Source organism: Engystomops pustulosus, chromosome 1 (genome assembly GCF_040894005.1).
Source record: "Engystomops pustulosus chromosome 1, aEngPut4.maternal, whole genome shotgun sequence".
Taxonomy (NCBI): domain Eukaryota; kingdom Metazoa; phylum Chordata; class Amphibia; order Anura; family Leptodactylidae; genus Engystomops; species Engystomops pustulosus.
In genome coordinates, this window is record NC_092411.1 from 121856181 (window position 1) to 121971491 (window position 115311).

The following is a 115311-nucleotide window of genomic DNA, read 5'->3' on the forward strand; positions in this document are numbered from 1 at the left end:
CTCAATTACGCTAGAGTCTGGCTTGTGAAACAAATAGTGAAGGGTCCAGGACAGTCTCTGGCTCCATGGCAATAATAGGAAATATGGGTTCAGGCGAACTGGGAGAAATCACTTAATGCATATTTACAATGGACACGGTGGGGCACACTTACTAAGGGTCCGAACGCCGCACTTTGGTAGGGTTTCCTGAATATTACCGTTTTGCGCCTAATTGCCCCGTGTTTTTGGAGCACACGATCGGATTGTGGCGCATCGGCGCTGGCTTGCATGCCATGGGACACCCAGAAGCTGTATCTGGAACAGTGGGAAGGTCATCTGCAGCAGTAGGCATCTCAACAAGGAAGGCAGGCATTTCTCTGACTGACCTTCAGTAGCTGGGGGCACTGTAGAGCGCATGAAGATGACCGCAGGAGCTTTAGATTCTTCTCCATTGTTGACAGATGGAAGAGTGTTATTCCCGGGCTGGCCTGAAGCTGTTGGGGGCGTTGTTGAGCTTGTAGTGACCTCTGTAGCTGGCAGGGTGTTCTCACCAAACCATGCAGGCTTCTTAGCAGGAGAGTCCCTTTAGTAGTCAGCCAAGGGAGAATTAGGTCCTCTGTGGGGAGGCCGAACCGTACCCCAGGGCTAAGGGAGACATGGTAACAGACACTGTGATTAGGGCCATTGTACTTACATCATACATAGTTGGTCCTCTGGAGGTTCAGAATCGGAGAAGGCATCCGCTATGGAGAATCCGCCATTTTTAAACTTACTGTAATCGATAGCAGCAGATGGAGGTGCCCAATGCTTCTGGACAAGCCATGAGACACTCTGTTTCTCACACCATCTGTTCCCCTTCTTTGGCTCACCAGAAGACAGGATGTGGAGGAATCCAAGTAGGTCAATTAACCTTTTCCTTGCTGGATGGTTGCAGCGCTGGTGTTCTTCCCTGAAGTACTTTGCGCCAGGAGTGCAGGGCTTGAGTCCTTCCCGCCAGGAGTTGTGGCAAACTTGTATTTTTTCCTACACAAAAGTCCTGGTGCAGGATTTACGCCACTCTCGCAGGGGTAGTGCTTAGCGCATGCAGACTGGGTTTCCCACCAGTGAATTCTGGCGGGCTGGAATTTCTTGCTGCATAGCATAGTCTCTGTGAGAATCCATGCCTCCAGTGTTAGAACAGCGCTCCAACAGCACGGCACAGTAAAGCGGAAACAACTCTTCACTGGGGTCAACCCTGTAGGTTCTGAAGCAGTGCTAGAGGCAGCAGAACAACACAGTCTGGGCAGCAAATGCTCAATCACAGTAGGGCCTTAACCTGGTAAGCAGCAGGGTTAGGCAACACAGTTCAACTAATTACAGTTCAAAGTGCCAGTGTATGGCACAGAAGTAGATTTCCTGTTTGTGATGCCACGAACATGCCCCAGTGAAACCCAGCCTTTTTCGGCAGCTGGAGTAAGCCTGGGTCCTTAGTGGCATCAGGAACAGAAGCCTCGCCCACAGCCTGGCAGGTCTCCAGCAGGTGGTGTGTGCAAGAAAATGGGGGGAGAGCCTGGAAGCGTAGGTTTCTCCCTGGGGTAACCACGATGTGTGGATAAAGGATACCTGGTGATGGAAGATGGGGAGCCCTTGGTGGAATACAGCCTGATCCAGGAATCACTCAGCGGCACGTTGGTAAAGCATAACTTACAGTCCTTTATTAGCAACGGCCATAACAGCAGCAAACTTCAGCTGGGTTGAGTTGGCCAGTTGGATCTTAGGTCCTCAGGAAAGATGTGCACAGCCTGGATTAATAACCAGGCTCCAGTAGTGACGGGGATGCCGCCAGTAGTCTCAGTGATTCCCCCAGTGGCTATAAGTCACAGGGATGCTGCCAGTAGTCACAATGATTCTCCCAGTAGCCAGTGTTTACCAGGATGCCGCCAGTAGTCACAGGGATTCCCCCAGTAGCTATTAGTCACACGGTTGCTGCCAGTAGTCACAGGGATTCCCCCATCCACCAGTAGTCACAAGGTTGCGGCCAGTAGTCTCAGGGATGTACCCCGTAACCAGTAGGCACAGCGATTCCCCCATCCACCAGTAGCCACAAGGTTGTAGCCAGTAGTCTCAGGGATGTACCCAGTAAACAGGAAGCACAGTGATTTTCCCCTTAGCTATTAGTCACAGGGATACCGCCAGTTGTCAAAGTGATTCCCTCAGTAGCTATTAATCACGAGGATACCAGTAGAAGTCACAAGGATGCCCCCAGTAGCCAGTATTCACTGGGATACCCACAGACGCCAGTCGTCACACGGATGTCCCCAGTAGTGATTCCCCGAGTAGGTATTAGTCACAGGCATGCTGTCAGTAGTCACAGGGATTCCACCAGTGGTCACAGTGATTCCCCCAGTAGCTGCTAGTCAAAGAGATAGACACAGGGATGCCACCGGTAGCCAGGTGTTATAGGGATGCCCCCAGTAGGTAGTAGTCACAGGGATGTCCCCAGTAGCCGGTCGTCACAGCGAAGCCCCCATTTTACCAGGATTCACTGCGATTCCCCCAGTAGCCATTAGTCACAGTAATAGCTCCAGTAGTCAGGAGTCACAGGGATCCCCCCAGCCATTAGTAGTCACAGTGATGCTGCAAGTAGTCACAGGGATCCACAGGGGTGTAACTACAGTGGTAGCAGCCATAGCAATTGCTCAAGAATGGAGGATACAAGTTGCTGCCTTGTATCAACGGTTCAGGCTGGTGGTGGTGGTGTCATGGTATGGGGAATATTTTCTTGGCACTCTTTGGGCCCCTTGGTACTAATTGAGCATCATTGCAACGCCACAGCATACCTGAGTATTGTTGCTGACCATGTCCATCCCTTTATGACCACAATGTACCCAACATCTGATGGCTACTTTCAGCAGGATAATGCGCCATGTCATAAAGCTGGAATCATCTCAGACTGGTTTCTTGAACATGACAATGAGTTCACTGTACTCAAATGGCCTCCACAGTCACCAGATCTCAATCCAATAGAGCATCTTTGGGATGTGGTGGAACGGGAGATTCACATCATGGATGTGCAGCCAACAAATCTGCGGCAACTGTGTTATGCCATCATGTCAATAGGGACCATAATCTCTGAGGAATGCTTCCAGCACCTTGTTGAATCTATGCCACGAAGAATTGAGGCAGTTCTGAAGGAAAAGGGGGTCCAACCCGTTACTAGCATGGTGTACCTAATAAAGTGGCCGGTGAGTGTATTTTGGCATGTTTTGATCAGTGGTTATTGTTGGGCAGTGCTGGTCCACCACTTTTGTATAGATTAGGACACAAAGAGACACTGGTTAGAAGCTGGACTTCTCTTCCACCTATCATTCACAGACTAACAGACAAGTGGAGAGGGTCAACCAGACTCTGGGCTGCCATCTACGGCACTTTGTCTCTGCTCGTCAGGACAATTGGTCTAACCTCTTACCTTGGGCAGAATTTTCATATAATTCTCTGGACTCTGAATCCGCTGGTGCCCCTCTCTTCTTTGTTGTCTTTGGACGACATCCATGCCCACCTCTTCCTCTGTCAGTGCCTTCTGATGTTCCTGCTGTGGAGGAATTGGTTCAAGACCTCAGATCCATCTGAGAACAAATATGGCAGGGTCTACTTCGGGCGTCCGCCTGCAGCAAAACCCAGGCTGACAAGAAACGCAGCTTTCCTCCAGTCTTCTCCCTGGGTAAAAAAGTGTGGCTGTCTTCAAGATACGTCCGGTTGAAGATTCCCAGCTACAAGCTTGGCCCTCGGTTTCTGGGTAATTTGAGGCGCTGAAACCCATAAACCCCTTGGCCTATAAGCTGCGCCTTCCTCCCACCATGCGCATCCTGAACTTCTTTCAGGTCTTCCTTTTGAAACCTGTCATCCTCAACCACTTCTCCCGGCAAGTACCATCTCCAGCTCCTAAGGTGCACTCCACCAATGTCTATGAGGTGAAAGAGGTCCTGGGTATGAATTTAGAGGGAAGCAGTTCCTTCTTGTTGACTGGAAGGGGTTCAGTCTGGAGGAGAGGTCTTGGGAGCCAGAAGACAACATTCTGGATCATAGTGTTCTTCAGAGGTTTCTTCACGCCAAGAAGAGGGGGAGGCCGAAGGCGAGGGGGAATTGTCATGGGTGCCACTGCGACCCATGTCTCAGGTCGCAAGGGCACCTCTGTGTGCCCCGCTGCGCCACTCACCTCGCTGGGTGTCACAGGGCACACGCACGCCGGCTCTGTTAAATTTAAAGGGCCAACACACCAATAATTGGCGCTGGCCAGACGCCTTTCCTGATAAATTCCTAGGCCCTTCCTGTGTTCCCTGCCAGATCTTTGGGCCTCACAGCCTTAGAAAAAGCTTGTTCCCATGTCCTTTGTGTTTATAGTGGTTTCCAATTGTGACCTTGATTCAATTCCTGACTATGCTCCTCTGCTGCCTGTCTTGGCCTGTTGCTACCTCCCCGACTCTGATCCTGGGCTGCCCGTCCTGACCTCCTGCCTGTCCTCGACTATGATTCTGCCTGCCCAAGGTCCTGTGTACCTTGCCTTGGCTGCCATTGCACCAGTGGAACTATCTGGTGGTACCAAGCCACAGCAAGTCCAACCCGCTTTCTGGCAGGCTCTTGTGAAAACCGGGTGCCACTTAGACTCCAGTACGAGGTGTCGGCTTACTTCATCGTCCGTCGTGGTCTAGTGGGTCCACTTCCCCTGCAGCCTGACACAAGCTGAGGGTCGTGGCAGGCAGCATAGATTCAGAATACAAGCCAGGGTCAGATACCAGGGAACACACAGAGTCAGAGTACGAACTGGGGCCACACACGAGAAGACAAGCAGATACAGACACCATACAGCAATTTAGAACTAGCTAACAACTTTGCCCAGGCGTGGGGTGTAGGGCATGCTGGACTATATGACGGGAGGTGTATGCTGATAGGCTGTTACTTTAAGAAGGATAGACAGGCGCTGTCCACGCTCTTAGGGAGTTAAAACATAGCCGGACATAGCGGCTGAAGGTAAGCCTGCGACGGGGGAATCTGACGAGGAGGAATCTGTCGGCAGCGTTACAATAGCATTACGGAGGGATTTGTGGAAGCTTAAGGGATGCTCGGAGAAATGGTTGATGAGGTTTAAAGGACAGCTACCACCAGGATGAAAACTGTATGCAAATGAGCCTGAGGGGCTCCAGGCTCCATTAATACAGTCCCTCATCCTGGTGGTAGATGCCCTTTAATGTAGATAAATGTAAAATAATGCACTTAGGCCATGGAAACAAAATGTGCAAATTTGGTCTAAACCGTCTATTACTTGGTAAAACTTAAGATTAAAAAGACTTGGGGGTATTAGTGGATGGTAACCTTAATTTTAGTGACCAGAGCCACACATCTGCTGCTACAGCAAATAAAATTATAGTATGTATTAAGAGAGGAATAGATTTTCATGATAAGGATATAGTTTTGCCCTTATACAAATCACTGGTCAGACCACACATGAAATATTGTGTACAGTTTTGGCCTTCGGTGTATAAAAAGGACATAGTAGAACTGGAATGGGTGCAGAGGAGAACAATCAGTGAGACTATGGAACTCTCTGCCGCAGGATGTTGTTATGGCGGACTCTGTACATGTTCAAGAAAGGCCTGGATGACTTCTGGAGAGCAAAAATATCACGTGTTATGGGGAAAAAACATTTGCTTAATTCTTAAAGATTGGACTTGCGTCTTTTTCAAGCCTTATACACGCGTTCCCCTACTTAAGAACACCCGACTTACAGATGACCCCTATTTACAAACAGACCTCTGGATGTTGGTAATTTACTGTACTTTTCCCTTAGGCTATGATAAACAGCTTTAATAGTTATCAAAGGTGTCTACATTTAAGTCTTATTGTTAATCCTGGTTCTTATAACAAGCCAACATTTTTAAAATGCAGTTGCCACTGAGACCAAAAGAAATTTGTATGTAGTTACAATTATAAAATATACAGTTCCGACCTACATACAAATTCAACTTTAGAACAGCCTATATACTACTAGCTGCAGATCCCGGCGTTGACCAGGATAGTACATAACTGCTCTTAGCTATAACAAAATAAGGTCTGTAGGTTTGTTCTTAAGTTGAATTTGTATGTAAGTCGGAACTGTGTACTTTATCATTGTAACCCCCAGCCAAATTTTCTTTGGTCTATGTGACAATTGGATTTTAAAAATGTTGGATTGTCATTAGAACCAGGATTAACAATAAAGCTTCATTGTAGACACCAGTGTTAACTATTATAGCTGTTTATTGTAGCCTAAGGCTAAAATGCAGTAAATTGCCAACATCCAGAGGTCCGTTTGTAACTAGGGGTCATATGTAAGTCAGGTGTTCTTAAGTAGGGGACCGCCTGTATTTATCTATGCATCTGTTTCTCCCTGGCTGTCACTCACTCGCTATCCCTGCCTGTCTTTTACTCACTTACTTTTCCTGTCTGTCTCTCCGTCAGGGTCAGCCTGGGGTACCTGGGGCCCACCAGTGAAATTGATTTTGGGGCCGCATCTACTGCTACATGGAAATATTCTGGGATCAGGAAATTTGTAGGCACTAGCGGGGTAGGGGGCTAGGGAAATAAAGGATAAATTAATTTCTACTTCCCTTTCTGCTAGTGCTCGGCTCTTGATTTGTGTATAAAGGCTGCAGGGGTCACATTGGGGCAGATTTACTTACCCGGTCCATTCGCGATCCAGCTGCACGTTCTCTGTGCTAGATTCGGGTCCGGCCAGGATTTATTAAGGTAGTTCCTCCGCCACCAAGTGGCGCTGCTGCGCTGAAAAGCAACGGAATGCGCTGGAGTTCACCGGCTCGGGCTGAGTGAAGGTAAGTGCAAGCTCCGCAAATTTTTTGTTTTAAATGCGGCAATTTTTCTGAATCCGTCGGGTTTTCGTTCGGCCACGCCCCCCGATTTCCGTCGCGTGCATGCCAGCGCTGATGCGCCACAATCCCATCGCGTGCGCCAAAATCCCGGGGCAATACAGGGAGAATCGGCGCAAATCGGAAATATTCAAGTAACACGTCGGGAAAACGCGAATCGGGCCCTTAGTAAATGACCCCCATTATGTCAGGTCATTAATGTTAGGGATAGTATAAGAATCTCCCAGGCTTTCTGCTGGTGGCTGGGCTGTGATTAGGTATGTTAGTGTGCAGTCAAACTTACCACTCTACCACTTGTTTAGAAGCATGATCAAAGCACACGGAGGCGTGCCATGGTCGATCGCATATGTGTTTCTATGCAAACAAATCCGATCGGTAACCAGCACTAGGTGTCTTGTATTGTTTAAATGCAAGACACCGGGTGGCAGTTACAAACCAAATGCTTTTGCATAGAAACACAAATGCGATCGGCTGTGGCACGTCCCTGTGCGCTATGGTTCTGATTCTAAACAGAGGCAAAGCAGTACGTGTGACCGTACCTTAAGTGTTAACACACCAAACCAATCTACCAATAAGAAAATTTTGAAAACCTTTACATTCACTGATGACAATAACCTCACACTCCGGTGTCCCTATACCACATAGACAAGTCATGCCTAGATCTCAGCTTATGTAGTATTATGTCCATAGGGGCAATGAGCCTTCTCATACTAGACGGTTAGTCACTGAGCACAATTAATGATTTGACACAGGCATAAGTGGGATCTTGTACTTCACACATGACACGTTTTCTCCTTTAAATCTAGAATCACCATAAAATCTGGCTGCAGAATTTTCAGTCAGATTTCTTCATTTCTCGACAGCACATCCCCAACACTGCACTCCTAAAAATATTTAAGTTACTTAAGGTATACTCAGTTATGTTATAATGGTACTGGAGCGGCCTATTTTGGCTGCATTGAGTACTATTTTAAACACAGGCCAATGGGTACAGACGGAGGCCCCTGACACAGAACCAGGTGTCGCGGCCCACCAGGGGATTCAACGCCCACCAGTGGGCCAGTCCGACTCTGCTCTAAGTTATTCTGTCTGTCTCTCACTCACAGGCCATCTCTATCTCTTACTCACTCTTCCTGTCACTGACTTTCTCTCACTGCCTGTCTCTCACTCTCCCTTTCTGTCTGTCACTCTTCCTGCCTATCTCTGTCTCTTACTCACTCGCCCTGTCACTGACTTTCTCTCCCTGCCTGGCTCTCACTCTCCCTGTATGTCTGTCACTCTTCCTGCCTATCTTTGTCACTCACTCACTCACTCTCTCTCCCTGCCTGTCTCTCACTCACTAACTCTCCCTGCGTCTTTGTCTTTCACTCACTAACTCTTCCTGTCTGTCTGTCACTCACTCTCCCTGTCTATCTCTCTGTCACTCACTCTCCCTGTCTGTCTCTCTGTTACTCACTCCCCCTGTCTGTCTCTGTCACTCACTCTCCCTGTCTGTCTCCCTGTCACTCACTCTCCCCATCTGTCTCTCAGTTACTTACACTCCCTGTTTGTTTCTATGACACTCACACTCCCTACCTGTCTCTGACTCACTTTCCCTGCCTGTCTCTCACTCACTCTCCCTGCCAGTCTCTCACTCACTCTCCCTGTCAGTCTCTCACTCACTCTCCCTGCCAGTCTCTCACTCACTCTCCTTGCCAATCTCTCACTCACTCTTCCTGCCCGTATCTCACTCTCCCTGCCCGTCTCTCACTCACTCTCCCTGACAGTTTCTCACTCTTCCAGCCCGTCTCTCACTCACTCTTCCTGCCCGTCTCTCACTCACTCTCCCTGCCATTCTCTCACTCACTCTCCCTGCCTGTCTCTCACTCACTCTCCTTGTCTGTCTCTCTCCCTCACTAACTCTTCCTGTCTGTCACTCACACTCCCTGCCTGTCTCTCTCACTGCCCCTGCCTGTCTCTCTCTCACTTTCCCTGCCTGTCCCTCTCTCACTCTCCCTGTCTCTCACTCACTCTCCCTGTCTCTCACTCACTCCTCCCTGCCTGTGTCTCTCTCTCCCTCACTAACTCTTCCTGTCTGTCACTCACACTCCCTGCCTGTCTCTCTCTCACTCTCCCTGCCTATCTCTCGGTCACTCACTCTCCCTGCCTGTCTCTCTCACTCTCCCTGCCTGTCTCTTTCACTCTCCCTGCCTGTCTCTCTCACTCCCTCTGCCTGTCTCTCTCACTCTCCCTGCCTGTCTCTCTCTCTCCTTGCCTGTCTCTCTTACTCTCCCTGCCTGTCTCTCTCTGCCTTTCTCTCTTTCTCCCTGCCTGTCTCTCTCTCACTCTCTCTCACTAACTCTTCCTGTCTCTCTCTCACTCTCCCTGCCTGTCTCTCTCTCACTCTCCCTGCCTGTCTCTCTCACTCTCCCTGCCTGTCTCTTTCACTCTCCCTGCCTGTGTCTCTCTCACTCACCCTGCCTTTCTCTCTCACTAACTCTTCCTGTCTGTCACTCACACTCCCTGACTGTCTCTCACTCTCTGTGCCTGTCTCTCTCTCCGTGCCTGTCTCTCTCTCTGTCTCTCTCTCTCACTCCCTGCCTGTCTCTCTCTCTGCCTGTCTCTCTCCCTGCCTGTCTCTCTCTCCCTGCCTGTCTCTCTCTCATGCTCCCTCACTAGCTCTTCCTGTCTGTCACTCACACTCCCTGACTGTCTCTCTCTCTCTCACTCTCCCTGCCTGTGTCTCTCTCTCACCCTCCCTGCCTGTGTCTCTCTCTCACTCTCCCTGCCTGTGTCTCTCACTCACTCTCCCTGCCTGTCTCTCTCACTCTCCCTGCCTGTGTCTCTCACTCACTCTCCCTGCCTGTCTCTCTCACTCTCCCTGCCTGTATCTCTCTCACTCTCCCTCACTAACTCTTCCTGTCTGTCACTCACACTCCCTGACTGTCTCTCTCTCACTCTCCCTCACTAACTCTCACTCACTCTCCCTGTCTGTCTCTCTGTCACTCAATTACTCTTCCTGACTGTCTTGGTCACTCAATCTCCCTGTCTGTCTTTTTGCCTCCATCCGTCTTACCTCACACATAAGCTGTCTTATTCTCATTGAATAAATTAACTATTAACCAATCAAAGTTCATATTAAGGACCTGTGGCAGAATAGCAACCAATCATAGCTTAGCTTATGACTGCCACAGCAGCAGCAGCAGACAATGGCTCCTGTATATGCCGGTTTATAAGTGTATTTTGGAAAGCACAAGGTGTAAATTTTGGCTCAAAACCTAGTCAGAATGTGACTGTGCAAAATTTGGTGATTATAAAGGCGACGGTGCAGATTCCTTTAGCAGATTACTCAGCTTTATATATTAGATAATACTATTTTGCTGTTAGACAGGAAAAAGAACTATTTCCAGCTGGACATCAGACGTCAGTTTTTAGGATAAAAAGTAGCAAAATTTTATTTGAAATCCATTAAAAAGGAGTACAATAGTACATGACACAGCATAAGGAATAAAAAATAGCATCAAAGCTTACGCGTTTCGGTGATTAAACCTTATTCATATTATCATTATTCAGCTATGAATAAGGTTTAATCACCGAAACGCGTAAGCTTTGATGCTATTTTTTATTCCTTATGCTGTGTCATGTACCATTGTACTCCTTTTTAATGGATTTCAAATAAAATTTTGCTACTTTTTATCCTAAAAACTGACGTCTGATGTCCAGCTGGAAATAGTTCTTTTTCCTGTCTAATGCTGCCTGCACCTGTGACCGAGGTTTGTCCGTGCTGGAGTGTCCAGAGTCAAGACCAAGAGGATTGTTCGAACGGAGAGGGTGAGCTGATTTCACAAAAGTATCTTTGTGATAGTTTTTTCTGTGTGTATTTTGCTGTTATGACTATGTGTCGAAAAAGATGAAAATTTTGAATTTCGGCCAAATTTTGGCCAAATATTGGATAAAAGTACCTCTCTTCCTGCCTATCTCTGTCACTCACTCACTCACTCACTCTCTCTCCCTGCCTGTCTCTCACTCACTAACTCTCCCTGCGTCTTTGTCTTTCACTCACTAACTCTTCCTGTCTGTCTGTCACTCACTCTCCCTGTCTATCTCTCTGTCACTCACTCTCCCTGTCTGTCTCTCTGTTACTCACTCCCCCTGTCTGTCTCTGTCACTCACTCTCCCTGTCTGTCTCCCTGTCACTCACTCTCCCCATCTGTCTCCGTCACTCACTCTCCCCATCTGTCTCCCTGTCACTCACTATCCCCATCTGTCTCTCAGTTACTTACACTCCCTGTTTGTTTCTATGACACTCACACTCCCTACCTGTCTCTGACTCACTTTCCCTGCCTGTCTCTCACTCACTCTCCCTGCCAGTCTCTCACTCACTCTCCCTGTCAGTCTCTCACTCACTCTCCCTGCCAGTCTCTCACTCACTCTCCTTGCCAATCTCTCACTCACTCTTCCTGCCCGTATCTCACTCTCCCTGCCCGTCTCTCACTCACTCTCCCTGACAGTTTCTCACTCTTCCAGCCCGTCTCTCACTCACTCACTCTTCCTGCCCGTCTCTCACTCACTCTCCCTGCCATTCTCTCACTCACTCTCCCTGCCTGTCTCTCACTCACTCTCCTTGTCTGTCTCTCTCCCTCACTAACTCTTCCTGTCTGTCACTCACACTCCCTGCCTGTCTCTCTCACTGCCCCTGCCTGTCTCTCTCTCACTTTCCCTGCCTGTCCCTCTCTCACTCTCCCTGTCTCTCACTCACTCTCCCTGTCTCTCACTCACTCCTCCCTGCCTGTGTCTCTCTCTCCCTCACTAACTCTTCCTGTCTGTCACTCACACTCCCTGCCTGTCTCTCTCTCACTCTCCCTGCCTATCTCTCGGTCACTCACTCTCCCTGCCTGTCTCTCTCACTCTCCCTGCCTGTCTCTTTCACTCTCCCTGCCTGTCTCTCTCACTCTCCCTGCCTGTCTCTCTCACTCTCCCTGCCTGTCTCTCTCTCTCCTTGCCTGTCTCTCTTACTCTCCCTGCCTGTCTCTCTCTGCCTTTCTCTCTTTCTCCCTGCCTGTCTCTCTCTCACTAACTCTTCCTGTCTCTCTCTCTCACTCTCCCTGCCTGTCTCTCTCTCACTCTCCCTGCCTGTCTCTCTCACTCTCCCTGCCTGTCTCTTTCACTCTCCCTGCCTGTGTCTCTCTCACTCACCCTGCCTGTCTCTCTCTCACTAACTCTTCCTGTCTGTCACTCACACTCCCTGACTGTCTCTCACTCTCTGTGCCTGTCTCTCTCTCCGTGCCTGTCTCTCTCCCTGCCTGTCTCTCTCTCCCTGCCTGTCTCTCTCTCATGCTCCCTCACTAGCTCTTCCTGTCTGTCACTCACACTCCCTGACTGTCTCTCTCTCTCTCACTCTCCCTGCCTGTGTCTCTCACTCACTCTCCCTGCCTGTCTCTCTCACTCTCCCTGCCTGTATCTCTCTCACTCTCCCTCACTAACTCTTCCTGTCTGTCACTCACACTCCCTGACTGTCTCTCTCTCACTCTCCCTCACTAACTCTCACTCACTCTCCCTGTCTGTCTCTCTGTCACTCAATTACTCTTCCTGACTGTCTTGGTCACTCAATCTCCCTGTCTGTCTTTTTGCCTCCATCCGTCTTACCTCACACATAAGCTGTCTTATTCTCATTGAATAAATTAACTATTAACCAATCAAAGTTCATATTAAGGACCTGTGGCAGAATAGCAACCAATCATAGCTTAGCTTATGACTGCCACAGCAGCAGCAGCAGACAATGGCTCCTGTATATGCCGGTTTATAAGTGTATTTTGGAAAGCACAAGGTGTAAATTTTGGCTCAAAACCTAGTCAGAATGTGACTGTGCAAAATTTGGTGATTATAAAGGCGACGGTGCAGATTCCTTTAGCAGATTACTCAGCTTTATATATTAGATAATACTATTTTGCTGTTATGACTATGTGTCGAAAAAGATGAAAATTTTGAATTTCGAAAATTGCACATTTTTCCAAATTTTGGCCAAATATTGGATAAAAGTACCTTAGGGGGTCTGAAAAATAGTTAAAAAAAATTAAAACAAACCCAAAAAAACCTACAAAATAAAAAAAAAACCCTTTCCCTAGTACTGATATAAATAAACAGTAAAAATGATAAGCATCACATGTCCAAATCAATCAAAATATCATAACAGTTTTTCCCCAGCGTTTAACCCCGTAACGGAAAATAGTGCCCAAAGTCGAAAATGCCATTTTTAAAATATAAACAATTCTATAAAATGTGATCAAAAGGCCATACAGTACTTTAAAAAGTAGCATTGAAAATGTCTTTAAAAATTACACCGAATTCAATACAGAATTTTTTTGTACAGGTTTTAATTATTGTATGAAAACATTATAAAACCTATACAAATATGGTATCCCTGTGATCGTACTGACCCAAAAAATAAAGTATTTGGGGCGCTCAGTGAAAGTCATAAATTCCAAGCCCACAAGAAAATGGTGCAAATGCATTTTTTCACCAATTTCATTGCATTTGGATTTTTTTCCCGCTTCCCATTACACGGCATGGAATATTAAATACCGCCACAATGATGTGCAATTTGTTATGCAGAAAACAAGCCCTTAAACAGATCTTTACATAAAAAAGTTATAGATTTTTGAAGAGTGAAAAATGGAAATGCAAAAACGAAATAGGGCCTGGTCATTAAGGGGATAAAGGGAACCTGTCATCATAAATTGGCCTAATAAACCACTTCTCGATCATTTTTCTTTCATGGTCCAGCTCAATGGTAAAAAAAATCAACTATGAAGTTAGATGTTATTTGGTTGTTTTAAAGGGAACCTGTCACCAGGGACCTCATTTTCACTAAATACAGGTTGCAAAAGCCCATTACACTTGCATTGCAAACATGCTTCTGCTTTCTCTAGGCATTTGCAGCACAATATAATTGTCTCTTATAACTTACCTTTCACCCTGATAGCATCCTCTGTGTAGCACCAGGGGTTGGGCTTTGGTTTGGATGCATTTCAAAAAACAATCCAAATCAGCAGAAGAAACACAAGAAATTGCGGCACTCACCCAAAAAATCTTCTTTATTCAGAACGGTGCATAGGACAGGGAGGTGTAGCACAAGAAAAACTTCGGCGACGGGCCATCGATTATCCTTCATTTTTAGTCTTGCCATCCTGCCAGGTGGCCTATACGCTGCCTGAGATTTCTCTACCATTGTATAGACATATTTCAAAAAACAACACTTGACTTGTATGTGCTACTCACTCCTCAGCTCTTAGCCCCCACCTTTATGCTCCTGTACAGCTCCTCCCCCACTGATGTCTGCTCATCAGGCTGTGAGCTCTGTGAAGGAGCAGGAGGGAGGAGCTGTACAGGAGCACAAAGGTGGGGGCAGAGAGCTGAGGAGTCTGGAGCACAAGTCACATGTTGTTTTTTAAATGCTTACAAACCAAAGCCCAACCCCTGGGACTACACAGAGGATTTTGTCAAGGTTCAAGGTAGGTTATAGCACACAATTACCCTCATCGGCCACTTTATTAGGTACACCTGTCCAACTGCTCGTTAACACTTAATTTCTAATCAGCCAATCACATGGCGGCAACTCAGTGCATTTAGGCATGTAGACATGGTCAAGACAATCTCCTGCAGTTCAAACCGAGCATCAGTATGGGGAAGAAAGGTGATTTGAGTGCCTTTGAACATGGCATGGTTGTTGGTGCCAGAAGGGCTGGTCTGAGTATTTCAGAAACTGCTGATCTACTGGGATTTTCAAGCACAACCATCTCTACGGTTTACAGAGAATGGTCCGAAAAAGAAAAAACATCCAGTGAGCGGCAGTTCTGTGGGCGGAAATGCCTTGTTGATGCCAGAGGTCAGAGGAGAATGGGCAGACTAGTTCGAGCTGATAGAAAGGCAACAGTAACTCAAATTGCCACCCGTTACAACCAAGGTAGGCAGAAGAGTATCTCTGAACGCACAGTACGTCAAACTGTGAGGCAGATGGGCTACAGCAGCAGAAGACCACACCGGGTGCCACTCCTTTCAGCTAAGAACAGGAAACTGAGGCTACAATTTGCACAAGCTCATCGAAATTGGACAGTAGAAGATTGGAAAAATGTTGCCTGGTCTGATGAGTCTCGATTTCTGCTGCGACATTCGGATGGTAGGGTCAACAACATGAAAGCATGGATCCATCCTGCCTTGTATCAACGGTTCAGGTTGTTGGTGGTGGTGTCATGGTGTGGTGAATATTTTCTTGGCACTCTTTGGGCCCCTTGGTACCAATTGAGCATCGTTGCAACGCCACAGCCTACCTGAGAATTGTTGCTGACCATGTCCATCCCTTTATGACCACAATGTACCCAACATCTGATGGCTACTTTCAGCAGGATAATGCGCCATGTCATAAAGCTGGAATCATCTCAGACTGGCTTCTTGAACATGACAATGAGTTCACTGTACTCAAATGGCCTCCACAGTCACCAGATCTCAATCCAATAGAGCATCTTTGGGATGTGGTGGAACTGGAGATTCGCATCATGGATGTGCAGCCGATAAATCTGCGGCAACTGTGAGATGCCATCATGTCAATATGGACCAAAATCTCTGAGGAATTCTTCCAGCACCTTGTTGAATCTATACCACGAAGAATTGAGGCAGTTCTGAAGGCAAAAGGGGGTCCAACCCGTTACTAGCATGGTGTACCTAATAAAGTGGCCGGTGAGTGTATATTGTAATGCAAATGCTTATATTATATTTGCAATGCAGGTGTAATCGGCACAACCTGTTTTTAGTGAAAATAAGGTCCCTGGTGACATGTTCCCTTTAAGTCAGGGAGGCGGAAAGTTTAAAACTGAATTCAAAGTTTCCTTGCCTTTGAATACCTCCTCCCATATGATTCACATCATGAGCCAGACTTAGGGTGGTGACATACATGGCGTTTTTAGGCCGTTTTTGGGTCCTTTTTAGTTTGTAAAAAACGCATGCGTTTTTGACAGGTTTGACCAATTACCCTAATTCAAACCTGTCAAAAATGCATGCGTTTCCAAAAAACGCATGTGCTTTTACAATCTGAAAGCGCATTAACTAAAAACAGCAAAAAAACAGCCTAAAAAAGCCATGTGTGTCACCACCCTTAAGGAGATCTGGTCAATGATTTCCCTGGAAGCAGAGCTTTAATTACACTGAAGAGGGCATAAAAGAAGCTGACCAGCTGCTTGACAACTTTCATGTAGTGGTTTATTAATTAGGTAAAGGTAGATCTTCTTTATTTAAAACAGGATCACAAGGCAACAAAGAATATTCCAAGAATATTGATATTACAATACAGCTCACAATTTAACAAAATAATAAAAATAAACGTTTACTGATACTATACCAGGATGATTAGCTAGCTAAATATTAACTAATGGTTGCAACATAACCATGTAAAGCCACCACAACAGGGGACATCATCTCTCCCAGTTTTTCTAGTAAAAACACTGTTCATCATAAAGGCTTCTACAGCCATTGCAAGATTGTAATTTTGATAACACACAATAATATTCCCTCAAGTCTTATCTAAATCGTAATGTGTTGTTCTAAATGTAGCTTATATTCACTTTAACACCGTCATGACTGCAAAACGTCCTATTTGCACATGCCCCGTTCAGAAAGGACGTTTACAAACATCTTGACAGTGACCAACTTCAAACAGCTATGTCTCCTGAACCCTGGCACATAGAAACAAGCCCTCAACGACCTGGCCCTTTTCTGTTTTTCATTTCCATTTTTCACTCCCCACCTTCAAAAATCTATAACTTTTTTATTTTTACATGTAAAAAGCTCTGTAAGGGCTTGTTTTCTGCTTAACAAATTGTACTTCATAGTGACGCTATATAATTATCCATGGTGTGCACCGGGAAGTGGGAAAAAAATTCCAAATGCTGTGAAAATGGTGAAAAATCACATTTACGCTGTTTTCTTGTGGGCTTGGATTTTACGGCTTTCACTGTGCGCCCAAAATGACATGCCTACATCATGCTTTGGGTTGCTACGATCATGGGGATACCAAGTTTTTTCAGATGATTGCTTGTTCATGTCCCATGGTGGAAGTAATAAAAATGTAAAAAGAAAATTAAAAAAAGATGTTCTTAAATAATAAATACATGAATAAAAATGTTCGTAAGCCACACTAACATATAAAATGACATATGATATAAAAAAGTCAAAATCGTAAACAAAATCCCCACACATATAGAACCACAGCATCCGTAACGACCCATAAAATAAAAATAAATGATTATTGAACCCACATCATCAATCCCATAAAAAAAAAAAACTCTTAAAACCCATCAAAATTATGATTTTTACCTATTTCATCCCACAAAAGATGAAATAAAAAGTGATCAAAAATGTATCTACTCCAGAATGATATTGGTGTAAAGTACAAAATGTCCCACAAAAAAACAAACCATCAACCAGCTCTATATAGATTTTCCCCCACATTAGGTTTATTTAGCAAATTTATTAAAATGTAAGAAAAAATAAATATGGTATCCCCGTAATTGTAGTGACCCATAGAATAAACATTAGGGTCACTACACATATACTTAGAAGTCAGAAACTTCTCTAAAAGTGCGATTTATTAAAGGGGTTTTCCCATGAAGCTCCTGGGGAGCCCTTCGTGGATACTCAGCTGAATCCAGGGACTCCTCCATGGCCTTGTTTCTTAAAATACTATAAAAATGGCGGGAGTGCAGGAGAGACTGGAACGTGAGCTTGTAAAAGTCATACCTGATGTGATTTTAAGCAATATGTATCCTCCTATGTGACTCCGGTTTGATTTGTTACTTGAAATGTGATAAGGACTGCGTTCCTGTTCTTCTTTTTGTACTTTGGCTACTAATAAATCAAATTTTTAAAAATTGAATATTCCCTTTACTTACATGGAAGGTGAAGTACCATCGGTGATAGAACCATTAGGTTTCAGTTTACTGTCCCAAAGTGAATCAGATGTTGCTAAGGACACCAAACTCCTTCTAGACATAACTGAGAATGTTCCAGGGAGGGAAAATGTTGTCAAAGTCATCCAGTTTAGGGGAGAAATAAAGTTATAATTTTGCCCAATCTTGCAGGCTGGCAGTCCTCTTGAGATTTTTCGAAAATCAGGTATTAATTGATATGATAGCACTGTTTTACCCTAGATCTCTTCCTAATGTATCCACATATGAGCAATTGGCTCTAAAATGGTTATTATCAGACCGACAGACAAGGGTGGGAAAATAGTTTTGATGACAAGAGTACTAAGGTATTTTAGTGGGGCCATAAGACAGCTTGGAGATAGAGAGGTATAAATGCCTCTTGTCAAGGACCCCAAAAAATAAAATTAAAAGCAAGCTACAGACTTTACTGCGTACATTTATAAAAATAGGAGTGATTTCTGATAGAACTGCCAAAAAACTCTTCCGTTTGTATCCCAAAAAATGTTTCTTCCACAAGGACACAAATCCCTAAAATGCTCTCCAAGGTGCCACATTGTGGCAGGAATTGGATTGATTACAAAATCTACGTCTCCATAGAGAAACTTGGGACAGGGCATCATATTCATGTCCTATCTTTCTCCCGGCTACAGAACGGTGCCACATACGGCGCCATCCACCCATTGCCAGCCTATTTATACGTCCCCCAACGGCCTTGTGAATGAGGGCTTAGATGGAATAAAACCCTGAGAGGAGAGTTGGTGCAGAGTAGGTGTATAACCCTACGTGACTTCTTGGTAAATTCACCTCCTAGCAGGCAGAAATTATAGCCAGATGCAGGACAAGAGTAGGGCTTGTGCCGTGGCAGAGCAGGAAGTAATCCCCTCCCTGTACTGCCACAATGCACAGCACATCTGCCAGCTCCAGCAGTGCAATGACGACACAGCGTCGCTGGTGCTGGGCGCTATACTGCAAGACAGAAAATGCCACTGGAGAGACCAGAGGAAAGGTGAGTTGTTTATAAATAAAAAAAAACTTCCCCTGCCAAATAAAGGGGAGGAAGGAATGAGGGACAAAGGAGAAGTGGCCATAATTAGAGGGCATAGTGGGGGGAAATTAAAAAGGGGGCATAAGGAGAGGGACCACTATAAGTGGGGGCATAATGGAGGGAGCATTCTAAAAAGCAGAATAAGGAGAGGGGGGACTATAAACTGGTGCATAATGAGAAGGGGAATTATAAATGTGGGCATTATGTATAAGTTAAGTATATTGGTATAGCCCTCTTAAATCATTCCAATTTCTCATGTGGCCCAATGGGAAAATGAATTTCCTACCTCTGCCTTAGACAGTTTAGAGGAAAATTTATTGTTCGCAAGTGTATGATGAAATCTCTGCCCCCCTGGATACATCAAAGCTCAGGCTTCTTGATGTATCAGGCAGGGCTGCTGCGTAGCATATATTTCCATGCCAGATTCTACCTGCAGCGAATGCGCATGGCATGAGTGCCCCTTGTCAGTCCACTCTGCCATGTACCTCTTCATACCCCCTTGACGTAAAGTGGATAATAATCATAATGCCTGGTGGTGTGCAAGGCTTTGCATATTCCATGGCCCAGTCACCAGTTTTCTGTTGTAGAAGCCCTGATAAATGTGTAAGTGGTAGTGTTATTTTAAAACCCCCATTAAAACGGTCTAAAAAAAAAAAGGTCTTTAAATCCTTAAAGTGAACCTGTCACCAGGAACCTCATTTTCACTAAAGACAGATTATTCATATCTGCTTTCTCTAAGCATTTGCATTACAATATAATTGTGTGTTATAACTTATCTTGCACCCTGACAGAATCCTCTGTGTAGTCCTAGTGGTTGGGCTTTGGTTTGGCTACATTTCAAAAAAGCAACATGTGACTTGTCTGTGCTGCAAACTGCCCAGCTCTAAGCCCCCACTTTTGTGCTCCTGTACATGAGCTGTACAGGAGCACAAAGGTGAGGGCTGAGAGCTAAACAATCTGCAGCACAGACAAGTCACATGTTGTTTTTTGAAATGTATCCAAACCACCCTGTTAGGGTGCAAGGTAAGTTATAATACACAATTATATTGTAATACAAATGCTTAGAGAAAGCAGAAAAGCAATGCAGCTGTAATGGGCTTTTACAATCTGTCTTTAGTGAAAATGAGGTCCCTGGTGACAGATTCTGCCTGGTAAACCTCCATTTTCAAAGGAATGATATTTCCTATATGACTATAAAGACCAATGATGTACACACAAGACTCCACTGATGTTACACACTTTAACTGGGTGCGAAAAGTACACTCATGTGGCAGCTTGTCAGAGGTCTTTGTACCCTATGAGCACGTGGACATTCTGTCCTTACAAACGCCATCTGCTTTTCTGTGAGTAAACTTCTCCCTAGGACAAGCTGACAGTGTTCTGCTACTGCACCATGTTCCTCATGTGCCTTCCAGGACAATAGAACTACTTCCATTCTACTGCGCAACTAGCGAGGCAAGTGCACGACGTACTGTTCTCCTCAGGTTGTTCCCATGTGACAGGCTGCATACAACTGCTCAGACCTCATAGTCACATACGCTATACACAGTTAGTGGGCGGCAGTGATGGCACATGCACCGCAGTAGTAGCAGACGCGCGACGAGAGGACACACTGCCATGGGGCGGGGAGATGCTGCTGAGCGCTCGCTCTCCGCCTGTGTGCTAAGGGCCGGCCCCGGCCTCGCTTTCATTACGCGAGATTTCAGCTTGGCGCCGTGACCCCCATGTGAGAGCAGCAGCTCCTAGTAAACACTCCCAGCGCTGCTCAGACATGGCTGCCCGGCGCTTCCACCACTAGGCAATAATAACAGCGCCCAGGCATAATAGCAGGCTGGTACTAGTAGTGTATAGCACACCTCTCCTCCTCCTCAGCAGCGCCTGCTCTGTCGGTGGAGCCTGTGCTGCTGCCTTCTTTGTTGTGCTGCTGTGGCTGTCATCGACAACTCTGATGCATTAAACAGTGATATTACTACGAAGACAAGGGATTCTGGGACGATCCAGAGAGGTGATTTCTTTCTATTTCATCCTACAGCTTAGTGAGTGTGTGAAAGATGTGGATCCAGGTGAGGACCATTGACGGAACAGAGACGCACACCATCGATGACCTCTCCAGGCTTACCAAAATTGAGACCCTGAGGTTAAAGATACAGGAGAGTTTCAACGTGACCCCAGACCGGCAGCGCCTCTTCTATCGGGGCAAACAGGTAAACAATTGTAGGCGGTAGTGCGTAACACCGGGCACTCATTTGGTGGTGTCACAACACGACGGTAAATAAAGTAAATCCAACAGAGAACAAAGCATGCTGTAACTTTGCGATATATCATATATGTCTATTCATTTTCTAATACCTTATGTTGCACGCTGCATTGGCTAAAGATGCAGGAGGCATTTATTTACATGCAGTACATCTATGGACGTGGAATATACATAGCAAAAACATCCTTCCCATAGATCAACAGATATCTCCCATCTAAACCACCCAAAATTTAGGCCAGACACCCTTGGATGGATTGATGGAAATACGTACAAGGTTACAAAGTTTAAGTATGTCATCTATTCACTTAAATGAGCCTTATTGACCTAGCCCAGGAAACCCTTTCACCCTGCATTCCTTTACTGGTTGGTGGGCGGACAGTACGTTAACCCCTGCAGCACCAAACACCTGTGCCCTTTTCACCACTTCTGATGTAGTGTCTTTCATCCATGTTTATATCTCTGGCTTGGAACTGCCAAGCAGTTGCATTCTTTTTTGGATTATTAAAAGTAGAACTTTCTATACTCTTGATGATTAATAAAATATATTACTTCTCCTCTCTTGTTTTCTGCATTGTTTTCTTAAATACCTACAATATTCTAAGCAATTACACAGGCTTTTAACGTCATTCAGGATCTGTCAGTTCCTTACGCATTTCCTGGGCTAGCAAGCCTTGTTTCTGCTGTGTAAGATCTTATTCATAACACCTTCATTTCTTGGTTGTATTTTCTTTCCATCATCACTTCTCTTAAATTAGAACTTCACACTTAACACCTCTCCTACTATAAAAAATGATTCCGTAACAAGCTTGAACCCCCATCAGTGCTAGTGTGCTAGACGTCTACTGTTCTACTTCCTTTCTGGAAAGGCCTAGAAGACGTAACTTGGCATGCAGACACACAAGTACTTTGCTAGCGGAGAGCGAGAGGCCTATAGAGCATTCACTTTGTGTCTTGATTTGTAGTATCATTGGCTAGAAAGGAACTCTGTATCGAAAACAAGAATCACTGTTTATTAAAATTTTTACAAATGTTTCTATTTACACAATATAATTAGTAGCTTAAAATCTTCTACACACACTGCATATTTGTGATCTACTCATGCCAAAGTCAATTTACAAAGAACGTTATATTTAAGCAAAGGGTGCTAAGCAAATGTCTAAGGATTGCCAGATTCTAGGAAGGATTGATTTGTTAGTTTCATCCATTATCATTATTGTAATTGTTTTACTTTGCCATGTCTGTTTTAAATTCATTTTGTGTAATGTTTTTATATCAGTACATATTTATGGATTGTTTCTGGGGATGTACTGTTTTCATTCGAAAGCTACAATGAAACCGTTGCATTAGTGAAAGCATATATAATTTATTTTACAATGAGATTGCTTTTGATATCGGGCAAATTAAATAAAAGCTGCACTGCTAAATATAATACAGCATTTTCAGATCTTTTGTAAGATCCCCCCACCCTTTTCCTCCTTCCTGTGATTTTTATTTTGGTGAATAAACCCAAATGCAAGACTCTGCCCCCAAACTGCAAAAGCCACTAAGCTGTGGTCGTCTCCGCCATGTGACTTGTTTTTGTGAACAATGCGTGTTGGAATTGTATCAGCTAGGGCCTATTTGTAATGCCTCCCTACAAATGTTATTCTTTAACTACTGACCATCCATTCTACTGTCTATACTTTTTCTACAGATAAATCTTGATTATCTTAGAAATTTGATAGTAATCTAACATGTGTAGATTTATGCATAATTAAAAGCCAGACAACTTTTTTTGCTGTTTGACATTAAAAATATATCACTTCTCTGTAGATGTTCATGTGAGTTTAACTTTTAGGGATTCATCTTTTTTTTATCTCGTTTTCATGGTTAATATTGACAGAAACTCCTCCAAATATTAGCAAAATTATTCTAATTAAGCTTGTTAATTTGCTGAATTTAAAGTCATTGCCAGGGTGTTTAATCTATTGGATATGGATGTGTTTGTAGATGGTTATTACAACCCATCAAAGGCTTTGCATTTGTCTTTATGGAGAGAAGTGTGCATTCACAATGCCTGTACTAAATTGTTATCACCAGTCAGTCTTGTTTTTCTGTAGTCTCTTCCAATGTGCACAATTAATGAGAGGCATCTGGCACAGTATGGCTTCCCGCCTCCTCGCATTACAGCATGTTATGGTTCTGTGATCACAATACTGCGCTGTGTTTGGTTACTTGAACTTTCATCTGATGCATGTAAAATAGTAGTTAGCTTTTTATTGGTTCTCAGATTGTATAGTCTTAAAGCTTTGGATGTAGTATAGTTTTGTTGTTTTAAGTCGGCGCAGAAAACATAGATGGTTAGTTTATTATAAGAAAATATTTTATATTATGGTTAATTTTATATTCCATAAATTTTCGGTAGTTTACAATAATTATACACGGACCAGGACGTTATAGTACATCCCTGTGGGTAGATACTTCCCGCACCGGGACATTCTATAACGTCCCGTTTCTGGCATCGGCTCACGAACGGAGCCGACACCAGGAGCAGCCGCTGTCAGCTGTCAATTATAGCTGACACCGTGCTGTAACGCTGACCACCAGCGTGACCATGGCATGTAAGGGTCTTCCCCCTATCTTCTGGTCAGCCCCGATGTCCTGAGCAGTTGGACCCCTTCCGGGTCTGACTGTAAACTCTTTTCCCATGCGTCTGCATGCTCAGACAGTTTACAATGCTCTACAATGAATAAGTATTGTAGAGCAGTGTATTGGACTTGAACCAGCAATCGAAAATAAGACCACTAAAAAGTTCATCTCATCTGACCAAAAAATAAGCTTTTATATGTCCACATTCAAAAAAGAAAAAAATTATAGTATGTACAATGTGACAATGCAAATCTGCTCTGGATGGCGCCTCCTTCTCTTCTATGCCCGTATACCACCACACATAGGGTATCAAACTTTGTGGAGCCTTTTTTTATTTAATCCATTTAATATGTTTAATTTTCCATCCAAAATGAATGTATTGTTAAAAAATATTACACTTTGTAGAACGCATCTCCCTTTTGTTTTAACCCCTATTAAACACTTAAAGGGGTAAACAAACTTCTTAAAAGTGGTTTTTCATACGTTGAGGGGTGTAGTTTCCATAATGGGGTAATTTACGAGTCTAGCTGCTATTTGGACCTCTCAGTCAATTAAAAGTTGAGAAGGTCCATCTAAATACGGGTTTTGCTGATTTTCCAAAAAATTTTAAAAATGGCACCCAAATTCTGAGCCTCATAACATTCTAGTAAAATATGTGGAATCTTAAATTAACCATGCCAACATAAAGCAGACATTTGGGAAATGTAAGTTATGAATTTAATTGGAAGCTGTCACTATCTGCATCAAAAGTAGAGAATTTAGAACTTTGAAAATAAAGAAGTTTTCAAAATTTTTGCTGAATTTGTTTTTTTTTTCATAACTAAACACAAAAGATATCATCCAAAATTTTAAACTAATTTGAAGTATAATATGTCACGAGAAAACCTCAAAACTCCCTGGATATCCTCTAGCGTTCCAAAGCTATAAGCACTTATAGTGACACAGGGCAGATTTTGAAAAATGGGGCCAAAATAGGCTGAGTCCCGTAGGGGTTAAAGAGGTTGTCCAGCTTTAGCAAGTACTATCTCTAATTGCTGCCATTCACTAAAAAGTAATATTAACTTCCTATGGAAAACATTCTGTCCATGGTCAATAATTGCTGGGGGGTTTTCCATGGCAGGTGGATGCCAGATCAAGGGATCTGTGACTGCCATGTATGGAAGCCTATTATGCCCAGTTCACTACTTGGTGTAATAGGCAATCTGTCAATGAAAAAGTGACCGTTAAGATAACTTGCCCCACTGCAGTGATTGACATCATTCGCCTGATTTCGGAAAAGTTCTCCTCCATGACCTTGTACAGTTAATTTATATGTCACTTCTAAGTTTTTTTGGAGAACGCAATTACGCTGGGATATGAAGCATGATCTAGTGTCAAACAGCTTGACAACATATTAGTAGTAGTGTATTAGCTACATTTCTGCTGGCGGGTTTCCTTTAAAGGGAACCTGTCATCAGATTTTACCCTATTACACTACTAGCATCCTCAAGCAGAGTATGAAACACCCTTTCTAGAATGTCCTCTTTTATATAACATATCAGCCGTGTACTCTATACTCTACGCCCCAGTAACCTCTGCAAGTAATTTGCATAAAGAATGAATTAACATTATTTTACTATGGGCCGAATAAAAGATTGAAATAAAAACAGAGTGCTGGTGTTTTGCTAAGGGGGAATCTCCATCGGGAACTACTTCAAAAAGTAGGTTCCCCATGGACCATTTCCTCTAAAATATGAAAACAATTATTCCCGGCGATGAACTTCGTAACGGAAAGTAGCGGCTGTCCGAATCGCTATTTTGCCTCCTAAAAAATTTAAATAAAAAACATATCTAACGGTTGTACCATTTTCAAAATGGTATCAGTAAAAAAATGTCATCCCTTCCTGCAAACAATAACACTTTGCACAGCTCCATACACTGAAATATAAAAAGTTTGAGGGTGTAACATTCTGATATGGTGATGCAAGGCATTTTTTAATCAATGTAATGTTTTAGACATGCTAAACATAGATAAATTATATAAATTTGGTATCACTGCAATTTTACTGATCCAAAGAATAAGAAGTGTCGTAGATTGAAAGCCATACAAATAAATCCCATCGGAATATGGTACAATAGTTTTGATTTTATAAAAAGAACTTGAAAATTTGAAAAAAAATTAGCATTTTTCCGCTGTCTACATGTTACGTTTGTCATGCAGTTATTTTAACCGCCCAAATTAGTTACCAAGATGTACCATATGTAAGTTTGTGTTTGCATAAGTTTTTTTCATGTTGAGAGGGCTTGTCGGAGGGAAAATGATCAATTTTCCAAATTTTCGAAGAAAGTTAAGATCATTACTTTAGATTTTTCTTTTTGATAGGGGTTTTAAAATTTATTTATAAGATCTCTCCACAAATCATCCTATTTTTTTTTTGTTTTTTTTTGTTTTTTTAACTATACCTTTAAACTCTCCAAAATAGCTTTTGGTTAGCTTGTTAGTAGCTCACATGAATTAAAACAAAATAGGGGAGCTTTTTAAAATAATGACAATAAAATGATTAGCCCTAGGTTGTACACATTAATGCAGAATAAAAGGAGCAAACTCCTCTCAAGCATGGTGCTAACCCACATGTGGATGTCAACTACTTTATTAGACACAATTGGGAACAAAAGGGAAAAAGAATTTGGCTTTTGGAGGAATATTTTGCAGGAAATATTTTAAATGCTGTTTGGCATTTTCTGATCCCTTAGCATACAAGAATGACACTATTTGAACCCCCTCCCTGCGCTACAGTGCGGCGAGAAGTGACTTAACAAAGCGGCGGCTCACGTTCAGAGCCAGCAACATACAGAACAGATGTCAGTTGCATATCGCAGGTGACACCTGTCTACATCACCTGCGACTGGAGTTTCCTCTGATCGCGGGTGTTAAACACTTACACGCCGTTGTCACAATGGGCATCGCTGGGGTGAATAAGACCATCACTAGGCGATAATTGTTGCTGTCTAGGGCCGCGGCAATTGTCAGCGGTAGGTGCCATGTCTGGTAGTATTATGCCATCGCCTAGAGCAGTGGTTCTCAACCTGTGGGTCGGGACCCCAGCGGGGGTCGAACGACCAAAACCGGGGGTCGCCTAAAGCCATCGGAGCCACAATTTTATTGTGTTTTTACTGCGAGTTGCATGGTTTGGGGTCACCACAGCTTGAGGAACTGTATTGCGGGGTCACAGCATTAGAAAGGTTGAGAACCACTGGCCTAGAGAGCTATGATTGACCGATCTGTGCACCCACTGCTGGATAAGGGTTACCACTTGTATGTAGATAACTTTCATCCCACCGTTCCCCTATTCCAAACCCTCAGTTCTAGAGGTTCTGTATCGTGCGGCACTGTATGCAAAAACCATAAAGATCCCTTGAAACCCTTGTTAGGCAGCAACTTAGAAAGGGGGGACATCAAGGCACTCAGCAATCAGAACTATGTCCTTGTTCTAACCACAATTCATGGGGACTCCAGCACCCTCATTCCTGTACCAGGTACCACCCCTTTCCCCAAGCCAGACGGCATCCTAGCTTACAATAAATACATGGGTGGGCTTGATCTGTCAGATCAGGTACTGAGAAACCTGCAGAAAACGAAAATATGGTACAAAAGCACTTGCCGTGTACATATTACAGATGATGCTGTACAACTCTCACGTGCTGTATCAATGTACAGGTCATGCTGTATCATTTCTCCATTTTCAAGAGGTGGATAGGAAACTAATATTTGGACAAGGACAGGGCCCAGTACCTCTGGATTAGATGTACCCCGATTTTGTCAGGACAGCATTTTCCTGGTGAATTCCGCTGCTTCTAATGGAAGGACTCGGAAAAGAGTCTGTTCCAAAAGAGGAGTTAGGAAGGACACTACAGTATATACTACTATGAGACCTGTGAGAACTCCAGAGTGACAACATTTTAGTTGGTCCCCTGGTATATTCCGCCTCCTTATATGCAATGCATTCACAATTCACATCCCACCTTTGTTTTGAATTCATTTTGGTAAAAGGAATTATTGTAACAACTGCTAGGTCCCATTGCTCCCTATACCACTCAATTGTTTCATTTCGGGATGTAGTTTGCAAACTAGGGTCACTTGTTTTTATGTTTTTATTTAGGTTTTCTTTTTCCCCTCCAAGTCTCTGGATTTGTTAGCAGACCTTTTATAATTCTCCAAGTTCATCATTTATTTATTATTATTCGAGTATAAGCCTAGTTTTCCAGCACAAAAAAATTTACTGAAAACCCAAACTCTGCTTATACGAGAGTAAAAAAAATATCAAAACTCACCTTTCCGGCTTCCCCCACTGCTGGCTATATACTGTGGGTTATGGTCTGGCAGGCTATATACTGGGGGGCAGGCGCTGGCTATATACTATGGGGCAGGATCCGGCAGGCTATATAATGGGGAGGCTGTGACCAATGTATTTCCCACCCTTGGCTTATACTCGAGTCAATAGGTTTTCCCAGTTTTTTGTGGTAAAATTAGGGCCCTGGCTTATACTCGGGTTGGCTTATTCTCGAGTATATACAGTATTTATATTCCCAGTGCTTTATCATTGCGGAGCCCTACTGGATTTCCATCTTGGGCATCCATTGCACATCATATTTGGAAACCTGTATGTTCAAAGTTCTTAATTCACCATATTACACCATGCTAAATTCTCCAAGGGTGTGCATTCAACAATTAGGGTTACATTTCAGGTTCCCCTCTGTTTTGGTACCACTAGGGCTCTCCAAATGCACATGTGGGGTTCTTCTACACTTGAGAGAAATCGTTTTACACATTTTTAGGGGTTACTTCATCGTTTATCCCTTGTGGCTTACAAAAATTAGGGGTAAAAGTGACTTTTATAGGAAAATTTTCACCTTTTTAATTTTTAGGACCTAATTTAATCAAACACCTTTGTGGGCAAATACACATATTACATCTTGTTAAAATCTACAAGGGGTATACTTTCCTAAATGGTGTCACTTGTTGGGGTTCTCTATTTTGGTACCACTAGGGCTTTCCAAATGCATCCTGACACATGAAAAGGATGTCTGTCTAATTTGGCTTCTAAAATGCAATTGTCCCTCTTTCCCTACTGAGCCCTATTGTATACCCATATAACATTTTATTTGCAAGTGTGTGGCAATTTTATACTCGGGAGAAATATTAGTACACATTTTTGGGGGTTGTTTCATCTTTAATCCCTTATGGCTTACAAAAATTAGGGGTAAAAGTTACTACTTTGAGAGAATTTTAATCTTTTTCCTTTTAGGTGCCTAATTGAATCAAACACCTGTAGGGGAAATACATATATCACCTCGCTAAATTCGCAAAGGGGTGTACTTTCCAAATGGTGACATTTGTTGGGGTTCCCCTCTGTTATGGTACCATCTGGCTTTGAAAAGGCAAACAACCCTTTTTCAGTTCTCAGCCCTACTGCGAACTACCCATACAATATTTTATATGCACATGTTGGGCAATTCTAAGGAGAAATTGTTTTACACCTTTCTGGGGGTTGTTTCATTTTTTTTTTATCCCTTGTGGCTTACATCAATTTGGGGTAAAAGTGATCTTTTTCAAGAAAATTTTCACTTTGCTTTTTTGGGCCTTATTGAATTAAACACCTGTTGGGACAAATACACAAACTACACCTTACTAAATTCTCCAAGGAATGTTATTTCCAAAATGGTGTCTCTTTTCTCTGTTTTTGGTTCCACTAGGGCTCTCTAAATGCATCCCGACACTGTGGCCGTAAAGTAGGGTACAGTGACAAAATGGGTATTGGCATACTCAGGAGGAATTGTACTAAACATTGTAAAATGCATTTTCCTTTTCAATGCATTGTGAAGGTCCAAATTTAGCGTTAAATGGATATATTGTAAGATAAAATTTACATTTCTGTAATTTCACTTTCATTTTTCACCCTCATGAAATGCTCATAGGGTTAACAAACTTCCCAAAGGGTGTTTTGAATATTTTGAGGGGGCAGTTTCTAAAATGGTGTCATTTGTGGGGGTTTTCTGTCATGTAGGCCTTATAACAGTGATGGCGAACCTTTTGGAGACAGAGTGCCAAACTACAACATTTATACGTTACACAGTGCCAACATGACAATTTAAGTAGTAACTTATTTATCCCAGCTGTATCACAGGTTTCAATTGTATTGGCGTCCTGAGTTCACCAATACAATAGAAAGATAATGTGGAAATTTGGATTGTAGCTTCCTTCCGGGGTCCCCTGAAGAGGAAGAATCAGAGGACCCAGAGCAGGAGCTCCAACTTTAATACATCTCTATCCACACCTTCCCGCTCCTCCTGTAGTACTGGCAGCCAAGGATGTTGCTTTAAAATGGCGCTGAGCATGGCATGTGGTCTTGGACCACAGGAGGAAGCTTTGAGTCCTGTCTGGCAAACTCTGTTGGTGTGAAGGCCTGGGTGCCAACAGAAAGGGCTTTGAGTGCCACCTCTGGCACCCGTGCCATAGGTTCGCCACCACTGCCCTAGAACCTCTACACTGGATTCAGCAGACAGCCCCACCAATATCACTGTGGGAAAACAGTGTCCCAGATATGCCGCCTAGGGGAGTTATCAAGTTGGGCACACATGAACAATATGAAAAGGTTTGGTAGGTGTAGCATGGCTTAAGAAAAAAAAAAAAATATAATTATAATTTTTTTATTAAGCTATTCTACACCTTCTAAGGTTTTATACGAGGAATATGTCTTAAAGTGCATGAGCCCAGCACACTAATTATTGTTAGACATTGCGATATATAGTTTTGTTACTTTTCTTTTATTAAATAATAACAATTATTTTCTAATCCAAGCAAGGGTAAAGTTTTTTTGTGGTTGTACATAGATGGTGCACTTTGCATGTACATTTTACTAACTATTGAAACCTGATAGTATCCTTTTATACCCAGGTTAGCAATGGTGCACATATGTTACTACCCTTAATCCTTTGATGATGCCTTACTAGCTGTAATTTTACAAGTTCACAATCATGACTTTTTTTTTTTTTTTTTGGTGTAAACTGTATTTGGTATGAGTAAGAAAGCATTTATTACCCACACTTCCTTTCTTTCCACTCATGACAGGGATTGAAAAATAAAGGACATGCCATGCTGTTCTGATCATAGGCAATTAAGTCAAGGAAGTTCACTCAGTTACAATGGCAAAGGTCAAAGGAAAGAGAGGATGATTTTTCACTACCTCTTGCTGGCCTAAGCTATTTCACAGCTAGAACTTTTTAATGTTTGTTAATTTTGACTATTTGGGATATATATTCTTTTCAACTTTTTATAAAAGTACAGGCAGTCCCTGGGTTACGTACAGGATAGGTTCTGTAGGTTTGTTCTTAAGTTGAATTGTATGTAAGTCGGAACTGTATATTTTATAATTGTAACTCTAGCCAAAATTTTTTTGGTTTCTGTGACCATTTGGATTTGATACATTTTGGGTTGTCATAAGAACCAGGATTAACAATAAAGCTTAGTTGCAGACACCTTTGATAACTCTTACAGCTGATCATTGTAGTCTAGGGCTATAGTACAATAAATTATCAACAGCCAGAGGGCCCCGTAACTAGGGGTCGTCTGTAAGTCGGGGACCGCCTGTACCTGTTTCCACATTCTTTTGTGTTTACCATAATTGTTTATAGCCATTTTTCCGTGACTTAACTTTATGCCTCTGGAATGTAAATCCTTTTGAAATCATGCCATGTAAGTGTTCTCTCTGTTTTGCTATGTATGCTTCTTTTAAAATTCACGTAATTGAAAACTATGCTGGAAAACTAGATCTCAACGAATGAACTATTGCAGTTGCAATTCTTTATTTATTCAATAGTGGAATTCATTGTGAACAATAAAACAAAATAAAAAAAATCTGTGAATATCAAAAATATTATCCCATGGAGAACTGTGTAAAATGATATTCAAAATGGAAATGAAATTTCCAGCTGATCAAACTTCAGTGGTAATGGATCATGGCAAAAAATTGGGTCTCAATTTTGCGTGGCCTCAATGTGCCTATATGTCTTCCCTACAATACCTGGGCATGATGCTGATGAGCCTGCCGCAGATGCTCTCCTAAAGGATCTCCTCCTACACCTGAATTAAAGCATCGCTCAACTCCTGGACAGTCGGTGGTGCAACGTGGTTTTGGTACACAACATGATGTTCCAGATATCTTCAATTTGGTTGTAGGTCTGGGAAAGGCCAGTCCATAGCCAATACCTTCATCATTGATGCACAATGTTGGCACACTACAGCCCCACAAGGCCTAGCTTTGTCATGCATCAGAAAGAACCAAGGGCCAACTGCATATGGTCTCACAGTGGGGTGTGAAGATATCATCCCAGTAACTTATGCTAGTCTGGGGTCTTTAGCCATTGGAGGGCTGTTCCAAAGAAGTGCCCTCCCAACCAGTTACTGACCCACTGCAAAGTTCATGCTGGAGGAAGTTCATACAGTTCATGCTGGAAGAAGTTGCAGGCATTAGAACTTTCTCCATGGCATCTTTTGTCACATGTGCTCAGTGTGTACTTACTGTGAAGAGCAATGTCAAATCTGCAAATCTTGGTGTTCTCTTTCAAATGGAAGTCATCCTGCACAGCATTGGCTATTAGCCCATTCCTGGGGCAGGATCAAGCGTAGAATTGTTTAGCAGCACAACCGTCCAACAGCGTCAATGGTTAATAATGAGAATCCTTTTTTAGCTTTATTCAAATTAAGAACAAGTTTTTAGGGGTCGTCGCTTCTGTTACGTGTCCCCCAGAGCACTTTTCTTCCACCTCCCTGGGCACTCCACCTCCTGCTGCTGGTACTCATTTCAGTCGTCAGATTTAGTACAGTGAAAAGTAAATGAGAATAATCGCACTTAAATAAGCCTCATAACATCCAACGGAAATGAGAGGATAATAAGTTGATCCACTCACTTTTATAAGTTGATAACGGTATACTTGACTCAAATTGCATCTTGTTGTGGGGTGTCTGTTTTTCCTGTGTTCTCATCATTATCTCCTCTCTACTCTGCTAACTCCCCCTACCCACTCTTTCTTGCAGCTGCTATGTGAACCCATGCTCAAAGCTAATTTTTTAAGCACATGTCTACAGGATCAGGAAGTAAGAATTCTCCTTATGGAGAGTTTGCCAATTAAGACCACCTTATAGGTGTGTGGTGACTTGTGCAATTATACTATTTCCTTCTTGTTTGCTGTAGCTCCCAGAGCTCATTAGGGGATTCTGGGAAATATGCAAATATGTTTCCCAAGGTGGGAAATGGAAAACTATGCCAACTTTTACTACCTTGAATGGCAGCCCCCTTAAAACCAAGCAAGACTTACAAGAAGCCTAATGACATGTTGGATTAAGCCAAACCAGTGTATCTCTTACAGAAGGAACAGACTCCCAACTGTAGACGGTGTTGTTTCAACCTCGTTAGCTACTGTCCCCAGTCAGTACAGCATAGGGAAATGGTGTTGGAGAGGCTATTGACCTCAGTCAATATCTTCTCACTCAGCCAAATCATTTCCCTACACAGTCTTGAAGGGACCCAACCAGGTCGAAACAGTGCTGTCTACAGTTGGGCATCTGTTCCTTCTGGAATGGTTTCGCTTAACCACATATCATTTTATTAGGCTTCTTGTAAGTCATGCTTTGTGTTAACGGGGCTGCCTTTCAAGGTAGCAAAAGGAGGCATTGTTTTCGATTTCCCAACTTGGAAAACATATTTACATATTTCCCATGTCTACAACAGGGAGGAACAGAACCTCCTTCCACTTGTTTTAGATCTGTCGCTTTTGTATACTGTACTTGAATTTGTTTCTGTCTTAATGTATGTGAACCCCTTACTGATTGTACAGCACAATGGAAATAATGGTGCTCTATAGATAAATAATAAAGAGATGGCAGGGAAGAGATAATGATGAGGATGATGACACCCGCTCACAGGCTTGCACAGATGTCCCCATAACTCGAGACTATTATCTTTGCTGGCAGGAAACCAGGTATATTTTTTATACTTTAAAAAAATGAATTGAGTCCGTAATGTTGATTATAATAGCAGAATGGGAATTAGTATTAATAAGGCTACAGGAAGAACAGGTCCATAAGTTCCTGGTCGACAGGCTGGGAGTAGCAGTTCATGAGGACCCTAAGCCATGCCTACTCCTGGTGGACCATGAATTGTTTGATTCTACCACAGACAGTGCATTCCTCATTGAAGCCCTGTACTTTGCCTGGAAAATTTTAGCCAAATTCTGGATGGCTGAACACCATCCATGACTGGCATAAGATAGTTAATGCTGCTTTCCCCCTCAAGAAGTCGATATTTATCCACAGGAAAAAGGAAACTAAATTTCTTGTTATTTGGGTCAAATTGGGGCACATTTACTTACCCGGCCGCTGGAATTCACTGAAAGTGCATAGTCCACTGTGCCGCCATTCACTAAGATTGTGTGCCCGATATTCTGCATGTGTTGCTTCCCTGCTCAGGTCCGACAGAGTTCACCATCTTCAATTCCCTCGCTCCGTCCGAATCTGTAGGATTGTCCGACAGCAACCGCCCCCCCACCCCCAATTTGTGTCGCATGTAAGCGCATCTGCACCATAAAAACCCATTGCGTTCTCCAAAATCCCAGTGCAGACAGCTGATAATTACCTGTCAAAGCCGTGTAATCCCTGAAAAAGGTGTACTGTTCGACAAAGCACAACCCTTAGTAAATGAGCCCTATTATCTCCATTTACCACTGCCTTACTATAGTCTCTGCCTTCTCCATTGTGTCTTGTAGTGGGATCAGGGTCCCGATGAGGGAATGGGCTTCAGGTGCATGGTGGTGTAATCATTTGCTATGATTATTTGATCATTTGCAGTACAATTTTGACATTTTATAAATAAAACCAAAATTATAATATTAAGAATCATACTAAACTCCATAAAACTTTATATTTTCGGAAGTTATATTTGCATTTTGGAGTTCATAAATAGACACTAACAATCAATTTTGACTCGATGTACATTTTGTATTTTTAAAATATGCGAGAAATTGCCTTTAAGCCCTTCACGCTCATTGACGGATATATCCGTCAGCGAGCTATGAAGGCTTTATGATGAGGGCTTGTGGTGAACCCTCTTCATACAGATACGAAGTTTGCTGCACATTGCAGCAAACGTCGATTGCTAATACCCATGGCTGGTGCTAGCACCGATCATGGATGTTAACTCCTTGATTGCCATGGGCAAAGGCGCCGGTGGCATTTAAGAGACCTTGTTGGACCCATGGCTGCATGGTTTCTTAAGATTTTTTGCAATGAGCCAGTTGCTCATTGTAATGAATCCTATGTAAACACGACATATACTGTAATACAATATTGCAGAACATGGTAGGAACGAACATACCATCTAAGGTTAAAGTACAACTCCTGATTCTGAGCTGCGACCCATCTTTGTAAGAAAAAAAAAAATACTCACCTTCCCCGTTCCCCTACAGCAGGCTTCTCTTCCTTGACTTCCTTTACACGTTAATGTGCTGCTCTATTGCCACATCACATCGTGTCTCCTGACAATAGAGCCATGCACTAATGTGGAATAGAAGTGAAGGAAGACTACTGTAGGGGAGCAAGGAAGGTGAATATTGGAATATTTTTTTCTTAACGGAGTTTGGTTGGGAAAGGGGACATTGGAAGGAGAGGGTGGGGGTAGCTAAAGAAAAGAGGCATGGGCATGCTGCCGGAAAGGGAACAATTTAAAAGACGGGGAGCAACTTCAGGAAATGGGACAATATAAGCAGGCACACAGGTGGTTATGGTGGTGCATGCAAACATACATTTTTGGCTATGAAACTAAGACACCAGACTGTATACCCACCGGTCCCTGGAGAAAATGTATGTTTACAGCTAGTCCTTGGGCAAAAAAAAAAAAAAAAAAGATTGGGGACCACTGCCCTAGAGGGTCTAAGAGAGTAAAAAAAAATAAAATTATAAGATATTATAAATTCAAATCAACTTCCTTTCTCTAGAACTATGATTTTTCTTTTTACTGTTTATTTCGTTTTATATTAAACATGTTAGCTATCGCGGCCTCTCAAAATGGGCAATCTATCAAAATATAAAAAGGGCTATTGCCGGCAGTGAACCACTTCATGGAAAATAGTGCCACAATTCCTCACACCTCACCTCACACAGCTCCATACACCAAAGTATGAAAAAGTTATTAGGGTCAGAAGATGGCCAAACAATTTTTTTTTTTTCCGTGCACATTGTGTTTTAATTTGTTATCACCGTGATCGTACCGAACCAAAGAGTAAAGTAGACATTTCATTTGAAACGCACAGTGAACATCGTAAAAACTGAGCCCACAAGAAAATGTGTAGATGAAACTTTTCACCAGTTTCACTGTATTTGGAATTTTTTTTTCCCGCTTCCCAGTACACGGCATGGAATATTAAATACCGTCACTATGAAGTACAATTTGTTTAGCAGAAAACAAGCACAGCAGGTGAAGGTGGGGAGTGAAAAATGAAAACCCAAAAATAACCTGGTTGTTAAGCGGTTAAAGGGGCTGTCCGGGTGTTTAAAAAAAATTATATAGAAAAATGAGCTTAATTCCTTTGGTACTCCCATTGAAACTAATGATGTATCAGGTGCTGCGGCAGGGGGTGGATGGGCGTGCCAGGAGGTGGAAGTTGTCAGGGTATAGTGTGTGCCTCTGTAAACAAATGGGCACAGAGGCAACGGGGTGCCGGAGGAGAAAAGCATAAGTTTATTTTTCTACAGATCCCTCCCCCCTTCAGCCATCTGCACTTTTTTTAAACACCCGCACAACCCCTTTAGGTGCTGAGCTTTCCACTTCCCTTGAATGTATCTAACCAATTTACATATCACTTAATTTTTACAGAATACATAATTATTTAGACCGCACACACATCCGTAAGCATTTTGTGTTCCAATTTTTGCAACCGTTTTCTGGCCACAAAAACTGTGTGTGTCACCCAAATGTAACCCATATGACACTGGAAACTAACTGTAGTTGCAAAAAAATATGATAGGCTGACACCCACGTGACCTGCTCTCCTGGACAACGGGCCATATATACAAACATTGATCTTAAATTAAAGCCTAAAAGAGGGGTGCACAACATGCAGACTGTCAAGCCACAAGTAGTTGCCTTCACCTTGCCAAGAGTCCATAATTAATTAAAGGATTCAATGGTGCAGGAGGCCAGGTAGTTGTGAATGCAGTTCAGAAGTCCTCTCTTGCAGCTCCGCTCTGTGTCCTCACAATGATAGTATGCTCCAGTGTCGGGGCACAGAACAAAGCTGGCCCAAGAGTGTTAATGGCTGTACTGTACCAGCTACCAGGTCTCCTTTCTTCTCTGGGTCCGGACGCTGGCGCTCACTGCTAGTGCAGGACACAGACCAGCCAGCACAAGCTAACTGCTCCGCCACTCTTACTTCCCGTCCCTACAGTCATGGCCAAAAGTTTTGAGAATTATACAAATGTTAATTTTCACAAAGTCTGCTGCATCAGGTTTTATAATGGCAATTTGCATATACTCCAGAATGTTATAAAGAGTGATCAGCTTAACAGCAATTAATTGCAAAGTCAATATTTGCCTAGAAAATGAACCGTTTCCCCAAAACACATTTCAACTTCATTGCAGGCCTGCCTTAAAAGGAGCAGCTAACATTGTTTCAGTGATTGCTCCATTAACACAGGTGTGGGTGTTGATGAGGACAGGGCTGGAGATCAATCTGTCATGATTAAGTAAGAATCACACCACTGGACACTTTAACCCCTTAGCGCTCCGCGCCGTAGCTGTACTGCGCAGCTTCCCACTATTGGCGCTCAGCGCTGTACAGCTACTGCGCAGAGACTATGCCGGTTCAGTGTTGCATAGCAGCCGAACCGGCATCGTTAGCCGCAGGGTTTCAATGGTAATCTACCGTTGACATCCCTGGCTAACACCCGCGGTCGGAGTGGGCTCCGATCGCGGGCGTTTAACCCGTTAAATGCCGCAGTCAACGCGACCGCGGCATTTAACATGCCTTCCGGGGGTCTTTACCCCACGATACTCTGCAATACATCAGTATTGCAGAGTATTATCATGAACAAGCAATCAAATGATTGCTTGTTCATATCCCATGGTGGATCAAGTAAAAAAAATGTTTTTCAATAAAAAGTAACTTTATAAATCACTAAAAATGCCCATAAGCCCCAAAACATATAAAGAGACATATAACGCTCAAAAAGTCTAAATCATAACACAAACCCCACATATATAGTATCACCGCGTCCATAACAATCCATAGAATAAAACTAAATAACTATTGAACCCATATACTGAACGCCGTAAAAAAAATAGTTAAAAACCCGCCCAAAATTATGATTTTTACCTATTATATCCCACTAAAAATGCAATAAAAAGTGATCAACAAAACATATGTACTCCAGAATGATACTGTTGCAAAGAACATGTCCCGCAAAAAACAAGCCATCAACCAGCTCTGTAGCCAAAAACGTTAGGGTTTTATTTGGCAAATTTAGTAAAACATAAGAAAAAATATTCATATCTGGTATCCCCGTAATCGTATCGACCCATAGAATAAAGATAACAGGATTATTAGGATATACGGTGAACACGAAAAAAAAAAAAAAAAAGTAAAAAATCCAGTACAGAATTGATACTTTTCTACTCATGACCTTCAACAATAGGTGATACCAACCCCAAAATGGTAACACTGGAAAAAGCATCTCATCGCGCAAAAAAATGCTGTCACATGAAAAGCGAAAATTTTATAGCCTTCAAAAGGGGCCAATGAGGAAACTAAAATCCTGACAGCTGCAGGTCCCTCCTTCCCTTCTGCGCCTCACTGTGCCCCCATAACACAAGTAATGTCCACATGTGGGGGGTCGCTGCACTCAGGAGAAATTGTAGAACAAATTTTATGGTGGGTTTTCTCTTTTTATCTTTTGGAAATGTGTAAATTTTAGGGCTAAATGAACGTATAACCGACAAAATTTGACCATTCTAAATTTCACCGCCATTTTGATTCAATTACTATGAAGATCTCAAGGGGTTAACAATCTTTGTAAATGCTGTTTCTGATAGTTTGTGGGGTGCAGATTTGAAAATGGGTTGGTTATATAGGGGTTTTTTGATGCTAAATATGTAAAATTTAATTTCAAACAGTATTTATCCCCAAAATAGTCAATTCTGAAAATACGGAAAATCGCTATACGATTTGTAGGCCGCGTGACGTCAAAATAAATTATCCAAACATTTCAAAAATTATGAAAATTTAAAGTAGACAAATGGGAAATGTTATTCGGCAAGTTATTTAGGTGGTAAATCGATCTGCCTGAAAACGCAGTGATTTTGAATTTCGAAAATGGCAAATTTTTCTAAAAATTCATCATATTTTTTTTCCCTTTTTTTGTAAATAAATGCAAAACTTATCAGCCAAAATTTACCACTAAAATAAAGTACAACATGTGGGGAAAAAACAATCTCAGAATCGCTTTGATAAGCAATAGTGTTCAAAAGTTATAACCATATAAAGAGACGCAGGTCAGAATCCAAAAAATGAGACTGAGCCTTAAGCTGTAACAGGGAAGAGTATCGCAGCTAAAAAGATTGCACCTCAGTTAACAATCTATCCCATCATCAATGAATTCAAGGAGAGAGGTTCCACTGTTGCCAAAAAGGCTCCAGGGCGCCCAAGAAGGACGAGCAAGCGCCAGGACGGTCTCTTAAGTGTTTCAGCTTCGGGATCGGGCCACCAGCAGTGCAGAGCTTGCTCAGGAATGGCAGCAGGCAAATGTGAGTGCATCTCCACACACTGTGAGGCGGAGACTCTTGGAGCAAGGCCTGGTGTCAGGGAGGGCAGCAAAGAAAGTCATTTTCTCTAATGAATCCCCTTTCCGATTGTTTGGAACATCTGGAAAACAGCTTGTTCGGAGAAGACAAGGTGAGCGATACCACCATTCTTGTCTCATGCCAACTGTAAAGCATCCTGCAACCATTCCTGTGTGGGGTTGCTTCTCAGCCAAGGGAATCGGCTCTCTCATAGTTTTGCCTAAAAACACATCCATGAATAAAGAATGGTACCAGAATGTCCTCCAAGAGCAACTTCTCCCAACCGTCCTAGAGCAGTTTGGTGATCAACAATGCCTTTTCCAGCATGATGGAGCACCTTGCCATAAAGCAAAAGTGATAACTAAATGGCTCAGGGACCAAAACATAGAGATTTTGGGTCCATGACCTGGAAACTATCCAGATCTCAATTCTATTGAGAACTTGTGGTCAATGATCAAGAGATGGGTGGACAAACAAAAAACAACAAATTGTGACAACAAAGCAAGCATTGATTGTGCAAGAATGGACTGCTATCAGTAAGGATTTGGTCCAGAAGTTTGAGAGCATGCCAGGGAGAATTGCAGAGGTCTTGAAGAAGGGTCAACACTGCAAATATTGACTTGCTGCATTAACTCATTCTAACTGTCAATAAAAGCTTTTGTTACTCATAATATGATTGCACTTGTATTTCTGTATGTGATAAAAACATCTGACAAACACACATAAAATCCAGAGGGCAACAGATCATGTGAAAATATAATATTTGTGTTATTCTCAAAATTTATGGCTGTAGTCAAAAGCATCTTACTCAGCCAAACCATTGACCTACGCTGTACTGAGGAGTTCCAATCAGGTGGAAACAGAGCTGTCTATAGTTAAGAGTCTGTTCCTTCTGGAATAGATACAGGTTTGGTTTTAATCCTGCATCATGTCATAAGTCCTCTTGTTGGTCATGCTTGATGTCAAGGGAGCTGCTTTATAAGGTAGCTAAAGAGGCATTTTCCTTATCCCATCCTGGAAAACTTTGCATATTTTTCTTTGAAATATTCAGCACTTATTTCATTGAATCAATTGTACCAATATATTATATATTATTGGAGTTGGTCCATTTCATTACGATCCTCACTCTACACTTCTGTCAGTTGGGTTACAAGGGGAATTTGGCTGACAAAGTTAACCACCTTTCCTCTGCTTGTCTCTATCTTCCACTGCACTTCGGATCCTGGCAGTTAAGCTACCAGAATAGAGCTACTGATTGTGAGGATACACTATTGATAACTGTGGGATCTGTGGGACAGGCCTGCACGTCTGAAGATGTTGGGTCCCTACTAATCAGAATGAACCTTTGCATTATTTACAATTTTTAAAGTAGGTGACCTGGTCATCTGCAAACTGCCCTTCGGAAGTTACTAGGAATGAAGATCATTTTAAGATCAGTTGAGAGAGAGATCACATTGGTTTTTCTAGAGGGAGGTTATCGTAGAGCAATTGGGCATTCCAGAGGATATAGTTGTTAGAGGAGGAGGAGAAGGGATACAATGACTAATAATAAGGTTAGCATCTGAGAACAAAGTTGAGAACTCTCTACTTCCTGTTTCAGCTGCTTCAGGGTGGTGGTGGGACTTCCGCCAATGTGAAATTAAGGAACTGTTTTATTTATGATACCAGTATTTAATGGCTGGACAACCTGCTTCACTAAAAGGAAGATTTAAAATTGTAAAATAAAATTTTATGAAATAACTCTAAGTAGAGGCCATGCTTAGGGCTAATTCCATCAAACCTTTATGGCCTGTAATGGACCATGTGGTGGCCACATTGTACAGACTTAACACTGCTCTGAGGGTAGTTCTCCATTATGTATGATTCAAGGACAAACATGCCGTACTGATAAAATGATACTGTGGCCATGCATGATTTCCTTGCATCAAGTTATATATGAAGCTTGAACTCCCATCCCTGGAACACTGTTGAATCTGTGAAATGCAGGCACTATAAGGTCCATGTTGCACAGACCAAAAACATGTGAATATGGCGTTCTTCCAAATCAAAACTGGTACACATTTACAGTTGTGTTCATGAAGCCTTACAGGTAGTATAGTCACGGTTCATATAACATTTCAACATTATATACTTTTATATAAAGTAACAAGACTAAAATATGTTTTTTTTTCTTTTTAGCTTGAAGATGGGCATACCCTGTTTGACTACAATGTGGGCTTAAATGATATTGTACAACTCTTAATTCGATCACAGTCTGATGATCCAGTCCCTTCCTCAAAGAAAAAGATCTCTGATGGGAAAACCCTTCAGAATTCTTCAAATAAGCACAAATCACAAGTTAATTCAAATCCCACCCAGCCTTCTACTTCCGCCCGAGCCTTTCTCATTGATCCTGGCATTGGCATTTACAAGGTTTGTATTGATTTATTGATTTTATCTGTTTTATTATTGATTGAAGTTTGTACATAATGGTAGAATATCATACAATCCTGGTGAGGATAAGGACCAAATCTAAATTCATACAGTACATGCATAAAATAGAATATTACATTTATAGCACATTTTTGTACTCCTTTTCTTGAAAGCAAACCTGTCTCTTGGCGATTTTGGACACTAAACCACCCAAAGGTTCTTTCGGGTTAACAAAACAAACTTTTATACTTGCCTCAGTGCTTAAGTGCCTGCACGTTCTGGCAAGTGAAGCATGGAAAGATGAGGCACCTGCGCGGGATCTCCTGATGCGAGTCTGATGTGCCTCATCCGTTTATTTTTTACATTTATTTCCAGTTAAAAAGGTCAATTTGGGACCCTAAACCACATGTCTAGAAGAACCTATAGTTGGTTTAGGGTCCCAAAGCGATCTGATAGGTCGTCTTTAAAGGAAATCTACAGACTAATTCATAGCTTATAAAGCAGTGTCGCTGACATAATCCTCTCATAAAAGATCTAGCCTTGCAATAGTATTTTCTATTCTTTTCCTAATAAAGATAAAATATGCTAAAGAGCAGCAAGTGCACTGGTGGGGGGGGGGGGGGGGTCACCAGAGCACAAGCAATAAAATGCCCCTTGGAGCACTTGCATCTCATTAGCATATTTTAACCCTTTCACTGCCAGGTATTTATGGAAATTTTGTTGCGTTAGTGGCCTGAGCAATTTTTACAATTTTGACACGTACAAATAAAACCGAAATTGCAGCAAAAATAATTCTACTAAACCCCAACAAACCATATATTTTCTGAAAGCAGACATTTTCCCCACTTTTAAAATCGAATAAGAGTTTATAGACAGAAGCACCTCCATGCAATTCTGATTCATAGTGTAAAATTTTATTTAAAAAAAAAACCCATAAAATTTGACTTTGATGACAAACACAAAATATGTACTTTCACTACTCCTAAATGTAATAGAGACATGTGTAGAGTTCAGAGATACCTCATAGTCATATGTCCACATGAATAAGACATGAATAACATTTCTAGATGAAAAGCGTATATTAAGTTAAGACTGTCACAATCTGAAATAAAACAGATTAAAAAGCAAAGGCACTCCTGAAACCTATATATTTTTTGAAAGCAGACAACCAGTCCATTGCATTTGCCTTGAGTAAGAGTTGACAGCCTATACCACCCTCATATGACTTTGTGACAAACACTAATTTACAAAATGCATTTAAAATGCCTTGAAAACATTAGTGTTTACACAAAAACCTCATAAAACCTCATACACCACAATACACAACATCAACAAGAATTTAAACCCAAAAATGCTAAAACAAAAAACGATACCGGTTTAAAAATCTATTATTCACAAAGTAAAAAGCTCCTATTGTGTCAAAATAATTTTTTTTTTTAGAAATTGTCTACTATGTATACAATTATATACTTTGCAAAAAATAGTAGGATGTGAGGAGCTACATACCCCACATATGTATATTTGGCAAAAGGGGAACGTCAAATTCACAGAGGGTGCCAAACATTTTTTGCAGACAATTGAGTATTTGATGTGTAGTAATAAAGGATTAGGAGCGTCGCTTTTGGTGTGCACTATATGCATCACTCCCTCTCTCCTGGTATGTAACGTGTTTTTTCTTCAATAAAAGTATGTGCCTGAAGAAAACAATAACTGATACTTGGTGAGTGCCCTCCTTATCTTTTATTACTACATCCCTTATACAACCGTAACCCAAATAAAAAGCTATATATCCATAAACCAAGCTAATGAGATGCAAAAGTCACTTTTAGATGTGCACCAGTATATTAGCCGCACAATAACGACATCTTTCGCAGTTCATAAGAACTTGAGTAACAACACCATAACATAAGTATAATTAATGGAGGGATGGCGTGAAATAAAAACTTTATTCAGGAATGTGTGGATGTTTTTAAGTTAATATTTAGCCACATTAGGTGAAGAGCTTTGAATGTTCATTGTTTCACAAGTGTGTTTTCAAATTAAAAATGGGGTTAGGGCTCATTCACAAGGCCGTGACATCCCCATAGACGGCAATAGCGGCACGGAAGCAATACAGTGCCACACACCAGCCAGCAGTATACATACACAGTATACACACAAAACATCATACACAACAGGTAGCGGAATACATATAGCTGCTGCTGAACTTCAGTAGCTCTAAGCTGGTGGGCGGAGCTTGCTAATCTGAGCTTCTGCAGCAGGAGCTCAGCTCACCAGAGAATCCTTTGCTGGGCCAGTCAGATGCTGTGATGGAATAGCAGCAAAGTGATCACACTCCAGCTGACTGCTGCCACACAGGTCAGTGAAGCCTCTGCACAGGGGTTGGGCGAGGTCCTTCCGCTCCATCAACTGACATGGAGCAGCCCACCGGGAGCCAGCCTTCCCCATACAAAACATTGGCAGTTCGCCCCTCCCTCCTGCTGCCGGGCAGCACTGCTGTGCCTGCTTCCTCCAGAGCCATAGAGCAACTCTATAGTGTGGATAGTGATATGAATCGTGGCAGCGGCAGGTCCGTACTGCTAGTGGGTGATTTGGGTGAGTGGCCAAATCATCCACAGCTGTTTTATCGTCTGCCTCAGGGCTCTGAATCTGCTGCCTGAGGCGAAATTTTCATCCCGCCTCATTGACCTCGTGGACAATGCCTGTAGACATACCCAGCTATGCTGCATAGGTTGCAAGTAGAAATCCTGGGACACTTCAATCAAGAAGTGTGCATGAAATCTGCTTTAAGTATGTCCAGTTACCCTGCTGTTCTTGCAGGCTCCCTCCTTAAATTTATTTGCCATGTGCCCTTTCTTGCCAAATTTCCTTCCTTTCTTGCCAAATTTCCTTCCTTTCTTGCCAAATTTCCTTCCTTCCTTGCCAAAGTTCCTTCTTGTATCCTTCCATAAGATTTTCTTTCTGATGGTTCAGGCTTCTGTCTTCAGTTGCTTTTAAGCAGGTACCAGCTCATTGTTCTTTAAAGAATAAATGCCATGTCTAATCTTGCGATCAGATGATATTGCTAGCAGGGAAAATCCACATTCAAAGGAGCGCCTTTTGATTATGATTTCTCCCCTGCCATGTTAGATGGACATTTAAACATGGCTTTTAGTAGTGGCTTACGTAGTGTATTGCTATAAAGCAGTTGGAAGATGTGAAAGTACTGAATATCACTGAGCGTACACAGATGCTGTACATGAGGGAGAGAAAATGGCGGAAAGCCGTAGCTGAAGCAGAGCTGAAATTTTATTGCTTCACTTTTTGTGAGGATTTTTTTTTCCCTTGCCAAATCCTTTCAATATTCTGTTGAAACTGAAGTCTGTACATGATGGGAAGCTCCATTCAACAATACTACGACCAATTATTCTGGACTGCGGCAGTGTTTCGATTACACTACTGTGCTCGTAGTGTTTTACTTGTCTCATTTAGCATTCAGTTGCCATGGGGATTTTACTGATAGCAAGCTTGAATTTGTACTGAACTTGTTGCAGTGATAGAAGCAAGCAGTTGTGAAGCTATTTATTTCAACTATTTTTGAGGTCTCTGAAGGGATTAGTGTCCATATGATGGACAAGTCTAACAGAGTTGGAACTTAATTTTTGATAAGTAATTCCTAAATAGACAGACTGAGTGTCATGGGTTCTAGTAAATAGCATCTACTTAATAGAGGTGACGACTGTTATATATGTGTATTGTAAGTCTAATATTCGTCGGTATAGTAGAATAAATATCAGATTACAATTATCTATACGCTGTGCAATATCATAATTTGTATTTGTGTAAAATACCAATTAACCTTAACCATTAATATAGCGCCATCAAATTCCGTAGCGCTTTACAGATTCTGGGGAACATTTACAATTAAAATAAGACTTTACAGGGTAATAACAATCATATGAAACAATAAGAATGAGGGTCCTGCTCACAAGAACTAACAAGAAAACATGTAAAAATTATGTTTGGGCTTGTTTTATTGTCACAATTATATTTCTATTTTGTGGTATGTATATATGAGATATTCTTTTCATTTTGGGCTCACAATGAAGAGGTGTCCCTGATATGGAAGGTCACCTGCCAAGCATACCTTGCCATTACTTTATGATGGACATGCTGGAGCCAATGTAAGCAACGATATCAAAAGTAGTGTCAATAGAAATATTACAAAGCATATCAACATCATACAAAAATGTACAAATTAAGATATATATATATATTTTTATGAAGTAGTATGTTAATGTAAAAAGTCTATGGATCTATACTGTTAGCTTATAAACATTGAATAGAAGATTTTACTCTTATTATACAACTACAATTTTCTATGGAACCACTGATTCTTTCAGTGTATCAGCGAGTCTGTAGTCTGTGTAACACAGCACAGAAATGTGTATGCTTTGTTGAATGCAAATGTGGCTAAATGATCCCCGAGCTTAGTGTCTCGTACAACGCTGGCAGGCACTGTGTTGTGCCAGCCCATCCTAAAGGTAAAAATTACCGAAAACCTAGACTTAGAATGAAATGTAAGCAGGGAAGCGCTAATCCATCTGCATTTTTTAATTTTACCCTATTCTTCACGGGTGCTGCCTATTTTTTTTTCTGCTGCCAGAATAAAAGCCTGACTTGGTTATCCTCTGCAATTATCACAAGGGAAAATTACTGTGTTGTATATTAGATGAACGAAAATTCACCAGTTTACTCAGTACCTTTCCCACATTTACGACAAATTCTTAATATTTACATAGATTCTGCTAGGATGTCTCATATAACACTGCACATTGATAATTTCTGTTTTTCTTTCTGATTTGGATATATAGAGGGACAATAAAGGACTTGAGTACTAAGTATTTACCTGTACAGGCGGTCCCCTACTTAAGAACACTCGACTTACATACGACCCCTAGTTACAAACGGACCTCTGGATATTGGTCATTTATTGTACTTTAGTCCTAGGCTACAATGATTAGCTGTAACAGTTATCACTGGTGTCTACAATGAAGCTTTATTGTTAATATTGATTCTTATGACAACCCAACATTTTTAAAATCCAATTGCCACAGAGACCAAAAAAGTTCTGGCTGGGATTACAATGATAAAATATACAGTTCCGACTTACATACAAATTCAACTTAAGAACAAACCTACAGACCCTATCTTGTATGTAACCCGGGGACTGCCTGTATTCATGTAAATTAAGCACTTGGGGTGAGACAAAAGCATCCTATGTAGTTCTATTTCCCACTGCTCTTTCTTAGCAGTTGCTTACGTTTTCTCCTCTCTCTCCGAACACCTCTGTGCATTCTGATTTATGCGTAAATCTAGTACACCTTGCTCCAGCTTTAGAATGAAGGAAAGAAAAGCACTAGTTAAATGCTGAAATGATATCCGATCCAATTAGAATGCGAGATTTACAATTTTATATAATATATATCGTAATTTTTTTTTAACGTTTGTGTTGATTTTTAGATCAATGAGCTGGTTGATGTCCGTGATGTAACCATTGGCGCATGGTTTGAAGCACATGTTGAAAATGTTACCAGAGCCAAAAAGGCACACAAGAATGGCAAAGTTCATGTTAAAGGTGGCCTTTCTTGTAAAGGGACGAATGGAAGCTTAAGTCCAGAACACTCCAGAGAGAACTCCGGTGTTTCAGATACCACTCCTTCCACTTCTTACTCTGACTATGTGGATGAAGAAGATGTAACTTATTATATAAAATATGATGAGTAAGTGTTTTTGCTTTTAGAAGTCATCTAGTTTGGAAAGACTGTGTACGTGGACAGGTTAATTTTACTACTCCTATCGTAGTTCCTCTAATTAGGGGAATTGGAAACCTGGTTGAGTTGCAAGTAATGAATCGTGTCATGATGCCTTCTTGAAGTAATTCATATTTTATGGCACACGTTTCAACAGTGTGCATTGCTTGCAGGAATTTCTATACTTTGCATTCTAGGAACAAAAACTGCTAAGGTCTGGTATTATATAGAAGGCTTACAATGATATGTTCTAATTACAATTCATATATTTCATTGGTGTGCTTTAAAAAAACACTTAAAAGAGCACAAAAACATAAAATGTGCATGCTGGTTCAGACCACTGGACAATAAAGGTGGCTGAAGACTCAACCCTACTGAGGTCTAAGTGTAGACCGAGTAGTACACACTGGCAATGGGTTCAGGATCAAGTAGATACAAATGCCCCTGGACACACAAATTGCATTTGTATCTACTGAAAATGAAGAATTTTTCCAAACTTTTGCCAAATTTTCATTTTTTTTTTTTCAGAACAAAACGCAAAACTTATCAATTAAATTTTACAACTAACTTGAAGTACAATCTCAAAATCACCTGGATATGTTAAAGCGTTCCGAAGTTTTAACCAATTATTGTGAAACATGTCCGATTCTAAAAATCGAGTCTGGCCACGAAGCTGAAAACAAGCATTGGTGATAAGGGGTTAAATTTTAATTATGTTTTTAAATCCCCTTATGTTCGAGCTCATATTGAGCTAACACGGCGCAATACAAATACTGCACATGCTCAGTAGATTACAGCTGGGTAATGCCCGGAGGAAGGGCCTTGGCTTCCAGAGAAGATCATGCAGTCCCTGGTTGACGTACCGACGTATTTCTGCCCCTTTCTCCCATTACGATGGAGAGATGAAATAAGACAATATGGCAGTGCTTGGTCCACTGCACTATTTACACCCGAATTGTTTGCACCCACATCATTTCTAGCACTGATCAAGGGAGTTAGTATATTTCCTGTGAGCCCTCTACATAAATCCTTAACCACTACTGTGACGTCCAATTACGTGGGGTTGATGGCAGTGCTGGACATCGCTGGACTGGACAAGATGGTGCTCCAGACTTCCATTACATACCCTTGTGGTCAGCATATACTGAATACTCTGTATACTGAAGATGTTATTTCTGAAATGACAGATTTATAGCTTCTCTTTTGTAGATATACATTATTCTTTATATTTAAAATGTGCTGTTGTATTTTGTTTTGACTTCTCTTAACATTTTAAAAAATTCTTCTGTTTTAGTTATCCTGAAAATGGTATTGTAGAAATTGAAACCAGCAATATGCGACCAAGAGCACGAACCATTTTGAAGTGGAGTGACCTGAAAGTAGGCGATGTGGTCATGGTGAACTACAATATAGAAACCCCAGAGGAACGTGGTTTCTGGTTTGATGCAGAAATAACAGACTTAAAAGAAAATTCAAGAACTAACAAAGAAGTGTATGTCAAGATTTTGTTGGGGTAAGGATTTCAATATGACAATGAAGGTTCCAGCTTGAAACTGGCCATGTGCACATTAAAAACATTAGGACTCAATAGGCCTAGTAAAGAGGCCGTAGTACATGGGGGAAATAATGCTGACACAAGCAAGATATAATACATCCTTGCCTAAGGCTATGTTCAGGAAGCCGAAAAAAATATTGAATACATACTGTAGACCTTCTGTTTGTACCCATCCTCATTTATTTCGGGGCTTAAAAAAAGGGTCTTTTTCATCAAGTTGGCTTTGAGGATCTCAAAGCATCCCAATGCCCTAAATGTTCAAGGCCTAAAAGGGATGGGCAAGGATGGAACATGCGCTGTGCGATGCAAATTCAGGAACACTTTTTTTTTTTTTTTTTCACATGCACATTTTTTAAGGTGAGGTATAATAGACAAGTGAGTTTCTCCTGATCCATGTAACAGTTTAATTTTTAATTGACCTGTGATTTCTGAGAGGTGAAGCGTTATTTTTTTTTTCCCTCGAGACCCAGCCTCGTTCTGGAGGAGTGAAAAGATGGCAGAGTGCAGAGAGGCTCATCTACATTTTTTTTTTTAAACGCTATTTTCTACAAATTGCGGGCATTCCTGAAAATAAAAATTGCAGCACCGGACTCCACTTCAATGGACAAACATCTAAGTGTTACGGGTGTACCATCACTGATTCTGGTGGTAGATTTTCTTTAAGTATTTGGCATACATGGAAATGATCCATGTGGTTAGTGGGACTGTTAGGGTTACTGGAGTACAGAGTTTCATGATTCCATAGTCTTTGACTGGACTACAACCCCAACGTCCGCTCCATTACCGTCCCCTGGCTATGCAGTGGTCTGGGGGTTTTTTAGAGCATGGCACTTGAGCAGAGCACCTTTGTCACTTAGTCTCATGTAACTTGCCAAGACTGGAAACATAAATGCAACTTGCCCTGCTTCGGATCCTTTTTTGTCTGTCATGTGGCATCTTGTCTATTTTTTGATTCTTTTTGATGGGCTAGCAGTGTTGATGGCCATTTAATAGCTCTTCCTGCTTCTGTGACCAACTCTTTTCAGCCCATTTGGGAATGCCAACAGATGGCCAGGCACCCTGTTGCAGCAGCCAAAGCCCCTTTTAATGGTTACACAAACTAGGAAACCCCTTTTAAGTTGCATAATGGTTATTAGATTTGTATTTGTATATTTCAGTGGGCCTGATGATGCAATTAATGAATGCAAGGTTACTTTTTCTGATGAGATATACAAAATAGAGAAGCCTGGTGCATATCCTCTGTCATCTGGAGATGGAGAATTTAAAAGTAAGTTTTTTATTTTCAGCAGGTGCAGAAAACCAGACGACATATGAAGGGCTAGTGCACACTTTAGTTATTTGATTTTGTTGCATTTGTTTATGTGAAACAAAACCAGGTGCGTAGGGGGGAATTCTTTAAGACTTTTGTTTTGAACGCCATTCTTTAAGTTCCCCCCTGCTGCCGCTCATCGCTCCTGCCTCTGACCCTTGCAAACTCCGCCAGTTTGGACCCATAGACCAGGTCTGCCCTGGCCCTGACATACCCGAAATGGCTAGCTTATCTAGAAAACTCCTGTTAAGGGGGAGATTCGCGTGTCTTCTCTGCCAGAAAACTGGCAGAGAAGGCATAATTAATGTCCCCCAGAAACTCCCCAAAGATAAGGTGGAACAGAAGTATATGCAACTGTTCTGTGTGTTCATCTTCAGCTTTCACAAAAACTAATATAAGAAAAACTGATGAAATAGCGCACATGGAACCGAATCTAAAATGCAGACAGTATACAGAGAGATATACACAGAACAAACTGATACTTAGTTTTGTGTGAATTGTCATTACCGTATTTTTCGGCCTATAAGGCGCACCGGAGTATAAGGCGCACCTCTAATAAATGCCTGGTAAGACATTTAGGTTCATATATAAGGCGCACTGGAGTATAAGGCGCAGGATCAAATGCAGTACCTAAAAATGACCAGCAGGTGGCAGACCTGTGCACAGTTCAAGCCAGCTACACTTCCCGGGAAACTTGATTTCAGCGTGTCAGAGAGCTCCGATCTCAGAGGTATGGGCTGCTGGGGGTTAATGCAGGGTGATGAAGGAGGGGTTAAGCGGTCTCCCTCTGCCCCTTCTCCTTCCCTCCTCAGCCAGGGTGTTAATCCTGTTGGGTTCCCTGTGGCTCCTTCTCTTTCCCATGTTACAGGGCTGGCAGGTGTGGGGGATTGTTTACTGATGATGATTGCCTCGTGGTCGGCACTATGGCGGCTCCAGTCTCTCCGTGCTAGGGGAGGGCAGGATGGGCACAATGTTAGTTGTGGTGCCAGGGCACTTCAGGATCTAGGGACCCTGTATACTGTGTGGGAAGGTGCAGGAAATTTCTGGGAATGGAGCTATTAAACAGTGGTAAATGTACAGTACATCTTGTCTGTAGTACATTTCTGTATAAGTTCATATATAAGGCGCACCGGCCTATAAGGCGCACCTTTGTTTTCTGAGAAAATGAAAGGATTTTTGGTGCGCCTTATAGGCCGAAAAATACGGTAATATATTTTATGTGTAAGTTAAATGTATATATCAATTGCTTGGTCACAATTTATTGTTATTACTACAGGGAAGAGTGGACCTGAATGCAAACATTGTAAAGCAGACCCTAATGCAGAATGCCGGTTCTGCTCATGTTATATATGCGGTGGCAAACAGGATGCACACATGCAGCTTTTATGTGATGAATGCAACATGGCTTACCACATATACTGTCTAAATCCCCCCCTCACCAAGATACCTGAAGATGAAGATTGGTATGTTCTTTTATTACATGTGATTTTGTTTAACCCCTTTGTGGCTAAGCCATTTTCGGGCTTTAGGACCAAGCCTGATTTATAAAATTTGCCCTGTGTCATTACCGGAGCTTATAACGTTGTAACGCTTTAACATATCTAGGGGATTTTGAGATTGTTTTCTCGTCACACATTTTGATTATAGCTTTTGTGTTAATTTTTTTTAGACAATGTATTAATTTTGGCCAAAAATTAAACTGTCACAAAGTATTAAATGACAAACTCCACAAAGTTTGATACCCAGTTTCTCCCAATTATGAGGATGCCCCATATGTGTTGGTGACTGCTGTACGGGCGCTTGGCCAGGGATAGAATAGAAGAAAGCGCCATTCAGAGCAGATACGCATTGTCTCACTGTACAAGCTATAAAATTTTTTTTGTCATTTTGACTTTTTTTTTTTTTTTGTGTGGATGAGACCCTCTTTTCAGGTAAATCATTACAGGGGATTCTATAGCTAATAATCATATTTTATTAATTTTTTCTTGGTGGGGGTTAATAAAATCATTTACTCTTGTTTATGGTTTTTTAGCATTTTTCCCAGACGTTCACCGTACCATAAAAATGCTATCTTTATTCTATGGGTTATCACGACTAGGGCGATACCCTATTATATAAATTTTATGGCTTTTTTTATGGTTTTGCAGAATATAGAACTCATTTTGTGAGAAATTTTGCTTGTTTTTGCATCGCCGTGTAACAATGGTCATAACATTCATATTTTTTTGTTTACAGAGCTGTGTTAGAGCTTATTTTTTGCGGGACAGGCTGTACTTTTATTGCTATCATTTTGGGGTAAACATTACTTTTTAAATCGCTTTTGTTGCACTTTTTATGAGGTTAGATGTGAAAATTGTATAATTTTTGTAGGGTTTTTTTTGTCTTTTTTTCCTTTTATGACGGTGTTCACCTTACGGGTTCAGTGACAATTTTATTTTATTGTACGGGTTGTTACGGACGTGACGATACCCTATATGTTGGTGATTTTCACTTTTTTATGTTTTATTTGATTATTGCATGGGATGGGACTTCAGGGGACTTTCATTCTTTTTTTAATATTTTTTTTTTTTATTGCATTGTAATATATTGCAATACTAATGTATTGCAGCATATTGCATAGTCAGCCTATGTATTCTGCATAGGCTGACAGCTGCACTGTTAGATCGTGCACAGTGCAAAATCATGACAGGCTGCTGCTATAGTCCGCTTTGGGGTCCTTATCGGACCTCAGGGTTGCCATGGCAACGATCCTGATTGTCACGCCGTTGGACTATAGATGCCCTTGGTCACTATGACCGCGGCGTCGATGGTCCCAATCCCACATGTTACAGCGGGATCCCGGCTACCGCATACCTTAGGGATCCTGCGGCAATCACACAGGTTCAGCTTCTGAGCCCGGGCGATCGGCATGACGTGATACTAAGTCAAGGTGCGGGAACCACCCCCAGCCTATGACGTAGAATCATGTCAAGGTGCAGGCAAGGGTTAAAGGCAGATTTCTAGAACTAGTGTCATATTTGTGTACATAGGTTTCCTTCCCTTTCAACAAACCTTTCTGAAATTACTAGTTTGGTGCGTACATGAGGAGTAAAACCATTTCTGGGCAATATCATTTACTAGCCAATAGTATGTATCTTTTTTAAAATTTAAATATTTTATTAACAGTTTTTGAAAAAATTTTAAAAAGAAAATACACACGAAACACTAAATATTATGTATCTTTAGTTTGCAATGTTCCCTGTGTATTGATAAGTGGAGACCTAGCTGCTGTGACTCACTATTCCCGTTGCCTCTCCATAGAGATTCTATGATGACTCATCATGCTAATAAGACGGAATAAAGCCAAGGCTGCTTTCCCGGTTTCTGGTTGAGTTGGTGTTGCAAATTTAACAGGGAGGGGCTTGGAATCATGGATTTCGACTGAAATGCATGCAAACGGTAACAAGCATCAAGTATTTTGCATGCAAGCAATGCAAATCACGTTACCGATTTGCATCCGTTTGATTTGAAATGCGTATGCATCTGGGCTATGGTCCTCACTTTCTATTTTTAAATGCAATTTGCTTGAGCGTGTGAGCACAGGCAAAGTAAGTGGACAAGGAGGCACTGAGAAAAATTATAAAAGTGTGTTTACTTGTACTATTTTTTAAAAGTTTATTAAAAAGCTTTGTCATGTGTTTACTTAATTCCTCACAAAACTTTTCTTCTTACAGGTACTGTCCTTCCTGCAAAAATGATTCAACAGAGGTGGTTAAAGCTGGAGAAAAACTGAAGCAAAGTAAAAAGAAGGCAAAGATGCCATCAGCAAGCACGGAAAGCCAAAGAGACTGGGGCAAGGTACACTTAATTCCCTTTGACGTGTTCATTAATATTTATCACAGGGCTGGTAGGATGTACTTGGCAATAACAGGTGTGTGTACGTTAAGTTTATTGTTATAGTTACGTATCTTCTTATCCTATTCGGATTTCCTACAACATAATCTAGATTCGAAGGTCTGTTCTTTTTTTTTTTTTATGATGAATCAGTTATCTTTGTACAGTGTGTGTGAAATATATATATGTAAGCATAGTAAGGATATAGTGTACTGGCGCCAGCAATTACTCATGACCCCCACTTTGTTACTGGAGTCATATAAATATAACTTGTTCAACATAGATATATTTCCCTAAACAGGATCAAATAAACATAACGTACAGATAAGAAGCAGTGTTTTAAAATAGTAGATGAGGAAAATGTAAAAATGTATACAGTATTTTGCTGCCGTTTCCCTTGTATCTGTCCGAAACAGATAATAGTAATCTAAAGATCATCTGTGTGCAGCTCCATTTGGAGAAAAAAAGTATAAAATGCATTTTTTCTCAATCTTTATCGTGAATGTAACTGTAATAAACTGTTCTTTATTTATCCTAAATGAATGCAACATTTTTTTCTTCAAAGGGCATGGCCTGTGTTGGACGTACTAAGGAGTGTACCATTGTTCCATCAAACCACTATGGCCCTATCCCTGGTGTTCCTGTTGGTGCATTATGGAAGTTTAGAGTTCAGGTATTTTAGAAGCTACCTTTTTGTACATTGGTAATTAATCAAATAAACATTGTTTTTGTTTGAACTTTCAACTGTAGCCAAAACCTTCCATATAGTCTTTTGTGAAGCATAAAAAAATCTCCTCCATGTGAAAATGGACAGAGAAGAGTCATATTTGTGATAAGGAGTTGTTGTTTTTTTTTCAATCTTATAATATTAGGGGCATAACTTTTTTACATCCTATTTTAGAACATTTTTTGTGAGGGTATTTGCTGAAAAAATTGTATATAACGGGAATTTTTTTTTTTTTTTTTTTACGCCGTTCACGAAGCGGGTTCAGTATTAGATTTATTGTACAGATTTATATGGACATGTTCAAGCCTTAAGCTGCAATACATTTGTACACTGAATTGCCGGACACCAGAACTGCTGCAGGAAGGATCAGATCTCCCAGTAAGCTCATCAGAGGGGGGGGGATGTCCGATCCACGGGGGACACGCATGCACGCCATGGTCATGATTGACCGCGGCGTGTATGGGGTTAAACACCTAGGTTCAGAGTTTTTCAGATCCCAGGTGTAAGTGCCTGGTTTGGGCTGTGATGCAAGAAGGAGTACCCTTTAATGAACACCGTAAATAACCAATACGGCAGTCATTAAGGGGTCAACTCCGCAGGATAGGGCCTAACTTGCTGATCAGTGGGGATCATCAATTTCCGTAAGCTCCATAAAGATTAATGGAGCATAACGGTCATGCACGGCTGTCTGCTACATTAGTCTGATGGAGCAACGAGGGATCAAACATCCTGGGGTCTCGGCACTGATAACTTTAGGTTGAGGGAAAACCCCTTTTAATTATCTATTTTTGATTCCAGCATTTATGGTCTCATGTTCAGTATGTTGTGTTTTATATGATATTATAACCCTTGATGTGTAGTGCCACCTAGGGGTTGGTGAGGGAGATCCATGTTGTCTTCCGTGGATGTCAAGGTATTTTTTGAGTTACCAGTGCTTTCTTTCTCAGGATGTACAAAACTGTAGATATTGCCACTCATACTATTGTAGCAATTCTGGGATGGTTTTCACAGCTTACAGATGGCTTGTTTAAGCTGCTAAATCGTTCAAATGAAAGCACCAGACCTCAAATAAACTTCAGGCCTTTTCTCTGATTAACCCCTTAGCGCTCTGCGCCGTAGCTGTATTGCGCTGAGTCCCGCGAATAGCGCTCAGCGCAGTACAGCTACTGCGCAGAGACGATGCCGGTTCAGCGCTGTATAGCAGCCGAACCGGCATCATTAGCCGCGGGATTTCACCAGTAATCTACCGTTGACATCCCCGGCTAACACCCGCGGTCGGAGTGGGCTCCGATCGCGGGCGTTTAACCCGTTAAATTGCTTGTTCATATCCCATGGTGGATCATGTAAAAAAATGTAAAAAAAAAATGTTTTTCAATAAAAAAATACTTTATAAATCACTAAAAATGCCCATAAGCCCCAAAACATATAAAGAGACATATAACACTCAAAAAAGTCTAAATCATAACACAAACCCCACATATATAGTATCACCGCGTCCGTAACAATCCATAGAATAAAACTAAATAACTATTGAACCCATATGATGAACGCCGTAAAAAAAAAAGTTAAAAACACGCCAAAAATTATGATTTTTACCTATTATATCCCACTAAAAATGCAATAAAAAGTGATCAACAAAACATATGTACTCCAGAATGATACTGTTGCAAAGAACAACATGTCCCGCAAAAAACAAGCCATCAACCAGCTCTGTAGCCAAAAGCGTAACAATGTTATGCCACTTGGAAGATGGCGATGCAAAAATGATAGATTTTTCCCCACATTAGGGTTTTATGTGGCAAATTTAGTAAAACATAAGAAAAAATATTCATGTCTGGTATCCCCGTAATCGTATCGACCCATAGAATAAAGATAACAGGATTATTGGGATATACGGTGAACACGAAAAAAAAAAAAAGTAAAAAATCCAGTACAGAATTGATGCTTTTCTACTCATGACCTCAAAAAAAGTTCCTAAATTTTCAACAATAGGTGATACCAACCCCAAAATGGTAACACTGGAAAAAGCATCTCGTCCCGCAAAAAAAATGCCGTCACATGGCCCAAATAACGGAAAAACGAAAATTTTATAGCCTTCAAAAGGGGGCAACGAGAAAACTAAAATCCTGGCAGCTGCAGGGTGCTCCTTCCCTTCTGTGCCTCGCTGTGCCCCCTTAACACAAGTAACGGCCACATGTGGGGGGTCGCTGCACTCAGGAGAAATTGTAGAACAAATTTTATGGTGAGTTTTCTCTTTTTATCTTTTGGAAATGTGTAAATTTTAGCGATAAATGAACGTATAACCGACAAAATTTGACCATTCTAAATTTCACCGCCATTTTGATTCAATTACTATGAAGATCTCAAGGGGTTAACAATCATTGTAAATGCTGTTTCTGATAGTTTGAGGGGTGCAGATTTGAAAATGGGTTGGTTATATAGGGGTTTTTTTGTTGCTAAATATGTAAAATTTGATTTCAAACAGTATTTATCCCCAAAATAGTCAATTCTGAAAATACGGAAAATCGCTATTCGATTTGTAGGCCGCGTTACGTCAAAATAAATTATCCAAACATTTCAAAAATTATGAAAATGTAAAGTAGACAAATGGGAAATGTTATTCTGCAAGTTATTTAGGTGGTAAATCGATCTGCCTGAAAACGCGGTGATTTTGAATTTCGAAAATGGCAAATTTTTCTAAAAATTCATAATTTTTTTTTCTTTTTTTTGTAAATAAACGCAAAACTTATCAGCCAAAATTTACCACTAAAATGAAGTACAACATGTGGGGAAAAAACAGTCTCAGAATCGCTTTTATAAGTAACAGTGTTCAAAAGTTATAACCATATAACCAAGAGACGCAGGTCAGAATCTAAAAAATGGGACTGAGCCTTAAGCTGTAAAATGGCTGCGTCCTTAAGGGGTTAATTGAGAATTACATAATGAAGGAATTGCCCACACCTGACCATGAAACAGCTTTTGAGCCAATTGTCTAATTTCTTTTGGTCTTTTTAGAAACTGGGTAGCACTTCGGGCATGGCCTGACCAGCAATGCAGTAGTACTCTCCTGCTAAAAATCCTAATTTCCAGCCTGCATATTAGTATCTATCTGGCTGTTTTTGCTGTAGGGAAACACAGATAACATTATCACCAGCTCATAGTTACCATCGGACTGACCATTGCACCAGTGTGAACGGAGTGTGGAGTCTCGTACACCCCAGATGCCACACTGCCATGGAGGAGACCTAGTGAACATGCAAAGCCGCTGATATACAAAGCAGTCGCACCACTATTTGGGCAGTGTGGTGGCCAGTATTTCGTCACTGGTACCCTGAGATCTGGGCATTTGGGAGTGGTTATGAGCAGGTTGGCCATTTTCCCTGACAAGTGGTGATATCACTGCTAGGCTGCGTAACTGGAGGGTGGACCTTAGCCCAAGGAGTACAGGAATGATGAGAGCGTCTCCCCATCTGCGAAGTAACCACATTGCAGCCTCTCCCCTGAGCTGAATCAGGTACAGGGGTTTTGTAACTCAAGAAGGAGGGGTACTCCTGCTAAATAAAACTGACGTCGCCACAGGACAAGAGTGAGAGAGAATGCAGGAGCTTCTACAACTAAACCTACCAGAACAGCCTCGGCAGCACGACCCAGTCCGGCCCTCTCTGATTAAGATATGATGGAGACTCTGGAAGCCCCTTTGCCTCAGCGCCAGAAGAAAGGTCCAAAAGGTCCGCTGCAACCTGGCCCGGCCGTACATACTCGAGGCCCCTTAACAGGCTCTACTGACCATGAGCGATCACTTTGGGGGTTTCAAAGAGGATGTCAATGTAGGGGGTTCATGTTGTAGAGGACAGCGTAAGTGATATTAAAGATCAATTGCCTCTCGTGCACAAAAAAACTGATACAATTGTTGCATAATGGTTTTTGTTGCTTATTTTGAAGTCAGACGATCTTGAAAGTACGCTATGCTCAAACAATTTGTGGGTCATCGGCATTCCTGAAAAGGCGGAAAGCAAAGATCCAGTTTCATTTATGGAAACTTGGATAAAGGATAAAATGGGACAAAAGGTCCTATCCCCACTGTTCGCCATAGAAAGAGCCCTTAGGGTCTTGCCCCGACCATTACCACAAGGGGTGGCACCAAGACTCATGTTGTGGTTTTTGCACTACAGGGACTGTGATGCAACATTTAGAGCTGCAACCGTGGGACTACATAAACGATAACCTGGAACTGCTGCTATTTCTTGTTAGGATGGGGACATGGTGTGAATTGCCTCTCTCTCCAGTAGGCAGAGGGAAGTTAATTAAAATGGTCCTGATCCCACAACGCTTATACATCTTGCATAACTGCCCAGTTTGCATTGCGCAGACTTATTTCCATAGAATTCAGGGTATGTTTCGCTAACTGATCTGGAAAGGCTAACATGCGATTATCAGACTAGACATGCTACAGCGAGGTAAAAACAAAAGGGGTCTTGTGATTCCCAACCCATGGTTGTAGCCATACAAGCTCAACACTTCGTGGGTTGGGGAAAACAGGATGGACTGATTATGTCATGGGCAGGGCAGGTTCTCCACTCGTACGCATGCTTTAGAAGCTAACTTCGTAGGTGCTCTGCTAAACCAAAAGCCCACATAAGTACTTATTGGGAAGATTTGGACCAAAGTGAAAGCTCTCCAGTTTCACTTCTGATAATCCTATTTGGTAAGACCCTGCTCTTCTGGAGATTTTCAGTTTTGGAGGGCTTTTTGTAATGGGGGCCTAACTGGATTGTCACCATAGAGAATTTGTGCTCCAATGGTATATGTAAAATATTTAAAGATTTATATAATACTTAACAAATTCCTCAGGTGTGGTTTTATCAATATCTACAGTTATGGCATTCCTGCAATACTCCATTTAGGATTGGGCCATGTGGTGCCCTGAACAGAACATTTCCTTTTTTATATGTGGTTTTATTTAAACAAATCAATATGCAATGTCCCTATTAAAAGCCATGCCAAATGGGAAAGGGATATTGGACCTATTTTAGACAAACAATGGTCTGACACTTTAGAAATTGTGCCTACCCTGTCTCCTAGTGAGTCTCATTGGATGTCTCCCCTTCTTATGTTGCATAGTAATTGTGGCAATTGATATGTTCTATTTCAAATAGCGGTCTGTGAGGACACTAACTACCCAAGCTGTGTGCTGAAAGCAGCAGGTATTCTGCACATGATATGGGAGTGTAGGGAACTAGCCTTTGAAAGGGGGAACTGGACCCGGCACTGTACGGATTTAGTGTTCCATTTTATAAAAAAACTGCTTTATTGAACAAAATCATGAAATATATATACAGCTGCATTATGCATTATACACAATTATTTGGTACAAAAAAAAATTGTAACAGTATTGGAAACACTTTCTTCCAGTAGTTGCTCAATCATTCTACGACCCGTCTCCCCAACATCATGTGTCTCCATAGCTGTGGTTTATTGTGTTACAGTTGTATCATAGGCGTACGCCATGTCATGGTACAATGCAACCAGATAACAGAAACAAAACATTACTTGCATGTGATTCTGGTAACTTTGGATCTGTAGGTTCCGATAAATAAATATCCTTATCTTATGACTGTTTAGTTAATAAGGTTTGAGCCCCTTCAGTGAGCTCTAGCCTGAATGCCCCTGATCTATTCCCCAGGGTCCGGGGTGTAGCGGGCCCACACCTTTCGCTCCATGCCCAAGTAACTTATCAGTGAAGGGATAGACATTGTCATCATACCTGAAAAGAAACTCCATAGCTAAATTTTAGATTGCGATTTTTTTCTACAACTTGTTAGCAATACCAACTAATAAGGGAGAATAAGGAAAGCTGAGAATATCTAGGTTGACATACTTTAGGGTGGACAGGCCCTACCCTTGGGAGCTCACTCTGGGTTGGTTGGGTGGTGGGGGATGGGGTTGTTACTGTCATTGTATTAATTTAATTAGGAATTGTATCCTATGAAAATTCCCTATGGAACGCTGTATATATCAGGATTGTTAAAACCTAGGCCTTTTGTTTGGCCATATTTCCCTACAACTTCTTGCAATGTACATTTCAATGTCTGTAATGCAATGTGTGTTTGTCTGTTTTCTCAAATTTATTAAAATGTATCTGATAAACCCCTTAGGCACGTGGCCCTTTTTCGTTTTTTGCGTTTTATTTTTCATTCCCCACCTTCAAAAATCTGTAGCTTTTTTATTTTTCCATGTAAAGAGGTGTGTTTGGGCTTGTTTTCTGCGTAACAAATTGCAATTCATAGTGATGGTATTTATTATTCCATGCCGTGTACTGGGAAGCGGAAAAAACATTTCTGAATGCTGTGAAAATGATGAAAAAACGCATTTGCGCCACATTCTTGTGGGCTTGGATTATACAGCTTTCTCTGAGTGCCCCAAATGACATGTCTACTTTATTCTTTGGTTCGGTATGATTACTAGGATACCAAATTAGTATAGGTTTTAGAATGTTTGTTTTCATATATTGTAAAAATATTGAAACCTTCTGTACAAAAAAATGTCATTTTGCCATGTTCTGGCACTAATAACTTTTTCATATTTCAGTGCACGGAGCTGTGAATGGTGTCATTTAGTTATAATATTTTTATAGATCTGACATTTTGAGACGCGATGACACCAAACATGTTTTATGATTCTTACTGTTTATTTTCTTTTATATGTGATCTAGGGAAAGGGTGGTGATTTAAACTTTTACTTTTTTTTTTTTTTTTTTTTACTATTTTTTCATATTTTTAATTAAAAAAAAAAAAAAAAATTTACCATCATTTCAGATCCTCCAGGGTAATTTAACGCTGCAGGGTCCGATTGGTAATACTATAAACTGTAATACTACTGTATTGCAGTATATAGCAATATTACAGTGATTACTAATTGCCTGCCATCTGCTGGCTATTAGAGATCATTGCACATGGCAAGCCTACGAGTCTCAATGCCATGCCAACCTCCTGTGAAGTCATCGAAGGGCGGCGATCGGCCCTCCAAGATGGCGGCGCCCATGTAAAGGTAAGTTAGGTGCCGCGGTCTGGTTTGACCGTGGCACTTAACAGCGGCTAACTGACGCATATTTTACATATGTTGCCCATGTGCCTTTACAGTCTTAAAGGAAATCTATCACTTCGTAAAGGTAAAAAACACATAGAAATACTTCTGTGCTCCTCTTTAATCCGATTCCGGTTCCAGGATCGCCTACAAATAAAGATCTATAATGAAATAAATATAGACGCCCCTCACGTGACATCTCCCAGCACGGGGGAGGGAGGTGACCAGGGCGTGTATAATAAGGGAGCATTGGAGAGGTTGGTGACTGCATGCAAGAGGCAGGAATTTGTGCCCCTCGTGTATCGATACTTCCGTCTTCTAGCATGGGAGAGTGAGGCTAGGGCTTGCAAATTGGCAGCCCGGAGCGCCAGACATCTTTTCTCCGCACTCCTGGCTGCTAATTATAAGTCTTTTTTTTTTCTTGGTGATTCCAGCGTGTCACCTTTAAAGAAGACTAGTGTCGGGATCGGAATGAAGAGGTGCAGAGGTGAGTATTATAATAGTAGTAGTAGTAATAATACTCTGAATGTTCATCAAATGAATCAGCATTCCTGCTGATTACTTAAGTGCTGTCTGCAAACTATCGGTGGATTCTTGTTTACTTGGCTCAGCTCTGATCAATAAGAGGAGCTAAAGTAGGAGATTATGACTCCTCCTGCTCCCCTCTCTCTGTGTTTGTCAGTGAGACTGACTGTGAGAGGGAAGAACAGTGGGTGACGTCATTTGGACAGACTGAAGGAGTGAGAAACGGGTTCTGTGTATATACAGAGGAGAGCATGGTGAGAACAGGGAAATAAAAATTAATTTGACCAAATATTTATGTACTTATGTACAATATATAACTGTACTTGTTTGTAGTCAGATGTACATAGAGAAACTATAGTTTTTTGAGAGTGACATGCCAGAAAGCAAGGTCATTTTATAATGAAAAATGTACTTAAACAATTAGAATTTGTGATTCCTGAATTTCATGCTGCCTAATGTCGGAGTTTTAATAAAAAGTTGAATCTGAATTCCTGCCTGAAGGCAGCCAAGGATGTAATTAAAGGAAAGGGGGAATTCATTTTAATGTTGGAGAGCTAGTCAGATAAAAGTAAAATTTCTTCCTGTGAGCTCTATGATTTGTAGAAGATCCATTTATAATAACCTCCCTGCAGATGAGGTAATAATAACTAGGATATTACCTTTTTGTCATTATGTAAAGGAACCTTCATTTTATAGGTTGAAATACAATGTAAAAATGTATGCTGTTTATTTACTTATTTTACTTATAAACAAGATTTTGCTGTGATCTCTGGAGCATGGATTATGTTGCTGGTAACCTTTTTACCTGGGGGACAGATTGTCTCAGGTATTTATACTCCATCAAGCATACCTAACTACTAATAGGGTTAGTAAATTCCGTCCTGGGTTTCCAGACCTCTGTCCTAAGTCCTCTGACACCTCAGGAACCTTCTTCCATCTAATATGGTCCTGCTATCTTATTGGGAATTCTGGGAACAGGTTCGTAAATTCCTGTTTGGCAAAATGGGAGTAGCAGTGCCTGATGACCCTAAGCTCTGTCTCAGAAGTGTTTCAATCCACTGCAGAACGTGCTCTTATTACCAAAACTCTGTACAACACTAGGAAAACGGTAGCCAGATTTTGGATGGCTGCACATCTCTCTCCGTGACTGGATCAAAATGATAAATAACACCCTCGCGCTCAAAAAGTGGTTATTTACTTATAGGAAGAAGGATAGGAGGTCCCATGCCATTTGTGTTTCAAATTTGGCCACGTGACACAATTTATTTGATGCCATTACACAATATTGTGGTACGTCGCTCTGCACATGTAAACGTGCTTGATGTTTCACATGTTTTTTTTGTTTTTTTTCTTCTTTTTGTGGAGACGATTCGTCTATGATAGAAGACTAAGTATGCATATTGTATACTGCTTCCTGTTTCTTGTTCTCCTCTCCTCCTTTATGTGGGGTCCTGCAAGACCACCATTTATGTGCTGTACTCACTGTGTGCATTGTATCTCCAAATTCCCTTTAGTAAAGTTTTATTGTTGATTAAAAAAAAAAAATCGCTCCCATACAGAAAACATTGTATCTTTTAGTTATAGCATTTAAAGTGAACCTGTCTATATTATTATTTTTAGGTCAGTGAAGCAGGAGTCCATCGTCCCCATGTTGGTGGAATTCATGGGCGCAGCAATGATGGTGCATACTCTCTGGTATTAGCTGGTGGATTTGAAGATGAAGTGGTATGTGTTGTACATTTACAGATTCTCGTGGATTTATTAATGGAATAAATTCATAATCTCCTTTGCTTTTTAGGACCGTGGGGATGAGTTCACTTACACAGGAAGTGGTGGCAGAGATCTTACTGGTAACAAAAGAATTGGGGAGCACTCGTTTGATCAAACTTTGACTCATATGAACAGGTAATTTCTACTTCTATTGAGCACCACACTATTTGTTTCATGCAAATACAGGCAAAAGTACAGCACATATTGCAGTGAAGCTAAATAAAAATGTGTAAGGAGAAAATAGTATACTTCTTACAAGGGCATTCCTGGCTCCCTCAATAAGTGTCATCTCCTAGGATTTTTTGCTCCTGATGTTGTCTGTGCCATTCACTGGCTAGTGCAGTAGTCAAGTTTAAAGGCTTTTAAATTGTTTAAGATAGAAATTGCATAAGACATGGATGTTAGAAAACCCACAACGTATCATTGAATAGTAGAATCAATTCATAGGTTAAATGTTTGATGGTTGCTTTCTAATAATCCTAATAATGGTGTGTTAAACACCTGCTTCCTGATTGTGATAAAGGATAAAAAAATAACCATCGCTGGTGGGCCTGGGATATGATGCTAAAGGAAAATTGACAAGCCATCAGTAGGAGGTGTTAAAATGTAACACTTTGTTGAACACTTTATCATAGTGGTCTGTTTCATACAGTGTATTGTTTTGTATTGACTCCATGTCAATCATAATTCAAGGATTGGTTCTCTAGTTTGTGACCATAGACCATTTCTTTGTTCATGCAAAAATAACAGCCACAAAGAATTATTTTGGCTGTTGTTTTGGTCACTTTGCATTTTTTCTTTACTCTCACCTCTAGAGGTGGCATCTGGTGGTGTCTACAACACACAGAATTTGCTCACGTAGTACAGCTCATTTAGGATGGCTCATCAATGTGAGCTTTGGCAAGGTCATTCTATACAGAGCGCAAATCAGCAGATATGGCACCACCTATAGTCACCATGTGTGAACTCCTAAGATATCTATATAGGGAGTCCAAACAATCTTATTCTCGCAAGCAACATTCCGGAATACTTTTTTGCAGATGAAGCACAATAATAACATTTGGTGATCAAATCCCAAAAGACTCGATCCAACACATCAAAGAGATAGATAAAGAGCGGATGGCACTCACTGGTCTTCTGTTTAAAACTTTTTCTTCTTTATTTGCAGAGTAGACAACACATACTCACATATGATACATGCAAGGGAGGCGGTGCAAGCAAGATGCCCCAGGCAAAGGCAATGGCACTTCTGCGCTTCTTCCGGCCACCATACGAGTGATTACAAACATTGGGGTAATTTATACCAAAAAATCTAATAAAGTGCACCTTCTCATGTTACAGTTGACCTATTCCATAGGTGTCTCGTGTTGGGTCCGTTATGATTGGGAAGGTGTAATATATGTAAGATGTCTTGTGCTGTCAAACATCTTACACCTCCCCAATCACTACGGACCCATGGGTCTGTTGTGATTGAGGAGTTGTAAGATGTATAAGATGTTTGACTGCACAAGGCACCTATGGAATAGGTCAACTGTGCCATGAGAAGGTGCACTGTATTAGATTTTTTCGGTATAAATTACCCCAATTTTTGTAATCACTCATTCGTTGGCCGGAAGAAGCGCCGAAGTGCACGAAACGGACGTTGCCTTTCCGTGGGCATCCCGCTTGCACGTATCATATGTGAGTATGTGCTTTCTACTCTGCAAATAAAGAAGAAAAAGTTTTAAACAGAAGACCGGTGAGTGCCATCTGCTCTTTATCTACGTCTTTGATGCTTTGGCAAGGTTAGTTGTGTCTGTCAGCATAGTATCCGAAGCATGGGGCAGACACCAGGAGATTGGCCAGTGCACCAGAAGAAGTAGAGAGGGCATGGGAGGGGACTAAACCAACGAGGTTCGGTGGTAGAGGCCTGCAAAATGACCACCAGCCCAAATTCCACAAGCATGTGTAATGCTAGGCCTCATGTGGCTCTAGTGTGTCAGTAGTTCCTGCTTGATGAAGGCATTAGTGGACTGGCCTACCCATTCCCCAGACCTCAATCTAATCAAGCACATCTGAGGTGTTCATCATGTCTCTTTCCAACCACCAGTGCCTTGTTGCACAATTTATAATCCAGGTCATGGAAGGGATACCTCATGAGAATGTCTGCCGCCTCATCAGGAGCATGCCATGCCCAGGCGTTGTAGGGAGGTCATACAGGCCACACACACTAAGCCTTATATCGTGGTCTTAAGGCATTTTCACTGAATATGGACAAGCTTGAAATTACAATTTCCACTTTTGACTGCATAGCATTCCAAATCCAAACCTCCAGGGGATATTAATTCCGATTTACATTGATCATTTTTGTGTTTTTTCTCAACACATTTCATTATGCAATGAATAAAGATTTGCTACTGGGATATTTCATTCATTCTTCTAGGATGTGGTATTTTTAAAAATCAGATTGCTATTTATTGAAATCATTTGATTTTCAGACAGAACATAATACCCATACAAAGGTCCCTCCCCCAACAATTTCCCCCACCTGGAACTAGAATAAGCCTGGTCTGCATATCCTAGGCAGTCCCAAAATACATCACCCATGCACCAGCTCTTAATCATCCTTCTCAAAAATTCACCAACTTTCACACCCCCACTCTCATACCTCTGTCTTATCCTATACCTATGTAACGTTCCAGAAGCCAAGCCCGGTGTATCTAAACACAAAACTCCCCTATTTTTTTTTAATTTCTCAGGATTCCCCCTTTTCCACTACACTGCTTGCTCATTTAATAACAATACCTGACCATAGCATATGAGCCAAACCTGACGCGGACTTCCCATATTTTGGACAAGCAGAACCTGGCCAAACTTCTATGTCATGCAGGAATTTAGGTGTACAATGAACCCTATGTAGGATATACATCTGCAAAAACCTACCACACTCACTATTGGACATAGGCGGGATCGCCTCAAGTGAACTCATTAGTTATAAGACCTACATCCCTTTCCCTCTTCTGCCTAACCCTAAAAGGAAAGCCATTCAAGAATTTATCAAATTTCATCCTATAATATCTACTGAGAGGCTGGGCATTATCTGGCCATTATGCAAAGCATGAAGCAACTGGAGCATCAGCTCCATCTTAACAAGATTGAGGCGGGCAACTATGGTTAAAGGGAGTTAGCACAAAGTGGCTATTTTGGTTCTAATTTTAGCCAACAGTGGCGTCAGATTAAGCTCTTCAAAATCCTCCACATAGGCAAAGACCTCTATACATAAATATTTAAAATGAGAATTCACCGCTATGGGGACCACCAATGTCTCCAGGGTCCTGTCTACCTGATCTCTAGCCATCAAAGCTGACTTGTGACAATTAGTTGTGAGTCCTGACAAGGACCCAAACTCCTCCAGCAGAGGCATTGTCACTTCTAGGAATATGGACCATTATCCTGCAAAAACCTTGAGGCATCATCAGCATACAGGGCTATTTTATTATGGAGTGTGCTGTGTTGTGCACTGGTAATTACCAACAGCAAGTGGCTTACCTGTTTCCCTGCCTCAAAATATCTTTGTTAATCAAACATCCATTTCCTAGCTGCAACCTCCAACGGATGCGTATTTAACGCCTCCTGAGCCTGCCTCAGTCTGTCTGTCGTCTGAGTGGAGGGATTAGCAATAAAGTCTAATTCTGCCCTTCTCCCAAACTGAGTTACACCTACCACAGGCCCAGTAAAAGCCACTATCGGGCACGCAATTCCCGGGTGTCTAGCCACATAAGACATCAACAATGTTAAAAACTGTATTAGTATATGGAAGAGGAACATGGATATCAGCAGGAAAGAAAAGGTCCTAATTTTACACAAGAGGCATATATACTGCCCCTGTGCATCAACCACCCGGTCCATACACTCAAAAGGCATATGAGGAGCAGATGGTGTGATAAGCACAGCTAGCCCAAGGTTTATTCATAAATTGTATATGGTCATCAGACATATGTGTCTCCACAACAAACCTATCCAGAATGAACCCATATAGATCACATGTATGTATGGTCCATTCTGTAGTAGTTGTGCTATCCCAAAATATACCTGCAAAACAAACCTTCTGCAACACATAAAACAGTACGTTGCAATCCTGTAATATCCTACACACCCGTCCGACACCCATTCCTCTACAAAAAATAGAAGGGGACTAAAGGATTATTGCTCATAACACAAATCCCACAATATCCCACACCAAATCCATACCCTCAACATAGAAAATAAAGAGAAGAGGAAATTCCATCAGTAGGAGTCCAGACGGTAGATCTTATCACAAAACATTATTGTACTAGAACAGCAGTGTCTGACCACCATATACAACAATCTGTCTCTGGATATGTAATTACTATTCTTCATCTGGAGCATGAAACCGGAGTTGACTGTCATGTTGATCCAGCCACTGCAGCGCCGACCTGAGGTCCTCAGAGAAATGGGTAGTCCCTAGCACCACCACCCACAGCCTGGAACAGCATAGAATATGGATTCAGTGCGCACAGCCTCTGGTTGATGTCCATAAACTTGTCTCTTCTGTGTTGCACATCTTGAGAGTAATCCGGGAAACGAGAAATTTTAGCATGGTGAGATTAGGATTGTCCCTTGCTTTCCAAAGGATTTTGTCAGTATCTCTGTTGCCAGTATTGAATACGATTATAATAGCCCTACAGTTATAAAGTTACAATCCCTATACTGTACAGTACAGATTCTACCAACCACAATATATATGATGCCAAAAATCACTTCAGAATACCAAATTCATAAAAATACCATAATTCTTTATACAGATGAAGGCACACAAAAAACTTAAAAACCACACATCTAAAATCCACAATCACATCACATGGTGGTGGTCAGTCATGTTTCATACTATTGATAACTGCTGGGGACATCAAAGGAACCACCACCACAGCACCCCAACATATGTTTCACCATCGCTTCCTCAAGAAAGCACCCTGATAATACTATATTGGCAATATTGGTCTAGGCGCACAACCAGGTGTGAGCAGTTGCATCAGGACCCTGTGGGCCAGATCAATAGCAAATAACAGGGTTTCTCTTTCCCAAACTTTTTCAGCAGCCTTTCTTCTATAAAGGATGTGGGGTTATGGCCCCTTCCTTTTCAGGAGTCCCCTCCGCATTATTTCTGTGTGCCCTATTTTCTAAGTCATCTGTTTTATCCCACAGGATGCCAATCTCATCTTGCATGTGTCTTACATTTTCCCATATTATCTTCCAGTTCTGAGGTTCTAAGTTCTACATCAGTGGTGAGCTCAGATATTTTGTGCACATCATGCCTCATAATGGATAAGTCCTTTCTCATAATACCTGTCAGTGTCGGCTCTCCTGCAGGTGGAAAAGCCTTGGCAGGTGACCGCATGCCCACCGCCATATTGTCAGATTGTCCTGTGACAGCATCAGCTCCCCGATTTTCGATCTGACATGCCGCTGCCACACATCTTCTGAAGGGTCTCGCTAGTCTCCTCCCATCTGCATGGTAAAGCAGCTCAGCCGCTCTGCAATATCCTTTTGCCAGCAGGCTGAGGCAGGGGTGGACACTGAGGCGTTGGCGCTATCTTGCAAATCCAGGTCACCAGCCAATTTTGCACTTCTGGTTTCTTTACCTATAACTGGCAATGTGAAGATGATAGTATACAGGCAGTATGGGGTTATGTACAAGATAGGTTCTTTAAAGAGGACCTGTCACCAGATTTGACCACCCTGTGCCATGTGTTACATTCATTACATGTGACCAGTGACATCATCGCAGGTCCTTTAGCCTTCTAAGAATAGCAAACTGTACACCATGTACATGCGTGGGGTACAGTTTGCTATTATTAAGAGGCTAAAGTACCTGAGATGATGTCACTCTGGTCACATGACATGAACTGTGACCAGTGAGCATGCATAAGGCATGGGGGAATTAGATGGAGGGGCCAGCCAAGCAGGACATGGCCGCCTCGGATGCCAGGTAATAGACGATAAAAGGGGAATTATGTGCATGTAAGCAAAACAACTAAACTAAAAGAAGGTTGTCATTTGGTTAATAGGGCTCTATAGGAATGTGTCACTGGCTGTATATGTGCAAATGTGGTGACAGGTTCCCCTTTAAGTTTGTACTTAAGAACAAAAAGTAGACCCCCACAGATCATGAAAATGAGGGGTCCGATGGGGGGCCACATACCTCCGTCAGACCCCTCGTCGCTTAGTCAGGCTAATGGAGCAGACGGTCGCACATGACTGTTCTGCTACATTAATCTCTATGGAACTGATGGAAATTGCTGAGCGCCGAGGTCATAGAGCAGAACGGTCATGCGCAGCTGTCTGCTCCATTCGTTTGACAGATCGACAAGGGGAGCTGACGAACCCCTTGTTTTCGTGATCTGTGGGGGTCTCCGCATTGAGACCCCCATTGATCAGCAAGTTAGGCCTAACTTTTTTTAGTGAGAAAACCCCTTTAAGCTGGATTTTGTATGTATGAATTTTTCGGAACAGGTAAATTTTATTGTAACTCCATGCTAAAAAAATTTTTGTCCCTGTGACAATTACATTTTCAATATTTTGTGCTGTCTTGGAAAGAAGGATTTTCAATAACGCATCCAAAGAACTTCACCAAAGGTGACAGTGGGCATAGATGACTTCCTGTAACTAGGTGTTGGGTGTCTTTAAAGGGGTTTTCCCACGAAAGAAAATTCTCACATTTCAATCTAGTGATGTTAACACAATAAAGATAATTTTAAACCCTTACTTTACAATTTTACTTTTTTTATTGCTGTTTTAGCTCCTATCTCTCCCTCTGCTGCTCAGTGTAAAATTCCAGGGTGTGGGCTGGACCTCTCTAAGAAGACACAGAGAGATGAGACAGATCAGAGATGCATGAGATTACACAGAGGCTGATAAACCATTACACTGTGAGCTCTTCTACATCTCACATATATGTGCCTGCCTCCCCCTCCCCCCGGGTCACTGATCTCCTTGTAGCTTGTTACACTGAGAGCTTTGATACATCTCACAGAGATGTGCCTGCCCCACTTTGTAGTTTGTTGTTTGCAGCCCCCTCTCTCCTCACGATCTCCTGGCAGAAAGTGTCTGTATCTTAGTGTGCAGCAATGTGAGCTCTGTGCAGGGGGCATGGCTACAGCCACACAGCGGACAGTAATCTCAGCAGCACAATCTCATAAAAGATGGCGTCCGAATGTAAAATGCTGCGTTTTTGTCAATAACTAAATTGGAGAGTGTGTTTTGTTATCCTGAGTACATATAAGAAACTTGTCTTCGTGGAAATACCCCTTCAAGTCGGGAATCGCCTGTATTGTATGTTATATTGTAACATTTTGAAATAAGTATTCTGAAATATTGCTTAACCATGTGTATACTAATACTAGACTAATAGATTGGGATATTTCATCCAGGTGTTTCCCACAATCTGTGGGTGCCATGGAGAGGGATGTTCTTCAAAAACCCCTATGCTGATAAGTGTCTTTTATGGTGCAATAAAGACGTGAATGTCTTCATATCTCTACATGTTCTAGGATTTATTTCCCTATACATAATACACATTTGGAAGTCTTGTGTGTCTTTTTTTTCTAATTTTTACTTAGGGCTTCTTTCCACATTGTTTTGTTCCAAATTGTATTGTTTTGTTGTTTTGTTTTTTTTATGTATGAGTGAAAAGTGTAGGGCTATGTGTTATCCTTCATGTACAATGCTTTATTATTTCACAGCAGCACAAGAGTTGATGATGACCACTTAAAATCGAATACTTATGGTTCATCTTTAACGTTGCTAGATTCCTTAGAGCGTATTTTCGTGGGGCTCAGTCTTGACGAAGAGTGTAATGGTTTGTTACTTATTACCACTTATTCACCTGGTTTGATCTATTTTTTCTTTTTTTTTAACTAAATATCACTTATGGGTTATCTTTATCTCCTAATATGTTATAATAAGAGGGACTTATTTTTCTGTACTTTTTGTTTGGTGTGCAATAGTTTCACTTTATAAAGTTTCAGAGGAATTAAAAGTAGATGCTGTACTTTAAGGTAAGTCCATAATGATGTGTAGCACTGGGTGGCGCTTTTTGTCAACTTTTGGAGATGGTTACTTTTTTTAAATTTCCATTTTTATAATTTTTTTTTTTTCATGTCTGTCAAACATTGTGTTTACTGGCATTAGTTAACATTTTGATATTCATGAAGTCATTGCAGCACGTCTTAATGCAGACTAGTTAGCTATATTATTATAACCTTAATTACATTCCTGGAATCCTTTAGGTAGAGCAATAGTTAAAAGTTAATAGCTGTCAATTAATGCAGTCACAAGTTAAAACCACCAAAAACTGAACTTACAAATGCCACTATAAAAGGTTGATAACCCCAGTAAAAGTACATTAACCCCTTCACGACCAATGGTCATTGGTGCTTGAATGTCCAGGTCAATTATTGACGGGTTCAGGAGATACAGCCGTTTGAAGTTGGTTACTGTAAAGACGTTTATAAACGTCCTTTCTGCATGGGGCATATGATAATAGGACGCATATAGCCGTATTGGCAGTCGTGAAGGGGTTAAAGGAGAGATGTTATAATCAACATAGTCTCTCATGTTGCACTGTTATAGAACAAAAGCAAACATATTTCAATCTTTGGTAGGTGGTTCTACTGACTGCATCACGGCTATCTATTAAAAAAAATGCCAGTCGGTCCCTGATATGACTGCTGGAATCCTACTGTATAATAATAATTCTTTATATAGTGCACACAGATTACGCAGCGCTGCACAGAGCTAGCCAAATCAGTGGCTGTCCCCAATGGGGCTCACAATCTCATCAACCTACCAGTATGTATTGAAGTGAGGATGGAAACCCACGCAAACACGGAGAGAACATACAAACTCTGCATTGTTGACCTGGATGGGACTTGAACCCAGGACCCCAGTGCTGCAAGGCTGTAGTGCTAACCACTAAGCCACTGTACTGCCCATGTCTATTGCCATCAGGGTTTCAAATTATGCTTAATAATTTCCCTCAAATATTTTATCACTTCGCTCCTCTTGCTCTACAACCTGCTTCCCAGAGATTAGCCTGCATAATGTGAAAGGTCCTGTTTAAATATTCCCCAGCACAATATATGATTTCATGTATCCCAATATCCCACCATGTCATGGAATGCCTAAAGCTAAGGAGCCCTGATATAATTATGCCCTGGCTACCACATGGACAAACAGTCAGAAACTTTCTGGTTAACCATATAAAATGATAGGATACTAGTTCCCTAGAGCCCAAGCATGAGGACTTCAGCCAGGGCATCCACAATTTTGCCACAGTTCTCTTATCTGTTTTCTGGCCTTAATAGCTAGTTTATTTTGGATACAAATTTTACTCTGGTGAAACTTGCCACATCCAGCCAATGCTCCGAAATAGAATTAAGGGTATCAAGGCTCATTTTAACACTTACATTTTACTTGTGTACCTTATAAGGTAGTAAATAATATTGCCCTTTCATCTTTTCTGTACTTGTAGGGCCCTGGCCCTAAACTGTGATGCAGCCCTGAATGATAAAGATGGAGCAGAATCTAAAAATTGGAGAGCCGGAAAGCCTGTCAGGGTTGTACGGAGCTCAAAAGGTCGAAGGATCAGCAAGTATGCCCCTGAAGATGGCAACAGATACGATGGCATTTACAAGGTCTTTCATTCCCATGGATTCACTGTCTTTATTTAAAAAACGGTTTTAGTACTTGATTGAACCATGAAAACAGTTTTAGTAATTAGTTTAAGGCTCCATGTACACAATCTTACTGGGGACATATATATATGGCCGCAAATTTACGGCTGCATATAGGTCCCCCATAGTTGTCCATGGGGCTCGGTACGGTGAGCACAGCCTGTGCTCACCATACTGTGCCGTGGCAGCAAAAAAGATAGAACAGTGCGCCCCACTATGGAGCGGGGAGGGGCAAGCAGCGTTAGCTTCTCCTCCTCTCCACCGGGCCCAACGTGTGCCCGTCCAGCCGTAGCCGTGCGGGCACACGTTCGTGTGAAAGGAGCCTAAGGCTGTGGATTGTTTTTTAAATGTTATTACTTGTTGTATAACTATTTAATTTAGTGATGAAACCACAAAAAAAAACAAAAACAAATGTTGCTTGATGTATTTTATTAGGTGGTAAAATACTGGCCTGAAATCGGCAAGTGTGGGTTTTTAGTCTGGCGCTATCTCTTACGGAGGGATGATATGGAACCTGCTCCTTGGACTGCAGAAGGGATAGAACGCTCAAAGAAGCTTGGACTAACTTTGCAGGTGAGAAATAAAATGTGTTTGCCTTGGAACAACATTTATTATTATAGTTCTATATGAATAAAAGACATGCACTGCGTTATTTAATATCGCATATGGATGCACTTTTGCGATAGAGTACGCAGTAAGCCTTCAATGCGCCACAATGTAATGTACCCTTGCTGAACATTTCATAGTGGGGTCAATGTGATAACATGGGAGCTGGATCCGATCAAAGCACATGTTGTGGAAACTTTTCAGCAGGCTAAACCATGCAGGCACAAGAGAAGAAGGACGAGGTATATAATGCTGATTTGCATTTAGGAGATTTAACTAAATATAAATAGCTAAATATATATAACTATATAACTAAAGAAGACTCCTAATAGAAATAAAACATGTTAAAATCTGATCCCAAATACCTTTTGAAAAACTTCTCACAACAAGGGTTTTAACTAATGCTGCCGCAGCTTACTATCTGGCATAGATCATAATCATAATAGACTCCTTACCTTTTACCTTTTGTTGGAGGTTAGGTTTATGGCAAGTGCTTGGTTGATCCTATTTTTGAGGCCACATGTGGGAATTGTGCAATTCATCCTAGGATCACACTAGACACCAGCCTTCAAGGAGCCATTCTTTGAGTTTTCTCTCCATTCATAACTGCTTGCTACTCTTCTGATGCCAATTGACCCAGGATTTGCTGGCCTGCTCAGGTGATGTGTGAGTCTGAGAGGCATTATTTCTGGGCAAGTGCTTTAACATAAAAGCAGACAGGGTTATCTTTCTAAAGGTTGAGATTCAGTTTATTGGGACTGTTGCACCTTTGGAGGAACACTCTTTGCACTATTGGTTTTTACATGCAGATTCTGGGCACTAGGGTCTCATCCATCAAAGCTGCCCCATTTGTCCAAAGATGTCCCTTCTTCAACAGGCATTTCTTTTTCATGGGAACAAGACTCTCTCAACCTGTTAACTGATGCTCTTCTTTTTTGCAGATAGTGATTCTCTTTCCCATATGGCTTTGAGTACATATGTAGCCATCTTTTTACCTACAATATATTTGTTTGCTAAAAATCTAAAGGGGGGTTCCAGAAATAAGCATAATTCATATTCAAATGGGTCCATAAAATATAAGCTAATAAGTAATTAGTAGTTATTTAAAATTGTGTTCCCATTAGCAAAATAAAAATGCTTTGGACATACACTATAATGGAGAACTAAAATGCTACTTGCCCTTTAACCAGTCCATTGATTTTGTTCCTGTGGAGGAGACACAGGACAAAATATGGCTGCTGGTCACTTGTCCGCATCACTTCTTGCACCTACCTGGGCAGGTCATTTGATCATTACCATGTTTGGCGGTGGACTGTTACTTGCAGTGCATCCTGTATGGCCAGTGTTGTGGTTAGATATCATCTCTGTGAGGTGACGTGCAGCAGGACAATCTGTTAGACTGAGAACTGCGGGATCATGAGAGTTTGTGTCCTTTGGTGGCCATCTTGGAGATAACTCTGCCTACTTTAGAAAGCCTGTCACATTTTTGGTATCAGACGATCATATTCCCAGAATACCCCATTAATGCTTTGTATTTGCACTTAGTTCCCAGAAGGTTATTTGGAAGCCATGGCTAACAAAGAAAAAAAAGATAAGGTTAAGAAGCAGCCTGTGAAGTCCGAGCCTGCTAGCCCCAAAATTCAAACTCCCCAAATTGGTGCTGGAAGCCAGAACAACAAGCCGGAAAGTGCAGAACAACACAGCCATTCTACCCGTAGCAGTTCCAGACACAGCAGCACTCAAAGCAATGGAAGCCAGAAAAGACAAACTGATGATGGTATATTTATTTTGACTATAAAACAAATGTGTGTGAGTGGCCCTTCTCCTCTAATTAGTTTCAAGATGACTTTGGTCACAAAAGCTTTATTTGTGATTATACCTGTTTAAAGCCAGTGGTGAATATTTTCAAAAAGAAATGGCAAATGAGAAGAGAACTTCTACTGCCTCTTTCTTCTGGATATACTTTTGGCTTTACCTGCAAAAGCTGTATTAATAGTATCTATCAGTATCTCAAAATTTTACCTTGTATAACATTGGACTTTTTCTTTGTAGATGATATAGAGGAGGTTGTACCGCCCAAATTAATTAAGCGTTCAGAGGAAGAAGAGCCAGGTGAAGCATTTCAGCTTACTGAACAGCAGGATTGGCTCATTAAGGAGGACTCTCTTAACCAGAAGCTTTGGGGGGAGGTTCTTAACTCTATCAAGGAAGGTCCAGTAAGTGCAAAAGTAGGAAAGCATTAGCAATATGTGTGAGAAGACCTTTGATACATTTTGACTCTGATTTGGGCTTAGTTTCTATTTAATATTTCATTCCGTACCCTCTTTTTTCCAGTTTTAAAGACGGCGATTCAAAGAATGGTCCCATGGGACATTGGCAGGTTGACAGTTGAGAAAGACTGCCCTCGAAGCAGACATTAGCAGGAATAGGACCTGCTTTATCTTTTGTGGAATCCATAGTCTTGTGCTTTTTCCCATAGAACTGAATGGGGATGTGTTAGAGGTAGAAAAATACAGCATTTTAGTAAAAAAAAACCCAAATCAATAAAAATGTGTAGGCAAACAACAATACAAAATATGTCTTAAAACAATTAAATATGGGAGTCACAGTTAATCCACCCAGTGCGGATTTCTAAACCAACATGGACAGAATACTTGTCTCACTGTTGGTCAATCCAAAACCCCCTTCAATAAAAAATGTAACATTTTATACAGTGGTATTTTTACATGTTTGAAGATAAGGATGAACAATGCAATACAAAGTCTGCACAAATACATAGCAAGGGGGGGAAATGGGTAAAACGCCTCACGCATATTGCTGCACCCCCAGCAGCTTCCTATACTGGGACATGGTAGAGTAACAAGTCATTATATATATGTGTGTGTGTGTGTGTGTGTGTGTGTGTGTATATATATGTGTATGTATGTGTATATATGTGTATATATATATATGTATATATACACATACTATTGCATAAAGATGGCCGCGCCAAGAATGGTATCGTGGACTACACAAATATGACTGCGCATAGATGTTTATTCATGCATGCACACAATACATTAGAGATACATTTTATAGGTATAATGCAACGATTTCAACATTCATTTAATGTCATATAATCAGAAACGCTACACCCAACTTGTGTAAAAAGGCAGTAACCTGTCTAATTGTATTTAAAGAGGACCTTTCACCACCTCATACATGTGGAGATTAGCAAACCATTCTGTAGGGGTGGCTTTCTTTGTAGCCCGCACAGATATGGAGATATCATTCCCAGTTTCTGACCATTGTATTCTTTGTTTGGACAGAGAGGAGGAGCTGGAGGCGAGTGTTATGCTAATCTTCTCTCCTACTGTCAAATCAGTGCCAGGTTATGTCAGAGAAACTACTATAAACAGTAGTGAGCTTTGAATTTTTTCAATGCCCCCTCACAATCTTCTAATATTTTGTTGATAACCTAAACTGCGTTAACAATCACAATGATACCTAATTGCTTTCATATTGCGAACGAGTTATGTAAGCAAATGTGATGTTACCACATACACAATGTAAATGTAAACTTGATAGCATGTAAACAGGATGTGATGTGAACAAAAACCATGATGTAAAAGTATCCACATTACATTTCCGCAAAAAATGACATTTAAAAGGTGTTTGCAGTAAAATCGCATTTGTTTGCCTTACATTTGTGGGTACATGGCACTTGCATTGCGTTTTGCTGACGATTGCGTTTACGTGGTGTTTGCATTGCATCTACACTTAGGTTTACATGGTGTTAGAATTTACATATTCTTTGCATAGCATTGGTATCACATTTATGTTGCATTTGCGTTTTACATTCCGTTTGCATAGTGTTTATGTGCCATATGAATTTAATTTATGCTTATGTGGTATTTGCTTTTGTTGCATTTGCGTCATGTTGACACTCTTGTGGTGCTTGTGCCGCGTTTATTATTGCGTGACGTTTTCATTGCATTTCTGTTTACACAGTGTCTGCAGCGTGTTTCCACTTATGTGGCTTTGATCTTACATGGTGTCTTTAGCCCATTGCACTCGCCAAGCATTTGCATTGTGTTTACATTTTTGTGGTTGTGTTGTGTTTACACTAACGCTGCGGTTGCTTCGCATTTATGCTTTAGTGTTTGCGTTGTGTTTGCACTTCTTCGGGGTTTGCGTTGCGTTTACGTTGCATTTGCATCACTTTTGTATGCCGTTTATGCTTGTGCTTATGTGGCATTCGTATTGTGTTCCTGCTTACATGGCATTTACTGCACGTTTGCACTAAGTTTGGGCTTACTTGGTGTTTGCGCTTATGTCACATTTACACTTATGTTTGCGTTTGTGTTGCATTTGCATCGTATTTACACATACGTGGTGTTTGCATTTATGTCATGATTACACTTACATTTAACTGCCGTTTGTGTTTATGTTGTGTTTGCATCACGTTTTTGATTACATTTACGTGGCATTTGCGTTTGTGTCTCAATTGCATTCCATTTACGTCACATTTGCATCTCACGTGGGGTTTGTGTCACATTTTTGTTATATTTGTGGCCTTTGCTTCGTGTTCACATTACATTTCCGTTTACGTGGCATTTATGTTGCATTTTGCTTTCAGGCCTGTGTGGCGTTTGCATTTACATGGCTTTTGCCTTTGTTTACATGGTGTTAATATTGTGTTTACATTTACATGGAGTTTAACGTGTGTTTATATTGCACTTGCATCATGTTTCCATTTACATTGCATGCATATTTACAATGTGTTTGTGTTTACACTGTGTTTGCATCCAGTTGTAAATGCAATGTCATCAGAATACTAGCAGAGTGTGTCATAACCTTTTAGATGAACATGGAAAATAAATCACAGTTCACTACTGACAATATGAGAGAAGATTAGTATAACACACACCTTCAGCTCTTGCCCCATCAACTCCTCTCTGACTAAACATAGATTTTAATGGTCAGAATTCAAGAGTAATAACTCTGCAAACGTGCAGGATTGAAGGAAATTCAAAGTGCTCCTGAATCTGTATAGCAACCCCTTAAGCATGATATGCTAATCTCCACATGTGTGAGGTAGTGAAAGGTCCTCTTTAAGGAGATAGAAAAAGGATGGAGAGACACAAGAATATGACCGGTCTACAAAGTTTTCAAAAAGGATTTTACAGACTACAAAAAAAAAGGCGGGGCAATATCGCAATCGCTGCTTCTGGTCTTCAGAAAGATGGCGGAACATAAGCATAATCACCATGTGCCATTTTGGATAGATATTACTACTGCAATTGTAAGCCTAGAGAATTATTATAGCAATGAACTAAAGAAAATGACAGAACTTGAAGCAGTAGCTAAATGCAGGGCTGCCATTCTAGGGGGTCTTGTGGAACTATTTTCAAGGGCCCTCCTGTTTTCCAATTAAAAGGGGGGCCTGAGGAGCTCATAGTACCTACTCGCCTTTCGGCTCTGTCTTCTCCTTTTCCAGCCTCGGTGCATCACTATGACCTGGTGGTGTCACGACTTTGTAACGTTAAAGTGCGGGCTTTTACACTATGGCGTCAGGCAGCTGCGAGACCGCTGCGTCATAGTTATGCACCCAGGTCGGAAGAGGAGAAGAAGGGCCCCTGGCCATGGAAAAGAAGGTGAGTAAAGGGGGGCATCTGGGGTGGACATTTTATTAAAGGGGGACATCTGCTGTGAACTGGGGGGTGGAGACTATGGACTTGGGGGAGATAATCTTCCACACAGGGGCCCCAAAATTCCTAGCGGCAGCCCTGGCTAAATGCATATATTGGGGCAGATTTACTTACCCGGCCCATTCGCGATCCAGCGGCGCGTTCTCTGAACAGGATTCGGGTCCGGCCGGGATTTATGAAAGTAGTTCCTCCGCCGTCCTCCAGGTGGCGCTGCTGCGCTGAAAATCATCTGAACGCACCGGAATACACAGAGCTGGACCAGGTGAAGGTGAGCTCTTCCCAAGCGACACATTTTCGGTTTTTAAATGCGGCGGTTTTTCCGAATACGTCGGGTTTTCGTTCGGCCACGCCCCCCCGATTTCCATCGCATGCATGCCAGCGTCTATGCACCACAATCCGATCACGTGCGCCAAAATCCCGGGGCAATTCAGGTACAATCTGCGCAAATCGGAAATATTCGGGTAACACGTCGGGAAAATGCAAATCGGGCCCTTAGTAAATGACCCCCATTGTCTTATATGGGAACACACATCAAAACAAAATTGTACCTATACATTGCAACAATGGCAAGAAGCAACGAAGACGGTCACATATTCAAAATTTTTTTACACAAATGCCATGTCTGATGGAAATTCATACGAAAGGTCTAGGTCACATAAAATTATTATGGTGAATTGTTTTAACTGCAGCCACGCATACTCAAAGTTAACCCAAACAGCGGTAGGTAGTCATAAAAAAAATAAATGAAAAAGTGACTAAATTGCCTTATTTAAATTGCAATATATAATTAAAAACAATGTTCATCCACATACAAAGCATAAAACTATGTACATTAGATCCCAATTTGGTATACTTCTCTTATATCTCCATAAAGATATTTAAAATGTATACCTGCCAGGGGGGGATAAACCTTTTTTATTTTTTCTTCCCCTTTTCCTCCTCTCTCCTCTTATAAACAGTATAGGTATGTATTCATGAAGACAGCCACGTGTGGCTTCTTGACTTGTCTTATTCCTCCATGTAAAAAATACAGCTAGCACACGTCCAAATTTTCCTTGTCACGTATGAGCGCCAATTCTGATGAAAACTAATGTAAACAAACAGCACACGTAGTGTTTTATATCGTTCTACACTACCTACTCAATGGTATAGTATGGAGCTGATAAGAATGTATGTAGGGTGCTCACGGTTCAGCCCTCTTTATACATACTGGGGGTTCATTGCATAATGCAACAAACGCCCTCCTGTGATTGGTGTAGGCAACGCCACCATTCTGGGAGGATTTTAGCTGTTCGTGATGTCATCAGGGAGCGACCCTCCATTTCTATGACAGCTTGGAGTCTGTATGAGACTCTGTCATTATGAGAGATCTGTCACGACATGTGTATTATAGACTGTGGCAGATCACCTCCAATATTGCTATCTAGTAGATGGAAGGAGCGGTCAGATGTCATAGGGTCAGAGTTCCTTATGGGGTCTAGAATTTTTAGGTTTTTTTAAAAATCTTTTTTCACTGTATTTATAGTCACCCCACCCTTTCCGAATAACTGACAATAAATCTTAAATAAGATTTTGCCAGTGAACTCATTTCTTATTTTTATTAAAGACATGTTGAAGAAGCTCATTACAGCTAAATTGCAAAGGTTTTTTTTTTCTGCCTTTTTTGTGCATTACAATCTGTTTTAACTTGCTTTGCACCCTGATAAAATCCTGTTCCAAGTCCCAGGTTTGCCTTTTTTTTTTTTTTTTTCTTTAATCCCTTAGCATTAGGAGGGCGCGGGCTCCCGCTATTGGCACTGAGCCGATGCCAGTTCAGCTCTGCACCGGAGCCAAACTGGCAATGGGAGTCGTGGGATGTCAGGGGTAATCTGCAGCTGACATCCCCAAGTAACACCCGTGGTCGGAGTGGGCCCCAATAGCAAGTGTTTAACCCGGTAAATTCTTTGATTAGCGCGACAGCTGCATTTTAATTGCCTCTGGGGGCTCTTTTCCCCCACAATCGTGGAAGTCTACCATCAGAGTTTCCTTTAAATCTGGGCATTGGAATTAAATGTAATTCACCTTCCATATACATGCATTTCTTTAATTGGCTGTTATCTTTTTTTTAAAAATGTACCTTTTGTGAAGATCATTTCCCATAAATGTAGCCATGTTGTCCCTCAGAAACAAGATTGTGGTCCTTAGATACTACCACGTCTGCTGGTGCTGGTGTGATTGTGCATAGAAACAAATTGTTTTTGCATATGAAATGTCCGAGAGTTACTATATGTCCCACAGTCGTCTATGGTAATGATAATTGAATACATGTGGTCAGGGAGGCCTCTATAGTGCATGTGGGTTTGGTTGTAACCAATGGCAACTATCTTGTTTCTAAGGGACAACATTGCTAAATTTATGGGACATGATCTTCACACAGCTAAATTATTTACATACAATTGAAGAAAATATATGAAGTACGGGAAATTAAATGTTAATTCCAAAATGGGAATACCCTTTTAAGTTCAATTTAATCAAATGACAATAGGTCCATATGTTGCTGGCGTTATATGGACTATACAGTGTGCCTGTATTCTAGACATCTGTGCCATGTTGGTTGAGCCAATATTTTCATTATATACTGGAAAATATCACTTATTTTATTAAGTGTTATTTGCTGTGTTTCTATACTGAGAATTTAAAAAATATTTGATTTTCTAGAATTTTCTGAAGAAAGTTGAACAAACCTTTATGTGTGTGTGCTGTCAAGAGTTGGTGTATCAACCTGTCACAACAGCATGCCTCCACAATGTGTGCAAAGTAAGTTGTATTCCATTTATATGTGTATCTAGAAAACAATCTTGTAGCTCCACCTAATGTCTAGGTCTAATTTCCTTTTTCCGTTTTTTTTTTGTTTTAGAGCTGTTTGCAACGCTCATTCCGAGCTGAGGTCTACACTTGTCCAGCATGCCGCTACGACCTTGGAAAGACTTACACTATGGTTCCAAATAAAGTGCTGCAGACACTGCTGGACCAGTTTTTTCCTGGTTACAGCAAGGGGCGATGATTTGTTGTGCTCTCAGAGAATCTCTTTTTGACTTTTTTTATAAATTCTTCTCAAATCACATAAAGGAATGTGGACCAACTGGGCACCATGGATCTCATACACCACCTTTCTCCATGTCATGTCTTCAGTTCTTGGCTGTCTCAGTTTCCAAGGTAGTTTCCCAACGAAGGCCACTCATCTGAAACAATTTGTGCAGCATTCTTGCCACTACAACTGATATTTGCTTGTTTTCATCCAACTACCTCAAGACAGAAAAGAAAACCTGGAGACGAAGAGATGAAATGATTGGTTATCTGATGTTCAGCAACACACTGCCTCTGGAAATTGTGCCAGGTCCGTTAGTCTTTTTAGCTCCGTTGCCGAAGGGAGTCCGCAACACATTGCAGGGCAAAGGCTTGTTGACACCTTTCAGGACTGAAGGGCTCCGTGTACACTGACAGCACTTAGTTACAAACGGATGGTAGAATAAAGAGCAGCAGATTTTTTGTAATATTTTAATTTCTTACCCATTTCTATTTTTCCCACACCCTCAATTTTTTTCCCTGCAGAGCTGCTAATTTGTACTTTTATTACCGTGAGCTTCTTTCTGCTTTATAATTTTTACCTTATGCAGTTTGACTACTAATGACTAATGAGAACAATATATATGCATTGTTGCTACATTAGTGTAACGTGATCTGTGTTCTAACCTTCTTTTCTTTTGGAGATAATCATTTCACTCTCTAACCTTGTGATTTTTCTTTTCTATACATTGTCACTTTAGTATTAGTTTACAACCTGTATGCTGTAGTAGAGCCTTGTTTCAGTGATTATACAATCTGCAGAGCATCGCAAATGGGTGATGGTTATAGCTTGGAGAAGGGGTGAAATAGCTTCCTATTGTGATCTCAAATTTTATACACAGTATATTCCCTAAAAAATACCTTATTAAATATTTTATGATTCTGACGTTTTATGTTTTTGGCTGGCTGTGCAGATTTAGGCTTTTTAATGATGATCCATTTTATATGAAAAATGTCTAATATTCTTTATTGCTTGTTATATGAGGTTATGTTTCATTGCTGGCTGGTGTCACTTGCGTGGCTTTTGTCGATCACTATGATCAGTGTGAGAATAAATGCAATTTATACAATAGACCAATACTGCACCATAAGCTGTGTAGGGGGGGTAAAAGACAAAAAAGTTTTTATTTGCTCATGTTGATTATTTTTCATCTTCATCTCAAGATTTTATTATGCTCCGAATTGAGCTGTAATGCCACAACACAATGGGATAAAAAAAATGAATCAGATCGAATTCCTATCTGGAATAGTAGCTGAGGGTATTTGTACACCTTTGTACAAGCTTCACTAGGAGAAAGACCAGGTATCAGTTCTAAAATATCAGTCCACTGCTCATCTGTGATAGGTCCCAAATCTCTTTCCCACTTCAATATTCTATTCGTGGCACCACAGAAACCAATTTGTATGGATTCCACCCTAACCTATGTATAGATCATACCTTTTCAACAAGAACTAATGTTGGCTTACAACTCAGAGGGTCTTCCAAACCCCGCCTGCAAAGCATGTATTGATACCTGATGTTCTGTCCATTAACCAATCGGTCGCCCAGCAGAACCCTCTCTAGTACCCTCTCCCCATCCTGCAAAATATTGTAATTGTGAAGCAAAAAGTATCACCAGTGATTAGGTATGGGTAAACCGCCATCCACCTTACTTCTCTTTAGTGTATCCAAACTAATCATAGCATGCTTCCCTTTCCAAATTAACCTTCAAAACAGCCCTCTCACCCTGTGGAAATATCGTTATGGTATCCACACAGGTAAGATATGCAGTATGTACAATAGTTGAGGCAGCAATACCATTTTCATGAGATTTCCCCTTCCTATCTGTGATAGAGGAGGCTTAAACCATTGATGTACAAATTTAGTTAAAAACGGCTCCAAATTGTCCTTAAGATAATCTCTTGGCTTCGATGTCAATACCACTTCTCAGTACTTAACCTCTTGACATTTAGCCGAACCGGCAACGGGAAACACTGGGTGCCGGCTGTAACATATAGCCGGCACCCCAGTGTAACACCCGCGATTGGAGTGTGCTCCGATCGCGGGTGCTTAACCCGTTAAATGCCGCGACATCTAACATGCTTCTGGGGGGGTCTTTCCCCCACGATCGACACCCCCCCCCCCCCCGAACCGTTTTCGGTGGGCGCCGATCGTTGATGCGGCATCACTGAGATCCAATCTGAACTGCCGGTAAGGTGGCGTTTTGATATCCTCTTACTGGCACAGTGTGAGCCTATGCAAGTGCATAGGCTGACACTGCTAATACCCTGCAATACATGAGTATTGCAGGATATTATCATGAACAAGCAATCAGATGATTGCTTCTTCATGTCCCATGGTGGAAGAAGTGATAAAGTAAAAAATGAGTTATTAAAAAAAAAAATAAAGAAATCAATAAAAATGCCCAAAAGCCCCAAAACATATAGAGACCTATAACGCAAAAAAAGTAAAACATAACACAAACCCCACATATATAATAATAATAATAATAATCTTTATTTATATAGCGCCATCAAATTCCGTAGCGCTTTACAAATCATAATATTATCATCGCGTCCGCGTAGAATAACAGTAAATAATAATTGAACCTGCACGATAAACGCCGTAAAAAAACATGTTATTAACCCTTCAAAAATTATGATTTTTACCTATTCAATCCCACAAAAATGCTATAAAAAGTGATCAAAAAAACATATGTACTCCAGAATGATACTGTTGCAAAGCACAACATGTCCCTCAAAAACCAAGCAATCAACCAGCTCCATAGCCAAAAAAGTAACAATGTTATGCCACTTGGAAGACGGCGATGCAAAAATGATAGATTTTTCCTGTCTGGTATCCCCGTAATCGTATCGACCCATAGAATGAAGATAATATGATTATTAGGCTATACGGTGAACACCAAAAAAAAAAGTTAAAAAATCCTCTACTCTGCCCTCAAAAAAAAGTTCCTAAATTTTTCAACAATAGGGGATATCAACCCCAAAATGGTAACACTGGAAAAAGCAACTCCTCCCGCAAAAAAAATGCCATCACATGGCCCCAATAACAAAAAAGCGAAAATTTTATAGCCTGCAAAAGGGGCCAATGAGGAAACTAAAATCCTGGCAGCTGCAGGACCCTTCTTCCCTTCTGCGCCTTGCTGTGCCCCCATAAAACAAGTAACGGCCACATGTGGAGGGGTCTCAGGTATTCAGGAGAAATTATAGAACAAATTGTTAGGTGGGTTTTTTCTTGTTATCTTTAGGAACTGTGTAAATTTTAGGGCTAAATGAACATATAACCGGAACAATTTGACCATTCTAAATTTCACCTCCGTTTTGATTCAATTACGATGAAGATCTCAAGGGGTTAACAATCTTCGTAAAAGCTTTCTGCTAGCTTGAGGGGTGCCGATTTGAAAATGGGTTGATTATTTAGGGGGTTTTGATGCTAAATATGTAAAATTTCATTCAAAACTGTATTTATCCCCAAAATAGTCAATTCTGAAAATCCGGAAAAGTGATATTCAATTTGTAAGCTGCGTGACATAAATTATCCAGACATTTCAAAAATGATGAAAATGTAAAGTAGACATATGGGAAATGTTATTCAGCAACTTATTTAGGTGGTAAATCTGCCTGAAAACGCAATGATTTTGAATTTCGAAAATGGCAAATTTTTCAAAAAAATTCATCATTTTTTTTTCTCCTTTTTTTGTAAATAAACGCAAAACTTATCAGCCAAAATTTACCACTAAAATGAAGTACAACATGTGGGGAAATAACTATCTCAGAATCGCTTTGATAATCAATAGTGTTCAAATGTTATAACCATATAAAGCGACGCATGTTGGAATCCAAAAAATCGGGCTGAGCCTTAAGCTACAAAATGGCTGTGTCCTTAAGGGGTTAAATCTGCTTACTATTTGAAGGGGAACTCCTACAGTTATAGATGATGTATGGGGAGATGTCAGCGGGAGCTAGACCAATTTGTTTCAATTAATTGCAAAGCTTGAACAGGTTCCAAACTGTTTAATGATGGCCATAACTCTCGGAAGAGACCTAGTAGCATCCCCAATATATGTTAACAAGTCGTTCGCCTATAAGGGAACACACAATAGTTTTATAGCGTTTGATATCCAGCTACAATCCTGGGTTTCTATCTAAAACTGCAGTTTTGAATGGTCTGAAAATAATGTACATAATTTTGAAAAACAAATGGGAATAGTAAAACTAATTATTGTAATGATATTCCAGCTATTCCAAAGATAAAGAGAACGTTAGAAGCATTACAATCCAAATATGATATTGCTTGTTCATAGTCTGGTGCATACAGCATTTGGCCTCAATTAAACCAAACTGCTCAGATTCAATATGAGTGCAGATGTCTACCTGCAAAGTGAAGAAATCATCAGATTCTAGGCCCTCTATAATAGGTTTTGTCCTCTGGACAGTAATTTAAGTCAGTGGTATCATGATAAATAAATGTAATTAAATTCCTGTTCAGTCAGAGCATGCTACCCAACCCAGTTTTCAAATATAAAAGTTTTTTATTGTAATAATTCTCTGTGGTAAGTTTTTAAAATGAGCTCTGTCTTGCATAGGGATGACCAGCTTTGTTTATATACAGTGCCATGAACTTGCTGGAAGTATCTTCCATAGTAAAGAGCATATATTACTTGTTGTACCATGGGTGTCCGTGAATTATTATGTTTGAGGGTCCAATGGCAGTTCTTGCTGCATCTCACCATGTTATCAATGCAGATGTGAAGCCAAGGTTACAAATTAAGCACTGAGAGAAAAACACAACATTTGAGAGATGTTCCACTTAACAATGTATGATCACATGTACTAATAATCTGAGATAAGCCAGGGCAATGAAACTGGAGTTTGTTACACAATGAAGGGTAATAGGGGGATTTTTTCTACACTTTTCTAAACATACATTGATCCTACTGTTTGCATTAAGTCAAAGTCTCTATTGCTTCAAGCTGGATTTCTTCTGCAAGTTACTATTTCAACCTGGAAAATATATTTCCATATTTTCCAGACTACCCAGTGGAGCTTCAATGTGTCTGTAAGTCTCTGCAAGGTGGCCTCAATCAGCAGTCTCTGAAAGGAGAGCTCTTAACTTCCCATCCCTAATCAAAAGCCTCTCACTCAGCTAAACCAAGTTCCTACACTGTACTGAAGAGATGCAAAGACATAGACAAATAGCGCTGTCTAGAGTTGGGAACCATACTGGTTTGGCTTAAATCCCACATCATATCATTGGGCTTGTTGAAAGTCTTGCTTGATGTTAAGGGAGCTGCCTTACAAGGTAGCCAAAATAGGCAATGTTTTCCTTATCCTGTACTGGAAAACATATTTGCTTATTTCCTCAAATCTCCAGTGGAGCGTTAATGGCTGTAAGTCTCCATACCACTGCAAGGTGGTCTTAATTAACTAAGTCTCAGTAAGGAGAGAGCTCTTACTTCCTTACCCTATTTCAACCTCTCCTTCAATATTGTGGAGGATGCTTAGCTCCAGCAACCTTTCCCATATATGTATGTAGTTGGACGTATAGTGGACATATGCTGTTTGAATGATCAAGTAGTTTGGAAGGCTAGAAGTTTTTTTTCCACATAGTTTAATAGGAGCCTTTTGTTAACCCCTTCCCAACGCGCGCCGGGTCCCGGTGCATAGCCGGTAAGTCTTTCCTGCATATTGTTTTCACCGCGATCGCTGCCGGCAATGCTGCCAGCGGCTTCAAAGAGGTGGCTCCGCATGGGCGTCGCCATCTTGTTGTGGATCGCCGCTCCCCGATGACGTCACGAGGAGCGTCGATCCGTCGCCATGGTAGCCTCGGGTGTTCCGAATACCCGAGGCTACTTCGTTTTAACCCATGCATTACAATATGCTAATTGCACATTGTAATGCATGGGGAGTAAAATCCACATATACTGTCATACAGTAGTATGGCAGTATATGATAGGATGAATCAGACTACCTAGGGTTAGAGTACCCAAGGGAGTCTGAAAAATAGTAAAAGTAAAAATTAAAAAAAGTTTTAAAAAAAAATTATAATAAAAAAACCTAAAAATTCTAATCACCCCCCTTTCCCTAGAACTGATATAAATATAAATAAACAGTAAAAATCATAAACACATTAGGTATCGCCGCGTCCAAAAATGCCTGATCTATCAAAATATAATAAAGTTTTTTCACTGCGTTTAACCCCGTAACGGAAAATAGCGTCCAAAGTCAAAAATTGCATTTTTTTGCTATTTTGAAAAATATAAAAAAATTCATAAAAAGTGATCAAAAGGTCGCACAGTCCCAAAAATTATAGTAATGAAAACTCCATCAAAATTCACAAAAAATGACACTATCCACTGCTCTGTACACCAAAGTATGAAAAAGTTATTGGCGCCAGAAGATGGCAAAATTAAAAAAAAAAACAAACATTTTGTACAGGAGGTTTTAATTTTTTTAAATGTATGAAAACTTTATAAAACATACAAATTTGGTATCCACGTGATCGTATCGACCCAAAGAATAAAGTAGACATGTCATTTGGGATGCAGAGTGAAAGCTGTAAAATCCAAGCCCACAAGAAAACGTCGCAAATGTGGTTTTTAACCATTTTCACTGCATTTGGAATTTTTTTTTCCCGCTTCCCAGTACACGCCATGGAATATTAAATACCGTCACTATGAAGTGCAATTTGTTACGCAGAAAATAAGCCATAACACAGCTTTTTATGTGGAAAAATAAAAAAGTTATAGATTTTTGAAGTTGGTGAGTGAAAAATGGAAGTGAAAAAACTAAAAAAGGCCAAGTCGTTAAGGGGTTAAATATTACCCTACTAAACTAGCAGCACCATCAGGTAGGGTATAAAGTGTCCTCTTTAGAAGTCCATCCCTTATGTGAAATTTTTCCTGTTTATCTGTAAAATAAAAATCCCCAAAGTCATTTGACAGTTATATTTTACTTGAGATGAGTCATGTTTAGGCCCACACACAGGGAAAGCTAGGACATGTCCTATCTTTTCCTCGTGTACCGAGTGATACGATGCCTCACGTGTGTGGCACGGTATCGCTCCGTGTGACCATTGCTGTCTACGGGGGACCTAGCTTGCAATCTTGCATCCCCCATACATTAGTGTGAATTCAGCCTAAGGCTTTGAACAAGAAACATGCTGGTTGCTGTACCATCTCCGTGTCCAGATGTATACTTTTAACTTTTTAGAATAAAAGTCATATTTTTATCACAACCTGCTCGTTTTTTTATCCAAGGATCTAAGCTTCTATGTTCTTCCCGCTGTCTCAGCGTTTTTTTTTTGTTGCACTGGGCTGCCAATAACCTACTGTTGGTTAGCTCATTTCTACTAAAACATGTTTGCTTTTTATTAAAGATAGAGGTGCAATGTCGCTTCTTCTGTTTAGAATGATGTTTTGCATATCCTTTTATTTTTCAATTTTGGATTTTAGTCAGAGCGAATTCTTATCCCTCCAAAGCTGTCTGCACACAATGCGTCTTTCGTCGGATTTTTGAAGTTTTCAGGATTTGCCCTGCTGTGACAGGTATTTAACTGGGGATTGTGTCACACGCGATCGGATTTCAGAAGAAATCGTGGGGCGTGCCATTGGACGATCCGGCTGATTCGGACTGAGCACGGGATTTAATATTCAAATTGTGTGTGAACTCTGGCGGACCTGAGCGGGAAAGTGACATTTGCAGGATATCGGCCGCACGATCTTCGTGAAACGTGGTCGGACAATGCACTTTCGAGGATCGCAACAGGACAGTTAAGTAAATGCCCAATGTGTACCATGCATGGATTTTCTGTGTGGAATATTTGCTGTATAATTCAATAGCAGGATATCCAAATTGCATCCGAAGGCAAAATATGTCCTTGGTGGAGTAAATCTGGGAGAGTCGCTTGTTGAGAAGGACCTGGGGGTACTAGTAGATCATAAATTGAATAACGGCATGCAATGTCAATCAGCTGCCTCTAAAGCCAGCAAGATCTGGTCATGTATTAAAAGTGGTATGGACTCTTGTGATAGGGATGTAATATTACCACTGTACAAAGCATTGGTTCGGCTTCACCTGGAATATGCTGTCCAGTTCTGGGCACCAGTCCATAAAAAGGATGTCCTGGAGCTGGAGAGAGTTCAACGTAGAGCCTCAAAAATGATAAGGGGTATGGAGGGTTTTAGATATGAAGAAAGATTTAAAACAACTAAATTTATTTAGACTGAAAAAGAGATGACAATGATTAATTTATATAAATATGTGAATGGTCCATAAAAAAAATATGGTGGTAAGTTGTTTCAGATTAAATCAAATCAAAAGACGAAGGGGGCACCGTCTACGTCTGAAGAAAACAAGGTTTAATCAGCAGAGGCGACAGGGCTTTTCACTATGAGAACATTGAATCTGTGGAATAGCCTGCCTCAGGCACTGGTCACAGAAGGGACAGCAGAGAGCTTCAAAAAGGGTTTAGATGCCTTTTAACACCTAAATAACATTGATGGTTATGTTATATGGAATTGTTTCCCCTAAATCCCTTCCTCGTGCCACCCCTTACCTTCCTTGGTTGAATTTCATGGACAAGTGTCTTTTTTCAATCGTATAAACTATGATACTATGTTTTCTGATTCTTGTACATTGGATTTGGAGTGAATGCGAGTTAAATTCTGTAGCCACTCCACATCTTGTGTATATGCCTTAAAAGTTAGCTTCCTTATACCACCTAAAAGTTTGCCACCTGTACCCATTACAATTTGCTTGCACTTATTAAGAAGGATTTTATTTATCGTCTCCACCCTACTTCAAGAATTAAACAAATCAATGTCAAAGAAGCAGAGTATTACAATCCATGCATTTGATAAGTCTCATGCTAAAAAAAACAATTTACTCTTTTAGATCTAGTATCATAGTATATAAGGCTGGAAAAAGACGCAAGTCCATCAAGTCCAGCCTTTAAGAATTAAATAAAAGTTTTATCCCCATAACCTGTGATATTTTTTTCTCTCCTGCGGCAGAGAGTTCCATAGTCTCACTGCTCTTACAGTAAAGAACCTTTGTCTATGGTTATGGTAGAATCGCCTCTCCTGTAGGGATGCCCCCTTGTCCTGGTCACAGGCCTATGTATAAAAAGATCTTTGGAGAGATCCTTGTACTGTCAGTTCAGGTATTTGTACATTGTAATGAGATCTCCCCTCAGTCGTCTTTTTTCTAAACTGAATAATCCCAAATTTTGTAATCTGTCAATGTATTCTAATCCCTCCATTCCCCTAATAATCCTGGTTTCTCTCCTCTGCACCCGTTCCAGCTCTACTATATCCTTTTTATACACTGGTGCCCAAAACTGTACACAATATTCCATGTGTGGTCTGACCAGGGATTTGTATAAGGGCAAAACTATGTCTATCATGAGAATCTATTCCTCTCTTGATACATCCCATAATTTTATTTGCTTTAGCAGCAGCTGCCTGGCTCTGGTCACTAAAATTAAATTTACCATCCACCAATACCCCCAAGTCCTTTTCAGCTCCAGTTTTACCAAGTAATTGACCATTTAGAACATAATTATACTTTTTGTTTCCATGGCCCAAGTGCATAACTTTACATTTATCTACATTAAACCTCATCAACCATTTATCTGCCCACTCCTCAAGCTTCCACAAATCCCTCTGTAATGCTAAACTATCGACCTCAGTATTTATTACTTTACACAGCTTAGTATCATCTGCAAATATTGAAACTTGACTGTGTAAACCCACTACAAGGTCATTAATAAAAATATTAAAAAGAAGTGGCCCCAATACTGACCCCTGTGGCACTCCACTGGTAACGTCAACCCAATCTGAGAATGTGCCATTAATTACGACCCTCTGTTTTCTATCACTAAGCCAATTACTTACCCAAATACACAGATTTTCTATTATTCCCAGCAGTCTCATTTTATATACCAACCTTTTATGTGGCACGGTGTCAAATGCCTTTGAAAAGTCCAGATATACAACATCCACAGCGTCCCCCAGATCCAGTCTCGAACTTTCCTCCTCGTAGAAACCAATCAGATTAGTCTGACAGGACCGATCTCTCATAAACCCAGACTGACGCTGGGTTATACGGTTGTGCACAGTGAGATACTCGAGGTCAACATCTCTAACAAACCCCTCAAATATTTTCCCCACCACAGAAGTTAGACTCACGGGTCTGTAGTTTCCAGGATCGCTTTTTGATCCTTTTTTGTATATTGGTACCACATTTGCTATGCGCCAGTCCTGTGGAACATAACCAGTCCTCTGTGAATCTTAAAATATTAAAAATAAAGGTCTGTCTATCATGGTACATAGTTTATTCAGAACCCGAGGTGTATGCCATCTGGCCCCGGTGATTTATCTATCTCAGTGGTTACGAGGCGGCGCCGTACCTCTTCCTGGGTTAAACTGTTGACATTCCAAAAATAATTTACATTATTCCTCATTGTGTCTTCCACCAGGGGATATTCCTGGGTAAAGACAGCGACTTTGAGTAGATTGGCCCTTTCCTTATCTCCTTCCACCAAGACCCCCATGTTATTTCTAAGGGGACCCACACTCTGTTTTTAGTTTCTGTTTTACAGGATTTATTTTTCTCTCTATAATCCTGTAATGCCTCATCACTACCTTCACGTTTTAGCACCTTAAACGCCTTATCTTTCTCGCTTATTGCTTTTCTTACAAGACTACAATTTTTCTTCAAGGGATATGATGTCCAAGCTGTGTCTGTAGGGTGCCTTACTGTACATAACTAGCCATTAAACCATATATTGGTTTACTAAGACTACAGTGATCTTGGCACTAGAGCTTAATTTTCCATCTGATAAGTCCTTTGACACAGAAAGAATCCAATGTCTCAATGTCAATTGAGGCGGTAAGTCAGTAGGTTTCTTCATGACAAAATTCTGTCTGATGTTGAATTTTATCCCTTTTTTAATGGTAGTCTTTAGATGGACAATATTGGAAACAATTTTGTGACCCAGGGAGGGAGCTTTAGCTGCTGTGTAGTGCAGTGTAGAAATGGGATATTACATCTTCTATCCTGAAGACCTGTTGTTGCGGATGAGGGTCCTGCTTCTTTTAGCATGGGCTTCTTTTAGTCTTGATTCTAAAATAATTTCCATCATGAAGCTGTGTTAAGGCTTCTGTAGACAAAATCCCTTTTGTTCAGTGTCCATCTCTGAGCTCTTCAAAAAGATTGGAGACCCTGGGAGCTAAAATTTTGCACTCCTGGGGGAACTAAACAAGGACAGGCTTGGCTCATGAAATGCTCTTTGTTCCACATTATAAATAAGGTTTCAGAGTGGGGACTGGACTCTCAAGGAGGCATTACAATTGTATAAAATTTTTAGACATTCTGTACACCTTTTGTGCATTTTCAATATTTTTGCTTAAATTATATCTGTCCGCTCACGGACAAAAGATGCCCCAAGTCTTTCAACATTGCTGCAGTTTCTCCTGCTCCCAGCTAATCATGGGAGCAGGAACAGGTCTCCAGCCGTCAGACACAGCTGGAGAGTCCCAAGGGAGAAGGAAGAAGCAGTTTATTACCACTTCTGCCTTCTCCTTTCTTGACTGCAAAGTGCTACGCAGTGAATGTAGGAGCTGGTGGTCAACTGATCGCTGGTCTGCAGGGGTTAAAAAGAGCAGTTGGCAAAACAAGTGCTGCCTAATGGCAAAAGCCCAGGCCCCAATGGTTATATAGCATGTTTTTTCAAATATCTTTGAGCTCTTGCCGGTTCTGACATACACCTTTAACGCCATCTCTACGACAGCAGTGTTTCCCCCTGCCTTTCTTCAGGCTCATATCACAGTGATGCCTAAAGTAGGCAAAGATCCCCAACAATGCGCAAGCTTTAGGCCAATCTCTTGAATGTTGATGCTAAACTGTTTGCCAAATTACTGGCAAATAGACTGGCACCTCACCTGGGAGCCCCAGTGCACCCTGATTAGGTGGGATTCATCCCCACATGTGAAGGGAGAGAGAATACAGTTAAGTCTTCATCCATTGGCACAGGAATTGACATCAGCCACCGCTGCAATAGTATTGTGTGTGCCGCATGAACCTGCCACTGACTGGCGGATTGCATGGAAGACCTGCGGGGGACGCCAGAAAGGGCTGTTTCGTTTTTTTTTTCTTTTAAATCAACTGTCTAGAGGTCTGGCTCCATAACTGGGTAGGAGGTTGCCTATATACGGGGGCACAGGGGATGGCAGGCTATGCACTGGGGCGGGATGGCAGGCTATGCACTGGGGCAGACTGGCAGGCTATATCCTGGGGGGCAGGGGCTGGCTGGTTATATACTACTGGTGACTGGCTGGCTATAGGAGCTGGTGGCTATATACTACTGAGTGCTTGCTTGCTATATACTGGGGGGGGGGGGCTGTGACCAATGCATTTCCCACCCTCGGCTTATACTTGAGTCAATAGGTTTTCCCAGTTTTTTATGGTAAAATTGCGGGCCTCGGCTTATACTTGAGTATATATGGTAACTCAACTGATGCGGTCCCTAAGTGTTGGGGCCATTCAGGCAAGCTTACAATGCGGATGTGATGCAAGTAAAATGCATTACACTCTCTTGTGGGCAAATAGGCCTTAGAGGTCACCAGGGACCTCATTTCCACTAAAGACAGATTGTAAAAGCTCATGACACCTGCAGTGCAATAATGCCTCTCTGCCTTTTATAAGCATTTGCATTACAATATAATTGTGTGCTATAACTTACTCTTGGATTTTTATTTGGATGCATTCAAAAAACAACATGTGACTTGACTGAGCTTCAGGCTGCCTCCATCTTTGCGCTCCTGTACAGCTTGTCCCTCCCCCACTGATGTCAGGCTGACCAGGCTGTGACCTCTGAGAAGGAGCAGGAGGAGGAGATATACAGGAGCACAAAGGTGGAGGCCAAGCTCTGAGGAGTGAGTAACACAGTCAGTCACATATTGTTTTTTTAAAATGTATCCAAACAAAATTCCAGCCTCTGTGACTGCCCCAGGATTTTTTCAGGGTGCAAGGTAAGGTATAACACAATTATATTGTGATGCAAATGCTTACAAAAGGCAGAAAGGCATATTTGCAGTGCAGGGGTAATAAGCTTCTGCAACCTGTCTTTAATGAAAATTAGGTCCCTGGTGACAGGTTCCCTTTAATTTGGCAGACTACACTCATCGGCCACTTTATTAGGTACACCATGCTAGTAACGGGTTGGACCCCCTTTTGCCTTCAGAACTGCCTCAATTCCTTGTGGCATAGGTTCAACAAGGTGCTGGAAGCATTCCTCAGAGATTTTGGTCCAAATTGACATGATGGCATCACACAGTTGCCGCAGATTTGTCGGCTGCACATCCATGATGCGAATCTCCCGTTCCACCACATCCCAAAGATGCTCTATTGGATTGAGATCTGGTGACTGTGGAGTCCATTTGAGTACAGTGAACTGATTGTCATGTTCAAGAAACCAGTCTGATATTATTCCAGCTTTATGACATGGTGCATTATCCTGCTGAAAGTAGCCATCAGATGTTGGGTACATTGTTGTCATAAAGGGATGGACATGGTCAGCAACAATACTCAGGTAGGCTGTGGCGTTGCAACGATGCTCAATTGGTACCAAGGGGCCCAAAGAGTGCCAAGAAAATATTCCCCACACCATGACACCACCACCAGCAGCCTGAACCGTTGATACAAGGCAGGATGGATCCATGCATTCTGACCCTACCATCCGAATGTTGCAGCAGAAATAGAGACTCATCAGACCAGGCAACGTTTTTCCAATCTTCTACTGTCCAATTTCGATGAGCTTGTGCAAATTGTAGCCTCAGTTTCCTGTTCTTAGCTGAAAGGAGTGGCACCTCTGCTGCTGTAGCCCATCTGCCTCAAAGTTCGACGTACTGTGCGTTCAGAGATGCTCTTCTGCCTACCTTGGTTGTAACGGGTGGCGATTTGAGTCACTGTTGCCTTTCTATCAGCTGGAACCAGTCTGCCCATTCTCCTCTGACCTCTGGCATCAACAAGGCAATTCCGCCCACAGAACTGCCGCTCACTGGATGTTTTTTCTTTTTCGGACCATTCTCTGGAAACCCTAGTGATGGTTGTGCTTGAAAATCCCAGTAGATCAGCAGTTTCTGAAATACTCAGACCAGCCCTTCTGGCACCAACAACCATGCCACGTTCAAAGGCACTCAAATCGCCTTTCTTCCCCATACTGATGCTCGGTTTGAACTGCAGGAGATTGTCTTGACCATGTCTACATGCCTAAATGCACTGAGTTGCCACCATGTGATTGGCTGATTAGAAATTAAGTGTTAACAAGCAGTTGGACAGGTGCACCTAATAAAGTGGCCGGTGAGTGTATACTGCAAATTGCCCTTCAGATAGTATCTGCAAGGAGACTTCTTCCAGCTATACTCCAACCAGAGCTCGAAGTGTAATGCTACACTTTGTAGAGGCAAAGAAGACCGATTTAATTATACAAACACATCCACTTAGAGGTTACAGTATTTATTGGAATGTAGCTTCGTGGTTACAGGTTTCACACTTGAGCAGAATTTACTTCAAATTGACCCCTGCAGTATCTTGCAACTAGATACATCGAATAGTGTGGATGTTAAAAGCTAAATTCCTGTTGCGAGTGGTATTATCCTCTCATGAGGTTTATAATCCGACTTTCTTCTACATACCAGACTAATATTTTTCAACTAATTAAGCTTTTGATGTATGAAGGTGCAGGGAAGCACAAGAAATTTCAAGAGGAATTTAGCATCAAGCATAGAAATGAAATGTATTGCAGCAGAAAATTGCATGCTTGCTACAGATTTGTAAAACCTTAGGCCAGTGATGGCAAACCTTTTGGACACAGAGTGCCCAAATTACAACCAAAACCCACCCCCAATAGCAATGCGACAATTTAAGTAGTAACTTGTTACTTCCTGGTGTGTCATAGGCTTAAATTGTATAAGCGCCTGAGGACAACAATACAGTAGAAAGAAGGAAAAGAAGTTCGAATTATCATTGTAGCTTTACCTTGGCTGCCTGGGACTGCAAGAGGCCTTGATTCTTGTCTGGCGCACTCTCCAGTTATGGCATGGGTGTCTACAGAGAGGGCTCTGAGTGCCACCTCTGGCACCCGTGCCATAGATTCGCCACCACTGCCTTAGGCCATTTGAATTTCTGTGCAGAAAAAAAAGTTTCATATCTAATAATTTATAATTACTGTAAACGGTGGCATAACAAGACCCCAGTGCGAACTTAGAAACGGGGCCCCCCACATACTTAAACCCAGTGGGGTAACTAGGAGAGGTTGGGCCTCATAGCAGATTTTTGCAATATATATATATATATATATATATATATATATATACATATGTATACAATAACGCACATTTATATATCAAACTAAACATTATAAACTAATACATTATATACAAACACATATAGTATATACACATCAATACATTTATATGCAAGTACAGTATATACACGTCATATAAACACTAAGGGTACCGCGGCCTCATTTTGGTCGGGTTTCACGACTGTTTGGGCATCGCAACGGGGATTGTGTCGCACACAATTGTTTTGGGTTGCAATCGTGCCGGCTTACACACGACACAAATCGGGGAGCGGACCGTCGAATGATCAGACGGATACGGACTACATGCGGACTTAACAATTCAAATTGTGTTGCAAGACCTGCACTCACATGCACCAGGAAGAAGAAGGTGAACTCCGGCGGACCGGAGCAGGGAAGCGACACATGCAGGATCTCAGGCGCACGATCTTGATGAATCTCGCCGGACAATGCACCTCGGGGATCGTGCAGGGACTGGGTAAGTAAATGTGTCCCATTATGTATAGCACATATACATTATAAACACAGAGGGAGATTTATCATACGCCGGCGCTCCTGCCATGCCCCCTGCCCCTTTGTCGCATGGGATACATCAAGAGACTTAGGCAGGCAAAACTAAGCCCTGTGCCTAACTACCTCCACCAGCAATCATGTCACTATATGCCCCTTCCACGCCATGTGGCATATTCGCAATTTTAATAGCAAATTCTTGCACTCCCCCATATAGTATGTATACATAATATACTTAGACGAAAAACCCTACATATATATATATATATATATATATATATATATATATATATATATATATACATATACACACACACACCATATACACATATATTGCATACACATACATATAGCACATGCACACAAATATATATATACACACCATGCATCATATACACACCATACATTACATACACAGCCTACAGACATACATACAGTATATACATATCATACACACATACATATAGTATAAACAGTATACAGACATACATACATATAGTATATACAGTATATACTGTATAGTATATACACACGCATATACAGACATACATACAGTATATACACATCATACACACATGCATATAGTATATATAGTATAGTATATACCCACCATAAATCATATACACAGGCATATACACACATACATATAGTATACACACACCATACCTCATATACACACGCATATACAGACATACATACAGTAAATACACATCGTACACACATACATATAGTATGTACACACTCATACAGCATACACGCACTTCCTTCTCTCTCTGGTAGATAATTTGCATCACAGTCAAGGCCCGGGAGCGCCCCTGATCAGAAGTAACAGTGCCTAGCGGTACCGTTGCATTTAATATAATATTAAAGGCTCCGCCGCTCCATTCATCTAGTATTCCATGCAGCCTGCTATGGCCACATCGAGTACTGCAATGCCGGGTCTCAGCGCTGAGGTGAGGGGGCCCGGGATCGAGCCCCCATTTCCTAGCACTGCAAGTCCATATGGCTAAGACCAGGCCCCCAAAGGGCCCGGTCGCACCCTCTGCAACAATTATCAGAAAAAAACATTTGTGTTGTAGAGAGGTACAAATTACAAATCTCTTTTATATTAGACAGGGAAGTCTTGCAGAGAGACTTTTAAGCCTTGTACCCACAAGTGAGTTTGTTCCACACAAGTGGTGGCTGGATTTATGGGTAAGGGTCCCATGTTTATTTTTGATGTTAGATTTTCTTTAAATCTACCATCAAAAATTGCCCCTCATATTCAAACAGTATGACTATGGTAATTATTAGATTTGTTATCCATGTTACTCTTTTCTTCTAAAATTAACTTTAAAAATGACACCAACAAGCCACAAGGGTTCTTGGTGGGGATTACCAAAACCCTCCATGCTTTAGGCTTCACAGGCTGTTCATCTGTCTCCCCTTCCCAGTTCTTCATCTACGCACACGCACGCACGCACGCACACACACACACACGTGCACATTCAGCACACAGCTGAAGGGGATATTGCTCCATCACAATATAACAGCATGTGAAGCTGTAACACAGAGGGGCTCTGGGGGCAATACCAAAGCCCTTCTAGCTAATTAGCATATTTTAAAAGTTAATTTAAGAAGGATGGAGGCCACAGATAACAGCCTAACCTGCCTATTTACTTTCCTTCTTCTGACAATCAAATAATGCTTGCCAGCTGGCCACCCCATATTTGGAGCATAGTTCCTCCTTTAGTTGCTTTGTGTGGCACTGCTTTGGTGAAAGCTGAACCCTCTGAAACCTGGATGTCCAACCTATAGTGGTTGAAGGTTGAAGGCGAAGATCATGTTGCTGCTCTGCAAATTTGCTGAAGTGACACTTGACCAAACTCTGCCCATGAAACCGAGTTAGAACGAGTATAATGGGCCGTGACTCGATTAGGGCTATCTTGACCAGCCAAGGAATAACATTTTCAGATGATATCTTTAATCCACCTGGCCAGTAGTATTCCTTTTGGAAGCACCATGGAACTGGACAAAAAGTGAATGATTTTCTGAAAGAGGTGGTTGCTTCCAAGTAGTTGATTACTGCCCTTCTGACAAGGTATGAAGAGATCTTTGATGATCATCCACCAGATCCGGAAAGAAGGCTGGAAGAGAGATTTATTAATGAATATTTTATGAAGATGAGTCTTTGGGTATGCTACCTGGTTGAGTACGAAAGCTAATGAAATCAGGGAGAATAGGTAAGTAAGGATCCTTGAAAGAAAAAGTGTTTTTAGGTCTATGATCAATTTGGCTGAATTTATAGCTACTAGGAATAAGGTCTTAAAGGAGATCCATTTAAATAAAGACTGCTGCATAGGTTCAAATGGTGACCTCTTGAGAGTCTGAAGAATTAAAGACAGTTCCAGGAATGAGCAAGTGAGCAATCAAATGATTGTTAGAGAACTTGGCTTCTAACTTCATTGATGGCTGTAAAGTGTACTTTTAAAGTGTTATACTTTAATCCCTTGTTAAAACATTCTTGCAGAAACTAAAGAATGGAAGGAAGTGAATTAAACACTACACCAGAGGAGCAACACCAATCCTTGAAAATCTTCCAAACTCTGTTATAGTTGCTGGTTTTCTTGAGGATAACAGAGTCTTAATTACAGATTCAGACAATCCAGCATCAAGGAGGTAGCTCCACTCAGCCTCCAGGCCGTAAGTTGAAATTGAAGAAGATGAGCCTTTGTTGGAAGCCATTATGAAGAATGACGTCCAGAAGGGAGGGAGATTGAAGCTTTGGTGTTCCAACGGAAGTCCGCATATAGTTTGCAAAAAATGTAGGCCTCCCAGACTATGAGAAATAAGATTCTCTGGTCTCATGAGACAAAAATTGAACTTTTTTTTTGTTAATTCAAAGCGGTATGTGTGGAGAAAACCAGGAACTGTTCATCACCTTGCCAAATACAATCTCAACAGTGAAACATGGCAGTGGCGGGGGGTGTGGCCAACTGCCAAACAAGCTGGACGCACCCTGTGTGAGCTCCTCTGCCTCTGCAGATAATCCTCGGTCATCCTAACCTTAAAGGGGGTCACACACCCCAGAGACCACCCCCACCAATCCCAGGGGACTCGCATGGTCCTATGGATACCACAACTACTGCTCACGGACTCTGCTATACCACCAGTTTAGAAGCTTCTCCTCTAGACTGGACTTTCAGGCATAGGGGTACCCCCCTGGCATCTGTTACGAATCCATCAGGACAGATTCCTGCTGTATTCCTCCCCCTTGTGTGCATCCTATGCTTGGTTCCTCTGCTGGTAGCCGAATACTGCACTCTGATACTCCAACATCAGGTCATTAGTGCTGGTGTACAGATTGAGTGCTATCTACTATCTCCATGCACCGAAGGCCTCGTAATTATTCATATATGTGAGCGGCAGCACCCCCCATCTCCCTGCCCTCATCTTGCAATTTATCCTGTGTCTCCCTGGATTTTGACAAAATTCTGTACAATTTGAGAAAAAGGGTGGTAACTCTCCCAGGCGTAGTATGTGTCCCTCTAAGGACTCATCGGCTGCTGATAAGCTGAAAAAAATTGCCAATGGCTTCAATCTGGATGGCACTCATACGGGGCCCAACTCAATCTTCTGCAGCAGCATCCCCTGCATCAGCATCCCCTACATCAGCATCCCCTGCATCAGCTTTTGTGACACTGAAGGAAGTGTCACAAAAGCTTATGACAGCGATACTAGAAACCAAGACCTCTGTGATCACTAAGATTGATGAAGTGAGGGTTGATGGTTTGCTCCGTCAAGACCTGCAAAACCTTAGAGATGGAGTATCCCCTGCTGAAACCCACATTTCTGACGTGGATGACAGAACAACACGTATTTCTGATAATCTTAGAGAACTGTTGCGCAAGGTCGAGTTCTGGTGCCAAAAGGTCGATGACCTGGAGAACAGGTGTCGGCATAATAATCTATGCATTCTGGGCCTCCCTGAGAGGGCCAAAGGTCATAGACCAGCTGAATTTGCAGAGCGTTGGCTCAGGGAGCTCCTTCCAAATGCCCCATACATGTGGTGGAACGTGCTTATAGGGTTCCTGCTAAAGCTCCTCCCCCTTACGCCCCCCCCCCCCATGGCCTAGCATGAATGCTGAATTGTAAGGATCGGGATACTACTTTGCAGTATTTGAGAATACTACAGTCTCCAATATTTCCAAGCTGCAATATCATTTACTCCATGGCTTATCCAGCTAGGCTTCAAGTAATAGATGGATCGGTCTTCTCTTCTCCTGCAGAAGCAGATGAGTGGCTGGCTTGTTACCGGCGCTTTCCCAGGTGTTAGTACCTGGTGATATCCTCTTTTCTCTTCCAGGGACTTGGTTCTTTGCTGTTCTGGGACATTACAGGCTGGGTGAGATATAAAAATCTTTACATAGATCATTCTGTTGTGTTTATCCAGAGGGACAGATTTTCCTTCATTTGGGCGAGTAGCTGATGTATCGGCAGGCTTGTTTGTGAATTGACAAACAGCAAATTTCAGCTGTTATGTGGGTCTTTCCCCCATAATTATCTCTTTAGCCACTTTTAAAATAAGGCTCAACCAAGCTGGTTTGATTTTTTTCCTTGTTGGAAATGTTTTTTTGTAAATGGTCGAGTGGGAGTGAGTTGGGGAAATACAAGGTAACAGGGTTGCCACTGCTATGCTCTGATATTGTCCTGGGGCCTATATCCTGCGGATTCTGTATTAGTGTCTGATTTCAATGGCAGGGTGTAACATTATATCATGGAACGTGAGGGGCTTGGGGACTCCTGATAAGAGACGTGCAGTCTTTTCCCATGTTAAGCGCTACCAGCCTCATATTTTGTGCAATAGTCATATTTTGAAGTTGGCAATCAATCAGGTAAGCTGCTAGCTTGGTTAGCTTCCATACAACTACTGAAATCGCTGAGTGTTTAGATGAGCCTACATTTCCCGTCTTTTTCCCTCAATTGCTCAATTGCTGGAGGCCCCTATAACTGAAGAGAAGATCACTGAAGCATAAGGCATCAGGCCCTGATGGTCTCCATTTAGAGGTCTACTTACAATATGCAGCATCTCTTACTTCCAACCTACTAGCCGAGAGGCTTTCGATAGGGGTTGTCCCTCGCCCTCCCTCAACCATGCCACTATTGTGGTGTTATTGAAGCTGGGAAATTACCCAGAGGAGTGTGGCTCATAAAGACTACTCTCACTCCTTAATAATGACTACAAAGTATTAATTAAAATCCTGGCCAATCGCTTAAGTAGAGTGATATTGGAAATTATACATCCCTGGTAGAAGTTATATTCCAGGTGGGTGGTGGGAACAACAAGTTTGGGCTTTGGCCTTGCTAGACACGGCCAAGGCATTCGATTCAGTAGGATGGCCATACCTGTTGGCAGTACTGGAATGATTCAGGTTCGGGCCTAGATTTCTCAAGTGGGTCTCTATACTGTACAGTTCCCCTACTGCCAAGGTGCTGGTGAATGGTTTTCTCTCACTCTCTTTTTTCCCCCATAGAGGCACCAAGCATGGGTGTCCCATTTCACCGCTCCTGTTTGCAATTGCGATGGAGCCCCTGGTCATCTGTATTTGCATTGATGCTGCTCTTCAGGGGGTATGAGTGGGGGGTTGGGAAAACAGAATTAGCCTTTATGGCGATGACGTAGTGTTGTACATGGCTTATCCTGCTGCCACCCTTTCTAGGGCCATCTCAATTATAAATAGGTATGGCGACTTCTCTGGCCTGCTCATTAATTGGGATAAGTCCTTTCTGATGCCACTATGTAGGAAGGACTATGGTTGGGGCCCTGAGTCCTGCGGGCTTCAAATAGTGGAAGTATTTCAATACCTGGGGGTACATTATTGTATGGGACATCTCCTACTCCTTTTCTCTTAATATTGCCCCTTTGGTAACTTATCTCAAAGATAAGGTAAATACTTGGAAGCTCCTGCCTGTGTCTGTAGCCGGGGGCATAAATTTACTTAACATGATTGCACTGCCTAAACTGTTGTACACTCTACAGCAGATATCCCAGTGCCCGGATGATTTTTTCACTCAGCTGGACTCTGGGGGAGTGGACGTGCCAAGCTTCGTCTGTCCACTTTGCGTTGCCCTAAGGTACAGGCAGGGACCGCTCTGCCGGACCCCTTTTTGTATTACCTGGCAGGTCAGCTTTAATATATTTGTAGTTGGGTGTCACCTAGACAGATGCCAGATGCTGAATGCCACCCTGCCCGGTTCTTCTGCCTACGCTACCTGTGGCCCGTGTTGGAGCCTGTTGATTATAAGCCTAGCCATCTTCTCCCTCTGCATAGGCTGGCCAGGTAGGTTTGGTCTCATGTTAAGAAGTCAGCGGCAATAGGAACCCTTGTCCATGTTCCCCTTTGTTCCAACCCAAGGTTGCTTCATTTGAAAGATTTGCAAGATGGTTCATACTGGACTGCCAAGGGCCTGGTGAACATTTCTCAACTTCTTGGGAGGATGGAGAGCCTCTCTCTGTGGAGGCAATTTTATCCTCTTTTGATGTCCCTGATGCGAAATCTATAGTTGTTTGCAGCTGCGGCAAGCTTTTTTGGCTCCGTTCCCAGAGATGGCTTTCTCCTCATTTCCACTTATTGGTGTTCTGTGCTCTCAGGTTCCTAGAGGTCTGGTGTCCGTTATCTATACACACATCCTTTCTGAGCATTTGGAAGGCCCTGCTCTGCCAGTCAAAGCCCGATGGTAGGCTCTCATTCCTTCATTATCAGATGAAGACTGGGGGATGGCCCAGGAGTCTCACACCTTGGTATCACCAGCAGCCAATGATAGGTTAATTCAGTTGTTTATCATCCATCAATGCTATATAACTCCAGTCAGGTTGTTCTGTATGCATAGATTGACAAACTCTAGATGTCACAGATGTTGATCGGACCGGGCCGATTTCATCCATCTAATATGGACTTGCGATTATATTGCCGTATTCTGGAGAGATGTATTTTTTTGCTGTCTGGCATCGTGAATAAATCAGTTCCTGCTTCGCCGACCTTATGCCTATTGGGTATTACCCAGGAAGATGACTGGTCCGATTATGAAACTATGTAGATAAAACAAAACAAATGAAGGAATACATTCGGTATCCTTTTTTCTCTTCATACTCCCAAAGACTGTACCGCATCTTGGCTTTAGCCCCCCCAGAACACCCCGACTCCTAGCCTGGTTCTTGCAAGTGGTTAGTGTGTTTGCATCACTAGTGGTGCCTGCCCTTTGCACTATTTTTGTGATTGCCCATTAAGAAGATATTTTTCTGAAAGAAGCACCGTTTTTGGCCCATAAGGCTTTTGCTATACGCTGGGTGGCTGATCGTTCTGCTACTGTCTCTCAGTGGAAGAAATTAGTTAATCTGACTATACCTTAAGAGAATATAGTTTACAAAAACTGTGGATGCCCGGATAAGTTCCGTAGAGTGTGGGCCTTCTGGTGCTCTTCCCCAGATACCCTTTTTAATGTCTGCAGTATGAGAGAATCTCTTGTCCCTTTTTAATGAGTGCAGTACTGTAGTTGTTATTAGAACTTCCTATACTATAATTGTAACTGGGTACGGGCACCCTTCCTGCATTCTTCTGAGTATTGTCGACAGGACGGATTCTTTAATCTCCAGATATAGGCTGGCAGTTAAACTTGTTGCCTTACTATTGTTACTACTTTTTTCTTTATCTTTATTGCTCTCTTGACACCACTTGACCAGGAAGGTTATTGTTACATCTATATGTTGGGGAGGGGTTTATTAAATCGTTGCTTTTGGGCAGAATTTATCATACATGCTGAATGATTGCATAATGATGTACAATGTTATCTCTGATGTACCTCAACTAATGCTCCTTGTTTTGTGATGCTGTACTGTTTCATTTCTGTGCCAATAAAGCGATTTAAAAATTGGGGTATTTTTCAGATGCAGTGACAGGACGAATAGTTGCAAATGAAGGAAACATGAATGCGGCCAAGAACAGAAATATCCTGGATGATTATCTCTTCCAGAGTGCTTCAGAACAATTCCTGACTGGCCAAGCCAGAGCCCTGACCTAAACCAGCTTGAGCATCTATGGAGAGAACTGAAAATAGCTGACCAGCAACCAAAGGGACCTGGAGAGAATCTGCTAGGAAAAGTCAGAGGATCCCCAACTCCAGATGTGAAAAACTTGCATCATTCCCAAGTAGACCCATGGCTGTACTAGCACAAAAGGTGCTTCTACTCAATACTGAGCAAATGGTCTGGATACTTATGACCATGTCATATTTCAGTTTTTCTTGTTTAATAAATTAGCAAAAATATCTACATTTCTGTTTTTTTTCTGTCAAAATAGGGTGCAGAATATACATTAATGAGCAAAAAAACTTTTTTCGATCTTACCAGTTGGCTACAATAAAACTATAAAGGGGTCTGAATACTTTTCGTACCCATTGTATATGCACCCTTGCCCAGGTAACTGCTTCTAAAGCCGAAGTCATCAGACATAGTACTTTCATTGCCTGATGAATTGACAGCTAGTGTGAAAATGAGAATCAATCATGAAACCTAGGAACCTGATCCATTCAACTGGAGTGATTTATTTAGGTTTATTAGAAAGCCATGAGACATTAAAACTTCCTGAATCACCTGCAGATGCTGAGACAGAGTTGCCTCGGAGTGGACTAATAAATGAATGGAGGGCTGGTGTTAGATGCGTTAATGTGGGGATCCACAAGTATGCATCAACATGGCCAATAGGAGGGGGAGACAAAAAGCGCAAAGGATTCAAGTGTATTGTTTGATAAGGAAAATATATAATAGAATGTCTCTCACCTGGTTCAGTGAAAGAACGTAAAATAGATGGAGGGACTGCTGCCGACGGGACTCAGGTCCGGGCAAACCAGAATTGACGGACTTGGCTGTGTGCTGAAGAACCACGAGGACTCGTCCCGTTCTGGAGACGCTGTCACACTCAGAGAATAGACTGGGATGGTGTATCCATAAAACCAGTTTTAATAAAAAGTAAAAGGTAAAACACTACGCGTTTCGGCCCCGGGCTGGAGCCTTCGTATGTAATTATCCACCTGACGAAGGCTCCAGCCCGGGGCCGAAATGCGTAGTGTTTTACCTTTTACTTTTTATTAAAACTGGTTTTATGGATACACCATTCCAGTCTATTCTCTGAGTGTGACAGCGCCTCCAGAACGGGACAACTCCTCGTGGATCTTCGGAGTGGGCTAAGACAAGCCAGTCATTAAGATAAAGGATTATAGTTATCCCTATCATCCGAAGAGGCTCCGCCAGAACTACAGAAATTTTTGTGAACACTCTTGGAGTCAGAATTATTCCGAATGGAAGACATCAAAATTGTAGATGAAGAGTCTTTGACTAATGAATCTTCCGTGTGCCGGAAGAACAAGATCAATTGATGCCATAAAGAATTTTTTCTGGAGGACCGCTATGAAAAACTGAATTGTATCCATTGTAAAGTGTTTCTTTTTCTAGAAACTGATATAAATAAGTTAGATCTATGAAAAGACACCTTTCGTCAACTGGCTTTGGAACCAAAAAGACAGTGGAATAAACTCCCTTGCCATATTGGGATGACGGAACCATTTCTAAAGTATTATTTCTCCGAAACTCCTGAATATTGAATAAAAGCTTCCCACTGTAACGGTTGACGACAAATATGGGTGAAAAGTGAATTCCCTCAGGATTGTAGATAAAACACAGGGGGCAGACGAGGCAAGATAGCCACGCAAGATAGCAAGAATTAAATCTTCCCCCTCTTGAGAGGACATGGAATCATAGTTCTGCTGGCCTACAGCCGGGGAACTTTCTTCTTGTAATGTTTGAACTATATCTGGGCACTTTTATAGTTAAGCTCATGAGAAAGCTGGCTTAGCCATATTCTTAGACTACTGTGACCGAGAATAAGGCTGCTTTACAAGCTGTCAAAAAGATGCCTGATAAGTCTTATTCCAGGAAGAATATGCTTTTCTATCTAGAGGACCAAGCAACAGGCCAGCCTCTTCTGAATAAAACAAAGTTTTATTGGATAACTTTACAAGCGGGAGGCAGGTGTGAACCTAGCCTCTCTGCTGCCTGAGGCGAATTATAGAAAATCCCACCCCCTCCCCCAGATCATAGAGTTTAGTAGTAATATTCAATTGGGGTACCCAAAGGTCACAAAATTGATAGAGAAGCCCTATGCTCTCTGCCATATATTATACCCTCTTTCCTGCAGCTGTCCCTTTTCTGTGGCTGCCTCCTGCTCTTTTTTCTGTTTTTTCTGTTGTTCCACAGTATAAGAAAAGCACCTAATTTTAGATAAATCTCCCAGGGGCACAGGTTATTTGCCACACATATACGTGCCCAAGGCAGGATTAGCAGCACCTGGGAGCCTGGTAGATCAATATTACTAATCCTTAAGGACCTGATTCTGTTGGGACCTAAAGATAAAAATAAATACTGATGTGGCCTATTTTCACAACTCCAAAAACGACCTCTTCGCACGATATATTTCTTACCCAGAGACCACTGTGAGAAGTAGTGGATAAAACATAGAGTAATACCTTCTGGTAAAAATAAAGTTTAATTTAATCCATTCTGCTTACTAACACAAGATACAAAACAGGCCTTTCCATAAAATCAGTATAGTGCATGTTTGGCATCTCTGCCCAACCCAGGGTTTCGCCAGAAATCAAGGCTTCTTCCGGACATTCTGTCTGTAGTGATACATGTTGCATTATACAGATGTTACATTATACCCATATTCTGAAGGGTATAAACAATACCAAAAAAACCTAACTTGTAATAAGTAGGTTTAGTGCTTCCCACCTCCCAAAATATGTAGTAGTAAGTGGTCAAAAAGTCAGATGTACCCTATAACACTGTGAATCTAACCATTTCCAATACTAACCTGTTTATCAGTCCTTGTTTACAATTTTGGTTGTCCCTGGATCAGAATGTAAATCTTCTGGACTATGGTCCGATTCTTCTCATAAATAGCTTCTGCATACTGCAGTGCTCTCTGCCTCCTGTAGCAAGCAGCAGTGTACAGAGACCTACTCTACTAGCTACAGAAAGATAAGGTATTTATCGAGGGTTTGGAGGCATATAGAAGAGCTGACTGTGTGTGATATAGACAAGTTAGGAGAGCTGTAGCCATTGGGGATAATTTATCTTTACTTTTCTTAATTTCTTTTTCTGTCTTTTTTGAGACAGACACTTTTTTGGCACATTGCACTTTTTGCGTCTTTTTGGGGACATTTTAAGATGCCCACAAGACATTTGTTTATCATCATTAAGACACATTTATCCTCTATTCCAGATGTGCTAAATGTCGCAAATGACATTTATCATTTCAAAATTTTAGACATTTCTTGGTGCAAAAAAAAAAAACTCCAGACAAAACCATACCTAAGGAAAATGTAGAAAATTGAAAGAAATATCAGAGACATTTGTGCAACATTTTTGAGACAAGGAAAAAGTAAGATTCATAAATTACCATAAATCATAAATGTTCTGCTACAAAAACGTAGCAGAAAAAAAGACAGACAAAAACAAGTTAAAACAGAGATAAATATCCCCGTTGTGTTTTTTCTCTGGACAATTTCATCTCTCTTTTTCTATGTGTCAGATACAAATAGAGTATTCATGAGCAATCCGGGTCTGGGCGCTGCATGGAAGCAGACATGTAACCTGTACCTCCCACTACTGGTCACCTTATACAAGCAGCATTAGCAAAAACAAGCTGGTAGGGCAGCTCGAAAAGGGTCCCAGGCAGGGACTGAGACACCCCCCCGGGATTACCTGTTGGCCCCGGCTCCACACCGGATCATTTTTTCTCCAGGTCCGTGGAGAAACTGGTACCACAGCCTGCAGCACCACAAGTCTCCCTGCCTCAGACACGGTGTTCCAGCGCCACAAAAAAATCAACATCAGTGCTAGCTGTATAAAATGCTCCTGCCGCAGTGATCGATCCTCCAGCCAGCTCGGGAAAATTGAAACACCAGGAGCAGACTCAAGCACAACAATGGATAAGAAGTGCCTCTCCTGCACCGTAGGCTCCTAACCATGTGAAGTCCTACTGGGAAACATCTTGGGCAGACATTACAGCAGCTACGGGCCTTGCCTCCTCCTCCCACAACCAGCAAAGAGAGAGAGTTTTACCCCCTGTAGTCAGCAACAGCAGCCCAGGTGCCCCATCACAACATTATCCAACTGATAACTGACAACCCAGGCTGGATCGCTGCATAATGCGGACTCCCCTTCTTCCTCCATGGGTTCCCCCTATTGTGACCATTACACCTACACCTTACACATACATCAGGAGGATGGAAGTCTTCCTGCAGGGTCCTATGTGGTTCCCACCAGTGACCAGTCACAACCCTCTTTAAGTCCCTCCAGACCATGGCAGTCTGTTCTCCCATGCTGCTGCCCCTTCCCCCCCCACCACATCAGTATGAAAATCCTATCAAGCCCTCTATGGAAGCCTGGCCTCAACGTTTGCCCAAGGGCTCTCCCCCTGCTGTTACCATGACCGAGTGGCATGTTCCCCCCTGAGGAACACTTGAGTGCCACTGTGCTGTGCCCCTGACTGGGCTGGCTCCCAGAAGCTACCACTGGGACTCTCCTAACAGCCATATCCTTTCTGAAGGTCCTCCTACAAATTTCTCACCTACTTTATCCCCAGAGATGCAATTGTTGCTTCAGAATATACCTACTAAAGAGGATTCCAAGGGTGTAATTGAAGAGGTCAAAGACACATTTCATACTGAGCTACACTCAGTGAACACTTGCACTCCTTAGTAGACAGAGTGGATTGCCCGGAGTCTGCTGATGATACAAGACTTTATGTTGCTTAACTCCAGGAGAGTACTGCTTCTCAGGCCATTATTATAAGGGACGTGAATCGCCATATTGAAGCTTGTAACAACCTAAGAGTTTTTTGGCATTCAGAATAAAATGTCCCTGAGGGCGCCAAGGCACTACTGGAGTCTTTGTTTAATGAAATCCTAGATCAGTCACTCACCCACAGGATCAAATTTGATAGAGCCCATTGGGCACTGGCTCCCCGGAGTACCACCACTAGACTAAGGGACAAAGCTTGTTGTGTGACTGACTTTGAACTTAAGAAGTCAGTAGGCATGGTTTATTACCACTTCTCCCTTCTCCACTGCTCACAGAATCCCACTGAAGTAGCACAATGCATAGAGGTCATTGGGTCTTAAGGGACTCATTCCCCCTGCAACTGGGGTTCCTATAGATACCCCAGTTACTTCGGAAAACTTGTAAAAGGAAAAAATACATAGTGAAAACAAACATACACAAAAAAATAAATATTTTTTTAAATATATTCATATAATTCATATTCATATAATAAAAAAAAAAACACCACACTACAAAAAAAATCACCATAGTTGCCCCGTTTGCTCAAGACTAAACAAACGACCAAAACAAAATAGGCAATTCATTATGTTAATTTTGAGTTCATTTTAAAACTAAAAAAATCATGGGATAGAGCATCTCAACAAATGCCAGCAGATTACAGTCCACTTATCCAATGAGCAAAACCCTAGGGAATTCCTAAAGGAGACCCAGAGTAGCCATCGAAGGTGGAATTGGAACCCAGCCTCAATCCGAATAATCATCCAGCACCACCATCTCCTCCATCCTCAAAATGTATGTAATTTCCGCAGACCACATTGCTCTATAGGGGAGATATCTTCTCCGATATCTCCTGCATTACATTGCATAAAAAATGTGCCAACTCTTAGGGATAAAGTCATTCTGAAACGCTGGTGTTTCACCTTTGTCTTTGGACATTCTGGAACCTAAACACATTTGCAGTGGTTATGGTGACCGGAGGGTTTGGAGTATATGTGACTCTTCCTTCACTTTATTTTTCTTTCTTTGCATTCTTCTGTCCCTCCCCACTGGAAGGCAGATACTGGAGGATGTCATTGACGCCTACGGAAGTTGTGAGGCTTTTTCCCTTCTTCAATACGCATTATGGCTCTGATGGAAATGTGAGCACAGATGTAGTTATCTTACAAGAAACTAATTTTGACGCTTCTAGCTCATGTACTTTGGCCAAGGGCACCAACTGGACGTCATATCTTGCTAATAGGGCTAGACATTGAGGGGGAGTCACCACCCTTATAGCTACCTCCTGCCAGATACAAGTCACCAAAACTATTACTGTGGTCTCTTTCACCACAGGCTTTAGAAACACTGACATAAGGCTACTGGTCCTTTAAAATTTGCTGCAACACAGTTCATGTGCCATAGGATACCTCCACCATATGTTAAGGATTTCACACTGGTCTTGAATGCCATCTTACATACTGTCAGACATTTTAAAGACTCAGCATTCATTTCACATAACTTTGTGTAGTGAAAACTAAAGTTTAGGTGGGGTTCGTCCCTCAGCACACAAAGACTTAGTGCTCACTAGCACCACCTAGAGGAAGGTATCCAGGTGAACATCTGGGCATTTTGTTTATGTGAAGATAGCCAATGGTTCTACATTCCTTTGTGTGCTTACATCCAATAGTGTTGCATTTCCAGGGTCAAACCACCCAATAGTATTGCCTGCTTGTGTACTAAAGAAAAGGACAGCGAGTCTTTCCTGTGTTACTCCATTCCAAGCTGGAATACAAAGACTCATATAATTTGAAATTCACCTTTACAATGAGGAGGGGAGTTTGAGCCCCAGATAAAAATCTCTAAGAATATGTAAAGGGGTTAGGCTCGGGATGGTAGTCTCCTGGGGTAGAATACAAAAATACAGATGGCACCTGCATATTCAATAGATGTCCATAAATATAATTAAAAAAAGCTAAGGGTGTCGCCATGCGTGGAACCTCAGAAGGTTCCCTGGGTCCCAGACAGGGACAGGAAACCACTAAAGACGCGGCCCCACCGTCATCCTTCAAAGTTCTGGGTTTCCTGTCCTTGGAGGCGGACTCCTCTCTCCAGTTGGGTGGTGAGGGGGAAATGCATTTAACATTTCAATTGGTGTATGTGACCTACTACATTCATATTGGGGGTTTTATGAAAAGGGTCTGAACAGAGCAGTGCAGAGTTAGACTTAATGTTCTTATTCTGTGGCCGATTATGTATCTGGAGTAGTTTACAACTATGGAGCTTACTTTAGACCAGCTATCAGTTGGTCTAGTTTCCAACTAAGTTTCTGGCGCAGCTGGGCCATGCCAAGTCAGAAAATCGGTTTTAAACCCTTTTTAAAGGTGGTCCAAGCAATTTTAGGTGCAAATGACTCCAGAATTCTAGAATAGACAGATCTCCATTGACTTTACAATGACATTGTACTGAATAAAAGACACTTTGAAGCATAATACACTTTTATTGAAAGACTAAAACCATAAAAAAAAAATAAAACCTTTATGCAAAAGCTCAAAAAAAAAAAAAAAAAAAAAAAGGGCAGTAATGCTAAGATTATAAACATTCGCTCAAGTACAAAAATGTAAACATTTACCAAAGAATCTAATAAAGAACACTTATCACTTAAAAGGCTACTGAAAATAAATATTCGGACCCTGCCTATTAAAAAAAAAAAATTATAGAATTACATTTGGAGGTATTGATTTGGGTATCAAACACTTTTTTTTAGCTCC

The 115311-nt window shown here is 41.5% G+C and overlaps 1 protein-coding gene across 2 annotated transcripts; it reads left to right on the forward strand.

Moving 5' to 3' along the window:
* The first annotated feature begins 20469 nt into the window (after positions 1 to 20469).
* On the forward strand, positions 20470 to 84703 carry UHRF2 (ubiquitin like with PHD and ring finger domains 2). Of its 2 annotated transcripts, XM_072152182.1 has the most exons (16): positions 20470 to 21082; positions 41808 to 42041; positions 47544 to 47803; positions 49128 to 49346; positions 50546 to 50655; positions 51974 to 52160; positions 54411 to 54534; positions 55136 to 55243; positions 64526 to 64630; positions 64704 to 64810; positions 74208 to 74370; positions 74845 to 74982; positions 76561 to 76792; positions 77068 to 77231; positions 83403 to 83501; positions 83602 to 84703. In XM_072152182.1, exons 1-16 carry the CDS (start codon positions 20930 to 20932, stop codon positions 83746 to 83748), a joined length of 2550 nt encoding a protein of 849 aa, XP_072008283.1. In that variant the 5' UTR covers positions 20470 to 20929; the 3' UTR covers positions 83749 to 84703. The 2 variants fall into 2 exon arrangements, with proteins under 2 accessions (XP_072008283.1, XP_072008293.1); XM_072152192.1 differs by lacking the exons at positions 20470 to 21082; positions 41808 to 42041 and adding an exon at positions 45754 to 45777.
* Positions 84704 to 115311: the final 30608 nt, after the last annotated feature.

What these genes read in the sequence shown, in the direction of transcription:
- UHRF2 (XM_072152182.1), top strand. Translation starts at nt 20,930, where the DNA reads ATGTGGATCCAGGTGAGGACCATTGACGGAACAGAGACGCACACCATC. An exon ending in GATACGATGGCATTTACAAG is followed by an intron (nt 74,371 to 74,844) that starts GTCTTTCATTCC and finishes GTATTTTATTAG; the next exon opens with GTGGTAAAATACTGGCCTGA. An exon ending in ACTCTATCAAGGAAGGTCCA is followed by an intron (nt 77,232 to 83,402) that starts GTAAGTGCAAAA and finishes TTGATTTTCTAG; the next exon opens with AATTTTCTGAAGAAAGTTGA.